The following is a 122,776-nucleotide window of genomic DNA, read 5'->3' as shown; positions in this document are numbered from 1 at the left end:
AGTAATTTTTTTTTGTCATTATGGGGTATTGTGTGTAGATAGATGAGGGGAAAAAAACAATTTAATCAATTTTAGAATAAGGCTGTGATGTAACAAAAGTGGAAAAAGTAAAGGGGTCTGAATACTTTCGAAATGCTTTATGACCCGCTGTCTGGTCAGTTTCAGGTTATAGCGTTAAATAACCCCATGAGTAGGTTGCTAAGGTAACGGGTAAAAATATCAGCAAAACTAAAAATGTTTTGTACAATGTGTGGCTGTGTTGGATTCAGACAGTATAGGCTACTATAGGTATGACAACTGCGGCAGAACGTTACCTGTCCATCCTGTATTATTATTTTTAACTTTCATTGTAAATATTAATATTGAATTTTATATATGAACTAAATAGGTCAAAAATATACTTACATTTGATCTAAACCATCCACACATAATTATATCAGTAGACGAGGTTGAACAGGTTAGTGTAGTTTCACAGTTCACTGTTAGTTGTACTTGTTCATGATCCCCAACACTCTTGCATATGAGAACTTGTTCTCAACTAGCCTACCTGGTTAAATAAAGGTGAAATTATGTGAGTATGAAATTCCTCTCTTTCTGAGCATATGAGTCCGTTTAACCCTCCCCTTCCTGTGACTATATGGCCGTGTCTGCGTGAGAGACTAGAGATACTGTATCTCAACAGAGCAGACAACTGTTGCAAAGATAATGTCAAACTGACACACACAGAAAGAGCGTTTTCCGCATTGATAATGTTGTGTGCCTTGTAATCCTATGCATTTTACAAAGTGGGTTTTCCCCAACTAAAACCGCATTTTTAATGGTCTATATATACTCCTTAACTCCCGTGTATGATATATGGAATAAGACATTCAATAACTCAATCCATATTGTGTTTTCTATTTGCATTTATACTGTAATTAAACATGTATCAAGTTATCCCAAAAATCCTTTAATTCTGTGGATGATAATAATAATAGTAATGGAACAAGTATTACGCATCGAGGCCTATTTGCACTTCATTTTAGACATTTTTATAGACAAAAACAGTGTCTAGGATAGACAAAGTTAAATTGGGATTTACCTAGATAATCTATTGACTAAAGGGGCGTGACGGAGACTGCGCAATCGTCATCTGGAAAGTTCTCTCATGAGGAGAGTTGGCTAAAGTTTTGCTCCGCGAGAAAAAAGTATAATATCGGATGCTGGTTCTCTCAACTGGGATGTGTACACCACGGTTGAGTATAGTCGGATAGGGGTTCTCTCAACGGGGATGTCAACGCCACCTTTGAGTATGAGCTATATACATTTGATGGTAAGTTTCTTTCTTCACGCGACACTTGTGTCAGTCGGTGGGATCAAATTGACTGGGAACATTGTTCACACACTGCACGTAGCGATGCCATTCACAAGCCAATGAAACTATCGATGTTGGCCTAATTTTGATCCAAATATATTCTAAGATAAAAAAAAAAATAATCTTCAGAATCGATGCGCCATGTGGTCGGGCAGAAAGAATGTCGCGTAAACATGCCAAGGGAAAGGCATCATAAAGGTGTGACATTTTTGTGTGGCGCCGGTTGAAGCCGGTGTAGCCTACTGCTTGACTAAAGGGCCTATCATAGTACCAAACGTGTACACATATACACAGCAGTGTTTAATTCTCAGCGCAGCTCAAGCAATTTCTCCAACTGTCAACACATTCAAATGAATAGAGGACGCGTTGGTTGGGAGTTTTGGTCTCAGAGCCGCATACTTAGTCCGGTGTCCCATTGTGAAACATCGAGTAAATCATCGTCGCTGAGATGCGATAGTTGTGACATAGGTACGCGGCTCTGTGACCACCATACACGGGGAACACACAGCCAGAATCCACAACTCCCAACCAACAGGTATCCAGGTGGCATACATTTCCGCTATTCATTTAAGTGTCTTGACAGTTCACACAGAGATTTTTTTATATAAGAAATGTCTTGCTGCATTTTGTAAATGCAGATCTAAAATTCTTATTGTAATTTCTGCTTGGCATCAGACACATTATGTGCTTCAGTTGCACTTCTCCACTTGGACGAGGATACATAAACAGGCATTCTATTAGCAGACAGCTAATAGCTAGAATGTTAATTTCTGTCCATTAAGGTTATTTTAGAGAATTTGGCAGTGTGTTCAACTGGCCTCAACCGCATATCGCGTGTAACCATGCCAGCCTAGGACCTGCACACTTTTCTCAGGTAAAATGCCATATTAACTTCAAGCAAAACATTAGGAAATGTAGCTGGCTACACACTTTCTATGATAAACATTATAAATATGATGACCATGCATAGTGTTAGCAAAAGTAGCTTTATTTCATTGCAAGCAATATAAAACACATGAAATGGTTTAAAAGTTTTTTTTTATTTTTATGATCTGCATTTTGAAAATGTAGATTTCTGAACACCTCCTGGCATTAGACAAGTATAAATGCTGACGATCCAATATTCTAGAACACTGTTGTACATACTCATACATGTTTTTTAATCTGATATGCCCTTAAAGTTGTGCAGTTTGTGTACCTCATGCTTAAAATGTTATATATTACAATGAGGTGGCTGCTCCATACGGTAGTCTATGCCTATATTTTATTTCCCAGGTGTGCACCTGTTGAAAAATGGCAACAACATATCCTTTAATTTCAACTCTAATCAAATGGTATCTTTTTACAGGGAACAAGGTCGTAGAATATCTACTATGGGGGAAACATGTCATCTTGTGTTCTGTGTAAAATAACTAACCATTATGATCTACTTGTGAAAAGTGATGACTCTGATTACCTACTAAAGTAGCACACCACTCTGTGGCCACAGCTACAGCTATCATCAAGTCACGGAAATCCCAGACTTCCCATCGGCCTAGGGAGACTAGTTATCAAGCATCTCAGAGCAGGAGTGGTGAAGTCCCTCTATCCATGTGATCTTATTCATTAAGACCTTAAAAGGCAAAACTGTTTCTAGATTAGCACCCCCACTCTGAGAAGTTTGATGTTCAGTGCATTTGAAAAGTATTCAGACCCCTTGACTTTTTCCACATTTTGTTACGCTACAGCCTTTTTCTAAAATTGATCAAATTGTTATTTTCCCTTCATCAACCTACATACAATACCCCATAATGACAAAGCAAAAAATGATATTTAGACATTTTTGCTAATTGATTACACATTTTTTTATAGAAATATCACATTTACATAAGTATTCAGACCCTTTATTCAGTACTTTGTTGGGGCACCTTTGGTAGCGATTACAGCCTTAAGTCTTCTTGGGTATGGCGCTACAAGCTTGGCACACCAGGGGAGTTTTTTTCCCATTCTTCTCTGAAGATCCTCTCAAGCCCTGTCAGGTTGGATGGGGAGCGTGGCTGCACAGCTATTTTCAGGTCTCTTCAGAGATGTTAGATCGGGTTCAAGTCCGGGCTCTGGCTGGGGCACTCAAGGACTTTGAGAGACTTGTCCCGAAGCCACTCCTTCGTTGTCTTGGCTGTGTGGTTAGGGTCGTTGTCTTGGCTGTGTGCTTAGGGTCGTTGTCTTGGCTGTGTGCTTAGGGTCGTTGTCTTGGCTGTGTGCTTAGGGTCGTTGTCTTGGCTGTGTGCTTAGGGTCGTTGTCTTGGCTGTGTGCTTAGGGTCGTTGTCTTGGCTGTGTGCTTAGGGTCGTTGTCTTGGCTGTGTGCTTCGGGTAGTTGTCCGCTCTGGAGCAGGTTGTGATCAAAATTCTCTCTTCACTTTTCTCTGTTCATCTTTTACCCTTTTTCTCATCAATCTACACACTACCCCATAATGAAAAAGTGAAAACAGGTTTTTAGATATGTTTGCCAAATGTATTAAAAATAAGACAAATATCTTATTTACATAAATATTGAGACATTTTGATATGGGACTTGAAATTGAGCTCAGGTGAATCCTGTTTCCATTGGTCATCCTTGAGATGTTTCTACAACTTAATTTGAGTCAACCAGGGCGACAGTTCACTTTCCAACAAGACAACGACCCTAACCACACAGCCAAGACAACGCAGGAGTGGTTTCGGGACAAGTCTCTGAATGTCCTTGAGTAGTCCAGCAAGAGCCCGGATTTGAACCCGATGGAACATCTCTGGAGAGACCTGAAAATAGCTGTGCAGCGGCGCTCCCCAATCAACCTGACGGAGCTTGAGAGGATCTGCAGAAAAGAATGCGAGAAATTCCCCAAATACAGGTGTGCCAAGCTTGTAGCGTCATACCCAAGAAGACTTGACTGTAATTGCTGCCAAAGGTGCCCCAACAAAGTACTGAATAAAGGGTCTGGATACTTATTTAAATGTGATATTTCCAGGGTTTAATTTAGCTAAAACTTCTACAAACCTGTTGTTGCTATGTCATTATGGGGTATTGTGTAGATTGAGAGGGGGGGGGGGGACAAATTAATACATTTTAGAATCAGGCTGTAATGTGGAAAAAGGTAAGGGATCTGAATACTTTGCGAATGCACTGTATACAGCCTCTGGGCTACAACTCAAGCAAATGTGTTTAAAGTTCAAGATGTTTGCATCGGTTGTTATATTGTGCTGTAGGAGGTTGTATATCTCTGACACTACCACATGTGTTATTATCACAAATGTGGGTCAAGTTAAGCTTTCATGGCAGGAGAATGTTTCCAATATATGACATTGTTTGTCACTGATCCTATTTACTCATTTATGAAGGATTTAAATCAGTTGAGGTTGTACTCAAGAATACTTGTTTATTAGCCTCAGTGCCTTCTCAAAAGTAGGCCTGTATAGTTTTTGTATTTTATTAGCGGCTAAAGCAGAAGCTACTGCAAAATGAAAAAAAAATAGCTGTATTTCGTTTGAATGCATTCAGTTGTGCAACTGAGTAGGTATCCCCTTTCCTCTTCCTCGGATTAAACCAGATCGAACGTTCGAAAATACACAACATGAATGTAGAAGTGGGCCTGCATCACAAGGAAAGACCTACATTTAAAATAAATAAACCTTATGCCTTAAAGCCCCAGTGGAGTCAAAACGTGATTTTCTGTGTTTTATATACGCTGATTATACCAAACATGAGTTACACCTTCTTAATACTGAGTTGCCCCCCCCCCCCCCCCCCCCCCCCAATTTGCCATCAGAACAGCCTCAATTCACAGGGACATGGGTGGTGAACCATTCTTGATACACACGGGTCACTGTTGAGTGTGAACCCCAGCAGCGTTGCAGTTCTTTACATACTCAAACCGGTGCGCCTGGTACCTACTACACTGTTCAAAGGCACTTACATATTTTGTCTTGCCCATTCACCCTCTGAATGGCACACATACACAATCCATGTCTCAAGCCTTATAAATCCTCCTTCAACCTGTGTCCTCCCCTTCATCTACACTGGTTTTAAGTGGATTCAAAAAGTGACATCAATAAGGGATCATAGCTTTCACAAGGATTCACCTGGTCAGTCTGTCATGGAAAGGGTAACATCTAATTATGGTCTCCTGGAAACACTGACCAACCCTGTCAATAATTCCTCCCTGGTTTATTCATTCGTTTTCATTCGTTTTCAAACAACAAAATATTCAAGGTGCTGCCCACTATATTCCAACTATAGAATTAGAATAATCATTATATTCTGTGATTCCAACAGTTCACCAATTATATGGGCTTAGATTTTTTTGCCCATATCATGCTGCGTGGCACAGTGTGGATGTTTCTAATAAAAGTGCAGAAATGGTTTAAAATGATGAATGATCTTTGTTTGGAGTTGGATTGAACAGTATAGATGGAGAAAGCCCCATTTGAAATCACTTATAATTTGTGTTGCCACCCTATGGTCATGAACTTCTCATAAAGCATATTTAGAACTTTTATTATCCAAAAACATAAAATATCGTCAAATACCATCATACCGTCAAATATTGTGAAATGATATTTTGTCCATATTTCCCAGCTGTACTATATGAGGTTGGAATAATATTGTGAAAATTATGATAATGCCCTTTTAGTTTAAGAGCTGTTTGAATAGACTGCCTGAAATTTCAGCCTGTTTTGGTGGGATGGAGTTTTGGCCTTCCATGGTGCCATCACCAGGCGGTAAATTGAGTTAATAAACCAATAAAAAAGACTGTTCCAAACCTCTCTGCCAATAACAGCTCATTTTCTTCTCTTACATTGGAATCCTTTGTTCTACTGCTACAATTGTTTTGTCTAAGCAGGTCCTGATATCCTCATCTCACAGCACCAATGTTCTGTAAACACCAGAGAGAATCCCACAACATCAGAAAGTCAATGTTTCACACGATACAATAATCATCTGTGTCCTCTGTTCTTCCGTCTGACGAGTCTAGCGACCCTCATCTTTGCACAAAGACACTGGCAGAATCATCAAATCAAAGTTTAATGGTCACATGCACATATTTAGCAGATGTTATTGCTGGTGTAGGAACACAAGCATTTCACTAACTCCAGTGCAGTAGTATCTAACAATTCACAACAATACACAAATCTAAAAGTAAAAGAATGGAAATGATAAATATTAGATCGAGCAATGTCAGTGGCATTGACTAAAATACAGTAGAATAGAATACAGTATATACGTATGAGATGGGTAAAGCAATATGTAAACATTATTAAAGTGACTAGTGTTCCATTATTAAAGTGGCAGTGAATCCAAGTCTATGTATATAGGGCAGTCGCAGTGTTGCATAACCGGGTGGAAGCCGGCTAGTGATGGCTATTTAACAGTCTGATAGCCTTGAGATAGAAGCTGTTTTTCAGTATCTCGGTTCCAGCTTTCATGCACCTGTACTGACCTCGCCTTCTGGATGATAGCGGGGTGAACAGGCCGTGGCAGACCGCACCACCCTCTGGAGACCACTGCGGTTGCGGGCGGTGATACAGCCTGACAGGATGCTATTATCTACAGAAAGAATACATGCTGACATTCATATACAGTTGAAGTCGGAAGTTTACATACACTTTAGCCAAATACATTTAACTTATGGGCCGGGCCGTCCCACCTGGCCAACATCCGGTGAAATTGCAGTGCGCAAAATTCAAACTACAGAATTATAAATATTTAACCTTCATAAAATCACAAGTGTAATACAACAAAATAAAGCTTTTAACTTCTTGTTAATCCAGTCGCTGTATCAGATTTCAAAAAGGCTTTACGGCGAAAGCACACCATGCGATTATCTGAAGACAGCGCCCCGCATACAAAAGCATGAAAAACATATTTCAACCAGGCAGGTGCACCACAAGTCAGAAATAGCGATTATAATAAATGCCTTTGATGATCTTCTTCTGTTGGCACTCCAAAAGGTCACAGATACATCACAAATGGTCCTTTTGTTCGATAATGTCCTTCTTTATATCCATAAAAACTAATTTTAGCTGGCGCGCTTCCGTCAATAATCCACCCAGTTTTGCTCCATCAAAATGCGTACAAAATTAATCCCAAACGTTACTAATAAACTTTTCCAAACAAGTCAAACAACGTTTATAATCAAACCTTAGGTACCCTAATACGTAAATAAACAACATTTAAGACTCGTTATTGTCTTCTTCCACTCCCTTGGAAACACTACAGACAAAATGAGAGCCGCCTAGAAAAACTACAATTTCTGGCTCATTTTTCCAAAAACCAGCATGAAACTCTAAAGACTGACATCTAGTGGAAGCCCTAGAAACTGCAATCTGGGAGAATTTAGTCTTATAATAAAGGTGACAGCCATTGAAAACAGTGGTAGGCTGAATTGTTTTTTTGGGGGGGTGGTTTGTCCTCTGGGTTTCGCCTGTCATATCAGTTCTGTTATACTCATAGATATAATTTTAACAGTTTTAGAAACTTTAGAGTGTTTTCTATCCAAATCTACCATTATCTGCATATCTTAGCTTCTGGGTCTGAGTAACAGGCAGTTTACTTTGGGCACGCTTTTCATCCGGACGTGAAAATACTGCCCCCTACCCAAGAGGTTAAACTCAGTTTTTCACAATTCCTTACATTTAATCCTGGTAATTCCCTGTTTTAGGTCAGTTAGGATCACCACTTTATTTAAGAATGTGAATTGTCAGAATAATAGTAGAGAGAGTTATGTATTTCAGCTTTTATTTCTTTCATCACATTCCCAGTGGTTCAAAAGTATACATACACTCAATTGTCCATTTGGAAGACCCATTTGCAACCAAGCTTTAACTTCCTGACTGATGTCTTGAGATGTTGCTTCAATATATCCACATCATTTTCTTTCCTCATGATGCCATCTATTTTGTGAAGTGCACCAGTCCCTCCTGCAGCAAAGCACCCCCACAGCATTATGCTGCCATCCCCGTGCTTCATGGTTGGGATGGTGTTCTTCGGCTTGCAAGCCTCCCCCTTTTTCCTCCGAACATAACGATGGTCATTATGGCCAAACAGTTCTATTTTTGATTCATCAGACCCAAGGACATTTCTTCAAAAAGTATGATCTTTGTCCCCATGTGCAGTTGCAAACTATAACTCGTTTTACTATGGCTATAGATACTTTTGTACCTGTTTCCTACAGCATCTTCACAAGGTCCTTTGCTGTTGTTCTGGGATTGATTTGCACTTTTTGCACCACAGCACGTTCATCTCTAGGACACAGAACGCGTCTCCTTCCTGAGCGGTATGATGGCTGTGTGGTCCCATGGTGTTAAATTCTTACATACTATTGTTTGTACAGATGAACGTGGTACCTTCAGGCATTTGGAAATTGCTCCCAAGGAAGAACTAGATTTGTGGAGGTCTAAAATGTTTTTTTCTGAGGTCTTGGCTGATTTCTTTTGATTTTCCCATGATGTCAAGCAAAGAGGCACTGAGTTTGAAGTTAGGCATTGAAATACTACCACAGGTACACCTTCAATTGACTCAAATGATGTCAATTAGCCTATCAGAAGCTTCTTAAGCCATGGCATAATTTTCTGGAATTTTCCAAGCTGTGTATGTAAACTTCTGACCCACTGGAATTGTGATTAAGTGAAATAATCTGTCTGTAAACAATTGTTGGAAAAATTAATTGTCATGCACAAAGTATATGTCATAATCAACTTGCCAAAACTATAGTTTGTTAACAAAATGTATGGTTTGGTTGAAAAACAAGTTTTAATGACTCCAACCTAAGTGTATGTAAACTTCCGACTTCAACTGTATATGGCTACTATAACACGACTAAGGGCTGTTCTTACGTACGATGCAAAGCTGAGTGCCTGGATATAGCCCGTAGCTGTGGTATAATGGCCATACATCACAAACCATTGAGGTACCTTATTGCTGTTATAAACTGGTTTCCAACATAATTAGAGAAGTATTTACATGTTTTGTCATACCCATGGTATACGGTCTGATATACCACGGCTGTCAGCCAATCAGGATTCAGGGTTCGAATCATCCAGTTTATTATTCTGTCTAGCTGTCACGTAGCGTCTTGTCTGGAATGTGCTTGGGTTTTAATTTGTTCAGCAGGTTTGTAGGAAGGCCATATTTGGACATACTCCACTGTAATGTACAGGTGAATACAGGTTGCTAAATTGGGTGTGCCCATGTATCTTGTGACTCAGCGGCAGTTCCAAAGGGATTAGTGGGGAAATTGCAAACACCGTCCTTATTTGTCTTTAGCTGATAAATACAGTACACACACAGGCCTAGTTCAACCATATGAAGACCTAGGCTGTAGAACATTTCTACCTCATATTTACACTGGCAACATTATTTTTCAGTGATCTTATTAATTCAGCATGTGTCTGCTTGGAGATTAATTTAAACCCATTGGAACAGTTTCAAAATCATGTTTGTGTAACTACAGAAATGACTAATCATTAGGCTTGCTTCACTTATAGTTGAAGTGACAGGGATAAGAAAGACAGGGTTTAACATATCTTCCATGTTCACTGTGTAAGAGGCTGCGTTTAGAGGCATCCCAATTCTGATCTTTTCCCAATTAATAGGAAGAGATCAGGATTGGGGTGCTTTTAAATGCAGCCTAAAATAACTACATTCTCAATGACTGGCAACTTGCTGATGTCTCATTTTCTACACATCACATTAAATGGCATATTCGTAATCAACCATGTCTAACTATTTAAGTGAGAGAGATTTATGAGCCGTCTCCAATATGGCCGTTGATGGAAATTCCCATCTATTGCTTCCCCTCTTCCACACCAGCTGAACTTTGTATTTGTTTTGCTAGAGAGTCAGTGGTGTGATCAGGAATGCAATTATATTGGTCCTGTTATTAAACCTAAGTCTTGCAAACTATGATGTCATTTGAACAAGGAGCTCTGTATGTACAAAAGCTAAGAAATTGCTTTGCTAACAAGGTTTGGATGATCTCCAAAATATTCTGGGATTGTGATTTTTGCCCTTCCCTGGTTACTCATTAATATGGAACCTAGAGGTATTCCCGGTTTTATTGTAAAGTCAATAATGTCATTGTACTGTGTAGACCTACACTGTTTCCTGTGCATATGACAAAAAAAAGTTAGATTTGATAATGCCATATTGTGAGACAATAAATAACTAGCTCTACAATGCAGATTTGCTAACCCACTTTGATTACACTTTGCTTAGATGCTATGGGTGTCTACAGGAAACAAGGGGACAACTGGATGACAGTGTGTTTTTAATACAAGCTGTTCATCTTTATCTAAGGTTGTCCTCATCTGGGCCCTCAACCCCATGGCGGCAGCTCAATCTGGCCTTGAGTTGACACAGACAGGAGGCAGCGTCAGGAACAGGAAACAGCGGGACATCTCATGCAGGGAAAACCTGGAGTACCCACATGACAACATCTGCTGTTTGAATTGCCCAGCTGGTGAGACAAATGAAGATTTGAGATCCACAGTGTATGCATCCGAAATGGTACCCTATGCTATTCCTTATATAGTGCACTACCTGTGACCAGAGCCCTATGGGCCTTGGTCTAAAGTAGTGTACTATATAGGGAATAGGGTGCTATTTGGGACTTAGCTAGTCACAAGCTGAAATCCATAATAGGAACTACTGAAGCAAGTTTGACCTTGTAATGACTCCGGTTATATGGCTACAGTAATGAATATTCAGTTGACCTTCAAGTGTCTGCTTTATGTACAGGTAGACAACTGTTGTTTCTCTATGGCCTCAGGTAAATATGTCAAAGCGTACTGCACGGGTGCCTTGGAGAAAGGAACATGTGAGGACTGTGACCTCGACACATACACAGAGCATGATAACGGACTGCCACAGTGCTTAAAGTGCACTAAGTGTCGCTCAGGTAAATTCTATTTGACGATGGCGTTATGCCATTTAAAATGAATGACAAAACAGAGCCGACATCAGGAGTTCTACTCTGTGATGCTTTATGAATGCAGGCCATGCTCTTTGCGTCAACATGCCAAACTCAGTGTTCCTGTCACAGATCAGGTAACCACAAAGACATGCACCATCACTCAGAACACAGAGTGCCAGTGTAAACCAGGGTATTTCTGTGCCCCTGACCAAGCCTGCGAGGTGTGCAAAAAGTGCTCAAGGTAGGTCCATATAATATTTGAGCTTACTCACTGATACTTGACAAACTAACTTCCATTTGATTATCATTAAACATTACAAAATGAAGAATGTTCACCTTACACATTCCATATCTTTTTATTTTCAAAATGTATTTTTGTTGAAACCCTCCTCTTCTCCCAGATGTAAAGACAATGAGGTGAGGGTGAAGAACTGCACCACTACGTCCAACACGGTCTGTGAGACCAGACTGCCCACATCCAGCACCATCTCAGGTAAAACTCCAGGCCCAGGTACAGCATACATCACCTTGCTACATGCTCTGTTGTGTCGTTATTTTTGTAAATATTATTAATGTTGAATGTATTTGATAATTGACTTTCTGAATATAAAGGGACAATCTGGGATTCAAACAGAAAACTGCTAACTTGGGAAACAGCAGAGGGATGTGGTTGTGACAATTTTCTCTCTATGGAAACAGTAGTTGTGATTGTGGTGGCAGTACTGGGTATCACTGCTGCACTTGCCAGTGTCTATTGGATGAGGCGAAAGCTCTTTAAAAGGACAGGTAAGGTCATTTTATATAAAATAAATACCTTTGCTTTCAATAGTGAAGGCTCAGGCTGTGTTCCAAATAGCACCCTATTCCATATATAGTGTACTACTTTTGGCCAGAGCCCTATATGCCCTGGTCAAAAGTAGTGCACTATAAAGAGAATGGGGTGCCATCCAGAGGACACATAGCCTCAAAGCTTTGAAGCTCACTGCGTCTTAAGGCTGTCAACAGAACAGTCAATATTGTACCTGGATGTGAAGTGCCGTGTCTGAGTCACATTTCCTCTGTTCCAGACACCCAGAATAATCCCAGTGCGACGCTAAAAGTTGTGGTGGTGCGTCAGTCAGTCTCATTCAAATGTTATTTTCACATTCACAGTGTCACTCAATCAGCACTGCATATCGAATTTGATTAATTCTGATAAAATTACTGAGAGATGAGCTGATAAAATTACACACACTTTGTGAGAACATGGCAACATTTTGTGAGAACATAATTTTTCATATTTTGCAGGATGATCAAAATAACAGGTCAATTGAGGAGAGGCAGAACAACCAGAATGCTGTGCTGGATGACACACAGCTCTATCCCTTGCTGGAGCAGACCCAGGCGGTGGGTGCCAAAGCCTCAGAGGATGAGGACAATGGACTGGGCGACAGTCTCCCCAACACCACCAACTCTTCCCAGTCCAGTCTGTCTGCACTACCCTCAGCCCCCCTCCCCAGATCCTCCCCGCTTCCCAGCCCTTCGGCCAAGAGGCAGCCTGGCTCTTCGGCTGGGGTGAGAGCAGCTGCTCTGGTCATGCTCAGGCTAACTTACCTTCCCCTGTCTTCCCCCAAGCTCTTTTCTAACTCCATCCTTATAGTTAATTTAGTACTCATCCTATTCTGGATCTGGTCTTACTTTCTATTCTCTGCTCCATTAACTTACTGTTTGTTGAAAGCCACAGTTGTCTGATGTATGATAGCATTAGTACACACACTTAATAATTAATCTTACGGTCAAATGGACGCTTAGCCACCATGTCCCATTTTGGAGTAGTGCTACTCCCTTTCCACCATCTTGACGAAGACTTACTAGGTCGGTCACCAGTCTTTTCTAGTGTGCATTTTTAGACATGTTTTTGAAGATTTGCTGAACTATTGCTAATGGCCAAGCCCAAGCACAAACAGTGCCTTCAGAAAGTATTCAGACCCCTTGACTTATTCCACATTTTGTTGTGGATTAAATCAATTTTTTACTCTCACCCATCTACACACAATACCCCATAATGACAAAGTGAAAACATGTTTTTAGAAATGTTTGCTAATTTATTAAAAATGAAATACAGACATGTCTAATTGACATGAGACACCCCTGAGTCCGACTACAGCTGTAAGTCTCTAAGATATTTCCACACCTGGATTTTGCAATATTTGCACATTATTATTTTCACAATACTTCAAGCTGAGTTAGGAAGGACACCTGTATCTTTGTAGTGACTGGGTGTCTTGATACACCATCCAAAGTGTAATGAATAACTCCACCATCCTCAAAGGGATATTCAGTGTTTGCTTTTTTGCTTTTCTTTTTTTACCTAACTAGCAATAGGTGCCCTTTGCGAAGCATTGGAAAACCTCCCTGTTCTTTGTGGTTGAATCTGTGTTTGAAATGCACTGCTCGACAGAGGGACCTTACCTCTATACCACACACATACAGATAATTGTAAGGTAGTCATTCAAAAATCATGTTAAACACTTTGATTGCACATGGAGTAAGTCCATGCAACTTATTATGTGAGTTGAGCACATTTTTATTTCTGAACTTATTTAGGCTTGCAAAGAGGTTGAATGCTTATTGACTCAAGACATTTTAGATTTTCTTTTTTAAATTAATTTGCACAAAACATGTTTTGAAACACCCTATAATGTGGAACTATTTTGTTTTGGCCAGTGACAAAAAAACTAAGTTTAATCCATTTTCAATTCAGGCTGTAACACAACCAAATGTAGAAAAAGTCAAGGGGTGTCAATACTTTCTGAAGGCATTGTAAATGTGATTTATAGATGCACATGCAGGGTCAAGGAAGGGAAGCCCAGAGCTGTTGTAGAGGTCCTTCACCTACACCTCCTGCATGACCCTCCAAGAGTTAACTTCAGAGCTAGTGCACAGGCCTAATTAAGGAGCCAGACTTCTGTTTTAGGATTCATAACTGACCATGTTGTTTCTTTTATCTGTATTTCTTTTAGGAAAATGTCCTCATAAAACTGGTTCCTTTGAATGGTGAGAGTATACCCTCTATATTTTATGGTTTTAGACTAGTTAATAACATAAAATAATATGTATCCTAAGTTGATAATACACTATTGAATGGTGGGCTTTGATGTCATGGTCTTGACATGCCTTTTTGTTTTCAGGTGATGAGTCCTTGAAGAAAAGTTTTGAACTTTTTGAAGAGCTGGATGTTCACTACCATAACAGATTCTTCAGGCACATCGGACTCTCTGACAATGCTATAAAAAGCTCTACGCACCTTCATCCTGAAGATCGAGTCTATGAACTGTTGAAAGTATGGTTGGAGAAGGTGGGCATGGACGCTGACATGAATGACCTAATCAAAGCGTTACTTTATTTTGGCCAAAGGTTATCAGCAGAAAATATTATTTCAAAAGCCATTGAAAATGGTTATTATGAATATGCAGAAAATGAAGAGTGAATGTATGCCTGTGACAGGCATATTGGCTTGCTGTTGAGTAATTTCCTCTGTACAGTTTCACACAGTGAACTGTTAGGCTATGCACTGGCTAGTGACTAGAGCTGGTGGTGGATGTTTAGAGTTGAGTATCACAACTTCAGTACCCCTAACGGCACACATTTCTGTTTTAGCCCTGGACAAGCACACCTGATTCAACTTGTCAATTAATCATCAAGCTCTCAATGAGTTGAATCAGGTGAGTTTGTAATGGACTACAGCAAAAAGTTGTGCTTTTGGAGTTACTGGAGGACTGTTGCTGGGAAACACTGCTGTAGGGGAACGGGATAATATACACCGGATGTTGTCTACGCTGACATCATCGTGCCATTATGGAATGCACTGATCAAGGCATGGACAGGCCTGACTGTATTTTAACCCTATTACTTTTGACCAGGGCTCTGTTCAAAAGCAATGCACTATATAGGAAATAGGGTGGCATTTGGAAAGTACTCCCAGTGGTGTCTCTTGAAGAGTTGGCAATGAATGTAATACACCTATTTACACATGATCAAAAAATACAGGTAATTATGAGATTTAAAAATATATTTTGGTATTGTAGAGCAATTTATTGGTTGTTGTGGTTGTTTATTTGTATTGATGATGAACCTTGATACTTTTATCTCAATTTGACTTCATCAGGAAATGAAATGCTGTCACTGTCCACGATATTGCTACAAAGTTCTGTCTTAACACTGATGATAATGCCAAAGTTCCAGTTGCTCCTTAAGCAAAAAATGTATGTCGAGTTTTGTTTTTATTTTATTTTTTACAGATTTTGATTTATTTGAAGGATGTTTCAGTGTAACCAAGTGTTTAAAATGGCATTGACCATTTGGTATTTGTAAATGGGCAATGTTGATCAGGTCTTGAGTTCAGAGCAGCTGGTTTCCACTAGGTGGCGCTATCTATGGAAATAATCTAGTCTTCTGCTGTCTAATGATGAGCTGCTATTCCCAGCCTGTAGTACTGTACACTGTATTTAGTGATGTAGTATTTAGCATGGCCTTTTTAATGTTGATGGAATGAGTGAGGTTAGTCTCTCATGATTGCAAAAGACAATATTCTCTCTACATTGTTAGCTATGTTCTTGTCTTCACAGAGTGCCCCTCAAGACCGTTTCACTAACATTCAAGTATTTTCTTCATATTTCCTCTGTTACCGTTTACAGAATATTTCCTTGAGTTGAATCCAAAATGCAGTTGCCTTGCCAGTGTCAATTTTAATGTAACATTTCACACGTGATGTATGTCAATATTTATTATTGTATGTCGCTGTTCTTTACAACTAAATATTATTATTTTTGATAAAATTGATGGTAATGCGTCAGTTTTGAAATAAATATTCTATTACAATTTAAATGTTATGCCCTTTTCTAAATATGTCTAAATGTTCTTTGATGTCATAATTGTGTGTTATTCCAAAAAGGTCATTCTGAATCAATAAATTGTCAGATTAATAATAGATTTATTTTGTATAGGTAGCTCTTTCAATTACATGTTGAATCTCAAAGTTGCTTTTAAAAAGAAAAACAAAATAACTATTTCACAAAACAAATGTAGGAGGATCTGGTAGTTCTTGGGTGATGGTCATCCACAGCTTTAGTACCTTTCTCAACTTCTTATCTTCTGTCTTGAGAGGAGGGAGCATAGATGGTACAGCCAGGCAGGGAGGTAGAGACATCTGACAGACAGGCCCCGGAGCTCTTCATCGGGCACCTTGTCATTTTCGATAGTCACAGCTCCTCTGTAGATCAGCACCCACCTGGGTGATGCTTCGGCAGCTGTAAAAAGTACTGGTAAGACCACCACACCTCAACAATAGAAGCAAGCCTGGACTCAGCACCTGTACTTGGTGTGAGGATGGCAAACAACACTTAATTTGACTTAAACCACTGCACCGCCAGGCAGCTCATCCAGCTGACTGGCATTACATTGTGCAATGCCAGAAGATTGGTGAGCTTCAGGAACCACCAACGCAGAGGCAAGACCATCCCGGAGAGAAAACAGAAATAGGCAGAGTGATGTGTCTTCGAACAGTGATGTTTATTCTCAGAATAATGTATTTTCTCAGAGCAGTTGTGTCTTCTCAGAACATGTGATAGTCCAGCAGGTGGCAGTGGCACACAGTTCCCTACAGGGAATGATTCTACCCATGTGTCTGTAGCAACAGGGAATGACCCTGCCCATGTGTCTGTAGCTACAAGGAATGACCCTACCCATGTGTCTAGTGACAGAGAATGACCTTACCCGGGAGTCTAGCTACAGGGAATGACCCTACCCGGGTCTATGTAGCTACAGGGAATGATTCTACCCATGTGTCTGTAGCAACAGGGAATGAAACTACCCATGTGTCTGTAGCTACAGGGAATGACCCTACCTGTGTGTCTGTAGCTACAGGGAATATTCCTACCCATGTGTCTGTAGCTACAGGGAATGACCCTACCTGTGTGTCTGTAGCTACAGGGAATATTCCTACCCATGTGTCAGCAGCAACAGGAGAGCACATCCTCCTCACAGAGCAAAACCAAAGCTGTGGAACTGGGGCAAGTCAGCCAAGCCACAGCTCTAGACCCTCCATTACACATGGAGACTACTTCCTGTGTTTGCGGATGGTTGTTTAAAATGTTTTCCAATTAGTCTGTTTTTGATGTTGGGAGAAGGGGTGGGTTTTCTTCAGATTCTTGGATACTTGTAATCTGCTTTTGTTATTTGGAATCCCCAGCTTGCCTCATCTTTCCAACAAAATAATACAAGTGACTGTTCTTCTTCTGCACTTTTAAAGGTGTCATTCTACTCACGTATGTTAGTAATGAGCGGTAATAATTTGAGACTATTAGGTTTGGTAATTTCTTCATGAGTTGCATTTTCCACCTGTTGGTCTCTACCTTTATATTTATGTGAATTACCATTTTCATCTGTATTTTCTGGTAAGAAACTCATTGGTTTATCATTGTCTTCGACAGTTTTTCCATCTTTACTATCTCCACATGGCTTAGCCAGTAATGTATTTGTTGCGGAGTCAGTAAAAGCATTTCCAGGAGCTTGGAGATAAGAAGAATCTGTAACATTATCTTCATTATGAACAAGAATTCTATCTGAATATCTCTTTAAACCTGTACAATGAATCAATCCCCACACAAGGAGGCAGCTAAGATGAGTCTACACTGAGTGTACAAAATATTAAGAACACCTTCCTAATATTGAGTTGCATATTCTTGATATGGATCATTCTTGATAAACACGGGAAACTGTTGAGCGTGAAAAACCCAGAGTTGCAGATCTTGACACAAAACGGTGTGCCTGGCACCAACTACCATACCCCGTTCAAAGGCACTTAAATATTTTGTCTTGCCTTTTCACCCTCTGAATGGCACACACAATCCATGTCTCAAAGCTTGGAAATCCTCCTTTAACCTCTCCTCCCCTTCATCTACACTGATTGAAGTGGATTTAATAACAAGTTGCATCAATAAGTGAGCATAGCTTTCACCTAGATTTACCTGGACAATCTATGTAAAGGAAAGAAAGGTGTTCATAATGTTTTGTATACTTAATGTATGTCTACGGTGTTCAATATGATCCTTTTCATCCTCAGATGTCTGGTCACACTTTATTTGGATAGTCTGGATAGTTCATCACTATCAACAAACTTATCTGTTGATAAGCAACTGTTTGCTAATGTAAAAATTTGGGTAAGGTTAGGTTTATAATAAGGGTTAGAGCTAGGGTAAGGAGTAAGTTGAGAGTTAGGGATAGGGCTAGGTTTAGTAGATACAGTGGCTTACGAAAGTATTCACCCTCCTTTGCATTTTTTTCTATTTTGTTGCCTTACAACCTGGAATTAAAATACATTTTTGGGCGGTTTGTATCATTTGATTTACACAACAAGCCTACCACTTTGAAGATGCAAAATATTTTTTGTTCTGAAACAAACAAGAAATAAGACAAAAAATATCAGAAAACTTGACCGTGCATAACTATTCACCCCCCCCCAAAGTCAATGCTTTGCAGAGCCACCTTTTGCAGCAATTACAGCTGCAAGTCTCTTGAGGTATGTCTCTATAAGCTTGGCACATCTAGCCACTGGGATTTTTGCCCATTCTTCAAGGCAAAACTTATCCTTCAAGTTGGATGGGTTCTGCTGGTGTACAGAAATCTTTAAGTCATACCACAGATTCTCAATTGGATTGAGGTCTGGCCTTTGACTCGGCCATTCCAAGACATTTAAATGTTTCCCCTTAAAACACTTGAGTGTTGCTTTAGCAGTATGCTTGTAATGCTGAAAGGTGAACCTTCGTCCCAGTCTCAAATCTCTGGAAGACTGAAACAGTTTTCCCTCAAGAATTTCGCTGTATTTAGTGCCATCCATCATTCCACCGGTCTAATGTTCTTTGCTTGTGTTTCCTGGCCCAAGCAAGTCTCTTCTTCTTATTGGTGTCCTTTAGTAGTGGTTTCTTTTCAGCAATTCGACCATGAAGGCCTGAAGCTGTGTGCCAGAAAAGGAAAGAACTGATCCCAGCCATGAAAGCAGCCAGAGCACGTGAGTACATTGCTTACATCCGCTATGACAGGCTCATTGTCTACCCTCCCTCACAGAAGCCTGGAAAGGATGAGAGAGCCAAGCCTATGGGTTCGTAGCTTCAACCTCGCAGAACACACACACACACCAATTGATTACTGGACTGCTGAATGTATATTTTTTTCTCTTGTTTTGTTTGCTCTAATTCAGTATTATTTCTATATCTGATAAGCTTCCCAGGAAAGGGCTGAAAATAGCCCATATTAATATATGTAGCCTTAGAAATAAGGTTAATGAAATCAATAACGTGCTAACACCAGATAACATTCCTATATTATCAATTTCTGAGACTCACTTAGATAATTCATTTGATGATACATCAGTAGTAATACAAGGATATAACATCTATAGACGAGACAGAAATGATTATGGGGGAGGTGTTGCTGAAAATATTCAGAGCCATATCCCTGTAATGCTTGGATAAGATCTTATGTCAAGTGTTATTGAAGTGTTGTGGTTGCAGGTTACCTTGGCACATCTAAAGCTTTTCTTGTGGGGTGTTGCTATAGGCCACAAAGTGCTAACAGTCAGTATCTAAATAATATGTGTGAGATGCATGATCGTGTATGTGATGTAAACAGAGAGCTCTAATTTCTTGGGGACCTGAATATTAACTAGTTTTCATCAAGCTGTCCACTCAAGAGCTTCTTCTCAAGAGATCAATAGCTCCTTCTTACTGTAACCAGTACCTGTAATCTGGTTCAGGTTATTAATCAACCTACCAGGGTGTTTACAAACACTACAGGAACAAGATCATCCACATTTATCGATCACATTTTTACTAATGCTGCAGAACTTTGTTCTAAAGCTGTATCCGTACCCGTTGGATGCAGTGATCACAATATAGTGGCTATATCCAGGAAAGCCAAAGTTCTAATAGCTGGGCTTAAAATAATGTATAAGAGATCATACAAAATATTTTGCTGTGACTCTTATGTGGATGATGTTAAAAATATTTGTGGTCTGATGTGATTAATGAGGAGCATCCAGATGCTGCACTTGATGAATTTATGAAATTGCTTCTTCCAATTATTGATAAACATGCACCTGTTAAATTTGGGATAGGGGGCAGCATTTTCACTTTTGGATGAATAGCGTGCCCTGAGTTAACTGCCTCCTACTCAGTCCCAGATGCTAATATATGCATATTATTATTAGTATTGGATAGAAAACACTCTGATGTTTCTAAAACTGCTTGAATGATGTCTGTGAGTATAACAGAACTCATATGGCAAGCAATAACCTGAGAAAAAATCCAAACAGGGAGTGGGAAATCTGAGGTTTGTAGTTTTTGAACTCAGCCCCTATCGAATACAGAGTGGGATATGGGTTATTTTGCACTTCCTACGGCTTCCACTAGATGTCTACCGTCTTTAGAACGTTGTTTCAGGCTTCTACTGTGAAGTGGGAGCAAATGAGAGCTGTTTGACTAAGGGGTCTGGCAGCAGCCTCGTTCTCAGTCACACGAGTTCACATGAGAGGTATCTCTCGTTCCATTGCTTTTCTAAAGACAATGGAATTCTCCGGTTGGAACATTATTGAACATTTATGATAAAAACATCCTAAAGATTGATTCTATACTTAGTTTGACAAGTTTCTTCGACCTGTAATATAACTTTTTGAACTTTTCGTCCGACTGGACCTGAACGAGCGTTTGGATTTGTTTACCAAACGCCCTAACAAAAGAAGCTATTTGACATAAATGATGAACAATATCGAACAAAACAAACATTTAATGTGGAACTGCGATTCCTGGGAGTGCATTCTGATGAAGATCATCAAAGGTAAGTTAATATTTATAATGCTATTTTTGACTAACGTTGACTGCGCAACATGGCGGATATTTATTTTGGTTGGTTTGGGCTCTGAGCGCCGTACTCAGATTATGCTTTGTCAGCAAAGTTTTTTTGAAATCTGACACAGCGGTTGCATTAAGGAGAAGTGTATCTAAAGTTCCATGCGGGTTAGGCAGACGCCATAGCCTTGGTTTCTCAAATGATTGCCTCGCCTGGTTCACCAACTATTTCTCTGATAGAGTTCAGTGTGTCAAATCAGAGGGCCTGTTGTCCGGGCCTCTGGCAGTCTCTATGGCGGTACCACACGGTTCAATTCTTGGACAGACTCTCTTCTCTGTATACATCAATGATGTCGCTCTTGCCGCTGGTGAGTCTCTGATCCACCTCTACGCAGACGACACCATTTTGTATACAACTCTCCTTCCGTGGCCTCCAATTACTCTTAAATACAAGTAAAACTAAATGCATGCTCTTCAACCGATCGCTGCCTGCACCTGCCCGCCCGTCCAATATCACTACTCTGGACAGTTCTGTCTTAGAATATGTGGACAACTACAAATACCTAGGTGTCTGGTTTGACTGTAAACTCTCCCTCCAGACTCACGTCAAACATCTCCAATCCAAAGTTAAATCTAGAATTGGCTTCCTATTTCGCAACAAAGCATCCTTCACTCATGCTGCCAAACATACCCTTGTAAAACTGACCATCCTACCAATCCTCGACTTTGGCGATGTCATTTACAAAATAGCCTCCAATACCCTACTCAATAAATTGGATGCACAGTGCCATCCGTTTTGTCACCAAAGCCCCATATACTACCCACCACTGCGACCTGTACGCTCTCGTTGGCTGGCCCTCGCTTCATACTCGTCGCCAAACCCACTGGCTCCAGGTCATCTATAAGACCCTGCTAGGTAAAGTCCCCCCTTATCTCACCTCGCTGGTCACCATAGCAGCACCCACCTGTAGCATGCGCTCCAGCAGGTATATCTCTCTGGTCACCCCCAAAACCAATTCTTACTTTGGCCGCCTCGCCTTCCAGTTCTCTGCTGCCATTGACTGGAACGAACTGCAAAAATCTCTGAAACTGGAAACCCTTACAAGCTTTAAGCAACAGCTGTCAGAGCAGCTCACAGATTACTGCACCTGTACATAGCCCATCTATAATTTAGCCCAAACAACTACCCCTCCCCCTACTCTATTTATTTATTTTGCTCATTTGCACCCCCATTATTTCTATCTCTACTTTGCACATTCTTCCACTGCAAAGCTAACATTCCAGTGTCTATTTTTATTTTGTACTTGTTATATTGTATTTACTTCGCCACCATGGCCTTCTTTACCTCCATTATCTCACCTCATTTGCTCACATTGTATATAGACTCATTTTCCTACTGTATTATTGACTGTATGTTTGTTTTACTCAATGTGTAACTCTGTGTTGTTGTTCGTGTCGAACTGCTTTGCTTTATCTTGACCAAGTCGCAATTGTAAATGATAACTTGTTCTCAACTTGCCTTACCTGGTTAAATAAAGGTGAAATTAAAAAATAAATAAATAATGCAACACCATCACCAGCTCAGCTAACCGTCTGCATCACAGAAAGGCATGCTAGAACAATTTTCGCACTCTGTAAACTATATTAATAACAGTAAAACTCTGAAAGTTACGTGTTTCAATAGTCTCAAACACCCTTTAAACAATATCTACAGCATTAACCTTGGGATGTTTTATTTATTTCACGTTATGGACTTCTACAAAGGAGTAATTTGCAACACATGTTTCTCTGTGTTTTCTTGGACTGAGGAGAACGGGAGCTACGGGTGTACCAGGGTGTTAGTAGGTGACATTTAATACATTTAGAGAAATAAAACCCGAAGATGTTAACATCATTCAGCTACTGTAGCTGCCTACCTAACATCAACAGGCATCACCAGTAGCGCAACAATTAAAAATAGAGACCAAAAGTAAAGTTCCTGGCGATCATAGCGATCTGACTCCCCCCTTCTGTCTGAACTTGGAATATTCCTGTTGGTGGGCTTTGGCCATGACCCTCAACCTGGTTGATCTGTTCTGCGTTGTGTACTATTCTAATAATTTGAAGTTTGATGGAATAACCGTTTTAACTCTACTACAATAATACAAGCAACAGAGAGATTTTCAACAGAAAGGTTCAATGCAACACGGCACTGTTGTTGTTGGCTACTATGGCAGTTCGTGCACACAGTTTATCGTTTGTAGCCTATAATACATTTCCCATCATGCCTTGCGAGGTCAATAAGGAAATGTGACTTGTAATAAACACCAGCAGCCGTTTTTGTGCTGATTGAATATAATGTATTTCTAAACTTTACAACATTTGGCAATGATTATAGTTAGTATTTAATTATCTCGATCTAAGCTGATATGGAAGAATCTTAAGATAGGTAGGAAGAGCTAGGTAAAACTTAAAGAAAACTTACTATAGCTAACGTTATGTGTACTCATGAACTCGGGTCAATCAACAACATCTTTGTTAGCTAGCTAGGATGTATTTTTGTTCAGTTTGTGGCATGTGTCTTTGACAATTTTTTTCCAAGGAATATTTCCCGTTTTTAGTTTTTACCGATATGTGTGGGTGTTTTATATCATATGTGGCTTCTGGATGTGTTGCATACAATATTCTCGCTGTATTCTAAGGTAGGCAATCTCAGGGTGACGGTGCATAGCTGGCTAGTATTTTTCTTGTGAGACCTGTTTGATATCCCCAGGGTTAAAAAGCCCTTAGTTTTGTTTAGACATAATCCATACTCAATGGAAGTACGGTCTCTCGTCAAAAGTGGTTCCATTTTGGATAGAAACTGGGCTTGTTCGACAGTGCATGCAACTGCTGAATAACTGATTTTCAAATAACCTTGTATCATAAATAACTAGCAAGGCCTACTTATTATTTATAGGTCAGTCGTCACAATTTACCCACAAAGCATCATGGATGTGATGCCATAGAGATAGATGAAGGACTCTAGTGCCCTAAAGCTTGTGTTAGCATGGGCAGCAGCATTGAGGACTTTTACCATTTTGTTGTAATCAACTGGGTGGGATTTCCTATGGGTTAAGAAAGGATCAGAAGATGTCATCAGGATGGATCAGATAATGAATTATATGCATGTGGAAACATTCCATAACTGCAGGTGGCAGTAAATCACCAACCTTGACTTTATACCTGTTCAAAGTGTGCAATTTTTCAGTTTGTTTGCCAACCACTGATATATAATAAGAACTGGAGATTGTGTCCAATATGTTCGACCGTTGTTTTCAAGTTAATCTACTCATGATAATGAATTATACCTCGGTCCGTTCATGGACTGTCTATATCTGGGTTGCATCCGGTTCACATATGCACTAGCACTCAGTATGCACAGAGAGCAGAAACGACGTCATCCAAAAACATGGCAGACATTGGATGAATATAAAATGTTAATATGTTCGGATGTGTGTGATGGGGAAAAAAATAGGCCTCAGCGACGATTATTTTAATAATTCATTGGAAGTTTTGTGCACAAAGGTGATGACCAAAGTTTCTGATTAGGAATTTTCAAATATGACTTCTCTATGTTGCTGTCTATGCAAATTGTCTTTCTGGGCCGGGCGTTGGTTAAACTGCCGTATCGAAGCAAAACTGTATGAGTAGTCGAAACCGTGCTTCTAGGCCGGAACCCAGGCCCTTGTTGCCAATTTATAGAAGTATTAGAAGAAGAACATTTATTATTTCAAAATGCAGATGGCCTAAATGACGCTGCCTGTGCTCTCACAGACACCACAATGGGACAGATACAATGATGCGATGTCTACCTAAGTCTGTTTGTGATACCTTACTATTTTCATGTAGGGCACCTGACCACATGCATGACTATACCCCACCTAACACCTGTTCAACCCCATCTGAGTGCTTACCCCTAAGCCAGTGGAATGAGACAATGGAATGTGGAAGCGAGTTAGCAGTTGACACAATGAAAAAGGAACTGAAATCAAGGGCCATTGTGAGTAGCCATAATGCTGCGTTCATAACCAAGTAGGAAGGTGGTATTTACCACATACAACTGGGAAGAATCCAGTTGAACGGTCCTCCAACTCTGTCACATATTAAGAAAATGGCCTTCAACTGTATTTCTGGCTGTTAAATGCAACAACAAAAGCATTATTTATAACAATCTATTAATGTTTTTTTGAACACTATAATTTATTTGCTTGCATGATAGCTGTACTCTTACTTAATGTTGACACAGCTTTTTTGCCATTGGCCAATCGACTTTTCTCAATGATTTCAAAGCATGTGAATGCCTCCAACTCATATTTACGACTTCACAACTGGTAATTACCACCACCCCACTTGGTTATGAATGCAGCATCATACGTAGGAGCCACATTAAGGTATTTAGACCCAACTGATTTTGGTCAGAAACCATTTAGGGATTTTTCAAGCCACTAGACACAGAAGTAGAACAGAAACTGAATCACACTTTAGTTGTCTTATCTTGCTCATTTTGTGTTGACGGTGAGACAAGATAGTGAGGACAAACTGTACGTATGTTTTTACTGTATAGCCTAGGCTTTTATTATTGTCCATTTGACCTGCTTCACACCTCTGAGTGGAGGTTTATTCCTACTCTGAAAATGTCCAGACTTATGTAACCATGCAATTCCATTAAATAACTTTCTTTCCATTTTTTTCTTGTGTTCTCAAACTAGCTTGCAGATTGTTCTACCAGGATGAGATCCATTGTGTCTTTCTACTTCTGCTACCTGCTGTGCCTGTGCCTGGGGATCGCCTGTGTGGTGTTTGTGTCCATCTGGAACTCCCAGTGGCGTGGTGGCTTTGCCTGGGATGGCTCGGCTCTTCAGTTTAACTGGCACCCTGTCCTGATGGTCACAGGTCTGGTCGTGCTCTACGGCAATGGTGAGTGGCTCAGAAAGTGCTTTTACTTCCAGTCTTTGGTGCAGGCAGATGTGTCTCAGCCTTTGAAATGAGAACTTGATGTTTTTTTAATTACAATGACTGTCTCAGGTTTGGATAGTTTGTGTTATGTATGGGGGTTTGTTATGTAGGTGAGTGGCTTAGTCAGTTGTAGTGAAACTACAATCAAGTGGTTTCACATTCCCTTGTTGATGCAGATGAATGTGTCTCAGACATGAATTGGAAATAAGAACTGAAAGCATTTCAATCGCAATGAATGATTCATGTTTGGATATATAATGTTATGTAGGATATGAAGATGTTCTGTGCTGGTGTTTCGGCATATAGAAAACTAAATAAAGTCACCTTAACTTCCTTCGCTGCTCCCTTCTCGTCTTTCCCTGGCACCGTAGGCATGTCAAGAACTTAACCACGTTGACAGTGTACTGCAGGGATATTCAACTGGAGGCCCGCGGGCCAGATCCGGGCCGTTTATTCATTTAGACTGGCCCTTTGATCAATTCTGAACATTAATAAAAGATTTGCAAAAAAATCCTTGCCAAAATCTGACATTCAGTGCCAAAATGTGATTTTTTTGCAGTCTAGCGCCTATATGGATAATGTTTTCTTCATATGAATTTGGCTCAAGCGTTTGAACAGTTTAATCTACACAATATGACCCCATTTCTAAAAGCTACAACTCTCAGGAACAAATACGTGCCTTCTGTTTCCCTCTCTGATGCTCACAAGGAATCATTAGAAGGGAGAGTGACAAAAAAACATCTAATGACTGGGGGAAATTAATTCAAAGCATACTTCCTTCAGACTGGAATTTGGCATTACCTGATTTGACACATCCTTGTGTTATTTATTGAGATGCATAGTTTTCAGATCATTTTAAAATGACCTAATTACTTTTAATAGTTGTTTAAAAAAATGGTGAGCGCGAGCATTGTGCCTAGGGCTGTTGCGGTCACCGTATTACCGCCACACTGGCGGTCACGAGTCATGAAGGTAGTCAAATTCCACATGACCATTTAGACATGGTTATTAGGCTTCTCCAAGCTCTAATGCTGCTGCTGGTCATTAGTAGCCTACCAAACTTGCTAACGGTCTGGTACTCAGCACTCTATTGTCCCTCTAATCAAAATCCCATCAAACACTTCATGAGAGCCCATGAGCTCATGTTGCGCAACATTTCTATAGAGTGATGGCCGTAAATAAAAAGACGAGGATACCATCTGCTTTCTATAGACTAGGCCTACTATATTTATTTCTAAACTTTCCTAATATTAAGCACATTGCTTCTCTTTACAACAGGAGTATAGCTTACCTGGCTGGCATGAAAATAGATCATGGGGAAAAGCATCCTCCATTCGCAATTTAAGTGCTTAGATTACATGTATTTTTCGATACAGGTGCATGATAATGGTCCATTCTAAATCAAAACAAATGTCACACATATATTACTTAGTGTATGTAAAGACAAGATGAAATCAAGAATAGTCTGATGGGTAACAATATTAGCCTATCACTGGTGAATTATATATTATCACTTGTGAATGATACCCGGCATAAGAAACAAAGCCTTTTTTTCCAACATTTTCTAATCATAGTCGCCACCTCATGTAGCCTAGCCCAGTGGTTCCCAAACATTTTATAGTCCTGTACCCCTTCAAACATTCAACCTCCAGCTGTGCACCCCCTCTAGCACTAGGGTCAGCGCACTCTCAAATGTTGTTTTTTGCAGTCATTGTAAGCCTGCCACACACACACTATATGATACATTTATTAAACATAAGATTGAGTGTGAGTTTTTGTCACAACCTGGGTCGTGGGAAGTGACAAATAATAATATAATAATAATAAATAATTTTACTCTTTATTTAACCATTACATATAAAACCTTATTTGTTCATCGAAAATTGTGAATAACTCGCCACAGGTTAATGAGAAGGGTGTGCTTGAAAGGATTCACATAACTCTGCAATGTTGGGTTGTATTGGGGAGAGTCTGTTTTAAATCATTTTCCACACACAGTCTGTGCTTGTATGTAGTTTTCATGCTAGTGATGGCCGACAATCCACTCTCACATAGGTACGTGGTTGCAAAGGGCATCAGTGTTTTAACAGCGCGATTTGCCAAGGCAGGATACAGAAATCTGGAAGTGGCTTCTGATTATATTACATTTTCACAGAACCTCTTGTTGCAATTTCGATGAGGCTCTCTAGTTCAGATAGCGGTTAGTTGACTGGAGGCAGGGCATGAAAGGGATAACGAATCCAGTTGTTGGTGTCATCAGTTTAGGGAAAGTACCTGCGTAATAGTGCACCCAACTCACTCAGGTGCTTCGCTATATCACATTTGACATTGTCCATAAGCTTGAGTTCATTTGCACACAAAAAATCATACAATGATGGAAATACCTGTGTGTTGTCCTTGTTAATGCAGACAGAGAAAAGCTCCAACTTCTTAATCATAGCCTCAATTTTGTCCCGCACATCGAATATAGTTGTGGAGAGTCCCTGTAATCCTAGATTCAGATCATTCAGGTGAGAAAAAACATCACCCAGATAGGCCAGTTGTGTGAGAAACTCGTCATCATACAAGCGGTGGTCAAAATTTGAAGCTCGTCTTTCAATTAAAAACAATGTGTCAATACTTTGCCTCTTGATAACTAGCGCACTTCTGTATGTTGTAAAAGCGTTACATGGTCGCCGCCCATGTCATTGCATAGTGCAGAAAATACACGAGAGTTCAGGGGCCTTGCTTGAACAAGGTCAACCATTTTCACTGTAGTGTCCAAAACGTCTTTCAAGCTGTCAGACTTTCCCTTGGTAGCAAGAGCCTCTCGGTGTATGCTGCAGTGTACCCAAGTGGCGTCGGGAGCAACTGCTAGCACGCGCGTTACCACTCCACTATAAATCAATTTGTATTTATTTGTCACATGCGGCAAATAGACCTTACAGTGAAATGCTTACTTACAAGCCCTTAACCAACAATGCAGTTTTAAGAAAAATAAGTATTAAATAAAAAATGTAAAATAACAAATAATTAAAGAGCAGCAGTAAAATAACATTAGCGAGGCTATATACACAGGGTACTGGTACAGAGTCAATGTACGGGGGCACAAGTTAGTAGAGGTAATTGAGGTCAAATGTACATGTCGGTAGAGTTAGTGACTATGCATAGATAATAAACAGAGAGTAGCAGCAGTGTGGGGGGGCAATGCAAATAGTCAGGGTAGCCATTTGATTACCTGTTCAGGAGTCTTATGGCTTGGAGGTAGAAGCTGTTTAGAAGCCTTTTGGACCTAGACTTGGCGCTCCGGTACCGCTTGCCATGCGGTAGCAGAGAGAACGGTCTATGACTAGGGTGGCTGGAGTCTTTGACAATTTTTAGGGCCTTCCTCTGACACCGCCTGGTATAGAGGTCCTGGATGGCGGGAAGCTTGGACCCAGCGATGTACTGGGCCGTATGCACTACCCTCTGTAGTGCCTTGCGGTCGGAGGCCGAGCAGTTGCCATTCCAGGCAGTGGTACAACCAGTCAGGATGCTCTCGATGGTGCAGCTGTAGAACTTTTTGAGGATCTGAGGACCAATGCTAAATCTTTTCAGACTCCTGAGATTGAATAGTCTTCGTCGTGCCCTCTTCACAACTGTCTTGGTGTGTTTGTACCATGATAGTTTGTTGGTGATGTGGACGCCAAGGAAATTGAAGCTCTCAACTTGCTCCACTACAGCCCCGTCGATGAGAATGGGGGTGTGCTCGGTCCTCCTTTTCCTGTAGTCCACAATCACCTCCTTTGTCCTGATCATATTGAGGAAGAGGTTGTTATCCTGGCACTACACGGCCAGGTCTCTGATCTCCCTATAGGCTGTCTCATCGTGGTCGGTAATCAAGCTGTTGTGAGCTTAGTGATGAGCTTTGAGGGCACTATGGTGTTAACGCTGAGCTGTAGTCAATGAATAGCATTCTCACATAGGTGTTCCTTTTGTCCAGGTGGGAACGGGCAGTGTGGAGTGCAATAGAGATTGCATCATCTGTGGATCTGTTGAGGCGGGATGCAAATTGGAGTGGATCTATGGTTTCTGGGATAATGGTGTTGATATGAGCCATGACCAGCCTTTCAAAGCACTTCATGGTTACAGACGTGAGCGCTACGGGTCGGTAGTCATGTAGGCATGTTACCTTAGTGTTCTTGGGCACAGGGACTATGGTGGTCTGCTTGAAATATGTTGGTATTACAGACTCAGTCAAGAAGAGATTGAAAATGTCAGTGAAGACACTTGCCAGTTGGTCAGCGCATGCTCGGAGTACACATCCTAGTAATCCGTCTGGCCCTGCTGCCTTGTGAATGTTCACCTGTTTAAAGGTATTACTCACGTCGGCTACGGAGAGTGTGATCACACAGTTGTCCGGAACAGCTGATGCTCTCATGCATGTTTCAGTGTAGCTCTCCTCGAAGCGCGCATAGAAGTAATTTAGCTCGTCTGGTAGGCTTGTGTCACTGGGCAGCTCGCAGCTGTGCTTCCCTTTGTAGTCTGTAATAGTTTGCCAGCCCTGCCACATCCAATGTGCGTCAGAGCCGGTGTAACACGATTCAATCTTAATCCTGTATTGACACTTTGCCTGTTTGACAGTTCGTCGGAGTCCCACTCCTTGAAAGCGGCAGCTCTACCCTTTAGCTCAGTGCGAATGTTGCCTGTAATCCATGGCTTTTGGTTGGGGTATGTACGTACAGTCACTGTGGGGATGATGTCATCGATGCGGTTATTGATGAAGCCAGTGACTGATGTGGTGTACTCCTCAATGCCACTGGAAGAATCCCAGAACATATTCCAGTCTGTGCTTACAAAACAGTCTTGTATCTTAGTATCTACGTCATCCGACCACTTCTTTATTGACCTTAGTCTCTGGTGCTTACAGCTTTAAATTGGCTTGTAAGCAGAATTGTAGACTCGTCAACAGAGATGTTAGCATGTTCCAGAGATTTCTGTAAGTCTTTAGCTGACACTCTAGGATTCTTCTTAACCACATTGAGCATTGTGCGCTGTGCTCTTGTAGTCATCTTTGCAGGACGGCCTCTCCTAGGGACAGTAGCAACAGGGCTGAAATTTCTCCTGTGGACTGACTTTTAGAGATACTTTTGTAACCCTTTACAGCTTTATGCAAGGCAGCAATTTTTAATATTAGGTCTTCTGAGATGTCTTTTGTTCGAGGCATGGTTCACATCACGCAATGCTTCTTGTGAATAGCAAACTCAAATTGTGTGAGTCTTTTTTGGGGGGTAGGGCAGCTCTAACCAAAATCTCCAATCTCGTCTCATTGATTCGACTCCAGGTTAGTTGACTCCTGATTCCAATTAGCTTTTGGAGAAGTCATTAGCCTAGGTGTTCACATACTTTTTCCAACCTACACTGTGAATGTTTAAACAATGCATACAATATAGACAAGAAAAATACAATAATTTGTGTGTTATTAGTTTAAGCACACTATGTTTGTCTATTGTTGTGACTTAGATGAAGATCAGATCAAATTGTATGTCAAATTTATGCAGACATCCAGGTAATTCCAAAGGGTTCACATACTTTTTCTTGCCACTGCATATGTGATCCTAGTTCATCTATTTTGTTATCCAATGATTGTACGTTGGCTAATAGGACTGATGGTAAAGGCAGATTATCCAATTGCCGTAGGATCCATACAAGGCACCCCAACCTATGTCCCGATATCTCTGTCTCTTTCTCCTGCGAATGATGGGGATGAGGGCCTTGTTTGGGTGTCTGAAGTAAATCCTTCGCATTCGACTCATTAAAAAAATGTTCCTCCAGTATGAGGTGAGTAATCGCTGTCCTGATATCTTGAAGCTCTTTTCAGTCATAAGAGACAGTGGCAGAAACAGTATGTACAAAATAAGTTACAAATAACGCGAAAAAACACACACAATAGCACAATTGGTTAGGAGACAGTAAAACGGCAGCCATCTCCTCCAGCGTCAGTTTCAAGTTTGAGGAAGACAATTTTCAGCGTAAAAATGACCTTTATAATGCAGGCATTACATGCATAATTATATTTGCGGTCACTTTTGATAATGTTTTTTTCCACTAATGAAACATTCGCACTTATAGCCTACTACCTTGTGCTTATTGCTGCGCTTATATTGTGAAGAAATAACCTAATAGTTTATCAACATTTTAAGCTAAACGTTCTGATCTGTTGCGTCAGCCACATGGCATAAAACGTTTTTTTTTTATGCTAGTTGTTGTATTCATTTGGGATCCATCTCATTCCACCACTGTCCCAGACTATGTTTGGAATATTTATTTCTCGCACATAATATAATAAATAGGTCGACTTCTCTACGATGGGGGATAGTAGATTAACATAGGCTTGTGCTTTTGCTGTTCGTTAGGCCTACTCCTCTTGTTGGCTGACGAAAAGTAAATGTGGACATTTCTTCCAATATCTTTCAATATGCACCTCGGAATTGGATAAGGAATTTGCGCAGTTGCATCCCGGAGGTGTCTGACTTGTAGCTTGTGAAGACCCGATCACGTGATGGAGAGCCATGTGAGTGAGAGACACTTCGAATTGCGAAGGGCACAACTCCGCACTCCAGGCCGCAAAAGTCATGGATTTTTTTAGAGTGCATTACGGCCAGAAAGGGGATGCCGCCATGAAATTCGATGCATTATCAAGTGCTTGTCAAATTGTGAATGAGAGACTATTGGAGTGTGTACAGCCTGCGCAAAAAAGAGCTTATGCCTTTCAAGTTACTTTTTTCAAATCATCATTAGCGTCTCATCGTGCAGCCTTACAATGAATAAAAACATCTAAACATATAGCCCAACGTCTGTAGAACAAGTAAAGTTACATTAATAACTCTAAATGTAGCATATAAGGGGTACCTACAGTGCCTTGCGAAAGTATTCGGCCCCCTTGAACTTTGCGACATTTTGCCACATTTCAGGCTTCAAACATAAAGATATAAAACTGTATTTTTTTGTGAAGAATCAACAACAAGTGGGACACAATCATGAAGTGGAACGACATTTATTGGATATTTCAAACTTTTTTAACAAATCAAAAACTGAAAAATTGGGCGTGCAAAATTATTCAGCCCCCTAAAGTTAATACTTTGTAGCGCCACCTTTTGCTGCGATTACAGCTGTAAGTCGCTTGGGGTATGTCTCTATCAGTTTTGCACATTGAGAGACTGACATTTTTTCCCATTCCTCCTTGCAAAACAGCTCGAGCTCAGTGAGGTTGGATGGAGAGCATTTGTGAACAGCAGTTTTCAGTTCTTTCCACAGATTCTCGATTGGATTCAGGTCTGGACTTTGACTTGGCCATTCTAACACCTGGATATGTTTATTTTTGAACCATTCCATTGTAGATTTTGCTTTATGTTTTGGATCATTGTCTTGTTGGAAGACAAATCTCCGTCCTAGTCTCAGGTCTTTTGCAGACTCCATCAGGTTCTTCCAGAATGGTCCTGTATTTGGCTCCATCCATCTTCCCATCAATTTTAACCATCTTCCCTGTCCCTGCTGAAGAAAAGCAGGCCCAAACCATGATGCTGACACCACCATGTTTGACAGTGGGGATGGTGTGTTCAGGGTGTTGCTTTTACGCCAAACATAACAATTTGCATTGTTGCCAAAAAGTTCAATTTTGGTTTCATCTGACCAGAGCACCTTCTTCCACATGTTTGGTGTGTCTCCCAGGTGGCTTGTGGCAAACTTTAAACAACACTTTTTATGGATATCTTTAAGAAATGGCTTTCTTCTTGCCACTCTTCCATAAAGGCCAGATGTGTGCAATATACAACTGATTGTTGTCCTATGGACAGAGTCTCCCACCTCAGCTGTAGATCTCTGCAGTTCATCCAGAGTGATCATGGGCCTCTTGGCTACATCTCTGATCAGTCTTCTCCTTGTATGAGCTGAAAGTTTAGAGGGACGGCCAGGTCTTGGTAGATTTGCAGTGGTCTGATACTCCTTCCATTTCAATATTATCGCTTGCACAGTGCTCCTTGGGATGTTTAAAGCTTGGGAAATATTTTTGTATCCAAATCCGGCTTTAAACTTCTTCACAACAGTATCTCGGACCTGCCTGGTGTGTTCCTTGTTCTTCATGATGCTCTCTGCGCTTTTAACGGACCTCTGAGACTATCACAGTGCAGGTGCATTTATACGGAGACTTGATTACACACAGGTGGATTGTATTTATCATCATTAGTCATTTAGGTCAACATTGGATCATTCAGAGATCCTCACTGAACTTCTGGAGAGAGTTTGCTGCACTGAAAGTAAAGGGGCTGAATAATTTTGCACGCCCAAGTTTTCAGTTTTTGATTTGTTAAAAAAGTTTGAAATATCCAATAAATGTCGTTCCACTTCATGATTGTGTCCCACTTGTTGTTGATTCTTCACAAAAAAATACAGTTTTATATCTTTATGTTTGAAGCCTGAAATGTGGCAAAAGGTCGCAAAGTTCAAGGGGGCCGAATACTTTCGCAAGGCACTGTATATATTTGTTAACCGCTCAACGCAGAATAGCCGCATGTGTGCACTCCCTCAAATCGTTTGGAGAAAATATTTATATTTTATTCAGCTTTGTTCAATTGTATTCTTCATACTATAAGATAATGAAACTGAATTTTAAGGAAATCTTGTCTTCTAAATGAACTAGTGTAGCCCACAACCATTTGGCATAGCCACATCAGGACCTAACATAAGGACAACTCAGAGTATGCTGTTCTTTTCTTCTGAAATAGACTACATTTTCTTAAAATCATGCGTCTTTAGACCTGTCTAAAATAAATAATGGAATTATTGTGAAGGTGTAGGCTATATTACATGGATTTATTAGACTTTTAAAAATGTCTTGTAGGCTGTATTTGGAAGCCCTGAGATGTGAAATGTGTTTGTTAATTAACTGTCAATTACCATGATACCCACAGTTATTTGCTTGACAATCACAGGCTGATGAAATTTCGTGACGCTACAGCCCTAGTTGTGCTTTTCCTTTTCAATGATTATGAAATGTTTTGGTTGCACCTCGACTTAGTTGGTTGAGCGCCTTCCACTTCTTTCATAATTACCTTTAGCAACATTCAATTTTAAGATAAGTGCTTTATTGGTGTGTTTGTGTGTTGCTTTTTTATACAGTTTATACAGTTCTTCCAAAGAATATTCGCTTATGGAAAATGTCTGGCCCCCCTGCAATTTTAGATCTGGCCCCTGTACGAATATAGTTGAATAGCCCTGGTGTACTGTATACACGAGAGAAAGACAATTAAAACAAAGCTTCAATTGCAGCTGATATCCAAGTAAAGTGAGTGGTGACCTTTTTACATTTTTATGTCTTTACCTGTCTTATCTCTAGGAGCGGTGTTGTACCGCATTCCCCTCACATGGGGGCAGAATAAGCTGCCCTGGAAACTGCTGCATGCTGGTGTCATGCTCCTGGCCCTGCTCTGCTCCATCCTTGGCCTCTGTGCTGTGTTTGACTTCCACCACACCAACAGCACTCCCAACCTCTACTCCTTGCACAGCTGGATTGGCATTTGCACTACAGCACTCTTCACCACTCAGGTTTAGTATATCTGCCACTGCCAGCACACAAATTAAAACGGCATTGTCTTAAAAACAATTGTCAGCTCATATTACGCCATATAATGGCCTAAACGTATTATGTCGTACTTGGCATGTATGGCGATTGTTAAAATCGTAATGCCACTTTCTATGGCTGTGAGATGGTGACATATGTTTTGTTTTCAGTGGGTGATGGGCCTTGCTGGCTTCCTCCTACCCTGCTCACCCATGTCATTCCGCAAGCTGCTTAAGCCTGCCCATGTGTGGATGGGAGGCTGCATACTGATACTCAGCATTGTATCCTGCATTTCAGGGATCAACGAGAAGCTCTTCTTTGCACTGTAAGAGACATTGGTTGCATCTCAAATAGCACCCTATTCACTATACACTCTTAGAAAAAAGGGTTCGAAAAGGGTTCTTCGGTTGTCCCCATAGGATAACCCTTTTTGGTTCCACGTAGAACCCTGTTGGGTTCCATGTAGAACCCTCTGTTGAAATGAACATGGAATCCAAAAGGGTTCTACCTTGAACTGAAAAGGGTTATGCTATGGGGACAGCCGAAGAACCCTTTTAGGTTCTAGATAGCTCCTTTTTTTCTAAGAGTGTAGTGCAATACTTTTGACTAGGCCTCATAGGTGAAAAGCAGTACACTAGGGCAGTGTTTCACGTTTTTTGGAAGTGCTAACATTTCATTCAAGCCTTTGATTTCAATCATGTACAGTGCATTCTGAAAGTATTCAGACCCCTTGACTTTTTCCACATTTTTTACCTTACAGACTTATTCTTATTCTATTCTACACACAAAGAAGAAAACAGGTTCTTAGAATGTTTTACAAATGTATTAGAAATTAAAAACTGAAATACTTTATTTACATAATTATTCAGACCCTTTGCTATGAGACTTGAAATTGAGCTTAGGTGCATCCTGTTTCCATTGATCATCCTTGAGATGTTTCTATAACTTTATTGGAGTCCAGCTGTTTTAAATTCAATTGATTGGACATAATTTGGAAAGGCACTCACCTGTCTATATAAGGACCCACAGTTGACAGTTCATGTCAGAGCAAAAACCAAGCCATGTGGTCAAAGGAAGTGTCCGTATAGCTCCAAGACAGGATTTTGTCGGGGCACAGATCTGGGGAAGGGTACCAAAAAATGTATTCAACATTGAAGGTCCCCAAGAACACAGTGGCCTCCATCATTCTTAAATGGAAGAAGTTTGGAACCATCAAGACTCTTCCTTGAACTGGCCACCAGGCCAAACGGAGCAATTGGTGGAGAAGAGCCTTGGTCAGGTTGGTGACCAAGAACCCGATGGTCACTCTGACAGAGCTCCACAGTTCCTCTGTGGAGATGCGAGAGCCTTCCAGAAGGACAGCCATCTCGGCAGCACTCCACCAATCAGGCCTTTATGGTAGAGTGGCCAGACAGAAGCCACTCTTCAGTAAAAGGCACATGACAGCCCGCTTGGAGTTTGCCAAAAGGCACCTGAAGACTCTCAGACCATGAGAGACAAGATTCTCTGGTCTGATGAAACCAAGATTCAACTCTTTGGCCTGAATGCCAAGCTTCACTTCTGGAGGAAACCTGGCACCGTCCCTACTGTGAAGCATGGTGGTGGCATCATCATTCTGTGGGGATAATTTTCAGAGACTGGGAGACTAGTCAGGATTGAGGGAAAGTTTAACAGAGCAAAGTACAGAGAGATCCCTGATTAAATCCTGATCCAGAGCGCTCAGGACCTCAGACTGGGAAAAAGGTTGATCTTCCAACAGGACAACAACCCTAAGCACACAGCCAAGACAATGCAGGAGTGGCTTCGGGGGAAGTCTCTGAATGTCCTTGAGTAGCCCAGCCAGAGCCCAGATTTGAACAAGACCTAGCATCTCTGGAGAGACCTGTGCAGCGTCGCTCCCCATCCAACCTGACAGAGCTTGAGAGGATCTGCAGAGACGAATGGGAGAAACTCCCCAAATATAGGTGTACCAAGCTTGTAGCATCATACCAAAGAAGACGCGAGGCTGTAATCGGGTTGGAGTAAAGGGTCTGAAGGCTTATGTAAATGTGAAATTTGCATTTCTTTTATATATATATATATATACACTATTGCAAAAAAATCTAAAAACCTGTTTTTGCTTTGTCGTTATGGTTTATTGTGTGTAGGTTGGTGAGGGGAAAAAACAATTTAATCCAATGTGGAAAAAGTCAACGGGTCTGAATACTTTCCAAAGGCACTGTATGTTAGTGCTAGGGAAAAAACTAACATGTGCACCCCTTTGAATCCCAAGGAACAGGATTGAGAAATATTGTACTAGGGAATAGGTTGCCATTTGGGAAACATTTTATATTTTTTTATTGAGTAGGAAACAATGTACTCTTTATACACATATTTCCATAATATAGCTAAAGACAAAAAGGACATCAACCTGTGTTGGACAATATTATTCAAACTGTGTACAAAGTGTTGTTGATTCTTTCTTCAGGAAAGGAACCACCAATGGAACAGTGCCATATGGCAACCTGCCACCTGAGGCATTGGTCGCCAACTCATTAGGAGTCTTGATTGTAGCCTTTGGATTGGTCGTCCTGAAGATTCTGTCCAATCAGAAATGGCAGCGACCAGAGCCTCGAAGTGAAGACCTGGGCTACAGTGTGAGTGCAACAAACCTTCTGATGTAATGTTGCCAAGTCAGATGTCCTGACCGAGTGCAGCACTGAATATGATGTGTAAAAATCAGAACAGATTTGTCCCATACTATGTATGCAGATAGAGCTGTATTATCTTCATAGCTGTTTTTATTTTTTTTGTTGTGAAATTGTTATAAACCCTGTTTGGTCTAAAACAAATTCATTATTTGAATGACATCTGAAAATGCTTTTTTTTTCTTCAATGCTATATTCATACTAGGTGAAAGTGTATTCACAGATATATTCAACTCCTTTGTGTTTTTAACAAACTTTAATGTTTCCACATGCAGCCACTGCTTCAAGACGACAGCTAATAGAAGAGATGAAGAGGCTTCAAACCCGCTCTCAGCCGCTAACCATACTACGCAAGCTATCCAGAAATGTTATCTGCCCCTGCTGGGTCCAAAGTTGCCTTAAGCAACTTTGGATAATGAGATGTTGAATGTCCTAGGACCAGGGCCAACCCTGGGCATAAGGGCCCCTGGCCACTTTGGGGTCTGAACTTACTGTTGAGAGTTAATATAGTAAAACACACTAGGTACAATTTTAAAATGTGTTATTGCATCAGCAGTTTTTCTCTTATATCAGACACTGACAGTCACTGAATTAGCCAATGTCAGCTAAAACTGTTTTGATTGGTAAGTTAGTCTAGCCAGCTATCTAAACATTGTAGTAATCATGGCCAAATTACTGACTCGGCACGCAGGGCACATGCCAAGGGGCCATGAACTCCAGGACGCTTACATTGATTTTGTTAGTCATTCACACTCAGATATCATATTGAAGTGATACTTCGAGATTTCGGCAATGAGGCCCTTTATCTACTTCTCCATAGTCAGATGAACTTGTGGATACCATTTTTATGGTTCTGTGTCCAGTATGAGGCAGGCTAGAGGTAGTTTCGCAAGCCAATGCTAACTAGCGTTACCCATAAACTTCCAGTTATTGTGCTATCTGCTGGCATGCTAGCAGATACCAATAGACCTCCAGTCATTGCGCCAATGCTAGTTAGACATTGCAATAGCGCTAGTTAGCAACTTCCTTTAAACCGCACACAGAGACATTAAAATGGTGTCAAGAAGTTCATCTGACTCTGGGGAAGTCGATAAAGGGCCTCGGTGTCAAAATCCCAAAAAATCCCTTTAACATGGCATAAGTCAGGGCAAAATGTGTAAAATTGCTGAAAATCAGCTGGTACACTGCAAATGTTTCTCTCTGTCCCATGGCAAAATGAGTAGAATTGCATGAAATTTACTTTCAAACTTAAAAATGTTTCTCTCCGCTGTCAAGATGGGACCACGGTAATCTTTTGGCTGCGAGGTGGAGCTCCCCCCAAGCAAATCTTGCTTAGGGCCCCCAAAAGACTAGTGCTGGCCCTGGTCATGACAGTGTTGTAAGCAATAGTATGTGTCCCATCAAGATATACGTTTTATAAATGTATTAAATAGTAGATTTTACATCGCTGCCTTCTTTTTTATGAATAAAATCATGAATAAAGTATGATATACTCAAAGATAACACGGTATTTCAGCAGTTCTTTGTGACTGCCATTCCTGTTGTGCATGCAATTTAGGCTGTAGCCTCATCATTAAAGCTACAGTCTGGGATTTTGGAATCTGTTCAATGCTCATTTCAATTCTTTATATTGACCATTCAGTGTTTGGCCACACAAACAATATGTTGTGTTCTTATGGGGTAGAGAAAGCTACAGCTAGGCCTATATGGCCAGCAGCATACCACCCTGCATCCCACTGCTGGCTTGTTTCTGAAGCTAAGCAGGGTTGGTCCCAGGAAGGGAGACCAGATGCTGCTGGAAGGGAGACCAGATGCTGCTGGAAGTGGTGTTGGAGGGCCAGTAGGAGGCACCTTTTGGTATTTCTTTTATTTTAAATATACCAATGTCCCAGGGCAGTGATTGGGGACATTGCCCTGTGTAGGGTGCTGTCTTTCGGATGGGTTGTTAAATGGGTGTCTGTGGTCACTAAAGATCCCATGGCACATATCATAAGAGTAGGGGTGTTAACCCTGGTGTCCTGGCTAAATTCCCAATCTGGCCCACATACCATCATGGTCACCTAATCATCCCCAGTTTACAATTGGCTCATTCATCTCCTCTCCCCTGTAACTACTCCCCAGGTTGTTGCTGTAAATGAAAATGTGTTCTCGGTCAACTTACCTTGTTAAATAAAAATTCCAAAATATTAATGGGCTATATGTTTTTCACATGGTGGCAGCAGTATCAAGGATTCAGTGTAGAGAGCAAATATCACACTAAATTGATAGTCGTGCGCAATAGCACATATGTGTTTTGCGGGCTACAAGACATTTTAGATATAGTAGGCTAGGCTATACAAGAGCAAAATGTTACACAAAGTTTGTGGATCTGTTATTTAATTTGGTCCTTGGGTGGGGTGAGATTGGGATGGGGGGATGGTGGTGTAGCTTAATTTTGTATGTATTCATGTTTGTATGTTTTCATGTTTGCTGACTATTATTACAAAATAAACATTTGATCACAAAAAAAAAGTATGTGGATCTTTGCTTTCTGAATGTCACAGTGTTACCATACACTCAATTCATGACAAGGGTGTGCTTTTTGGTTCTGTGTGCCGAAATTACCAATGTGGCACAAAAGCAAGATGGTTGTTGAGCTGCACCGGACCCTAATTGACCTAGGATAATTTTTTGCTGCCCTTCTGCGATGCTATCGCGTCCCCGGTGTCGCTCCAACTCCATAGGAATTCAGGCTATTCCAATTTCAGCGCTCGGGCCATCGATGAGGTCATTTCAGCAGGGGGCGTTACTGGGCAGTTGCACAAGGCGTAATTTTGTCGAAGGCGGCATTGAAATTGCATGTGGGAGTGAAAGTTTAGCGGGGTAAAACATCCGTAAGGCACATAGCAATCTTTGGGGAGTAAAGCGACGATTTTGGGACTTGGGCATGATATTAGACAGTCATCTATAGGTTTCAATAAAGGATCAAGAGGATTTTTTTTAAATCGTCTGTGGTGAGAATTTTTTTCAAAGTATTTGGAAATAACTTGAAAAGTTGGTTAATTCAACAATTATTTAAGGAAATTATTGGAAAAAAATGTGTATGACATTTGGTCTTTGAGATTGTCATGTAAAATTAGGTGTTTAAGCTGTATCCTTATATGCCACACTACATATAACCAAATGCAGTTTGATTTCATGTTGATCTGCTTGAACGGTATGTCTTACTTGTACCAAATTCTTATAGAAGTTTCTATTTGCCTGTAATATTGTAGGATATTACTGAGATGGAATTCACCGCAGTTTGTTTTATATGGTTCCAAAACAAGGATGATGTCATCCTAATAAATTATGCCAGGTGTGAATAGTTGTGGGGTTTGTGATATGTTGGTGCCGGGTGCGCTGTAGGGTGCACACTACACTGTTTTCAACTACAGTTTAGATGCAGTAGACTACAGGAGGAGATAAATGTGTTTTGCTTTTGTGGACTTCATGATTGCGAGCTGATTTCTCACTCTTGCCAATCACGATAAGTGCTTTCAGTCTCTATAGTCTATAGTAGCTATGTAATTAGGTTGCAGAGAATGTTATATGGCTATATTGTGTATTATTACCTGAATGTGCTCCTCTGTCATATACAGGTAATTGCTAAAATAAAGGAAACACTTGAGTAAATGGATACATAGTATATTAAAAGCAGGTGCTCCACACAGGTGTGGTTTCTGAGTTCTATCATGCTAATAGGGTCACATATAAGGATTGCTGCCCATTATTTTGTCTACCATGACTAGAAGAAGAGATCTCAGTAACTTTGAAAGAGGGGTCTCAAAGGACCATAGAGGGTTTAAAGTGTGTGTGTGTGTGTGTGTGTGTGTGTGTGACTTGTGTGTGTGTTAGTCATCAGATCTCAACCCAATTGAACACGACTGAGACAGCTTTTTCCACATCATTAAAACCCCAAATTATGGAATTTCTCATGGAAGAATGGTGTCGCATCCCTCCAATAGTTCCAGACACTTGTAGAATCTATGCCAAGGAGCATTGTAGCTGTTCTGGCAGCTCGTGGTGGCCTAACACCATATCAAGACACTTTGGTGTTTCCTTTATTTTGGCAGTTACCTGTAAAAAAAAAAAAATGGCATGTGCCAGGAGTTCTCTGACTTTATTCTACTTTACTGTCTTGACCTAGAAGGAACCGTGAAATAACTATTCAAGTTGATGGTTTGGTAACACTTTCTATGAGCTGCATATGTATAATGCATTTATAGAGTATTCGATCGCCATCCATGCATGATAAAACAGACTTCTTCTATCTAGAATGATCCAGTTCGTTCTAAACAGTCTAACGGTCTGAGCAAGATATTAGGAAGGCTCTAACTCTTTGTTCTGACCTGACATATTGACCCCGGAACCTCCTCCCTTTGACCCAGATGACCTGCTGTCCCTAGTCAGTGGTAGTTATGTGTCTAGCTGTCTCACGGTGAAACATGAGGAGATAGAAAAGACAAGTGTGCCATTCTTCTATGTCTCATCATGGAATTAATGTCTTTCTTTTTTAAAAGCAGTAAAAGAAGCGTGCTAGTTTGTCGATAGATGCTGATGTGTTGAGTTTCTCTGCCTGGACATATTGGTTTTTACTTAAGACCAAAGGGAGCCAGAGCTTCCTGATAACTTGTTTGATTCGCTGTTGCCAGGAGACTTCTGTTTGATCCAAGAGGTCACTATTTCATGGGGTGGTCCATCTTATACTTTTGAATCTTTACCTTATATTTGCTCTGCAAACTACTTTGTGATTCTGTACTGTCTGTGTTCTACTTTGAGACCCTAAATCTTAATCTTAGAGTGCTGAAGCAGGATTGAGTTTAAAGAAAGATAGCGGTTCATATATCCTATATTCCAGATCACATGTGTGGATCTTTATCCATGTGGTTTAAAGAAAACATCAGCCTGGTTATGACGCTTATGTGCCGTTGTGGGGAGATGCACACCCGGTGGGCTTAATGCCAGCTGTTGGGCTTGATTTTGTAACATCTATGTTTTGTAACTTGTGTAACCAACTGCCACGTCACAGCGAAGGAAAAAGAAAGATGCTGGCAAATAGAAAGATCCAGCTTCAACTTCCAGACAGACATAGCCTTTAGTTTACATAATTTAAAAGCCACTTTATTGTTCATTGGCTCAGTGCTTTGTGTGAAATGTTTCAGCAGTCTTAAAATGAGTTATGCTGTTTGATTAAAACCATCTGTCATACATATCTTTGAATGTAATTGATACTGGTTATAAGACCATAACTTGATTTAGACACTATTGCTCAGGTCTGAGGATAGGCTATGTGATCTACAGATGTACATTTGTGTGTTTAAATTCTCTTTGTTACTGACTCACAAGGCTCCAAGGGGCACCTCGGAGCAGGAGTCAGGACATGCTGTAAATCAGTGTATTTCTCTGTGACTTCATACCTCATGATGACATCATGCCACAACTCTGTTCCTCCACTTAATAATGGCCTCAATCAGTGTCACTGTAATACTTTGAATGTAGGGTACTTCTTTAGCTGAATTCCAACCACCAGTCTCCCAGTAAAAAAACATGACAAAGTAGCCAAAGGATTTTTAAATTTTTTATAAGTAATGTTATTTTCCTACTCTCTACTCTCCCACAGATAACCTCTTCAGTCTACTGTCTGACTTGACAGACACCACCATGCTGGCCCCGTGGTCGCTCCCCTACTGCTTCACCATCCTGCTGGGCCTGTTAAAGCTGTGTCGGGCCCAGTATGAACAACTAGGCTACCCACACGGCTATCCACAGGGCTACCCAGAGCCAGAGCAGGAGCAGTACACTGCCCCGGAGCTGCCACCTGACACACCCAGGATACAGCTGCGTTTGGCGGGGGATAAGCGCAAGCACAACGAGGGGCGCGTGGAGGTTTTCTATGATGGCGAGTGGGGCACGGTCTGTGATGATGACTTCTCTATTCACTCTGCCCAGGTAGTGTGCAGGGAGTTGGGCTACCTGGAGGCTGTCTCCTGGTCTCCGTCCTCTAAATATGGGAAAGGAGAAGGTAAAATGTCTGCTATTACACATCAACCCATTATGCATGTGTGTAATGATAAGGGAAAGGGGAAATAATTGACTCTATTTTCAGGGATGTTTTTTATTGGCCAATGTTAAGCAATTTTTCCGGTGAAGCTTTTACAATACATTCTGACTCATCTTTCACCAAAATGAATAATCCACATCTATAGCGGAGATACGGTAGGGATACGGGAGTGAGTGTACAACTCAGCAGTAGAATTACTGCCTGTGTCCAGTCACTTTGCCAAATTTGCTTGGCTGTTTGGCCTCACTAGCTACCACTGGTCAGGTGAAAAAAGATTCCTCCCTACGGAGGTCTTGATGTATCTACAATGTGTTGAGAATCCTGCTTTTTTTCAGGGCGCATCTGGTTTGATAATGTCCAGTGCACTGGGAAAGAGAAGACCCTGGCACTGTGCATGTCCAACGGGATCGGCGTCTCCGACTGCAAGCACACAGAGGACGTGGGCGTGGTGTGCAGCGACAAAAGGATTCCAGGATTTAAATTCATCAACACCATGGCCAATAATGTGGAGGTAAACAACCTGCCTAATTCAACTAACGTGAATTAAATGTGAAATCAACCAAAAAATGCCACGACGTCATTGGATTTAGGTTAAAAGTTGGGTGAAAAAAAATACAAAATTCTAGGACTAGGCTTAATCTGTGTCCAGGAAATGGCCCTGAAGAGGCTTTGGTTGACATTGTTGTTGACTGAGATTCTTGCACTGCAATGTTCCAGAACATTTGGCTCTTGACTCCTCATCCAAGAAGGCCCTCACAGCTGGTCTTTTTATTATTGAGCTGTGCTGTGCAGAGTGCAGACACACCTTTTGACATAAGTAGTACACGTGGCTTTCGAAAAAAAGTGTCAAGCCAAAATCACAGCTTGAACCCAATGATGACTTCAAATTAAAGTGCAGAAGCCCACAATACATTTTTCAGGGAAACTTGGGCTACCAGAAACAAACTAACTAATCATACCTACTAACTCATACCTCATACCTACTGGGCTCCTAAAGGGTTCATTCATCACCTCAGAGTGGTATGTCTTATTTAAGTGATAATGCCTGAGAAGCCGGTGTTTGGAGGAAAAATTGGCACTGGTGTTATATAGAGTTGAAGTCGGAAGTTTATATACACTTAGGTTGGAGTCATTAAAAGTCGTTTTTCGGGGCCTCCCGGGTGGCGCAGTGGTTAAGGGCGCTGTACTGCAGCGGCAGCTGCGCCACCAGAGACTCTGGGTTCGCGCCCAGGCTCTGTCAAAACCGTCCACAACCGGGAGGTCCGTGGGGCGACGCACAATTAGCCTAGCGTCGTCCGGGTTAGGGAGGGTCTGGCCGGTAGGGAAATCCTTGTCTCATCGAGCACCAGCAACTCCTGTGGCGGGCCGGGCGCAGTACGCGCTAACCAAAGGTTGCCAGGTGCACGGTGTTTCCTCCGACACATTGGTGTGCCTGGCTTCCGGGTTGGATGGCGCTGTGTTAAGAAGCAGTGCGGCTTGGTTGGGTTGTGTATCGGAGGACGCATGACTTTCAACCTTCGTCTCTCCCGAGCCCTTATGTAGCGATGAGACAAGATAGTAGTTACTAAAAACAATTGGATACCACGAAAAAGGGGTAAAATTCAACAAACAAACAAAAAAAGTCATTTTTCAACCACTCCAAAAATGTATTGTTAACAAACTATAGTTTTGGCAAGTCGGTTAGGACATCTACTTTATGCAATTTTTCCAACAATTGTTTACAGACAGATTATTTCACTTATAATTCACTGTATTACAGTGGGTCAGAAGTTTACATACACTAAGTTGACTCTGCCGTTAAACAGCTTGGAAAATTCCAGAATATGATGTCATGGCTTTAGAAACTTCTGATAGGCTAAGACCTCAGAAAAAATAATTTGTAGCAAGTCTGGTTCATCTTCGGGAGCAATTTCCAAATGCCTGAAGTACCACTTTCATCTGTACAAACAATAGTACGCAAGTATAAACACCATGGGACCACGCAGCCGTCATACCGCTCAGGAAGGAGACACGTTCTGTCTCCTCGAGGTGAACGTACTTTGGAGCGAAAAGGGCAAATCAATCCCAGAACAACAGCAAAGGACCTTCTGAAGATGCTGGAGGAAACATGTACAGAAGTATCTATATCCATAGTAAAACGAGTCCTAGATCAACATAACCTGAAAGGCCGCTCAGCAAGGAAGAAGCCACTGCTCGAAAACCACCATAAAAAAGCCAGAATACGGTTTGCAACTGCACATGGCGAAAAAGATTGTACTTTTTGGAGAAATGTCCTCTGGTCTGATGAAACAAAAATAGAACTGTTTGGCCATAATTACCATTGTTATGTTTGGAGGAAAAAGGGAGAGGCTTGCAAGCCGAAGAACACCATCCCAACCGTGAAGCACGGGGGTGGCAGCATCATGTTGTGGGGGTGCTTTGCTGCAGGGGGGAATGCTGCACTTCACAAAGTAGATGGCATCATGAGGGAGAAAATTATGTGGATATATTGAAGTAGCATCTCAAGACATCAGTCAGGAAGCTAAAACTTGGTCACAAATGGGTCTTCCAAATGGACAAGCATACTTCCAAATTGTGGCAAAATGTCTTAAAGACAACAAAGTCAAGGTATTGGAGTGGCCCTCACAAAGCCCTGACCTCAATCCTATAGAAAATGTGTGGGCAGAACTGAAAAAGCGTGTGCGAGCAAGGATGTCTACAAACCTGACTCAGTTACACCAGCTCTGTCAGGAGGAATGGGCCAAAATTCACCCAACTTATTCTGGGAAGCTTGTAGAAGGCTACCCGAAACGTTTGATCCAAGTTAAACAATTTAAAGGCAATGCTACCAAATGCTAATTTAGTGTATGTAAACTTCTGACCTACTGGGAATATGAAAGAAATAAAAGCTGAAATAAATCATTCTCTCTACTATTATTCTGACATTTCACATTCTTAAAATAAGGTGGTGATCCTAACTGACCTAAGACAGGGAATTTGTACTGGGATTAAATGTCAGGAGATGAAAACTGAGTTTAAATGTATTTGGCTAAGGTGTATGTAAACTTCCGACTTCAGCTGTATATATGCCTATATATCCTCCAAACACCGGCTTCGAGGGCATTATCACTTTTATACAACGGGTCAATCAAATAAAATCAAATGTTATTAGTCACGTGAAATGCTTACCTACTAGTCCTTAACCGACAGTACAGTTTCAAAAATATGGATAAGAATAAGAGGTAAAACTAACAAGTAATTAAAGAGGAGCAGTAAAAAATAACAATATATACAGTGGGATGCCAGAACAGAGTCAATGTGCGGGTGCACCGGTTATTTGAGGTAGTATGTACATGTAGGTAGACTTAATTAAAGTGACTATTTATAGATGACAACAGAGATGTTCAGGAGTCTTATTGCTTGGGGGCAGAAGCTGTTTAGAAGCCTCTTGGACCTAGACTTGGCGCTCCAGTAACGCTTGATGTGTGGTAGCAGAGAGAACAGTCTACGACTAGGGTGGCTGGAGTCTTTGACAATTTTCAGGGCCTTCCTCTGACACCGCCTGCTATAGAGGTCCTGGATGGCAGGAAGCTTGGTCCAAGTGATGTACTGGGCTGTTCGCACTACCCTTTGTAGTGCCATGCGGTCAGAGGCCAAGCAGTTGCCATACCAGGCAGTGATGCAACCTGTCAGGATGCTCTCGATGGTGCAGCTGTAGAGCCTTTTGAGGATCTGAGGACCCATGCCAAATCTTTTCAGTCTCCTGAGGGGGAAAAGGTTTTGTCCTGCCCTCTGCCCTCTTCACGACTGTCACGGTGTGCTTGGACCATGTTAGTTTGTTGGTGATGTGGACACCAACTTGAACTTGAAGCTCTCAACCTGCTCAATGGGGGCGTGCTCAGTCCTCTTTTTCCTGTAGTCCACAATCATCTCCTTTGTCTTGATCACTTTGAGGGAGAGGTTGTTGTCCTGGTACCACACGGCCAGGTCTCTGACCTCCTCCCTATAGGCTGTCTCGTTGTTGTCGATGATCAGGCCTACCACTGTTGTGTCGTCGGCAAATTTAATGATGGTGTTGGAGGCGTGCCTGAGACTGACATTTTTTCCCATTCCTCCTTGCAAAACAGCTCGAGCTCAGTGAGGTTGGATGGAGAGCATTTGTGAACAGCAGTTTTAAGTTCTTTCCACAGATTCTCGATTGGATTCAGGTCTAGACTTTGACTTGGCCATTCTAACACCGGGATATGTTTATTTTTGAACCATTCCATTGTAGATTTTGCTTTATGTTTTGGATCATTGTCTTGTTGGAAGACAAATCTCTGTCGCAGTCTCAGGTCTTTTGCAGACTCCATCAGGTTTTCTTCCAGAATGGTCCTGTATTTGGCTCCATCCATCTTCCCATCAATTTTAACCATCTTCCCTGTCCCTGCTGAAGAAAAGCAGGCCCAAACCATGATGCTGACACCACCATGTTTGACAGTGGGGATGGTGTGTTCAGCTGTGTTGCTTTTACGCCAAACATAACGTTTTGCATTGTTGCCAAAAAGTTCAATTTTGGTTTCATCTGACCAGAGCACCTTCTTCCACATGTTTGGTGTGTCTCCCAGGTGGCTTGTGGCAAACTTTAAACGACACTTTTTGTGGATGTCTTTAAGAAATGGCTTTCTTCTTGCCACTCTTCCATAAAGGCCAGATTTGTGCAATATACGACTGATTGTTGTCCTATGGACAGAGTCTCCCACCTCAGCTGTAGATCTCTGCAGTTCATCCAGAGTGATCATGGGCCTCTTGGCTGCATCTCTGATCAGTCTTCTCCTTGTATGAGCTGAAAGTTTAGAGGGACGGCCAGGTCTTGGTAGATTTGCAGTGGTCTGATACTCCTTCCATTTCAATATTATCGCTTGCACAGTGCTCCTTGTGATGTTTAAAGCTTGGGAAATCTTTTTGTATCCAAATCCGGCTTTAAACTTCTTCACAACAGTATCTCGGACCTGCCTGGTGTGTTCCTTGTTCTTCATGATGCTCTCTGCGCTTTTAACGGACCTCTGAGACTATCACAGTGCAAGTGCATTTATACGGAGACTTGATTACACACAGGTGGATTGTATTTATCCTCATTAGTCATTTAGGTCAACATTGGATCATTCAGAGATCCTCACTGAACTTCTGGAGAGAGTTTGCTGCACTGAAAGTAAAGGGGCTGAATAATTTTGCACGCCCAATTTTTCAGTTTTTGATTTGTTAAAAAAGTTTGAAATATCCAATAAATGTCGTTCCACTTCATGATTGTGTCCCACTTGTTGTTGATTCTTCACAAAAAAAATACAGTTTTATATCTTTATGTTTGAAGCCTGAAATGTGGCAAAAGGTTGCAAAGTTCAAGGGGGCCGAATAATTTCGCAAGGCACTGTAACAAACTGACCCTAGCCCCCCGACACATAAACTACTGCAGCATAAATACTGGAGGCCGAGACAGGAGGGGTCAGGAGACGCTGTGGCTCCATCCGATGACACCCCAGACAGGACCAAACAGGAAGGATATAACCCCACCCACTTTGCCAAAGCACAGCCCCAACACCACTAGAGGGATATCTTCAACCACCAACTTACCATCCTGAGACAAGGCCAAGTATAGCCCACAAAGATCTCCGCTACTGCACAACCCAATGCAGGAAGATCACATCAGTGTCTCAACAACACTCAAGTGACACACCCCTCCTAGGGACGGTATGAAAGAGCCCTAGTAAGCCAGTGACTCAGCCCCTGTAATAGGGTTAGAGGCAGAGAATCCCAGTGGAAAGAGGGGAACCGGCCAGGCAGAGATAGCAAGGGCGGTTCGTTGCTCCAGAGCCTTTCCGTTCACCTTCACACTCCTGGGCCAGACTACACTCAATCATATGACCCACTGAAGAGATGAGTCTTCAGTAAAGACTTGAAGGTTGAGACCGAGTTTGCGTCTCTCACATGGGTAGGCAGACCATTCCATAAAAATTGAGCTCTATAGGGGAAGCCCTGCCTCCAGCTGTTTGCTTAGAAATTCTAGGGACAATTAGGAGGCCTGCGTCTTGTGTACGTGTAGGTATGTACGGCAGGACCAAATCAGAGAGATAGGTAGGAGCAAGCCCATGTAATGCTTTGTAGGTTAGCAGTATAACCTTGAAATCAGCCCTTGCCTTGACAGGAAGCCAGTGTAGGGAGGCTAGCACTGGAGTAATAGGATAATTTTTTTTGGTTCTAGTCAGGATTCTAGCAGCCGTATTTAGCACTAATTGAAGTTTATTTAGTAGCCAGAAAGAAGAGGATTGCAGTAGTCTAACCTAGAAGTGACAAAAGCATGGATGAATTTTTCTGCATAATTTTTGGACAGAAAGTTTCTGATTTTTGCAATGCTACGTAGATGGAAAAAAGCTGTCCTTGAAGCAGTCTTGATATGTACTTCAAAAGAGAGATCAGGGTCCAGAGTAACGCCGAGGTCCTTCACAGTTTTATTTGAGACGACTGTACAACAATTAAGATTAATTGTCAGATTCAACAGAATATATCTTTGTTTCTTGGGACCTAGAACAAGCTTCTCTGTTTTGTCCGAGTTTAAAAGAAGAACGTTTGCAGCCATCCACTTCCTTATGTCTGAAACACATGCTTCTAGCGAGGGCAATTTTGGGGCTTCACCATGTTTCATTGAAATGTACAGCTGTGTGTCATCCGCATAGCAGTGAAAGTTAACATTATGTTTTCGAATGACATCCCCAAGAGGTAAAATATATAGTGAAAACAATAGTGGTCCTAAAACGGAACCTTGAGGAACACCGAAATGTACAGTTGATTTGTCAGAGGACAAACCATTCACAGAGACAAACTGATATCTTTCCGACAGATAAGATCTAAACCAGGCCAGAACTTGTCCGTGTAGACCAATTTGGGTTTCCAATCTCTCCAAAATAATGTGGTGATTGATGGTATCAAAAGTAGCACTAAGGTCTAGGAGCACGAGGACAGATGCAGAGACTCGGTCTGATGCCATTAAAAGGTCATTTACCACCTTCACAAGTGCAGTCTCAGTGCTATGATGGGGTCTAAAACCAGACTGAAGCATTTTGTATACATTGTTTGTCTTCAGGAAGGCAGTGAGTTGCATTTTGGATTGTTCTTATTTTCCCCAATTAAGTTGGAAAAATAGGATGATCGAGCAGCAGTAAGGGATCTTCGATACTGCACGGTACTGTCTTTCCAAGCTAATCGGAAGATTTCCAGTTTGGTGTGGCGCCATTTCCGTTCCAATTTTCTGGAAGCTTGCTTCATAGCTCGGGTATTTTCTGTATACCAGGGAGCTAGTTTCTTATGGGAAATGTTTTTAGTTTTTAGGGGTGCAACTGCATCTAGGGTATAGGGCAAGGTTAAATTGAGTTCCTCAGTTAGGTGGTAAACTGATTTTTGTCCTCTGGCGTCCTTGGGTAGACAGAGGGAGTCTGGAAGGACATCAAGGAATCTTTGTGTTGTCTGTGAATTTATAGCACGACTTTTGATGTTCCTTGGTTGGGGTCTGAGCAGATTTTTTGTTGCAATTGCAAACATAATAAAATGGTGGTCCGATAGTCCAGGATTATGAGGAAAAACATTAAGATCCACAACATTTATTTCATGGGACAAAACTAGGTCCAGAGTATGACTGTGACAGTGAGTAGGTCCAGAGACATGTTGGACAAAACCCACTGAGTCGATGATGGCTCCGAAATACTTTTGGAGTGGGTCTGTGGACTTTTCCATGTGAATATTAAAGTCACCAAAGATTAGAATATTATCTGCTATGACTACAAGGTCCGATAGGAATTCAGGGAACTCAATGAGGAGCGCTGTGTATGGCCCAGGAGGCCTGTAAACAGTAGCTATAAAAAGTGATTGAGTAGGCTGAATAGATTTCATGACTAGAAGCTCGAAAGACGAAAACGTAATTATTTTTTTTGTAAATTGAAATTTGCTATCGTAAATGTTAGCAACACCTCCACCTTTGCGGGATGCACGGGGGATATGGTCACTAGTGTAGCCAGGAGGTGAGGCCTCATTTAACACAGTAAATTCATCAGGCTTAAGCCATGTTTCAGTCAGGCCAATCACATCAAGATTATGATCAGTGATTAGTTCATTGACTATAATTGCCTTTCAAGTAAGGGATCTAACATTAAGTAGCCCTATTTTGAGATGTGAGGTATCATGATCTCTTTCAATAATGACAGGAATGGAGGAGGTCTTTATCCTAGTGAGATTGCTAAGGCGAACACCGTCATGTTTAGTTTTGCCCAACCTAGGTCGAGTTACAGACACGGTCTCAATGGGGATAGCTGAGCTGACTACACTGACTGTGCTAGTGGCAGACTCCACTATGCTGGCAGGCTGGCTAACAGCCTGCTGCCTGGCCTGCACCCTGTCTCATTGTGGAGCTAGAGGAGTTAGAGCCCTGTCTATGTTGGTAGATAAGATGAGAGCACCCCTCCAGCTAGGATGGAGTCCGTCACTCCTCAGCAGGTCAGGCTTGGTCCTGTTTGTGGGTGAGTCCCAGAAAGAGGGCCAATTATCTACAAATTCTATCTTTTGGGAGGGGCAGAAAACAGTTTTCAACCAGCGATTGAGTTGTGAGACTCTGTAGAGCTCATCACTTACCCTAACTGGGAAGGAGCCAGAGACAATTACTCGATGCTGACACATCTTTCTAGCTGATTTACACGCTGAAGCTATGTTGCGCTTGATGATCTCTGACTGTTTCATCCTAACATCGTTGGTGCCGACGTGGATAACAATATCTCTATACTCTCTACACTCGCCAGTTTTAGCTTTAGCCAGCACCATCTTCAGATTAGCCTTAACGTCGGTAGCCCTGCCCCCTGGTAAACAGTGCATGATCGCTGGATGATTCATTTTAAGTCTAATACTGCGGGTAATGGAGTCGCCAATGACTAGAGTTTTCAATTTGTCAGAACTAATGGTGGGAAGCTTCGGCGTCTCAGACCCCGTAACGGGAGGAGTAGAGACAAGAGAAGGCTCGGCCTCTGACTCCGACTCGTTGCTTAATGGGGAAAACCGGTTGAAAGTTTCTGTCAGCTGAATGAGCGACACCGGTTGAGCATTCCTACAGCATTTCCCTCCAGAAACTGTGAGAAAGTTGTCCGGCTGCGGGACCGTGCGAGGGGACTTATACTAACGTTACTATCTGTACTTACTGGTGGCACAGACGCTGTTTCATCCTTTCCTACACTGAAATTACCCTTGCCTAACAATTGCGTCTGAAGCTGGGCTTGTAGCACAGCTATCCTCGCCGAAAGGCGATCGTTCACCTGTATATTATGAGTACAGCGACTGCAATTAGAAGGCATCATGTCAATGTTACTACTTAGCTTCGGCTGTTGGAGGTCCTGACGAACCATGTCCAGATAAAGCGTCCGGAGTGAAAAAGTTGAATGAAAAAAATTAAGTTGAGGGAAAAACCAAAAATATAAATGGTAATTAAAAAGTAAAAACCGTAAAGTTGTCAGGTAGCAAAGGAAGGTTGGCTTCAAACTGAAGCTGGAAAGACTGCAAACTAGCCAGACTTTCGTTTGACCTTTTATCAATTGACATTTCTTTGTATATATCCATAAAAATGATGCCAGCTGATTCATAAATTCGAAAGAAACTCTGCCTGCCTCTCTCTTTCGTCACGACTCCCGACCCCTACACGTTCATTACTTTGGGACAGTTGGAGATTGAATTTGAGTATTGAAACAAAGTTGCAAATGTCAGACAGGCAGACAGCAAGGTTTATACTAATCTCCACTGTTGAAAACTAAATATTAGTCTAAAAGAATTGCGAGATAATGTTTAGGTGCATTTTATAGTGGAGATCAAGTTTATAACTTCCCTGCCTGGGCTTATGAGACAGTGGATTGCGCAGTCAGATGGAACAGTGTAAAAAGGGCATTTTAATGTCATAGATTTAGCCGTTGGTAACTTGTGGAATAGACACCAGCTGGAATGCACTTTTAACCAATCAGCATTCAGGATTACACCTACCCTTTGTATAAAAGCCTGCAGCTAATTGCCACCAAAGGCAGAGTGTTATGTGTTGTTCCGCTCACTCACTGCAGGCCCTCAAGAGTTCACATTCCAATTTTATGAGTTAGTGCAGACCAGCACTCTCCAGGAGAGTCAGCTCAAATCATGTCTCTATTTGACTCCAACGATGACTGACACCTCCAAATTCAAGGTTTACATGTATCCCTCTGGTGGTCGAGTTGACCTGTTTTAACCTGTTTTAAGAAATGACATTGGTTTGTGGAGAAAAAGTTTGATAGACTGCTGAGGAATTTGTTACAGGAAATAATCACTACCACCTTGTGAGGTTAACTTAGGCCTAACGTGTGCCAGCTTATCTGATGGGACCGGCTACAATGTAGTATTATATCACGTGACACTATGTCAATGATATTAATTGGCTGATGCCTAAACTTAACCTTGAACTTAAACTTTTTCTAGTTTCCGCAAATATGGCCCCACCAGGACTGGGTGTTTCAGGGTGATTCTGGGTTACTTGGTTGACAACCCACACCAGAAGTGCAACTTTCACTGGGGACAGGGGGGACATTCTTAAATTGCATTTTTGTCCCTGCCCCATAAAAAAATATATGTATATATACACAGTACCAGTCAAAAGTTTGGACACCTATTTTTACTATTATCTACATTGTGTCAAATTATATTTTACATTTTAGATTCATCAAAGTAGCCACCCTTTGCCTTGATGACAGCTTTGCACACGCTTGACATTCTCTCAACCAGCTTCACTTGGAATGCTTTTCCCACAGTCTTGAAGCAGTTCCCACATATGCTGAGCACTTGTTGGCTGCTTTTCCTTCACTCTGCTGTCCAACTCATACCAAACCATCTCAATTTGGTTGAGGTCAAGGGATTGTGGAGGCCAGGTCATCTGATGCAGCACTCCATCACTCTCCTTCTTGGTCAAATAGCCATTACACAGCCTGGAGATGTGTTGCGTCATTGTCCAGTTGAAAAACAAATGATCGTCCCACTAAGTCCAAACCAGATGGGACGGCGTGTCGCTGCAGAACTCTGTGGTAGCAATGCTGGTTAAGTGTGCCTTGAATTCTAAATAAATCACAGACAGTGTCAACAACAAAGCACCATCACACCTCCTCCTCCATGCTTCACAGTGGGAACCACACATGTTGAGATCATCCATTCACCTACTCCGCGTTTCACAAAGACGCTGTGGGTAGAAGCAAAAATCTCAAATTTGGACTCATCAGACAAAAGGACAGATTTCCACTGGTTTAAAGTCAGTTGCTTCTGTTTCTTGGCCCAAGCAAGTCTCTTCATATTATTGGTGTCGTTAAGGAATGGTTTCTTTGCAGAAATTAAACCATGAAGGCCTGATTCACGCAGTCTCTTCTGAACATTCGATCTTGAGATGTGTCTGTTACTTGAACTCTGTGAAGCATTTATTTGGGCTCCAATTTCTGAGGCTGGTAACTCTAATGAACTTATCCTCTGTATCAGAGGCAACTCTGACTCTTCCTTTCCTGTGGTTGTCCTCATGTGAGCCAGTTTCATCGTAGCGCTGGATGGTTCTTGCGACTGCACTTGAAGAAACTTTCGAGGTTCTTGAAATGTTCCGCATTGACTGACCTTCATAACTTCAAGTAATTATGGACTATCATTTATCTTTGCATATTTGAGCTGTTCTTGGCATAATATGGACTTGGTCATTTACCAAATAGGGCTATCTTCCGTTTACCACCCCTACCTTGTCGCAAGACAACTGATTGGCTCAAACGCATTAAGAAGGAAATAAATTCTACAAATTAACTTTTAACAAGGCACATCTGTTAATTGAAATGCAATCCAGGTGTCTACCTCATGAAGATGATTGAGAGAATGCCAAGAGTGTGCAAAGCTGTCATCAAGGCAAAGGGGTGGCTACTTTGATGAATTTCAAATACAAAATAAGACTTTTTTGAGACTTTTTTGTTTTTTAAGACTTTTTTGGTTACTATATGATTCCATATATGTTATTTCATTGTTTTGATGTCTTCACTATTATTTTACTATGTATAAAATAGTAAAAATAGAGAAAAACCGTTGAATGAGTAGGTGTGTCCAAACTTTTGACTGGTACTGTATATATATATTTATATATTATGTCCCCCACACTTCTAAAACCAAAGTTGCGCCCCTGGCCCACACCATAGCTGAACATCCTCAATAAGCACTTTGGTTATCTTTTCAGAGAAGTGACCGTACACAGTTTGCAATTTCCAATGCTATTCAACTTCTGTAATGGGACAAGATGAGGAAGAATGGCTCCAGTTCACTTCCTCTGGTGAGGTTTATAAAGACAAAAGGTAGAGATTATAATGCTCCAAAGAGCTGCGCTGTAGAGGTCCAGACATCTGGAGTCCGCCTTCAGCCCTTTGTGATGTCTCAAGCTGTGATATTCACTTAGAGAATATCAGGCTCATCTTTTCCATTCACTGAGATGTGGGGCACGCCGAGTTAGCTCCACACAGAAGCAATGTAAAACACAGCCAGGCTGAGGCAAAGCCCTCCACACACACAGGTTATGTTCCAAATGGAACCCTATTCCCTATGTAGTGCACTATTTTTGACCAGGGCTCATAGGGTTTTGATAAAAAGTAGTGCACTGAGTAGAGAATAGGCTACCATTTGAGCGCAGGCACAGACTTAATGGAGACTTCCCTTTACCGTATCATCTGGAAACAGTCATTTGATGGTGGTGGTGACTCACAGCAACAGTTTGATGTTACACTTGGCTTTATCCCAAATCACACCCTATTGCCTTTATAGTGCACTACTTTTGATCAGGGCCCATCAAAAGTAGTGTCATATAGAGGGAATAGGGTGCCACTTGGGCCGTACACTGTCTAATGTTAGGCATGACGACAGACTAGTGTGATACTGTGGTGGGGGATGATGAGAGGTATGGGGACTCAAAATAGGTGCTTGGGGTGAGAACATTTCCGCCTACATTTTAGAGACATTTTAGAGACTGTTGCCCTTTCATTGTGGGCCACTTGCGATGACTTCAGGGTAATTGCTGGCCATCCGACCACAAAGGAACCACAAAGGAAATGTTTCAAAGACTTAGGACTTAAGAGAGTGTTGAAACCTGAAGCTTGCATGCATGTGTTACCTACCTTTGGCTTCTTAGGGCATTTTTTGTCCGATTCCTCTGTGAATGCCTTGTTTTTAGTACACTTGCACTTCTTTCTAAGTTTCTGTTTCAAGTAACCAAGTTTAATTATAACTCTGGAAAATACCCATAGCATGTGAACTGAGCAAGAATTTGCTTTGTGTGCCGTGCAGTTTATGGGTTTGTATGGATTGCAGTTTTAGTGGCATTGTGTCTCAGTCATCTGCACTTTAAAACAACAGTAGAGGACATCCAGTGCTCTTCTGAGAAGTTACTGTGTGCTTTCCATTAAGACTGTTATTATATAAATATAAATGTTCTGTTCCTCATGTGTTTATCACACACACATTCTTTTCAGTCATGTCCTTAAGGTTGTTTGGCATAAAGCATTTTAAGATTAGTGCCCAGAGTTTTTCCTAGTTGGGTCATGAAAAGGTCAGGAGCAACATCTGTCCCTCTCTATTATCCTTAGTAATATCCTCTCACATCATTTCAGCTTGTAAATAGAGGTGGCTGTATAGTCATGATTTAGAAGTGAGGTTTGTGTGGTTGTCTGACCTGTGATCAAGCACATGCATTAGGGTACATTCTGCTCTAACCAACTTTCAACATTGAGCATTCCTCAGTGTTTATGCAGGTTATTCTTGGCTAACTAGCGAGCAGCTTTTATCAATGCAGACTTTATGTAGACACCAATGTGTTCCATTGCTGGAGAATTTCAGGAGGAAATATTTGAGATTTATTCATCTCTCTGCATCCTCGGTGAGGAACAAACAGCATACTGTGGGCTCTTAGAAATTATACGGAACACATCTTGAAACAAGTTTATTCTTTGGTTCAAATTTGTGGGGTCAATTTTGAACATCTGTTGTTGAAACATCCATGTAAATACATCACCATAAAGGTGGTTAATTGAGGTTTATTAAAGTGATATAAAGTAAAGTAAGGTTTAATGGTGCTTCATCATAAAGGACTGGGGAACATTGCTCTTTTTTTTAAAGTTTAGATGAAAAAATCTTTACTGTAGTTAGTTGATTTATGTGATAACACACCTTGAAACAAAGCCTTGCCCAACTTTGATGTATGTACCTTCATTAGTTTTCACTTTTGTTTTGGAGGAATGTCCTATCATCCTGTTATATGAGCTGGGGCTGGGAAACTGGGAGTCTATGGCGAGGCAGGGGTTCTGTGCCAGAGCAGGTCTCTCCCCTTGTCGCTGGCTGGCTGGCTGGCTGGCTGGCTGGCTGGCTGGCTGGCTGGCTGGCTGGCTGGCAGGCAGGCAGGCAGGCAGGCAGGCAGGCAGGCAGGCAGGCAGGCAGGCACAGGCAGGCAGGCACAGGCAGGCAGGCAGGCACAGACAGGCAGGCAGGCAGGCAGGCAGGCAGGCAGGCGCAGGCAGGCAGGCAGGCAGGCAGGCAGGCAGGCCTGTCTGTCTGTCTGTCTGTCTGTCGGTCTCTTTTTCTCTCTCTCTTGCACGCATGCACGCGCACACACAAAGCAATAGTTTATTTTACCTTCCTCCTCTCAGTTTTTCCCCTTAGGCTTATAGATAGAATCCGCTGTAGAGGGAAATAGCGTCACTGGCCGCCCCACCACAGTTGTTATTGTTTTTGTTGCCAAGCGTCACACAGCATGGTACATTCTGCGCTTTTCTATCATGCGTGCAATGATGTCAAAGGGGAAAACTTCTGTGTTGTAAAATCACAAATGGAAGTGACTGCTTCACCATTAAGCATTCCAGCTTTACGGTCAAACCATCCATGTTCACCTCTATACTCTAGCCTTGTCATCATAGTAGGGTTCTATAAAGTGCAATGTAAAGCCTAATGGGAGGCACCATGAACTTGACTAATGTGGGGTTGAAAAAGTAATTTGATTTAATTTGAACAATTTAATTAACTTCTCACATAACTGATAGATTGTTTTCTGGTCATGTCACAACTGCAGATTAAAGTCCACACCCTGCAGGGGACAACATTCCTACATTATAACTCAACTGAATAGCATGTTTCATTTACCCTCTAGATATACACATTATATTATAAAGCCCTCAGTCTCTAACAACGCGTTGCTCTAACAACTTCAAGCCTCGGCAGAAGTGGTTTTTACAGTCATTGTGTGAGTTGGTGCCAGTTTGGCACAAACCATGAACGTCTCTGTCTCTAATTTATACATGCCACAGAATGATAGTTACGGAGATTTTCTGCCAAGTTAAACTAGTTTTTTCTGAAACTTAAATTCAACTAAAAAGAATAATAGCATTCTTTCTTTTAATAAACAAATAAGTTAAACTGTAGTTTTTCAGGATTTGTGAAGGTGTTGTGGAACATCTGTATCCACTTTGTCAAAAGGCTCTTTTAATGGCTTTTAAGGAGCAGAAACAAGTGGAACAGAGACATGAGGTACATGACATCATTCACTGCCACACTATAAACACTGTTTCAGGACAGAGATAATCATCCATTTGTGTTGTGGCTCAAAGAATTATCAGCACCCAAACAGTGCAGGCCTGGTGAGCACAGCACATGTGATATTGAAAAACAAGCCCAGGGAGGGAGTGGTCACTCTGTGGCAAACATGATATCAACAAACATCTTAGCAAACTTTATCCCAGGAAGTAACTTCAGCAAAATACTGTTGTGATGTTCGAGAAATGATTTCCCACTAGGCACAGACGCCTGTTCAATTACTATTTTTATTTGATTTACATTTGGTTGAGTGAGTTGTCAACTAATGTGAATTTAATATGAAATCAACAAAAACATTGACAATGACAATGGATTTAGTTTAAAAGTTGGGTGAAAAAATAACGATGACGACGTTTTGCATATCCAATCAGTTTTCCACGTTGATTTAACGTCATCACATTTTTTTTTAAATGAGGTGAAAACAATGTTGATGATACATTCAGTTTTATCCCATTGGTTTGTTCTCTCACTTGGAATTTCTATGTAATCCAGTTTGACTACTAGAATCTATGGGAATTTCTGTTAGAAGTGAATGTACTTCATGATTTCTATTGGAACCATATGCTGTAGGCTCCGTGGGCGTTGTTATTGCTGGCATTAGTACTGTGTTCTAGTAGAGGCTTGAGGTCACATTCTGGCCTGAGAGGATGAGAAGTATGTTCATTAAAGTCGGCACACTAAGTCACACCATTGTCAAATGCTCCGAACTGGCAACCACGTCATAAAGAGTATTGCGCCTGAGTACTGTCAGTGCAAGTGACACTTGAAATATGACTTATGCATTTATTTTTTTCATTGCAATGTCTTCTTGGTTTCAGTTGGTTTTGATATACATATTTTTGTTAATTTCTCAAGGGTAGCATCATTTGTTCATTTTAGAACTAATGCCCAGTACTCACTTTCTAGTGTATGATTCTGGGAATGGACTATTGTAGCCTACATAATAAACCTCACACATACGGGAATCATGAATGTTAGCCATTGTGGGGATATTTTTGCTGATGGCTGATTCTTCAGTCCTGTGGTCTATACATAAGATAGCTCATTGTTTGACATCAGACAATACGTTGACAGGCTCAACTTCAAATACAAGCCCGGAGGGTAAGAATGACCCACTGACTCCGGTCTCATTCCAAGAGACCTCTTTTAACTTGTTTAGCTGAATGACATAATCTCTTCACCTACCAATAGTAGGCCTACAAATGCACTGCATTGACTTCATGGAGCAGTCAGGGGCAGAAAGGTTATCTTTTATGGACATAAATGTGTAGGGATTCCTGTCTCATTAACATTCAAATTAAACATCAGTATATAGATATATAGCCATCATGGATGACCTACTTGATTCTGGATGACAGCAACAATGACATAATGCTGTTCCACTGCCTCAGTGTTTTCCATAAGAAGGTATCGGTTTACCACTTGTACCTATGTCTCCTTCTGGAGAAGTGGTCTCAGAGTGATTCAGGGCTTAGTTGAGACTGACAGAGGGCCCACCAGCTTCCTCTCCTCTGCTTCTCTCCTCAAAGATGCATCCCACTAATGGCTTTTCCATCTTCTGCACCTTCCTCCCCCTGCTGCCAATTTCTGGAATCCCCTTCCCCAGAGTGCATAGAAACAAGCCACTTATGTTAGAAGTATCTCACCGGCTGCTGCTGTGTTTCTACTTTTCTACCACACCACCGTCGCAATCAACAAGCATTTATTTTCCAGTCATTTGAACTAGACATCGATGCACGTGTAGTCCTGAACTCTAAACAAGAAATCAATAATTAGAAAGGGTTGGATGCCAAGTGACAAGGAGGGAATGGGGAGGTTGGTTTGCCATGTGAGTTTAAGTTGGTGAAACAAGTTCACTCCTCTCTTTCACATTAAAAGGGGGGTTCTTTCTGTATAAGTCTTTTAGGTTTAACTACAGCTGAGTGAATATTTCATCTGTACAAGTAAATCATGTATAGTGGCTTGAGAAAGCATTCACCCCCCTTGGCATTTTTCCTATTTTGTTGCCTTACAACCTGGAATTTAAATAGATTTTTGGGGGGGTTTGTATCATTTGATTTACACAACATGCCTACTACTTTGAAGATGCAATATATTTTTTATTGTGAAACAAACAAGACATAAGACAAAAAAACAGAAAACGTGAGCGTGCATAACTATTCACCCCCCCAAAGTCAATACTTTGTAGAGCCACCTTTTGCAGCAATTTCAACTGGAAGTCTCTTGGGGTATGCCTCTATAATCTTGGCACATCTAGCCACTGGGATTGTTGGCCATTCTTCAATGAAAAACTGCTCCTTCAAGTCGGATGGGTTCCGCTGGTGTACAGCAATCTTTAAATCATACCACAGATTCTCAATTGGATTGAGGTCTGGGCTTTGACTAGGCCATTCCAAGACATTTAAATGTTTCCCCTTAAACCCCTTGAGTGTTGCTTTAGTAGTATGCTTAGGGTCATTGTCCTGCTGGAAGGTGAACCTCTGTACCAGTCTCAAATCGCTGGAAGATTGAAACAGGTTTCCCTCAAGAATTTCCCTGTATTTACTGCCATCCATCATTCCTTCAATTCTGACCAGTTTCCCAGCACCTGCTGATGAAAAACATTCCCACAGCATGATGCTGCCACCACTATGCTTTACTGTGAGAATGGTGTTCTCAGGGTGATGAGAGGTGTTGGGTTTGCACCAGACATAGCGGTTTCCTTGATGGCCAAAAAGCTACATTTTAGTCTCATCTGACCAGAGTACCTTCTTCCATATGTTGGGCAGTCTCCCACATGCCTTTTGGCGAACACCAAGCGTGTTTGATTATTTTTTTCTTTGACTTCTTATGGGCAGGTGGGACGGTAGTGTCCCACCTGGCCAACATCCGGTGAAATTGCAGAGCGCGAAATTCAAACTACAGAATTATTAATATTTAACTTTCATAAAATCACAAGTGTCATACATCAAAATAAAGCTTAACTTCTTGTTAAGCCGCTGTGTCAGATTTCAAAAAGGCTTTACAGCGAAAGCACACCATGCGATTATCTGAAGACAGCGCCCCGCATACGAAAGTCAGAAATAGCGATTATAATAAATGCCTTACCTTTGATGATTTTCTTCTGTTGGTAGTCCAAAAGGTCCCAGATACATCCTTTTGTTCGATAATGTCCTTCTTTATATCCATAAAAACTCATTTTAGCTGGCGCGCTTCAGTCAATAATCCACCCAGTTTCCCTCCCTCAAAATGCATACAAAATGAATCCCAAACGTTACTAATAAACTTTTCCAAACAAGTCAAACAACATTTATAATCAAACCTTAGGTACCCTAATATGTAAATAAACACAATTTAAGACGGAGAATCGTTATTGTCTTTACCGGAGAAAAATACCAAAGAACGCGCTCTCTTCCACGAGCTTGGAAAAACTACAGCCAAAATGAGAGCCACCTAGAAAAACTACAATTTCTGACTCATTTTTCAAAACACCAGCATGACACTCTTTCTAAAGACTGTTGACATCTAGTGGAAGCCATAGGAACTGCAATCTGGGTGGATTTCACCTTATAATAAAAGTTACAGCCATTGAAAACAGTGGTAGGCTGAATATTTTTTTGGGGGGATGGTTTGTCCTCGTGGTTTCGCCTGCCATATCAGTTCTGTTATACTCACAGACATACTTGTAACAATTTTAGAAACTGTGTTTCTACTGCAATCCATACAAGTGTTTTCTATCCAAATCTACCATTATATGCATATCTTAGCTTCTGGGTCTGAGTAACAGGCAGTTTACTTTGGGCACGCTTTTCATCCGGACGTGAAAATACTGCCCCCTACCCAAGAGAGGTTAAGCAGTGGCTTTTTTCTGGCCACTCTTCCGTAATGCTGGGCTTTACGGCTTAAAGTAGTCCTCTGGATGGATACTCCAATCTCCGCTGTGGAGCTTTGCAGCTCCTTCAGGGTTATTTTTGGTCTCTTTGTTGCCACTCTGATTAATGCCCTCCTTGCCTGGTCCGTGAATTTTGATGGGCGGCCCTCTCTTGACAGGTTTGTTGTGGTGCCATATTCTTTCAATTTTTTAATAACGGATTTAATGGTGCTCTGTGGGATGTTCAAAGTTTCTGATATTTTTTTATAACTCAACCCTGATCTGTACTTCTCCACAACTTTATCCCTGACCTGTTTGGAGAGTTCATTGGTCTTCATGGTGTCTCTTGCTTGGTGGTGTTTGCAGACTCTGGGGCCTTTTAGAGATTATATATTCTCACCATTACAATAACAGGGGAGGTTAGCATTTTTTTGTTGGGGGGGATGGTATTTGTGCGTCTATAAATTTCTCACGATTCATTACTCACGATTCATTCAGGATTATTCATATAGCATGCAGATTTATGTAGAAGTGTTGAGAAACAATCTATTTTTTTTATGTCTAAAAGTACTCTAGAGCTCTTTTTACTTGCAAACAATAAAGATGGATTGCCATCCTGCACCTAGGGGTCCCCCCCACCCAGGTTGCATTACCCTGCTGAGACCCCAGTTACCATCAGATCCTGCTCAGATGAGGCATGACAAATAATTAGCTTGGTGTACATTTATATATTATATTATCCAAGAATATAATCAATGTTTCAATAATTGAAATAACCATTATTCCCAGTTCCCAGATACCAGACTGTAGTCTACCCATCAACTCAAGATGGAACTTTGTATCCATTCACTGGTTGTTATAACATACTGTAAAACTCCCCAGAGCTCTGTAGACTGCCCTTCCCTGACTGGCTAACTCTGCTGGGACACCTGTCACTATTTGATCATGTTAAGGCATGATGAGCATACTGTTTTGTAGCAACTGTGCATCATGACAGAGAAGTCTGTAGAGTTGTTTACACCATGTCAGTGTGAAAAGTAGGGAACTATCTATGGAAACTGACCAATCAATAACGTTGCATTGCTATATTGAAAACAAAATCACATTGTGCTATCAAAAAACGTCAGAATATTGGTCTTCAATCGTTTGGCCGCTGTTTTCATCGTTTGATTCAGGTCTAGACTAGTGTAATTGTTGCAAAAAGAATAGCTAAAGTTAGTGATCTAGCTGACTAGCTTTCTAACGTTAGCCAACTTCTGGCTAGCGCTAATGGTTTGTCAACTGGCGAAAACTAGCCAAGTTAATTTAATTCTGTTGAAACAGGACAAAACAAAGGCTACAAAACATTTCCATACACCTGTTATATTCGGCGCATGTGACAAATAAAATGTGATTTGTTAGATTCTGCTACCTGACAGAAAACTAGAGGCTAGAGCTGAACTGGCTGTGGTAGCTACTAGCTAGCTAGCTAGTTCATTCACTTCAGACAGAACTTCAGTTCAGAGGGGATGAAACATTTATCTAATGCATTAGCTAACATTTCATGTCAGTTACATTACATATTCAACATTGTGAATAAATACATTTCTTCCCCTGTTAAGTTAAACAGCAGTTACCTTGTCAGCTACATAAATGAAATAAAGAATAGCCAGTTTCTGCTCTGCTTGCTTTTACAACTCTGAGAAAAAGCACAACACACACAGACAACAGCTGCCTTTGTGTCCGCACGGTCCTAAATTCAGGTGGTTGATACCGCCAAACAACCTACCCAACCTCTCTGAGGCGTCCGAATGATCCTAAAGCACACAATGCTGCTTTTTGTATCACAGTGCATTGATTAATAAACTGGGGGAGACAAAAATGCAATTTCAGAATGTGGGGGAATCATGTCCCTCCTGTCCCCAGTGAAAGTTGTCCCCCTGGTTTTGGAGGAGTTGATAAGTAAAAATCATGTGTGTTGATTGCAAAGACCCTGCTTGCAGCCAGGTCTACATTTTGGGGATCTTGCTCTGAATGGCATTTTTTCACCATTAAGAATAAGATGAACACATTATTGCTGAAAGACCGTGTTATGATGTAAGAAACACACAACTGTAGCACACCCAGTTTCATTTGGTCTTTATTGTGCAGACTTTTTAAAATCAAAGTACACTACAGTATTCTACTAGAGATCCTAAATACAGACAAGGTCACTATCACCACAGTTCTCTAAATGATCATGTCCCAGGGTTTGAACCCCCCCAGATAGCTCAACATGCTGGATCTCATCCTTCCACTCGCTGGTTAATGTGATCATCTGCGGATAAAAATAGTTAAATAAGAGCAGACTGAACATTTACAGTTTCTCTGTGGTTCGCTTTCATCCTGTGGACTGATGTATGATGCCATTTCAGGAAAATGTTTGGAGGTCTAACTGTCTCTGTCCGAAATGGCACCCTAATCCCTATATAATGCACCTTTTTTTGTTCAGACCCCTATGGGCTATAGGGTGCAATTTGAGACAAAGCCACTGACTTCAGGTCTGACAGGACAGGACAGGGGCTGGGTTTGATATGTGTCTCAGCCAGCCCATCCACCAGCACATCTGCTGAGACAAGCAAATATCTATCCGCCAGTTCTCATCTTGCCTCCTCTCTTCTCCCATGGCCTGCACTGTCACGTAGCACAGGAATGTGGGCTGGGTCTTTAGGAGAAAGGCTGTTTGTTCAAACCCCATCAGGCTTCACAGAGGAAGGTCTCCACATTACTTTTTGGACAAAGACAGACATGTAGACAGATGGATAGACTCATTGCCTTTGAAATTATTTGGTATTGATCAGATAATTCTTTCAGGAGATGAGATAACAGCCCAGGCAAGTCAGCATGTCAATTCCACCACAGACGGTTCAGCAAGTTCAACAATATTCTTGTGATATTACAGTAAATTAAGTATCTGGATTTTCACGACTAGGATCAAAAAGTAAATCTTGCATAATGCTCCGAAAGTGTTTAATAAACTTTTGATCCTAAACTGGATCTTCGTCACCTACCAGCTTCTGTCCAGTGACACCCTTTAACCTTTCTGATCTCCCCATCCCGGATCCGGGTTCGTGAATACAGACTCAAGCTCATTACCATAACGCAACGTTAACTATTCATGAAAATCGCAAATGAAATGAAATAAATATGCTAGCTCTCAAGCTTAGCCTTTTGTTAACAACACTGTCATCTCAGATTTTCAAAATATGCTTCTCAACCATTGCAAAACAAGCATTTGTGTAACAGTATTGATGGCTAACGTAGCATTTAGCATTAGCATTCAGCTGGCAACATTTACACAAAAAAACAGAAAAGCATTCAAAAAAATCATTTACCTTTGAAGAACTTCAGATGTTTTCAATGAGGAGACTCTCAGATAGCAAATGTTCAGTTTTTCCTGAAAGATTATTTGTTTAGGACAAATCGCTCCGTTTTCTGCGTCACGTTTAGCTATGAAAAAACCCCTGTATCCAGGATTGTGTAAATCTATCAGCAAGCTCATTAGCATAACACAACGTTAACTATTTATGAAAATCGCAAATGAAATGAAATAAATATGCCATCTCTCAAGCTTAGCCTTTTGTAAACAACACTGTCATCTCAGATTTTCAAAATATGCTTCTCAACCATAGGAAAACAATAATTTGTGTAAAAGTAGCTAGCTAGAGTTAGCATTTCGCGTTAGCATTTAGCGTTAGCATTAGCGTTAGCATCCAGCACGCAACATTAACAAAAACATAAAAGCCTTCAAATAAAATCATTTACCTTTGAAGAACTTCTGATGTTTTCAATGAGGATACTCTCAGTTAGATAGCAGATGCTCAGTTTTTCCAAAAAGATTCCTTGTGTATTAGAAATAGCTCCGTTTTATACATCACATTTGGCTACCAAAAAAAATCCATAAATTCAGTCCTCAAAACGCAAACTTTTTTCCAAATTAACTCCATAATATCGGCTGAAAACATGGCAAACGTTGTTTAGAATCAATCATCAAGGTGTTTTTCACATATCTCTTCATTGATACATCGTTCTTGGACACATGCTTTCTCCCCTGAATCAAATGGTAAAGTACAAGCAGCTGGCAATTGCGCACCGAATTCGACGCAGGACACCAGGCGGACACTTGGAAAATGTAGTCTCTTATGGTCAATCTTCCAATGATATGCCTACAAATACGTCACAATGCTGCTAAGACCTTGGGCGAACGACAGAAAGTGTAGGCTCATTCGTTGCGCAATCACAGCCATATAAGGAGAGAATGGAAAACAGAGCTTCAGAAATTCTGCTAATTCCTGGGTGATGCATCATCTTGGTTTCGCCTGTAGAATGAGTTCTGGGGCACTTACAGACAAAATCTTTGCAGATTCTGAAACTTCAGAGTGTTTTCTTTCCAAAACTGTCAAGAATATGCATAGTCGAGCATCTTTTCGTGACAAAATATCGCGCTTAAAACGGGAACGTTTTTTATCCAAAAATGAAATAGCGCCCCTAGAGCTCTAACTGGTTAAAACATGACTAGAAAGTGTTGTATGAGTTGCCATGGTCACTCCTTTGATATCCTTGTTCAAAACCCAAGCAGTTGTAGCACAGCTGGGTCTGGCCTGTGATTCACTAGGTGATAGGATTGTAAAAATGTTTGGGTAAGCTGGAGAGGCTTTACAAGGGAATGCAATGTTGTGGGGTTGGTGCCGGAGGGTGAGTGCCTTACATTCATTATATGGCTATATAACAAGGGCAAACTGTCAAAATGCAGACACATTTGGAGCGATTATTTGCAGATAAATAAGGAAGAGAGCAGTGAGGAAGAGAGGACCATAGAGGACCGCAGAGGAAGAGATGACTTGGCCTATTCATGTGAAATGAATCATACCACATTTTTCTTCACAGAGTTTAAACATTCAAGTGGAGGATGTGCGTATCCGGGCCATTCTGTCGTCGTACCGCAAGCGTGTCCCTGTGACAGAGGGCTACGTGGAGGTGAAGGACGGTGGGAAATGGAAGCAGATCTGTGATGCGGAGTGGACGAAGCACAACAGCAGAGTTATCTGTGGCATGTTCGGTTTCCCCGGAGAGAGGAAGTACAATGCCAGAGTCTACAAGTGAGTGAGGGATGGGTCTTTGTTTAACTGAATCCTCTTGGTCCTCTATGGGAATTAAGGCCACAATGCGCTCCTGCCATTCTTTGATGAAATGGATGAGAGTGTAGAAAGGAATACTATATGTGTCTCTATGGATGGGCAGTGGCAGCAGCAGGTTCCATTTTACTGGAGTGTTATGGAGCAGGACTACTGTAAACATAAGTAAGTAAGCCGTGTCCATGCCAGAATGGCACATAGACTCCTACCCTATCTCCTGTTTCTGTAGTGTGAAGCAGCTGGATGTACAAGTACACCCCCTGGACAGGACACTACTGTACATCAGAGGAGGCTGGTAGGAGTAGCTATAGGAGGATGGGCTCATTGTAATGGCTGGAATGGAACAAATGGAATCGTATTAAACATATCAAACATATGGAAACCACATGCTTGACTTCCATTTAATCCATTCCAGCCAATACAATGAGCCCTTCCTCTTAAAGCTCCTCCCACCAGCCTCCTCTGCTGTACATATTCTTATTATGTCAACTTGTTTGGTTTGGTCAGGCACAGCCCTTTATTCATCTTCAGATGTATTAAGCCTGCGGAGGCGATGTACCATGGACAGTTACTCTCCCAGGCCCAGGGCAACAAGCCGTTGACAGACCCATACCTTATCTCAGTCAAGATTCATTCTTGGTACACATTACACAGACACCTTGACTCTTAAACACTGGAGAGGGATGTCAACTCAGAGTACTCCCATGGTGAAAACTATGAACCTATGTGGTTACTTTTTAACCCCACTATGCTACTGAAAGTTCAGGCTGTTATTCAACAGACTGACAACTCACCAGAACTTTGAGCTTCTTACCCTACCGTGGTGGATAAATCTTTTAGATCTTTGCTGTTTGACTTATATATTGCATACAGAACATATTTGCCCTAATACAGAGCAATAATGCTGAATTCTACAGAAACGTTATTTATTCTGCTTCACATCAAACACTCTCATAGAACTTAAGTAACCCCTCCCCCCTTCGTATGTATATATCCAGGATCAGTGCATTCCTTAAAGTAGTTGTAATCCGGTACTGACTGGGCTGGGGAAGGATCTAACTCTTATTTACACGTGGAAACCTGCAGAGGAATAGCCAGCAGTTAATTAATCACTTCAAACCTTGAGACCTTGTCTCTAGCTCTGAAGCCATCCTTGAATTTACTGTCTCATTCAGGGCAGAGAGGGAGAGAAGGTTCCTCTGCTTAGGTAACCACAGTACAGCAGCACCCTACTTTCCATCTACGTGACTGCCGGCATGCAACCGCTTGAAACTTATGAAACGTGCAGAATGTGTTTTTATAGTCTGCCGTTTGGTCCAGGCGGCGGCAGACAGCCAAGTTCTACAGTTCTTTCATAATCCAAACTTGGTCTCTGTTCAAATGCCTCTGTTGGCCCGCTTAGCATATTCCAAATTATTTGGAGAGCATAGGATTTAGTAGACGTCATCTGTGCTTTTCAATGGTTTATGTGTGCTGTGGTATGTAATCATTTCAAAAGCAAATTTTTGGTAGCACGTGCAAACTTTCAAGCTGATGAAAAGTAACAATAGATCACTGATCCAATTGCCTAATGTGACTTATGTAATATGTTTTGAGTTTACAGCTCCTACCGCTCTTACCATGTTCAGTTTTTACTTGGTTGAACCTTCACAGCTGCTGCTTGAACACATTTGAACAGATCAAGATGCTTTTTCCCCTGAGTTCTATTTATCCATCCTTCACTCACAACTTCTGTATGTCCCCCCGCAGACTCAGAGGCTTAGAACGCAGGCTTTGGATGGGTTCCGGACAGTGATCCGCAATGTTCTTTTATCCAGGTTCCAAATGGAAAACAAATGCTGTGTGTGTGTCTCCTCCCGTTCTCTTTAATCTGCTTTCATGTACACCTCTAAGACATGTGATGAAGAGACAGGACAAGGACAGGCTGTGCTGCCATAAACGTTCATTAAACACGTTGGTTGTCTCACCATTGAAAAGTAAAGGAATTAATTAACATCCCTGCATGCCTGGAAGACCTCAATCACCTGTTGTTCACATCACAGACTAAACAGGCACACCTGTAGCCTAATACTGAACCCTTTGTTATCGGACTAGCGCTGTTATTTTTATTTTTTATTTTATTTCACCTTTATTTAACCAGGTAGGCCAGTGGAGAACAAGTTCCCATTTACAACTGCGACCTGGCCAAGATAAAGCAAAGCAGTGTGACACAAACAACAACACATGGAATAAACAAACATACAGTCAATAAGACAATAGAAAAGTATATATACAGTGTGTGCAAATGAGGTAAGGGAGGTAACGCAATAAATAGGCCATAGTGGCAAAATAATTACAATTTAGCAATTAAACACTGGAGTTGTTCAGAAGATGAATGTGCAAGTAGAGATACTGGGGTGCGAAGGAGCAAAAAAATTATAATAATAGTATGGGGATGAGGTAGTTGGAAGGGCTATTTACAGATGGGCTATGTACAGGTGCAGTGATATGTGAGCTGGTGCTTAAAGTTAGATAGAGAGATATGAGTCTTTAGCAGTATTTAGCAACAAGTTGACTACATACAGTTAATGCTGTATGTACGGTAGGTGTTAGGGAAAACGGGATAGCAGCCTTGTGTAAATATTGAATGAAATGTCTGTCTAAAATGTGTTATTATTTGACTACTTTATGTTTTCCCTGTGTTCTCAGGATGTTTGCTCGCAGGAGAAAGCCCAATTATTGGGACTACTCAGTCAACTGCACTGGAAATGAGGCGCACCTGTCGAGCTGCAAGCTGGGCCATGCCGTGGCAGCGAAGGCCAACAGCACATGTGGAGGGGGCACACCTGTGGTTGTCAGCTGTGTGCCAGGAAGAGCCTTCTCCCCAACCCCCATGACTGGCTTCAGAAAGGCCTTCAGGCAGGAGGTAGGCACCATGGACTCATTAAACCAATGCATTCTGTCCATATAAATATAATCAATAGAGCAGATATAGCCAGATCTATTGACTTGAATGGGAATGCATGTTCTAGTGATTCTATTTCTATGATTCTGTCACCCTCTTTGGAATTGGACTGATTTATGTTGTGCCACTGCCTGGTTATGGCAAATAAAACATAGGTAGGGGAAAACAGTACCAGTCAAAAGTTTGGACACACCTACTCATTCAAGGGTTTTATTTTCTTTTGATTATTTTCTACATTGTAGAATAATAGTGAAGACATCAAACTATGAAATAAAACATATGGAATCATGTAGTAACCAAAAGTGTTAACCAAATAGTAGCCACTCTTTGCCTTGATGACAGCTTTGCACACACTTGGCATTCTCTCAACCAGCTTCATGAGGTAATCACTTTTAACAGATGTGCCTTGTTAAAAGTTAATTTGTGGAATTTCTTAACTTCTTAATGCATTTGAGCCAATCAGTTGTGTTGTGACAAGGTAGGGGTGGTATACAGAAGATAACCCTATTTGGTAAAAGACCAAGTCCATATTATAGCAAGAACAGCTCAAATAAGCAAAGAGAAACGACAGTCCATAATTACTTTAAGACATGAAGGTCAGTCAATATGGAAAAGTTCAAGTTCAAGTTTCTTCAAGTGCAGTCGCAAAACCATCAAGCGCTATGATGAAACTGGCTCTCATGAGGACAGCCACAGGAAAGGAAGACCCAGAGTTACCTCTGCTGCAGAGGATAAGTTCATTAGAGTTACCAGCCTCAGAAATTGCAGCCCAAATAAATACTTCATAGAGTTCAAGTAACAAACACATCTCAACATCAGCTGTTCAGAGGAGACTGCGTGAATCAGGCCTTCATGGTCAAATTGCAGCAAAGAAACCACTACTAAAGGACACCAATAATAAGAAGAGACTTGCTTGGGCCAAGAAACACGAGCAATGGACATTAGACTGGTAGAAATCTGTCCTTTGGTCTGATGAGTCCAAATTTTAGATTTTTGGTGCCAACCGCCATGGCTTTGTGAGACTCAGAGTAGGTTAACGGATGATCTCCGCATCTGTGGTTCCCACCGTGAAGCATGGAGGAGGAAGTGTGGGGGTGTTTTTCTGGTGATACTGTTAGTGATTTTTTTTAGAATTCAAGGCACACTTAATTGATGGAGATCTGCATCAGATGACCTGGCCTTCACAATCACCTGGCCCCAACCCAATTGAGATGGTTTGACATGAGTTGGACCACAGAATGAAGGACAAGCAGCCAACAAGTGCTCAGCATATGTGGCAACTCCTTCAAGCCTGTTGGAAAAGCATTCCAGGTGAAGCTGGTTGAGAGTTTAACACTTTTTTGGTTACTAATGTTTACATGATTCCATATGTGTTATTTTGATGTCTTTACTATTTTTCTACAATGTAGAAAATTGTAAAAAAATAAATAAAGAAAACCCCTTTGATGAGTAGGTGTGTCCAAACTGTTGACTGGTACTGTAGCTGTGGGGGTTTAACTACATACTGTAAAACTGAGTGGGCTATTTTATCTCTGATCTGATGAATCCTGTGGGAGATCGATAGACAATGGGGTTTTCTGAGATGCGTTACTGTTACTCTGACACTCAATGCTTTGTGAAGCCCATCTGCAGATGTTTTGAATATTAGTATAAGTGATTCATCATGGACTCAAGATCTGTGGGTAGTAGATAATTCATGCTCGTCCATGCAAACATCTTGTGGGAATCTGCACTAACACATATTTTCTCTGGCTGTGATCTAATCCTTTATTTCACCCTCTCCCCCTCCTCTATTTCACCCTCTCTCTCTTCTATTTCACCCTTTCTCTTCTATTTCACCCTCTCTGTCTCTCTCCTCTATTGCACCCTCTCTCTCCTCTATTTCACCCTCTCTGTCTCTCTCCTCTATTGCACCCTCTCTCTCCTCTATTTCACCCTCTCTCTCTCTCTCTCTCTCTCTCTCTCTCATTTCTCTCTCTCTCTCTCTCATTTCTCTCTCATTTCTCTCATGTCCTCTAAGCATACAGTAGAGGACATGTGCAGACAGCAGACACTGTCCCTCATCTTATGGCAGGCAGCAATGTAGTGCGCTGCCAACCCACAGCTCTCTGCATCCTCCCTCAACAGGACAGGTAGCTTATTCTCATCAGAGAGGTCTTTGAAACCTTGAATAATGGGGAAATGTCACACTAATTGATTGACATGTTTTACATTTAGTCAGGAGATGCAGCTCTGTCTCAGGTTCTGCTGTTGTGCAGTGGTGCTGTTGGGCAGGGGTTGCACAGCCTTTCCTCTACAGGGAGCCAGGTTTTCCTGTGTCTACCTTTCTCAATGGCAAGGTTGTGCTGTGCTGTGCTGTGCTGTGCTCTCTTTCTCTCTCTCTCTCTCTCTCTCTCTCTCAGTCTCTCATTTCACTCGCTCTCATTTCTCTCTCTCTCTCTCTCTCTCTCTCTCTCTCTCTCTCTCTCTCTCTCTCATTTCACCCTCTTTCTCCACCCACCATTTTACCTTCTCTCTCTCTTTCCTCTATTTCACCCTTTCTCCCACCTCTATTTTGCACAGCAAGTGCTGTAGTGTAGGCCTGCCTGCCTCCCTGCTCTCTTCAACAGTGAAGAGGCCACTCCAGGATGCTGGCCATCTAGGCAGAGCTGCAAAGAAAAAGCCATATCTCAGACTGGCCAATAAAAACAAAAGATTAACATGGGCAAAAGAACACAGACACTTGACACAGGAACTCTGCCTAGAAGGCCAGCATCCCAGAGTCGCCTCTTCACTGTTGACGTCGAGACTGGTGTTTTGCGGTTACTATTTAATGAAGCTGCCAGTTGAGGACTTGTGAGGCGTCTGTTTCTCAAACTAGACACTCTAATGTACTTGTCCTCTTGCTCGGTTGAGCACCGGGGCCTCCCACTCCTCTTTCTATTCTAGTTAGAGTCAGTTTGCGCTGTTCTGTGAAGGGAGTAGAACACAGCGTTGTACAAGATCTTCCGTTTCTTGGCAATTTCTCGCATGGAATAGCTTTCATTTCTCAGAACAAGAATAGACTGATGAGTTTCAGAAGAAAAGTCTTTGTTTCTTGACATTTTGAGCCTGTACTCGAACCCACAAATGCTGATGCTCCAGATACTCAACTAGTCTAAAGAAGGCCAGTTTTATTGCTTCTTTAATCAAATCAACAGTTTTCAGCTGTGCTAACATAATTGCAAAAGGGTTTTCTAATGATCAATTAGCCTATTAAAATTATCAACTTGGATTAGCTAACACAACGTGCCATTGAAACACAGGAGGGATGGTTGCTGATAATGGACCTCTGTACGCCTATGTAGAAATTCCATATAAAAACAGACGTTTTCAGCTACAATAGTCATTTACGACATTAACAATGTCTACGCTGTATTTCTGATCAATTTGATTGTATTTTAATGGACAAAAAATGTGCTTTTCTTTCAAAAACAAGAACATTTCTAAGTAACCCCAAACTTTTTAACGGTAGTGTATATTTCAGAATGCCATTCCTGTCCTTGCTTGGGTTCAGATTGTTTCAATCCCCTTTTTTAAAACCTTTTTCCCTCTTCAAGTGCCACAGTTTCACCTAAGAAATATTTAGTCATAAAACAAATACTTACCCAAATACTTACTGCTTTTGGATATGTACACATTTTATGATGGTTTTGGTATTTTTTAAATTTGATTTTAGATACCTATTTAGAATATTCTTGCACTGGGAATAAATATATGTTATAGTTTCCTTTTTTGGAATGGGAACACAAACCACAAAGCAGAGCCAATCCTAAACTGCATGAAAACACCTGTGCATTGCTGTTTGTAATTACAAATCCACGTAAATAAGATACAGTTATGCAACTCGTGTATCCCCTTGTTAAATTAAACACTTCCAATTTGCCAAAACCATTAATGGGAGTAACATTTACCTGCTGTGTAAATGTGATGCTACCCAGTCTGTAGTCTGACAGTCTTCATTCCATCCTTCTAGCTTCTCTGAACGTCTTGGAAAGAGCCAACTCAAGACAGAGTTTTGTAACTCTTTATGGATGGCCCCCTCTAGTTATATATTAGTTATATATTTCTCAGGCTCAAGAGTCATTCATTTATAGAAAGTTGAACTCTGTAATTCTGCTTCTCGGACCAATAAGGCATAATAACCTGACCTTCTATTGTCTTGAAAACCCACCTATTGTCTTTCATGTTTCATTGTTAGTTAATGCAACATAATAGCTTGCTTTGAGTGTTTGAATAACTCAGCCTTACTATGAGTGATCTCTCTCTTGTTCCTGCAGCAACCGTTGGTGCGTCTGCGAGGTGGCGCCATCGTAGGGGAAGGTCGTGTGGAGGTGCTGAAGAACGGCGAGTGGGGAACCATCTGTGATGATAACTGGAGCCTGCTGTCAGCCACAGTGGTGTGTCGAGAACTGGGCTTCGGGAGTGCCAAGGAGGCCTTGTCTGGTGGTCGGCTTGGACAGGGTAGGGATTAGAATCAGTCCTACTTATAACAACAATACTACATCTGGACAAGTACATGATGGGCAGGCCAACATATTGGTCCGTCTTGCAGTTGACTTGGCTGAAGATGAAGTTGACTATTTGAATATTGCCTCTGTGTAGAAGGCCTTGGATAGATTAACAATACACATAATTCTTATTACAGAAGTAATCAAAATCGGGAATGACTGAGGTCAAGGAGGTTTTACTGGTCTCTTCTTTTCGAGCAGTTGTATGAGAAATATTTGGTTTGATTCACTGTTATCAATCAACAATCAAGAAACATGGGCATAACTGCACAAAGCTCGAGTACCAATAGGATAACCACTTGAATTCCTGAAATATAAAGAACAATGAACATGAACAGCTCAGTTGTGTAGTGTAGAGCTACATCTGCGCACCAAATGTTACAAAGGGAACATGTCCAAAAGATATCATAGTCTGTAATACTATCCCTTCTTTGCGGACTCTTTAAGCCCCACACTAATTCATCTTGACTTGAACAATAGGAACCCCCCTGGAGGACCGGAACTGGCTGGGATATTGAAATGTAATATATTCATAAAGCTTCACAGAGTAGAAGCGTTGATTTAGGATCCGTTTGTCCTTTGAGATCATAATGATCTCAAAATGGAAAAGCGGGACCTGTTCCTAGATCAGCATTCCTACTCTGACGCTTTCTGAATAAAGGCCCAGAGTCTAGGTGATGTGGGTAAGGCGGAGTCAGGCGCAGGACACAGAGATGAGTAATAATAGAAACTTTACTCAAAAATAATCTTCCAACAAGGAGGACGAAAATCCAGAATCACATAAACGAGACAACTGACAACAATAAACACGCACAAAACCATGATGGCTCCAGAGGGTTAAATAGGGAAATAATTCAAACGTAATGGAAACCAGGTGTGTACAATACAGACAAAACAAATGGTAAAAGAAATGTAGATCGGTGGAGGCTAGAAAGCCGGTGACGTCGACCGCCGAACGCCGCCCGAACAAAGAGAGGCACCAACTTCGGCGGAAGTCGTGACAGAGACGAACAATGCAAGCCCATACTTGCTATATTCCAGTACTGTAATTGAAAGGCTGTAGTGGAGAGAAATACTATATATAAAGAGTACATCATGTATCAACTCCCTTATCAGTTTGGAAGGCCTCGCCTTCCCCTCGAGGGACATGGGCTCTGCCCAAAAGAGGACCTTCACTTTATTGACCAGTTTCCCTAATTATGGGGTGCATTCCTGTAAGTCCTGGTTTGTGGGTGTGTGTCACGCCCTGACCTTAGAGAGCCTTTTATTTATCTATTTTTGGTTAGGTTAGGGTGTGATTAGGGTGGGCATTCTAGGTTTTCTGTTTCTATGTTTTCAATTTCTTTGTTGTTTTTTCCATGTGTGGTTCCCAATCAGAGGCAGCTGTCTATCGTTGTCTCTGATTGGGGATCATATAATAGTTGTGATTTTCCATTTGGGTTTTGTGGGGAGTTATTTTCTGTTTAGCTGTTTTGTTGCCTGACAGAACTGTGCGCTTTTGTTATTTTCTACTTTGTTATTTTGTTGCGGTGTTCAGATTATTAAAAATCATGAACGCCTACCACGCTGCACTTTGGTCTCCTTCTTCAACCCACGAGAGTCGTTACAGTGTGACTGTAAAATGTCCTCTAACTCAGTGTTACCTACGGGGATATTGGTTACCATGGTGTTTCTTCTTTTACTGTATGAGCCAAATGGAGGGCTTAACCAATAACTGAGGCATGTACCCCCCCCCCCCCCCCCCCCCCATATGTATCACTGACTCTCTTCTTGTCAAAACTATGTAGTCAGCAGATCTGCATGTAGGCTACAGTAACTGTGTCTTTACATAATTTGCCTGTTTTGAGTGAGACTGAAGTGTCTGCTGAAGTAGATGGTATATTTTCTTGTTACTGTGTTTCCCATAATATACCCCTATAACAGGGTTGAAAGGAATTGCACACTGCTGTTTTCCAAATAGGTACAGCTATTAATCGTTTCATCTGCAAGCTAGTCCACCCAGGCGTGAGACTGGAAAGGAGTAGTAAATTCCAGGATAATGGCACATTATGGAACATGGAAACAGCAGACAGTGGCTGTCTCAAATGGCACCCTATTCCCCCACGTAAAGCACTACTTTTGACCAGAGCCCTATGTTGCATCTGGTCAAAAGTAGTGCACTATATATGGTTCCTTTTTGGGACGCAGAGAGCAAGAATTCTGGACTGGTTGTTCCTTTTGGAAAAATAATTTCCAACATGATTTACTGTCAAGGAGGAAAGAACACTGTCCCTGTAACTAAGGCTTCCAGGAAAATAAGTCACAGATAGAACTTCTATCATGGAACACAGATAAAAAACATCATGTATAGAGGTTGTGAACTGACACACTGAATCTCTGACTTAGGTTTTCTATGGTTCCATTTATTCCCTGTTAACATGCTCCATTATGTATTAGACAGATGAATGTAATTAGACAGAATGTGCTAAATGTGTTGTCAATGCAACCTAACCCTACTCGGCCCGGCTCTTACCAGTATTCTTCCCCTGTTCCTGTTTCCCAGGTATGGGCCCAGTCCATATGAATGAGGTGAAGTGCTCTGGGTTTGAGAAGTCCGTCACAGAGTGTTTCTTCAACAAGGAGTCTTTGGGCTGTAGCCATGAGGAAGATGCAGCCGTCACGTGTAACGTTCCAGCCATGGGCTTCCAGGAGAGGGTGAGTGCTCAACTTGATAAACCATAAATCATCATCAATAAACATTCTTCTTCTTTTTTTGTCTCAGTCATTGGTTGATGAATAATGATGTAGAATCTTATAGTATTCCTATTGCTCCGTGTGTGATAGTAGCTAAAGTTCTCTCCTGTGTTGTGTCTCTCTCTGTGCAGCTGCGTCTGAGTGGGGGGCGTAACCCATACGAGGGGCGCGTGGAGGCGTTGGTGGAGAGGAACGGCTCCTTGGTGTGGGGCACGGTGTGCAGTGATGGCTGGGGAACCATGGAGGCCATGGTGGTATGCAGACAGCTAGGCCTGGGCTTCGCCAGTAATGCCTTCCAGGTGAGAATCATTTATTTATTTAACCTTTATTTATACAGGTAAATCAATTAAGAACAAATTCCTGCTTTGACGACTTTGACGACCAAACATGCAGCAGGTCTCAGCAGCATTACAGTACAGTTACACATTCATATTTAATTAATGGATGGAATAGGAGGCCTCTCTCTTACTTGTATGATCTACAGACATACAAGTTGTAGCAGGCAAAACAATGACTGCTGTTTACAGTGAGTAAAAGTTTGGGCCCTAAGGGAAAAAAGGTTTATGTGTTTCTATCCTATTCCAGACTATGACGTAACAGAGGTGGAAGTGGTAATTCAGGGGTGAAGTATCTTGGAGTGTTACGGGCAGAAGGTAGATAAGATTACTGTTCTTAGAAAGGCTAGTTCCAGATCTGTGTGTCAAAATAAGATCACGCAACTACCTACCAGACACAGACTCAAATAAAAATCTGCTTTGAATAAGTGCAAAATGTTTCCGTGTTGTTCGTTATAATCTCGTATAATTAGAGGAATCATTGATACTTTAATGATGTTCCTTGGCTCCTTGATGTTTTATTGATACCACCAACCTCACAAACTGTACCGACTGTGCTGAGCAGAGTCACATCAGACTGGGAAGACATTGAAGTGTGGGTTTTCACTCTGTGAAAGGTGTGTTTTTAGTAGTTTGGTTGGAATTAGATTTTGTAATTAAAAGAATTTTGTGTACTGACAATTATAATCGCCAAGGAGGTAATATTTATGGCTGTTGTGAGTCTAAACTTTTCCATTGTCTTTTTTACGTCATTGCCATCCCAAATGAGAGCTTTCCCAAATTAGGGCCTTCAGTCAGTGCTGTAAATATAAGTGTGTTAGTGTGTGTCTGTAGTTGCCAAGGGTGAAATATACAGTAACGCTCACTGATGTAGGACTGAACTCTTTCTGTCAACTGTTTCTGTAAACTGTTTCCACCTGCAAAGCAGTAAGGAGACCTTCCAGTCAGACACAAGAGTATTTGTTGGAGCAAATGGATTTTACAAGACTGCTTGATAACAGTAATAGTTGGTTTGGAAAATATCTGTAAACCTTGGAGTAGTAGAAATTATATTGCTTTCAAACCAGAGATTTATGAGTGGAAATTGCAATGTAGGGACAATATGTTATTGTAGGCTGTCTAGTTTACCTCGAAGCAGAGGAATGACTACTGAATAACAACTTTATATGAATACATTGAAAGCTTATCTATTTCATAGACTGTAGGTTGTTTTAATATTTGTGATGGCTACACTACAAGGATATCTGAGGGTAGGGGTGTCATGCACCCAAATAATCTGAGGGTGCACAAAGTACGTGAGGATGGCTGAGGGAAGGTGGGGGGGTCCGGAGGGGGGCTAGGGAAGATGGACAATTTATAATTTTTTAGCTTTAGTCTGCATTTTAGAGCTATAACCATTATGCTTGATTCCATATATCTATATATATCTAAGCATACATCTTGAGCTGTCTGTATCTTCCTGACTTGTGATTCTTTTTTTAGTTTCTTTATTTTTTTATTAAAGAAACTAGATATGATTCTATGCCTCTGGGAAAAAAGATTGAAAGGAATGTGAGTCTTATTCAGTACATTTAGTTATTGCTGCTTTTCTAAAGTCTACCAACCATGCCAGCTAAGATAATTAGACAAGCTAGCTACTCTAACTTGATGATAGTCTGAAATGGCTTCTTGGTAGCTAGTTATGAGGTAGTAGTGACACAGCTCATAGTGACTCTACTACCTCATTGGGAACCTAACTGGGCTAGCTAAAGCCACATTCATAAAATGGCTAGGTTGCTAGTAGTATTACACAGAAACAACATCAACAAAATCTTTTAATATATTCACTACCGTTCAAAAGTTTGGAGTCACTTAGAAATGTTATTGTTTTTGAAAGAAAGGCACAATTTTTTTGTCCATTAAAATAACATCAAATCGATCAGAAATATAGTGTAGACATTGTTAATGTTGTAAATTACTATTGTAGCTGGAAACGGCTGGTTATTTTATGGAAAATCTACATAGGCCCATTATCAGCAACCATCACTTTCAATGGCACGTTGTGTTAGCTAATCCAAGTTTATCATTTAAAAGGCTAATTGATCATCAGAAAACCCTTTTGCAATTATGATAGCACAGCTGAAAACTGTTGATCTGATTAAAGAAGCAATAAAACTAGCCTTCTTTAGACTAGTTGAGTATCTGGAGCATCAGCATTTGTGGGTTTGAGCACAGGCTAAAAATGGCCAGAAACAAGGAACTTTCTTCTGAAACTCATCAGTCTATTCTTGTTCTGAGAAATGAAAGCTATTCCATGCGAGAAATTGCCAAGAAACTGAAGATCTTGTACAACGCTGTGTACTACTCCCTTCACAGAACAGCGCAAACTGGCTCTAACCAGAAATAGAAAGAGTGGGAGGCCCCGGTGAGAAACAGACACCTCACAAGTCCTCAACTGGCAGCTTCGTTAAATAGTACCTGCAAAACACCAATCTCAACATCAACAGTGAAGATGCTGACCTCCTATATATACAGTACTAGTCAACAGTTTGGACACACCTACTCATCCCAGGGTTTTTCTTTATTTTTACTATTTTCTACATTGTAGAGAAATAGTGAAGACTACAAACTATGAAATAATACATATGGAATCATGTAGGAACCCAAAAAGTGTTAAACTAATCTAAATATATTTTATATTTGAGATTCTTCAAAGTAGCCAACATTTGCCTTGATGACAGCTTTGCACACTCTTGGTATTCGCTCAACCAGCTTAATGAATTAGTCACCTGGAATGCATTTCAATTAACAGGTGTGCCTTGTTAAAAGTTAATTTGTGGGATTTCTTAACTTCTTAATGCATTTGAGCCAATCAGTTGTGTTGTGACAAAGTATACAAAAGATAGCCCTATTTGGTAAAAGACCAAGTCCATATTATGGCAAGAACAGCTCAAATATGTGAAGAGAAACAACACGGCCCAAATAAATGCCTCAAGTAACAGACACATTTCAACATCAACTGGTCAGAGGAGACATGGTATAATTTCTGCAAAGAAACCACTACCAAAGGTGACTAATAAGAAGATACTTTCTTGGGCCAAGAAACATGAGCAATGGACATTAGACTGGTGGAAATCTGTCCTTTGGCTTGATGAGTCCAGATCTGCGATTTTTGGTTTCAACCGCTATGTCTTTGTGAGACTCAGAGTAGGTGAACAGATGACATCTGCATGTGTGGTTCCAACCGTGAAGCACAGAGGAGGAGTTGTGATGGTGTGGGGCTGCTTTGCTGGTGACACTGTCTGTGATTTATTTAGAATTCAAGGCACACTTAACCAGCATGGCTACCACAGAATTTTGTAGCGTTATGCCATCCAATCCAGTTTGCGTTTAGTGGGACTATCATTTGTTTTTCTATTATTATTTATGTTTTTATTTTACCCCTTTTCTCCCCAATTTTGTGGTATCCAATTGGTAGTTACATTCCTGTTTCATCGCGGCAACTCCCGTACGGACTCGGGAGAGGCGAAGGTCGAGAGCCATGCGTCCTCCGAAACACGACCCAACCAAGCCGCACTGCTTCTTGACACAATGCCTGCTTAACCCGGAAGCCAACCACACCAATGTGTCGAAGGAAACACTGTAAACCTGGCGACTGTGTCAGAGTGCATGCGCCTGGCCCGCCACAGGAGTTGCTAGAGCGCGATTGGACAAGGACATCCCTGCCGGTCAAACCCTCCCCTAACCCGAACAATGCTGGGCCAAATGTGCTGCGACAGAGCCTGGACTCGAATCAGGATCTCTAGTGGCACAGCTAGCAACTGCAATGCAGTACCTTAGACCACTGTGCCATTTGTTTTTCAACAGGACAATGGCCCAAAGCACACCTCCCGGCTGTGTAAGGGCTATTTGACCATGAAGGAGAGTGATGGAGTGCTGCCTCCCCAATCACCCGACCTAAACCCAATTGAGATGGTTTGGGATGAATTGGACCGCAGAGTGAAGGAAAAGCAGCCAACAAGTGCTCAGCATATATGGGAACTCCTTCAAGACTGTTGGAAAAGCATTCCAGGTGAAGCTGGTTGAGAGAATGCCAAGAGTGTGCAAAGCTGTCAAGGCAAAGGGTGGAAACTTTGAAGAATCAAAATATAAAATTGATTTAGATTTGTTTAACACTTTTTTGGTTACTTCATGATTCCATATGTGTTATTTCATAGTTTTGATGTCTTCACTGTTATTCTATAATCTAGAAAATGGTAAAAAAATAAAGCAAAACCATTGAATGAGTGGGGGTGTCCAAACTTTTGACTAGTACTGTATAAACTGAACAATGATATTAATGCAACATGCAGCAATTTCAAATATTTGACTGAGTTACAGTTCATGTAAGGGAATTCAGTCAATTTAAATACAGTGCCTTGCGAAAGTATTCGGCCCCCTTGAACTTTGCGACCTTTTGCCACATTTCAGGCTTCAAACATAAAGATATAAAACTGTATTTTTTTGTGAAGAATCAACAACAAGTGGGACACAATAATGAAGTGGAACAACATTTATTGGATATTTCAAACTTTTTTAACAAATCAAAAACTGAAAAATTGGGCGTGCAAAATTATTCAGCCCCTTTACTTTCAGTGCAGCAAACTCTCTCCAGAAGTTCAGTGAGGATCTCTGAATGATCCAATGTTGACCTAAATGACTAATGATGATAAATACAATCCAACTGTGTGTAATCAAGTCTCCGTATAAATGCACCTGCACTGTGATAGTCTCAGAGGTCCGTTAAAAGCGCAGAGAGCATCATGAAGAACAAGGAACACACCAGGCAGGTCCGAGATACTGTTGTGAAGAAGTTTAAAGCCGGATTTGGATACAAAAAGATTTCCCAGGCTTTAAACATCCCAAGGAGCACTGTGCAAGCGATAATATTGAAATGGAAGGAGTATCAGACCACTGCAAATCTACCAAGACCTGGCCGTCCCTCTAAACTTTCAGCTCATACAAGGAGAAGACTGATCAGAGATGCAGCCAAGAGGCCCATGATCACTCTGGATGAACTGCAGAGATCTACAGCTGAGGTGGGAGACTCTGTCCATAGGACAACAATCAGTCGTATATTGCACAAATCTGGCCTTTATGGAAGAGTGGCAAGAAGAAAGTCATTTCTTAAAGATATCCATAAAAAGTGTTGTTTAAAGTTTGCCACAAGCCATCTGGGAGACACACCAAACATGTGGAAGAAGGTGCTCTGGTCAGATGAAACCAAAATTGAACTTTTTGGCAACAATGCAAAACGTTATGTTTGGCGTAAAAGCAACACAGCGTAAAAGCGTAAAAGCAACATCACCCTGAACACACCATCCCCACTGTCAAACATGGTGATGGCAGCATCATGGTTTGGGCCTGCTTTTCTTCAGCAGGGACAGGGAAGATGGTTAAAATTGATGGGAAGATGGATGGAGCCTAATACAGGACCATTCTGGAAGAAAACCTGATGGAGTCTGCAAAAGACCTGAGACAGGGACGGAGATTTGTCTTCCAACAAGACAATCCATTTGTGTTGATTCTTCACAAAAAAATACAGTTTTATATCTTTATGTTTGAAGCCTGAAATGTGGCAAAAGGTCGCTAAGTTCAAGGGGGCCGAATACTTTTGCAAGGCACTGTACATTCATTAGACCCTGATCTATGACCCTGATCTATTGATTTCACATGACTGGAAATACAGATATGTGTCTGTTGGTCAGAGATACCTTTAGAAATAAGGGCCTCCCAGTGGGCCTCAGGATCTCGTCATAGTATCTCTGTGCATTCAAATTGCCATCACTAAAAGGCAATTGTGTTCGTTGTCCATAGCTTATGCCTGCCCATACCATAACCCCACCACCACCATGGGGCACTCTTCGCAAATAGCTCACCCACACGACGTCAAACACGTGGGTCTGCGGTTGTGAAGTCGATTGGATGTACTACCAAATTCTCTGAAACAACATTAGAGGTGGCTTATGGTAGAGAAATTAACATTCAATTATCTGGCAACAGCTCTGGTGGATATTCCTGCAGTCAACATGCCAATTGCACACTCCCTCAACTTGAGACTGTCGCATTGTGTTGTGTGACAAAACTGCACATTTGTGCTGGGGCCTTTTATTGTCCCCAGTACAAGGTGCACCTGTGTAATTATCATGCTTTTTAATCAGCTTCTTGATATGCCACACCTGTCAGGTGGATGGTTTATCTTGGCAAAGGAGAAATGCTCACTAACCGGGATGTAAACTAATTTGTGCACACAATTTGAGAGAAATTACGCCTCTTGTGCATTTGAACATTTTCTGGGATCTTTCATTTCAGCTCATGAAACATGGGACCAAAACATGTTGCGTGTATATTTTTTTGTTCAGTGTATAAGGAATCATAGCTTTCACCTGGTCAGTCATGGAAGGAGCAGGTATCCTTCAGTTTTATTACACTCAGTATTTTATATATATATATATATATATATATATATATATATATATATATATATATATATATATATATATATATATATATATATATATATATATATATATACATAGATAGATTGATAGATAGATATATATATAATATAAACAGTATTAAACAGAACATCTGTGCCCCCGATGGGCATGACGCCTCTGTCTGAGGGACAAAATAAAGTAATAGTGACACTACTAAATACAGCTAGAGAGATAATGAACAGGCTGCCCCCTCTTGTGGTTAGTAGAAAAATAGTTTTGCTTATATTTGTTGCTACCTTGAATCCATTGTGAATTTGAATCCTACCAGTATATTGTTCTAACACCATTATACAGTGCATTCTGAAAATATTCATACTCCTTCCCTTTTTCCACATTTTGTTACGTTACAGCCTTATTCTAAAATGGATTCAATTGTTTTTTCCCCCCTCATCAATCTACACACTATCCCATAATGACAAAGAAGAAACAGGTTTTTAGAAATGTTTGCAAATGTATATATAAAAAAAAAAAGAATTAAATATCACATTTACATACATTTTCAGACCCCCTTATTGAAGCACCTCTGGCAGCGATTACAGCTGTGAGACTTCTTGGGTATGACGAAACAAGCTTGGCACACCTGTATTTGGAGTTTCTCCCATTATTCTATGCAGATCCGCTCAAGCTTTATCAGGTTGGATGGGGAGCGTCACTGCCCAACTTTTTTCAGGTCTCTCCAGAGATGTTCGATCTGGTTCTAGTCCGAGCTCTGGCTGGGACATTCAGAGACAAGACACTCCTGCATTGTCTTCGCTGTGTGCTTAGGGTTGTTGTCCTGTTGGAAGGTAAAACCTTCACCCCAGGTCCTGAGCACTCTGGAGCAGGTTTTCATCAAGGATCTCTCTGTACTTTGCTCCGTTCATCTTCCCCAGACCCTGCCGCTGAAAAACATCCTCACAGCATGATGTTCACCGTAGGGATGGTGCTTCATCGTAGAGATGGTGCCATGTTTCTTCCAGACGTGACACTTGGCATTCAGTCCAAAGAGTTCAATCTTGATTTCTTCAGACCAGAGAATCTTGGTATGAGAGTCCTTTAGGTGCCTTTTGACAAACTCCAAGCGGGCTGTCATGTGCCTTTTACTGAGGAGTGGCTTCTGTCTGGCCACTCTACCATAAAGGCCTGATTGGTGGAGTGCTGCAGAGATAGTTGTCCTTGTGGAAGGTTCTCCCATCTCCACAGGGGAACTCTGGAGCTCTGTCAGGGTGACCATCAGGTTTTTGGTCACCTCCCTGACCAAGGACATTCTCCTGCAATTTTTCAGTTTGGACGGTCGGTCAGTTCTAGGAAGATTCTTGGTGATTACAAACTTCTTTCATTTTAAGAATGATAGAGGCCACTGTGTTCTTGGGGACCTTCAATTCTGCAGAAATGTTTTGGTACCCTTCCCCTTTTTCTCTACACGATCCTGTCTACGGAGAATTCCTTCGACCTAATGTCTTGGTTTTTGCTTTGACATGCACTGTCAACTGTGGGACCTTTATATAGACAGGTGTCTGCCTTTCCAAATCATGGCCAATGAATTGGATATACCACAGGTGCACTCCAATCAAGTTGTAGAAACATATCAAGGATGATCAATGGAAACAGGATGCACCTGAGCTCAATTTTGAGTCTCACAGCAAAGGGTCTGAATACTTATGTAAATAAGGTATTTCTGTTTTTTATACATTTGCAAAAATGGCCAAAAAACTGTTTTTCGCTTTCATTAAGTGTGTAGATTGATAAGAAAAAACATTTAATTTAATCAATTTTAGAGTTAGGCTGTAATGTAACATATGGAAAAGGTCAAGGGGTCTGAATACTTTCTGAAGGCTCTGTATAATGATAAAATGTAATAATACAATTGCATAACAAACACATAACCTAGGACATGTTCCGCAAATTCTCTGTCTGATAAAATACATGCCTGACCTCTGTCATGTTGTGTCCCTGTCCTTTAGGAGACGTGGTACTGGCCAGGAGAGGTTAGTGCTGACCCTGTGGTGATGAGTGGGGTGAGATGTTCTGGCACGGAGATGTCCCTATCCCACTGCCTGCACCACGGAGCTCACCTCACCTGTCCTAAAGGAGGAGGACGCAACGCCGCCGGAGTCTCCTGCTCAGAGAGTAAGGGGCTTGTTACACTAACAAAATATGTGAAGTAATATGTACCTTTCTTCAACATCAGATTTGCTACTTTTCTGTTTACACAATCTTTATAATTAGCCTTTGATGTGGTGTGGCCAAAACCTCATTCATGCTGCATAAGAGTGCTCCTATTGCCTTTCCCTCTCAGTAGTCTACCAGTACTAGATGCCTTGGATTGAATGCTGATAATAATGGTTGAATACCAAAACATGTATTTGTCTGTCCTGGCCTTTTTATAAGATAATAACTATAATAACTGTAACATTGTAATGATGAAGTATGCTCACATTTTTAACCACTCTCTCTCTCTCTCCCTCTTCCCTCCCTGCTCTCCCCATCAGCGGCCCCTGACCTGGTCTTGAGCCCCCAGGTAGTGGAGCAGACCACCTATATGGAGGACAGGCCCATGTTCATGCTGCAGTGTGCTTATGAAGAGAACTGCCTATCCACCACCTCCAGCAAGACCCCTGCCAACTCCTACCGCCGCCTGCTGCGCTTCTCCTCCCAGATCCACAACAACGGACAGTCAGACTTCAGACCCAAGGCTGGACGCCACTCCTGGGTGTGGCATGACTGCCATAGGCAAGTTGCTCCATGGCCCTTCCTGTTTGTTTGTGAAATTGAAAGATATGCTTTGTTCACACAGCATGTTGTTAGCCCAGGGCTATGCGCAATGTTATCCAGGCTAGAATTGTATTATTTGTTTAATATGGTGATATATACTCAGATTACAGTTTATTAGGTACACCCATCTAGTACCGGGTCGGACCCCCCTTTGCCTCCAGAACAGACGCAATTCTTTAGGGCATGGACTCTACAAGGTGTCGGAATTGGTCTTTGCGTAATTGATATCAAGGGACATAAAGGGTTCCAGGAAAACATTCCCCACACCAGTACCGTGGACTCCAGGTAGGATGGATCCATGGACTCATGCTACTTACACCAAATCCTGACTCAACAGGAACTGGGATTCATCAGACCAGGCAATGTTTTTCCACTCATCAATTTTCCAGTGTTGGTGATCGCTTGCCCACTTGAGCCGCTTCTTGTTTTTAGCTGATAGGAGTGTAACCCGGTGTGGCTGCAATAGCCCATCTGTGACAAGCATTGACGAGTTGTACATTCCGTGATGCCGTTCTGCACACCACTGTTGTAGTGCGCTGTTATTTGTCTGTTTGTGGCACGCCTGTTAGCTTGCACGATTCTTGCCATTCTCATTCGACCTCTCTCGTGCAACGAGCTGTTGTCTCCCGCAGGACTGCCGCTGACTGGATGTTTTTTGTTTGTTGCACGCCTGGCATCTCTGTAAACCCTAGACACTGTCGTGTGTGAAAATCCCAGGAGGCCACCCGTTTCTGGGATACTGGATCCGGCACGCCTGGCATCAATGATCATACCACTCTTAAAGTCACTTAGATCACTTGTTTTGCCCGTTCTATCGTTTAATCAAACAGTAACTGAATGCCTCTGCCTGTCTGCTTGCTTGGCCTCGATGCCTGTCTGCTTGCTTGGCCTCGATGCCTGTCTGCTTGCTTGGCCTCGATGCCTGTCTGCTTGCTTGGCCTCGATGCCTGTCTGCTTGCTTTATAAAGCAAGCCACGGCTACGTGACTCACTGTCTGTAGGAACGATTCATTTTCGTGAACTGGGTGGTGTACCTAATAAACTGGTCACTGAGTGTATTTTACCTCATAGTTGTCGGTCACCATGACTACCTAGTTGTCTTTTTATAGGAGACTGACATTAAGGGAACATTCTACTGAACTCTCTAGATAACTCCGTTCTTGAGCCATTTTCCATTTCCATACGTTCGCTGCCCTGTAATTGGCCACAGACTGAAACGTCTCAGATGTTTTCTGTCAAGGCATTGGGTGAACTGTGCAATGTCGGCAGCTTCACACAGTCACCAGTTTTACACAAATAAAACCCTCAGTGCCTGTGGGATTATGCATATAATCTGAATCGCTAAACATATACAATTTTGAAAGCAAATGTTTATTTTGGGTTTCTTAGTGTCTGCCTTAGTGCCATATGTTTCAACAGTCTCTAGCTCTTGTATAAAAACATATCTGCTTCAGAGAGAATATAATAGACTCTACAGTAGATGGCAGGTCTATTTATAAATGAAGTGTCTCTCTCTTTCTCGCTGTGCCCAGGCACTACCACAGCATGGAGGTATTCACCCACTATGACCTGCTCAGCCTCAACGGAACCAAGGTGGCAGAGGGACACAAGGCAAGCTTCTGTCTGGAGGACACTGACTGTGAAGAGGGTAAGAGCCTGGATAAATAAATGTGTGTCCCTAATGGCACTCTATCCCTTACATAGAGTCCATAAGGCCCTGGTCAAAAGTAGTCCACTCTATAATGAATAGGGTTCCATTTGGGACACAGACAGACTAGCTACCTATACTATCTTGTCTGCCTAGTGTTCCTCACTCCTTGCATAGCACATATATAATACAGCCTGAGCAATAGCTCAACATGCTCTTTCACTCACAAAATATTATGTGCCATTGTATGTACTTTGATTAACTTTGATTTATTGTCATCTTGACAGGTATTGAGAAAAGATACGAGTGTGCCAACTTTGGAGAGCAAGGCATCACTGTTGGCTGCTGGGATACGTACAGACATGATATTGACTGCCAGTGGATTGACATCACAGACATCAAGCCCGGAGATTACATATTCCAGGTAAATTACCTTTCTGCTTACTTAAAGTCTTTCCAGTGAAGGAGTGCGTCCTAAATGACACCCTATTCCCTATATATCCCAGGGCCCGTAAGGCTCTGGTCAAAAGTAGTGCCATTAGGGACGCAACCAAGGTCATTCCTCTACACTATTATCCTATGTTATCGATTGAGGTCTAATAAAGTTAATTCATTAATTTTATTGGACAAATGTAAAATGCATATAGAGTTTTTTCATTCAACTGAGCAAAATCCTAACTATGATTATCAATGTTAATTTCCACTCTTTGTGTTGGATAATGATTCACAGCATTTTGCTCTCTCCAACAGGTTTTTATTAACCCTAACTATGAGGTGCCTGAGTCCGACTACTCCAACAACTTAATGAAGTGTAGATGTAGATACGACGGCCACCGTATATGGATGTACAGCTGTCATAATGGTAAGACAATGATGTGCCACAATTTGTGTGACTGTTTTACCTCAGAAATTCTGTGTTACTGCATTGTTCCGCAACCCCTTTCATAAATGAAAGTTGGATGTTTGCAGACCTCACAAGTAGACTAATGTTAAGATGTATAGATCCAGCCATTCATTTGTGCAGGAGGTGTATACAGTTGCTGGATGTTAAAGGCCAAGTTCATGTTCATTATCTCCAGCACCAAACCAGTGTCTACATATGTGAAAACGGTGTTGTAGAAAAAAAACAAGTTCTACCAGATGACATCATCAAAAGTTACAACATTTGAGTGATTTTCAAACACTATGAGATTCGCGGTGACTTGGGGAGCAAGAAAATACCCTCCTCTGGCTAGAAACTTGTTGAAGGTTTTGAAAATCACTGCTTTTCTTACTTTTAATCCTACCCTATGATGTCACAGACAAGCATTGTTTAGGACCAATCTTCTTATAATTTTACTACAGATCATAAAAATAAACCCTTTTCACATATTTAGACACTGGTTTGGTACTGGAGATAATTCATGAGGTTGAAAAGTGGCGGAGTTGCCCTTAAACTGATGTCGTGGGACTTGGTTTCATCTTGACATTACACTACTTTAGTAATCAAAAAAACGTCTGGCAAACTTTGATTTGAAAGTGTAAAGCGTTGAGACGTTTTTAAATGTTGACCATTTGTCCCTTTCCTGTTTAGGTGGATCGTTAAGCACTGAGACTGAGGAGTCCTTCCCTGGGCTACTGAACAACCAGGTGACCCACAGGTAAAAGGATGGAAGAGAAGAACAGAGCAACCATCACCACCACAGAGAAACTGCCAAAATGTCCCCAACCACTAGACCCCCCCCCCCCCACCCCCCCTCTCTCTGTTCCCCAGTCAGCAGTCCAGAGTAAACTCTTTTATCTTGTCACCAATAAGACTACAGCTGTTAAGAATCCCCCTGCTAGTTAGGAATGCTATATGGACAAAATGTGGACAAGCTGCCCTATATATACATAATTTGATGTATCTTTCTGTCATCTCAAATTCAATCCCCTCTCATTAGTTTATCCCAAAAGCAGGCAGCCTCTCCCAGCTCTTTTGTTGAGATCAAGAAGGGACTGATGCAGTTTCTCACACCCCTGGGTTAGAGACATGAAATATACATTCCCAATGCTCCCCGCTAGAGGTGATGATGAGACCAAATAGCACCTTATTCCCAAAATAGTGCACTACTTTTGGGTGCTGTGTAAGTTATCTGATGTACAGTAATGAAAGTGAATCCTGCTGCACTTTCTTATTTTTTTTTTTAATGATAGAACATTCAAAGGTCAAAGGTCATTTCCGCAGAGGTTGAATATCTCTGACAAAAATCTTTCTTGAACTATGAACAAAGACATATTTGGGAATACTACAGACTTCATTGATCATGATCTAATAATAGATTTGCTTTATAAAGTAAGGGCCTCATATAGGCTACTCTCTAAGTAGCTTAATGACGATGAGTATTGAGGACACAGTATAGTACAATGCAATACATTAGGATCCAATAACTAACTGCCAGTAAGTGCATTGTTGTTGTGAAGTGTTTAACAAACAGATGTCCTGTGATGTAGTAATTTCACCTGTCTTCTATTTTCTTTTTCTTTGGAAATGTAGATGTCATTATTTTGAAGTACAAGGTTGTTACCGTCACCAATCTTTTAGTCTGTGGTATAGATTTCTATGGTCAACACGCTCTATCTTTAAGTTATTCTGTCATGTTTCCCATTCTGACATCTGTATTCAACCCCAGTACCCATCCCAAGTGCCTGAGAAGTTCCTTTTCCAATGTAAAAACTGTGACCAAATGGCAGACATTAGTCCACTCCACACCACAACAGTAGTGGCGGTAGTACGGTAGTTAAAATGGAGGGATACAACTAATGCCCCTCAGTGCCTTATATTGAGAGAAATAAAGTCATTTTTATTTTCTCATGCATATGTTTCCTTTTCAACATTCACAAACAATCTCATATTTTCAAGCAAACATATTAGTAACTTATTGTTGTAAAAGTCAGGGATTTTAATAGCATTTTTTCCCTTTTTCCTTTCAGTTTTTTTTGTACAATAATGTGTGTCTCATTATTTTATTGTACTTTAAAAAAATAATGGTGCTACCAAACTGTCAACCTCTGTTTTATGAGGGTACAGTACAGTGACAGCTGAATGGCTACAGTATGTTATGCTAACTGTATACTTGAATGGAGTGTAAAAATCCATAATGTCCTTTGTTTGATAACTATATTAAAGCAAACAAATCTAAGTTGTTGGTTGGATATTCAGATATTTGGTAATTTAGCAGATGTTGTTATCCAGAGCAATTTACAGGAGCAATGAGGGTTAAGTGCTTTGCTCAAGGGCACAGACAATTTTTTTACTTAGTCGGCTCAGTTACCTTTCCGTTACTGGCTCAGCACTCTTAACTGCTATCTGCCACCCCGATATAAATTATGCCTTATGCCACCATCCTCATGATCACAAGCTGTGCTTGATTTCCTCAGCCCTTGAATTTGCTGCCATCTTCTGGTTGTTTTACTTTAGGGTAGTGATTTGGCAGTGTACCGTAAAGCAGTAGTCTACTACAGTTCGGTATATACAGAGATAGAGAGGACTAATGTGGCCTTTTGGCCACCAGAGGCCTCTATCATTCTCAATGATGATAAATGATCTCCACCCTCTGGTCATTTATAGTCATTACAGTTTGTTCTTCACTGCTCTGTTGACTTTCCTATCATTTCTACAGTATGACCAAGGGATGTCCTTAACATCTGAATTCTGAATTACTTCAATGGGAGTGAATTTGTTTTAGTGTGGCATCAGAAACATTCTCACAACTAGTTTAACTCTTTCATTTATGCTTCCTTGCCATTTGTTAGAGAGTTATGTGTGCATTGTGCCACACATAAAGAGGTCATAGTCCATAAAGCAAATGACAGAATGAGTTTGACGTACGACAAAAGCTCTGGACTTTCTGCAGCAAGCTACTCCAAATGACAAACTTTGTAGGAGCATGGTATGCATTCCGTTTGGAGCTGTTCACTGGGTGACTGCTTTCAGGGAAAACTAGAGAGAGATGGACGTCCCGTTGACATTGGTCGGAGTAAATCCAGGCCTCATTACTCTGTTAGGACTGTCTCCTGTGCAAATGTAAGCAGCCCTGCATTACTCGGGTATAGTAAGGTTTATCTCCAGCACCCCCAGGAACAGGGCTGTTAAGAAAACCTGACAAGCTGCTTCACAGTTTAGACAAATGCTCCAGGTCTCAAGCATAGGTTGTGCCCCAAATGGCACCCTATTCCCTATATAATTAACTACTTTTGACTAGAGCTCCATGGGCCCTGGTCAAAAGCCTTGTGCACTAAAAAGGGAATAGGGTGCCATTTGGGACGCTGATATAGATACTGAATTTAGCCCCAGCCATGCATGGCCTATTATCATGGAAGATGTGATTCATCCAGGACCATAAACTCCACACCTATCACCCTCTGACTGTTTTAGTTTTTAGTATCCAAGTGTTTGTCTAATCCCCTTCCAACTACCAAGACCACCCATTCCTCTGATATACTGTAGTCCACACAGACACACACATGTCCAACAAGACACACAGACTAACCACACTCCTCACACGGCTGAGGGTCTTGTTTTGTGGCCGGGGAGGGATGACCACCTACTATGCTGTGCCACCAGGAGGGGAATGTCACGGGTAACTTGAGACTTAGTGGCTATCGACAGACATTCGTTTGACTAGACATGCTTGGGCAAGAGAAAATCTCCTTCTACTCTATGAGGTAACAAAGAGCTGCATTCATGTGATTAAAGGTTGAAGGGAGATCGAATTATGTTTGAGGCATGGCTGAATAGAGGATGTGCGAGCTAAAACTAGAGGGGATATGGTTCAGCAGTCTCTTTCTCTGGCTCGGCTTGGGAGAGGACAGGGAACCAGAACAGGTGATGGGCTCTTATTTCTCTTAGTCAAGAGTTACGACAGAGCTCATGGGAAGGTTCTGTGATTGCGTCCCAAATTGCACCCTATTCCCTATGTAGTGCACTACTTTTGACCAGAGCCGTAGCTGTGTCCCTTTTTCAAATCTTACTAGAAATCTCTCTCCACCTCCTTAGTTATACCCAGAATGACTTTTCTGTGAATGTTTAGTTTAACAGAGAGAAATACTACTATTTTCAGTGAGATTTATTAGTGCTGGTGCTCTTCTATAACTCTTGTTGACAAGAGAAAATATTACCTGGAACTGAAAACAGCTCTCTGGAAAGTCCTGATGTTTTTCCAACCCTAGGTTGCACGTTTTCCTCTCTAAATTACACTCTGACCAGACATCAGTACACACACAGTCTGTGTGAAACCAGTTTTAGTCCATCTATGCTATTAGTGTATGGATGAAGAGGAGGTTCCACGGCAGGTCCACTGAGGGCCTTCTGCTCTGCTAGAGAAGCAGGAACGAGCATGCAGCAGAGCAGCGGGACGACACTATTGCAACACTGTCCAGTGGGCATAAAAGAATGTATGACTGAAAGAGCACGAACACATTCCCTTTGCTAAGAGTGGTTTATACTTTCTTTGAACATGGCAAAGGTCCAACGGACACCCCTCTCAACAGCTACTTATAAAAGAGCAGTTTACATTCCTTTACAAAGACATGTGTATGTACAGAGGTGCCTGGCAGGAATTTCTAATGAAAATAATCATCTGTGTGTGCACTTTGTTCCACCAGGACCAGGTCTGCACCAGCACCCGATGAACAAATAGGGCTATGTGGTCTTGTATGGCTCAGTTGGAAGGGCATGGTGCTTGAAACGCCAGGATTGTGGGTTAAATTCCCAGAGCCACCCATACGTATGGATTAAAGTGTCTGCTAAATGGCGTACAGTGCCTGGTTCCTGTGTGTAACAAAATGTGTAAAAAGTAAAGGGGTCTGAATTAAAAACGATGTCTCTCTCTACAGGCAGAACATTCACAGACACAGCTTGGGTTAGGCCTGACTGAGTGTTGAAAAACACTATGTTGAGATGTTGTCATTATGAGTTAGTAAACCGTTTCACAGCATGACACTAGTTGATGAAAATGGGTTGGGATCTCAATGGAAAAATTATGTTCTTTGTGATATGCAATAACTTACACAAGCCTTAAAGATGTGCTTGAGTGAGGTAAATAGATTCAAGACATGATTTTTAGTGCTCTTGAAAATCTTGGGACAAAAACACTGTGCTGTCAGAGTGGCTGTAATACTGTCATATGATTCCACCAATATAAAACAAATTGCTCTAGAGCAATGACATGGTCTCAAAGATTTTCTAGATTTAGTTACAGCATGGGGTGAACGAGGAAAAATATAATGTCAGTCTTGGAAAGCAAGACCAGCCATATTTCAATTCAATAACATGCCACATATTTCTATCCATCATTAGATTACAGAAATTGCTCTCACGCAGTCTCACTACTCACAGATACTTTTAGATTTCTCCCATTGAGCAGTTTTTGATGGTATTCGATTGCTACAGAGTAATTTGGTACGCAGTGCAGAAAGACTATGAGGACAGGCATATGGGCAATTCTATGCACAATGACTACTTTTAAGAATCTCCACAGAAAATAGTACAAAAACACATTTACTTGAGGAACAGTGCAGATGCAAAGTTTGGTAACAAAGTGAAGGCACCATTTTCATCTGCACTGTTCTTCAAGTAATGTGTTTTTTATAAAAAAAATGTAAATTGTTAAAGTGTAAATTGTTAAAAGTAGTCCTTGTGCATAGAGTTGTATGGTTTATTTAACTATGCAAACATTGTTTTTTCTTTGACAAACATTTTAAAGTGAAGAATCTGAGTCTCAGCATCCCTCTATTACCAGTACAATTGCCCATATGGAATCTGTTGTACACATCCTGTGTGGCATGACTGTGTCTTAAACCTTATGGATGCCTATGAGTGACATAATTAAATCTTAAATTGTAATGGTTAAATTTAAATGATAAATCAATATAATTTTTGCAATTCCTTTCCCTAAATGGGTATGCATTTGTGACAAAATTCAAATTGAATTTATCCAGTACAACACATACATTTCTCATGTTTGTTTGTGACGAAAACTATTTGAATTCTCAACTGCAATTGAAAATTATTTTCCATACTCTGTGTGGTTTCAGACTGTCCAAATTCCAATGATCAATCAAATTAGATAAATCAATCGCAATGCTTCATTTTGCTATTTAGTTTCCTCATTGCTCCTCTGCGATTGACCTGTCAATCATACACGGTGGGCTGGGTTTTGGTAACGTGAGGCAGAAGAGGTTGCCTGGTCTTGCTAGCTATGCTCAGACAGAAATACTCTTAATTTCTAAAATATTTATGGATCAGTGACGGATAAGCGAAGCTGTACTATATACTGAACAACTCACTATACACACTGAGTGTACAAAACATATTTCCATGAGATAGACCAGGTGAATCCAGGTGAAAGCAATGATCCCTTATTGATGTCACTTGTTAAATCCACTTCAGTCAGTGTAGATGAAGGGGAGGAGACATGGATTGTGACAATTGAGACATGGATTGTGTGTGTGCCATTCAGAGGGTGAATGGGAAAAACAAAAGATTTAAGTGCCTTTGAACAGGATATTATAGTAGGTGCCAGGCGCACCGGTGTGTGTCAAGAACTGCAACGTTGCTGGGTTTTTCACGCTCAATTGTTTCCCGTGTGTATCAAGAATGGTCAACCACCCAAAGGACATCCAGCCAACTTGACACAACTGTGGGAAGCATTGGGGTCAACATGTGCCTGTATCCCTGTGGAACGCTTTCGACACCTTGTATTGTTCATGCCCCGACGAATTGAGAGTGTTTTGAGGGCAAAAAGGGGAGCAACTCAATTTTAGGAAGGCATAATTGCATCTGTCAAACTGGTAAGCCTACCTCCTATTTCTTAGTGTGCCAACAAAGCCTTGTTAGTAAATTTGCCTATTTAACTTTCAGCACCAGGCACTGTCCATATTGATTTTAGAAATAGCGATCCACACACGATTGGTGGGTGCAACTCAACTCGTCTTTTAAGATATTTATCCAATTATATTCCATTCTCTTTTTTCATCATAGATATATTCCCAATATTATTATCATAATTCTGTTTTCACATGTGTATTTCACACATTTTATGAAGCTGTTGGTGATTGCTTCTACTTATAAATCATTTGACCGCTGTAGGTTGATATTCTTGTTTCCTAATGTTATTCTTTCACAATTTTCTGAGTCCTCGTGTGTGTAACTCAAATGTGTCTTTTGGTCTGGATTGGGAAGGTGTGAAATGTATCAACGAGAGAATGAAGCCAAATCAAACATAGAAATTCTCTTCAATGTATGTGCTGTCACTTCTCGTACGCAGACCCATGAGCCACTGCGGCCCCTCATGATGAGATCCACTTTTTTGTGGGACCCAAACCCATCAAAGATGCCCATCCCTGATACTGTAAATACACACACATCATTCTTATGAAAAAAAACTTGTGGAACAGAACTTGTGGAACTCACGGTCAAGCGAAATTCTACAATATATTACTTGTGCACAGTGCGCTCTGAAGAGGAAACAATGATATGCAGTCTAACATCGCTCCCAAACAGCACAGATGTGCAATTTTTTTTATTCACTCAATCTACACACAATACCCCATAATGACATAGAGAAAAAAGATTTAGAAATGTTTACTAATTTATAAAAAAAATGATATCACATTTACATACGTGTTCAGACCCTTTCCCCAGCACTTTTGCAGCAATTACATTCGAGTCATCCGGTCATCTTTCCCTTAATCCTGACTAGTCTCCCAGTCCCTGCCGCTAAAAAACATCCCCACAGCATGATGCTGCCACCACCATGCTTCACGATAGGGATGGTGCCAGGTTGCCTCCAGATGTGATGCTTGGCATTCAGGCCAAAGAATTCGATCTTGGTTTCATCAGACCAGAGAATCTCATGGTCTGAGAGTCCTTTAGGTGCCTTTTGGCTAAATTCAAGCGGACTGTCATGTGCCTTTTACTGAGGAGTGGCTTCCATCTGTCTGGTGGAATGCTGCAGAGATGGTTGTCCTTCTGGAAGATTCTCCCATCTCCACAGAGGAACTCTAGAGCTTTGTCAGAGTGACCATCAGATTATTGGTTACCTCCCTGACCAAAGCCCTTCTCCCCCAATTGCTCAGTTTGGCAGGGTGGCCAGCTCTAGGAAAAGTATTGGTGGTTCCAAACTTCTTCCATTTCAGAATGATGGTATCACTATGTTCTTGGGGACCTTCAATGCTGCAGAAATGTAAAAAAGGTATTTCTGTTTTTTATTTTTAGTAAATTTGCAAACATTTCTAAAAACCTGTTTTTGCTTTGTCATTATGGGGTATTGTGTGTAGATTGCGGAGAATCTATTTTTTTTAATTCCATTTTAGAACAAGGCTGTAACGTAACTAAATGTGGAAAAAGTCAAAGGGTCTGAATACTTTCACAAGGCACTGTATATATGTAATGTATTAATTGAATGGTGAGCCCTTCAGAAAAAATACATTTAAATCGTGTTTTCATATGATTTTTTCCACCCTGCTCCATGTATTCAATGTATTTCCTTTAAAATGTGGCTCCCAGTGTGCCTTTACTTCCAGGCAATTATGACGCATCTGGTAGCTCCTTCTCTGTATCAAATATAATTTTTTAACAAACCAAGATAGACCAAAGCCTGACGTTTCCAATGGGGAAAAAAAAATGTCACAGTGGGCAGAACAAGCAAGGAGGGTGGCAGAGCCAAGCACGAGCTAGTGAGATCCCACTGGCGCATTCTATTAAGTATTTTCATATTTCTATTAGGGAACGCCTACTCTGTGAAGTGAGCATATGCAATAACTCAATTTGCCTTGCACTTCTAAAGAACGCAATTGTTTTTTACTTTGGAAAGGGTAAGATCCACAAAACTTAGTCTACTCTGTTAGTAACAGATTCTAGTTTTGGGAACAGAAAACTGTATTGATATCAAATATTTAAATGATGTGAAAATTAGCACGTCTGCCAAAATCCATCTCGCTCCATATTCTCCCACTGCCGGCAACTGGGCTTCCTCTCATCACCATATTTGGTAGAGTGGAAACGCCAACCGGATGCTTCACACTCATACATCTGGTGAAATATCTGGCTCATTGTTCTGTGTCTGGATGCTCCTAGGCTAATAGCAAGCTATCTAACCTATCAGTAGCTAGCTACCTATAATAGCCAATTTGCCATATTAACTAGCTATTAGTGTCTCCCGTGTCCCCTCCACTGAGCTTTATAGTCTCCTCCCACAAACTCTTTGCAACATGTTCTGTTCTTCTTCTTCTTCTGTGGGGTTTCACACTGGCTGTTGTTACCGGGACAGCCAAAAAACGCATCACATCGACACAGCTACGACCGAAAGTAACTGTTGCCAGCAACACAGGCAACCTCTTCCGCCTCACGTTACCGAAACGCCACCCACAGTGTTCGATTGACAATCAACACAGGTTGAACGAGGAAATTAGGAAGCTAAATGGCATATAAAACATTTAATTGATTATTTGAATATTGACAGTCTTAAACCACACAGAGTAGGGAAAATATATTATTTGCATAACTGTTTATGCGATCACAACAGGGAAATGAAATGGCAAACATGAGAAATTATTTGTCATTTAAGCATTTACATTTAATTTTTAAATGTGTCAGTGTTGTACTGGATAATACCATGGAAATTAAATATCAAACAATATTAAGGCTACCTAAGTATGATTCTCAATCAGAGACAACTAATGACATCTGCCTCTAATTGAGAACCATACCAGGCCAAACACAAAACACAACATAGAAAAACTAACATAGACAACCCACCTAACTCACGCCCTGACCATACTAAAACAAAGCAAAAGAACTAAGGTCAGAACGTGACACTATGCGTACTCAATCATGAAAATGATCATGCAATATCTTCTTTTGCATTTCAAGCAAAAGCAAAACAAAGCAAAAGAACTAAGGTCAGAACGTGACACTATGCGTACTCAATCATGAAAATGATCATGCAATATCTTCTTTTGCATTTCAATCACAATTTTGTCATAGAAAATGCATTCACATTTAGGAAAAGGAATTTCCAACATGATATTGATTTGTGATTTTCCCATTTAATTTCCAATTGAGTTTGGGCAAATAAATGCTTCCATAGAAACTCACCACAGTATTGTAGATTTTATCTGTCCAGGCTCCTGTCTTCAAAGATGGTTACTTATGTTCAGTTAAAGTACAATGTTTAAAGGCATTGCAAAATTCCTCTAGAATTGTACATCAACAGACACATACTGTACTTGGGCAGCAATAGTCAAGACTTCATATAAGATATTAGAAAATGCAGACATCTCATTTGTTTGGGTGCATTGAGAGGGCATGGAGGAAAAACAGGGCAGGTGTAACATTTCTGTCCATCTCCACTCTGCTCTCCCTGCCGCTCCCAGGCCAAAATCAGACGCTCTGCAGTGCTGGAGAAATAATCCAGGAGGTCTCCATAAAGCCAAGGTCTATTTCAGAAATGACACCCTATCCTATAGTTCACTACTTTCGACCAGAGTCTATGGAGCTCTGGTCAAAAGTAGTGCACTATATAGGGATTAGGGTTCCATTTAGGATGCAGATAATGAAATCATACAAGAGGAGGAGGTCCTCAGCTGCAAACAATTTCAGTCATATTTCACTGCCTGCCCCAGCCCTCTGTACAATTAATTTGGATGTTGAGTCAGTCACTCAGGCTGCACCCCACACACTTGGAGAACAGAGACTGTTTCTGCACCCTATGATTTAGTGCAGATGAAATGGATTAAATATAACTTTTATCTGGTGTTATTACAGGGTACCACTAGGTTTCCTGTGAGCTGTCCAGACTCCTGGTTTCCATTTACAGGCAGGCAGGAAGGGGTTCTGGAGGGGAGCATACCACACAGTGCTCTGGGTATGTGTCCCAAATTACACCTATTCCTTATGGGGCTCTGGTCAAAAGTCGTGCACTGTAAAGAGAATAGGGTGCTATTTGGGATGCATCTGTGGTAATACCACATAACCACTCGGTCGCACATCGGCAGCAGGTCACTGTGAAACTTCAGTGTTCTAGCCCTCAAATGGCCAAGTTTTCTGTGGGTACTGAAAAAATCCAGAATACTAATTCTAAATAGTGTTTTTTCTATTGGCTAAGAGTAACTGGTTTACCCTGTGTCCCTAGCACGCATTGAGACTGCATCCCAATAGGCACCATTTCCTATATGGTGCACTACCTTACAAAGTAGTAGCCTTAATACAGTAGGGTGCCATTTGGGACAGTCTGAGTCTCCTTTCAAAAATAGACATGTTGCTCTGATGTCTATAAAAATGCTTGGTGTAGAAGGATACACCTCTGAGGCCTCTCTCAATAGGGTCGATGAGGAGAAGACCTCGTGCGGCATAGATCTTACCATTCTGCTCCTGGATGAATTTGGCAATCTTCTTCAAAAGCTGAAAAGAGAAAAAATAAAACATTTTCAATTTTATAACTATCCTTGCTATACATAGTTTAAGTTCAATTATTCCATGTTGGAAGATTGCCAACTTTATTTTCAAGCTGGAGAATTTCTTTTCACCAATAAGGAGAGTAGACTTGTGTCTCTCTCAACCTTGACCTCATCCCCTCATGTTCTAAGTGGACAGGAAGGAGGTTCATGGCTAGAAGGTACTGTATCAAGCTTTTGTCAGACTTGACTTTTTGGAGCAGGTTTAGGAGAACTTCCGCAGCAGGTTAGGATAAATAACAGAGCAGGTTAGGAGAATCAGATTAAGGTTAGGAAAAGGATTAGGGTTAGCTAAAATGCAAAAAATACATAATAATAATCAACTTATGATGTACATTTTGTCAAATTTACTGTAGTTAATCTTTTAGGTGTGCTCAGTTAAGAAGTCATTTCAAATCATTCATCTTGACTTCTATCTTTATGAGCCCTCATAAAATATAAAATCAAGCCAATGGTTCAAATCATCCCATATCAAACCTGTCTGGTCGAATAGAAATCCAGATGAGACTGGAACACCAATAACACACTCATTCCTGTACATAGTGTACTATAACTTTTCTATGGTACCAGATTCATATAAATCACTTTGTCAAATGTCGATTTACAGCCAAGCCGCATAGATGCTCTCCATTACGACTCCTTTTCCGTCTATGAAAACAGTGGTGGACGATTTCACAAAGTCCCTGTCACTTTAGTTTCATTAGGGGGCGATAGGGCCTTTTTGGGATGTAGGCAGTACTTTGTAGGCCTATGCAACCAGCTATCTGATAGGCCATAAAAGTGTCTTAATGCTGAGACATACAGTATATAACAATATTTCACCAATATACGAGAGCCCATGGGTTGCTTCCTAATAATCTCACCTTTCTCCCAAAGTGTGCACTTGTTCACTTCATGGATTTGAAAGAAAATGACTGGCATATGGACATTCCCTCTAGCTAGCCCAGGGCTCCAAACTAAGATTTTCACCTGGTTTTCAGTTGGTGGCACCAGCCCATGATTTGGTAGCACAAAAAAATAAATGCGGTGTCACAATAGAAAAAATCAGTAGTTCAGTTGGTAGAGCATGGTGCTTGCAATGCCAGGATAGTGGGTTAGATTCCTGGGACCATCCAAACATAAAATGTAGGCACGCAATGACGACGTCGCTTTGGATAAAAGCATCTGCTAAATGGTATATTATTACTATAGTCTATAAAGTCATTCACTGTGCTTTATTAAAAAGTGTAATAGACTACCAATATGGTATTTAATAAACAAAGTATTGTTGTATTTTACTGTTAAAATAGGGCCCTAGAATTTTCCAATTTTAAAAACTATTTTTAATAGAGATGAATTTGCCTGTATCTTTATGTGATCTAATATCATAGGCCAATTTATTTGGGGCTAATTCACCACCTGAGAAAGTGGAAACTTTAAACACATTAGCTAGATCACTAACTCTAAATGTAATACCCACTGCTAGTAGCCATGTATTACATGTAATGTTCAAAAAAAAAAACGTTGAAGCTGTATCCTACTGCCCAATGCAATGGCCAATGCGTATTTCACGCGCTCGAGGATCTCAAAGCCGTATCTAATATCTTCTTTGTAAAATAGTTGCTACTGACCTCAAAATTTAGATTTGTGAAATACAATGTATACCTACAGAAATCTGAGAACCTCCTCTCTCAGACCGTTGTTATACAATCAGAATACTTTGTTTTCTGCTGGAGCATTTTTTCCCCTGGGAAAAGAGAGAGAGAGTGGCTTGCTAGAGGGTCGGTGAGGAGAAGACCCCATGGGGTAGAAGGCCCCATTGAAACAGGTACAGGGGCAGGCAGGCACGCACTTTCATTACACCAATCTAAAACTTTTCCATTTGTTGGGTGTAGTAAACAAGTGCACACTTCAGGAGGATGGAGAGATTATTGGGACGTAACCCATATCTCTTATTGGGGTCCCATTACATGCGTAGGACTGGCCAAGAGGAATAGCATTTATCCTCCTAAATTACAATGATCTATTTTCCCACTAGGATTTCCTTTAGGCACATGACCAAGTCTCCACATTATTTCCAGGTAGGATGACGTTAACATGTAAGCCCCTTTATGACTCCCACGAGGAGTCTGAATCAATGGATCACAGGAATAAATCAAATCCTATATGGTTGTCTGTGCCAACCGGTAGAGCTGGATCTGAGAAAGGCATTTGTGTAGTAATAGTATACTATAAGTCGCTCTGGATAAGAGCATCTGCTAAATTACTAAAGAGGTACATTTTAAATCACATTTAAAATCAGATCGTCTATATCTGCTTGTTTGGGCTCTACTGTTAGAGCTGCACTGCTCGCTGCCATTTTAACTGACTGTATATCATAAAGGTGATTATATTAATATCAATGCCTCACATCTCATTTTCCCTTTACTGTACTGATTTGGGTTCCTTTCTCCTAATTCAGACTTACTAAATTGCAACATGAAGATAAAAACCATTGATCAAATTTCTTGATGGATTACATGACAGCGATAAAGACCTTCAGTGTGGGAACAAAATACCCTTTAATTTCATGCAATTTCTATGAGGGGGCCTTTCTTTCCAACTCTAAAATAGGGCTGCTGATTAGCATAAAATCTATTAAATCTGTTTGTCCTCAATCTAAATTGGATAACTACAAAGCATTTTTGAAAGTACATTGGCTCTACTTGGTGGAGCTTTGTTGTCAGCATACATTAAGTAGCATGCAGGGTTGCAGAATTCTGTTTTGTGTCTCAAAATTCCCAGGATTTCCAGAAATCCTTGAAGGATTCCACATTTCCTTCTCATTCCCTTCTGATTCATGGACTCTTTTTGTTGTTGTTGCCATTTAGCTGACACTCTTATCCAGACCGACACACAGTGGTCAGTAGTTTGTACTTCCAATCTCGATATCTGGAAACCTGGGAATCTGGGGAAAGTTAGCATATTTTACAACCCAAGTTGTGTGGATGGGTGAGGGTCTCCCACCCTCTTGTACTGTGTCTCCATACAGAGGAAGATTGTGTAAGCTGTGAGGCAGGCCAGACAGCCCTCCAGGTGCGACGAGCCTCCCAGCATCTCTGTCACAGCATACAAGTTGTTCAATGTCCTCAGTCTCAACAAACTGCTGCTTATCAATCTGAAACACCAACCACAATTGAAAAAAAGTTGTTTCTCAAATAGCACCCTATTCATAATGTAGTGCACAACTTTTGACCAGCTAGTAGTTAGTAGTGCACTGTACTGTACCTTTTGTTACATTACAGCCTAAATCTAAAATATATTAGAGATTTTTTCCCCTCATCAACCTACACACAATACGCCATACCGACAAAGTAAAAACAGGTTTTTAGACATTTTTGCAAAAAAAAAGAGAAGGAAATATTATATTTACGTAAGTATTCAGACCCTTTATTCAGTACATTGTTGAAGCACCTTTGGTAGTGATTAGAACCTCAAGTCTTCTTGGGAATGACGCTACAAGCTTGGCACACCTGTATTTGGGGAGTTTATCCCATTCTTCTCTGCAGAGCCTCTCAAGCTCTGTTAGGTTGGATGGGGAGTGTCACTGCACAGCTAGGTCTCTCCGGAGATGTTCGACCGGGTTCAAGTCCGGGCTCTAGCTGGGCCACTCAAGGACTTTCAGAGACTTCTCCCGAAGCCACTCCTGCATTGTCTTGGCTGTGTGCTAAGGGTCATGGTTCTGTTGGAAGGTGAACCTTCACCCCAGACTGAGGTTCTGAGCACTCTGGAGCAGGTTTTCATCAAGGATCTCTCTATACTTTGCTCCGTTCATCTTTCCCTCAATCCTGACAAGTCTCCCAGTCCCTGCCTCTGAAAAACATCTCCACACCATAATGCTGCCATCACCATACTTCACAGTAGGGTTGGTGCCAGGTTTCCTCCAGACATGACACTTGGCATTCAGAGCAAAGAGTTCAATCTTGGTTTCATCAGAGAAGAGAATGTTGCTTCTCATGTTCTGGGAGTCTTTAGGTGCCTTTTGGCTAACTCCAAGCTGGCTGTCATGTGCCTACCATAAAGGCCTTATTGGTGGAGTGCTGCAGGGATAGTACTCCTTCTGGAAGTTTCTCCCATCTCCACAGAGGAACTCAGGAGCTCTATCAGAGTGACCATCATGTTCTTGGTCACCTCCCTGACCAAGGCCCTTCTCCCCCGATTGCTCAGTTTGGCAGGGAGGCCAGCTCTAGGAAGAGTATTGGCGATTCCATAATTCTTCCATTTAAGAATGGAGGCGACTGTGTTCTTGGAGAACCTTCAATGCTGCAGAAAGTTTTTAGTGCCCTTCCCCAGATCTGTGCCTCGACACAATCCTGTCTCAGAGCTCTACAGGCAATTACGTTGACCTCATGGCTTGGTTTTTTCTCTGCTATGCACTGTCAACTGTGGGACCTTATATAGATAGGTGCGTGCCTTTCCAAATCATGTCCAATCAATTGAGTTTACCTCAGGTGGACTCAAATCAAGTTGTAGAAACATCTCAATGGAAACAGGATCACCTGATCTCAATTTCAAGTCTCATAGCAAAGGGTTTGAATACTATGTAAATAAGGTATTTCTGTTTTTTCTTGTTAATAACCTCTCTGGGATATGTGGGACGGTAACGTCCCACCTAGCCAACATCCAGTGAAAATGCAGAGTGCCAAATTCAAATAAATTACTATAAAAATTTAACTTTGATGAAATCACACATTCAATATACCATATTAAGGCAACACTTGCTGTAAATCCAGCCAACGTGTCAGATTTCAAAAATGCTTTATGGCGAAAGCAAACAATGCTATTATTTGAGGATAGCAGTAAACAAAGAGAGAAAAGCATATTTCAACCCTGCAGGCGTGACACAAAACGCAGAAATAAAAATATAATTAATGCCTTACCTTTGACGAGCATCTTGTTCGATTAATTCCGTCGATGTTTATCCAAAATGTCCATTTATTTGGCGCGTTTGATCCAGAAAAACACCGGATTCAACTTGTGCAACGTGACTACAAAATATCTCAAAAGTTACCTGTAAGCATTGTCCAAACATTACAAACTACTTTTGTAATACAACTTTATGTATTTTTTAACGTAAATAATCGATAACATTGAAGATGGGATAAACGGCGTTCAATACAGGATGATAACAATGTGTAGCGAGCATTTCTGGTCATGCGCCTCTATCTAACAGTACACTTCAAGTTACCCTCGTTCTGGATGGCCGTACTTCTTCATTACACAAAGGAAAAACCTCAACCAATTTCTAAAGACTGTTGACATCCAGTGGAAGCTTTGGGAACTGCAAGCCCCTGCCTTATAATTCTAGATTACCAATGAAACCCATTGAAAAGAGAGTGACCTCAAAATATATTCCTGGATGGTTTGTCCTCTGGGTTTCGCCTGCCAAGTAAGTGATGTCATACTCACATATATATTTTAAACACTTTTAGAAACTTCAGACTGTTTTCTATGCAAATCTACTAATAATATGCATATCCTGGCTTCTGAGCCAGAGTAGCAGGCCGTTTACTTTGGACACGCTTTTCATCCAGATGTGAAAATACTGCCCCATATCCCAAAGATGTTTTTTTTATTTTTTTATTATTTTTTATTTGACCCCTTTTTCTCCCCAATTTCGTGGTATCCAATTGTTGTAGTAGCTACTATCTTGTCTCATCGCTACAACTCCCGTACGGGCTCGGGAGAGACGAAGGTTGAAAGTCATGCGTCCTCCGATACACAACACAACCAAGCCGCACTGCTTCTTACTAATCTATTGTGTTATATTCTCATACATTCAATTCACATTTCCACATACTTAAAAGGTGTTTCCTTTCAAATGGTACCAAGAATATGCACACCCTTGCATCAGGGCCTGAGCTACAGGCAGTTAGATTTTAGGCGAAAATGTAATGTTTTAAAAATGTATACCAGGGTCCAATGCGGCTCAGATGGTAGACCATGGCCCTTGCAATGCCAGGGTTGTGGGTTTGATTCCCACGGGGGACCAGTATGAAAAAATGAAAATCTATGTGCTCACTACTGTAAATCACTCAGGATAAGAGTGTCTGATGAATAAATGAAAATACAATAAAAACTATACTGTACCTCCTCCAATGAGATGTGCTAGACTCTGTTTATTCACACTTACATGCACAGAGGATACAGATCAATCACAAGCAACCTCTCTCACTCTTTGCATATCAAATCAAATCAAATTTATTCATATAGCCCTTCGTACATCAGCTGATATCTCAAAGTGCTGTACAGAAACCCAGCCTAAAACCCCAAACAGCAAGCATGGCAGGTGTAGAAGCACGGTGGCAGGTGTAGAAGCACGGTGGCGCCAACCCAGACAGGATGACCACATCAGTGACTCAACTCTCTCAGGTGACGCACCCCTCCCAGGGACGGTATGAGAGAGCCCCAGTAAGCCAGTGACTCAGCCCCTGTAATAGGGTTAGAGGCAAAGAATCCCAGTGGAAAGAGGGGAACCGGCCAGGCAGAGACAGCAAGGGCGGTTCGTTGCTCCAGAGCCTTTCTGTTCACCTTCCCACTCCTGGGCCAGACTACACTCAATCATATGACCCACTGAAGAGATGAGTCTTCAGTAAAGACTTAAAGGTTGAGCCCGAGTTTGCGTCTCTGACATGGGTAGGCAGACCGTTCCATAAACATGGAGCTCTATAGGAGAATGCCCTGCCTCCAGCTGTTTGCTTAGAATTTCTAGGGACAATTAGGAGGCTTGCGTCTTGTGACCGTAGCGTACGCATAGCATGCACATAGCATGCACAAACTGGTCAATCACAAGCGTCCCTGCTTAGAGCCCGCAGTTAGATGCTGGTGGGGAGAGGCTATACGGACACGCCTGCAGGCGAGTGTAGAAACGAATGGATTTGGTCCTGATAAACCCTTGCTGCCCTTCCCAGCTAGTTTATGCCGTCTAGCTGGCAACAGCATGGTGCTCGTTGAAACTTGCACAAGAACATGATGTTTATTTTTCGATGAGGGAGAAATAACTTGTAGTATTGATCACCATCTGGATTTGGTCACCATTTCCAAATTGTTCCATACCACTTGATTTTATTTTTAGTAGGAAAGCAGCCTTCATGAAAAATAACTTGTAATATTGGTAGTAACCATCTGTTGTCACCGTGATACAGTCTACACTGCTCAATGTGGAGAGTTTGCGCTGCAAGCCAACAACACTACAACACTTGGCAGTGTCATTTGCTCCCACTGGCAGCACTAAGAAAAGGGAAGTAGCTAGATAGTGTAGCCAACATCAGGCCAGGGTGACAGCTAAAGAACATTTATTGTAGTGATTTTCACCGACAATGTACAACTACGACATTGACTTCAAACGTAAAAATGTTGTAACGCGATGAAGATGGCGCTGCAGTGGATAGCTGCCGTCTTATGGGCTCCTGGCCATTTTGTGTATTTTTTTTACACTGATCTTAACTTTTGTTTTACATGATATTTCCACCCTCATTTCCTATGACCAAAAAAACAGATTCTGGACATCAAAACAGCGATCACCAACCATGATTTGGATTAATATTTTGATTTCAACGAGTCAGAAGCTCTGGACGTACTGCTCCATCTGGACCAGGCCCGTCAAGACCAAATGGCAGCTTCAGGTAAGGTTAAGGGGGAGGTTTATGTCTCTTTGTTATCAGCTGGTGCGCGATCTCAAATGTTAAGGAAGTATTGAGATTTTGGAATACCACATGATAAGCTGCAGCCCATACTATTTATCAAGAGAGTTATCCTTGATAACACTCCTAGTGGCCGGGGATTTTAAAGCAGGGAAACTGAAATCCGTTTTAGGAGGCAACAAAACTCTAGATCACCATTACTCCACACACAAAAACTCATACAAAGCTCTCCCTAGCCCTCCATTTGGCAAATCTGACCATAACTCTATCCTCCCGATTTCTGCTTACAAGCTAAATTCAAACAGGAAGTGCCAGTGACGCTCAACACAGAAGTGATCTAATGAAGCCAATGCTAAGCTACAGGACTGTTTTGCTACTGGACTGGAATATGTTCCGTGATTCATCTGATAGCATTGAGGAGTTTAACACATCAGTCACGAGCTTCATTAATAAATGCATTGCATCGTCCCCACGGTGACAGTACGTACATATCCCAACCAGAAGCCATGGATTATAGGCAACATCCACACTGAGCTAAAGGCTACTCCTACTCTGCTGCTTTCAAGGTAGTGGGACACTAATCTGGACACTTATAAGAAATCCCACTATGACTTCCAACGATCCATAAAAAAAGTCAAAACAGGACTAAGATTAAAACCTAGTATGCCGGCTCTGATGCTCAACGGATGTGGCAGGGCGTGCAAACTTTCACAGATTACAAAACAAAACCCAGCCGCAAGTTTCCCAGTGACATGAGCCTACCAGACGAGCTAAATGCCTTCTATGCTCGCTTCGAGGAAAGCAACACTGAACCATGGATGAGAGCTCCCACTGTTCCGGATGATTGTTTGATCTCATTGCTCGTAGCCGATGTGAGTAAGGCCTTTAAAAAGGGTTAACATTCACAAGACCGCAGACCACCATAGTCTTTGTGCTCAAGAACGCCAAGGTAACCTATCTAAATTACTGTCACCCTGTAGCACTCAGATCTGTAGCCATGAAATGCTTGGAAAGGCTGGTCATGGCTCACATCAACACCATCATCCCAAGGCCATCCCAATTCGAAATCTGCCCCAATAGATCCACATATGACACAATCTCTAATGCACTCCACACTGCCCTCTCCCACCTGGACAAGAGGAACACCTATGTGAGAATGCTGTTCATTGTTCAACAGCATAGTGGCTTCCAAGCTCATCGCTTAGCTCGGGAACCTGGGACTGAACACCTCCCTCTGCAACTGGATCCTGGACTTCCTGACAGGCCACCCCCAACAACAGATCTGCCACGCTGATCCTCAACACCGAGGCCCCTCAGGAGTGCGTGCTTAGTCCCCTCATGTACTCCCTGTTCACCCACGACTGCGTGGCTGCAGACAACTCCAACACCATCATTAAGTTTGCTGATGACACAATGGTAGTTGGCCTGGTCACAGACAACGATGAGACAGCCTATAGGGAGGAGATCAGTGACCTGGCAATGTGGTGCCAGGAAAACAACTTACCCCTCAATTTCAGCAAGACAAAGGAGATGATCATGGACCACAGGAAACGGAGGGACACGCACTCCCTCATCCACATCCACAGGGCTGTAGTGGAGCGGGTCGAAGTTCCTAGGTGTCTACATCACTAAGGATCATGATCATGGTGCACACACACCAACACAGTCATGTAAAAGGCACGACAACCCCTCTTCCCCCTCAGGAGGCTGAAAAGATTTGTCAGCAGGGCTATATACAGGAGTGTACCGGTACAGAGTCAATGTGCGGGGGCACCGGTGTCAAGGTAATTGAGGTAATATGTACATGTAGGTATAGTTATTAAAGTGACGATGCATAGATACTAACAGAGAGTAGCAGCAGCATAGTCAACATGTGAGCTCCTTCAACTTCTCCCTTAAATGCATACTTCGGGATTCCCCAGAGTAAGATGAAGTCGTGGATACCATTTTTATGTCTCTGTGTGCAGTTTGAAGGAATTTGCTTACTAGCGAGAGAGCAATTGCTAACTATCATTAGCACAAGGACCGGAAGTCCATGGGTATACCCATAGACTTCCAGTCATTGCATAAACGCTAGTTAGCATTGGCTTGCAAAACTACCTCTAACTTCCTTCACACTGGACACAGAGACATACAAATGGTATCCACAAGTTCATTGGACTTTGGGGAATCCCGATGTATGCATTTAAGGGAGAAGTTGAAGGAGCTCACATGTTGACTATTACGTGACTGCAACGAAAATTTGGTCCAGTAGAACTACCGAGCCGTACATTCATTTTACAGAACACTTTATTGATGAGAAGCTTTAGCCGCCTGGGATCTGAATAAGTAGCAGCAAGGGTGCATAACGATATCGGTGCAAATGTGGTAAAGGTCATCACGTTGAATGACTGGACCAGACTCCAACGTTTTGGACACAGGCTGCACCTTGCAATCGGTATGTGTTACATGTTAAGGCACTTTGGCTTATAATTTATATTATAATAATGATAAAGCCTATTTATACATGATTACAGAATCATAAGCTACCTATTGCATTTGCAGCCTATAGCTGCCTGAATAAATTACTTAGGTTACTTAAGAACTCATAATGGTAAAATAGAAACTCATGTTATTAATTTATTAATTAATGCTGCGCTCATAGTACACTATATTTAGATGATCATGTTAAAAAGTTATGTTTGTTAATAAGTAGGTGTAATAATCCTATTATCATATGTAGAACAATTGTGGAAAATATTTGTTTCATTTGTTTTTTTTATTCAGTTAGCACAGTATGTTTTGCACTATATAGGGAATAGGGTGCCATTTGGGACACAAATAAGAGAGGGGACTTGCAGTGTCCTGCAAACCAGACCAGATGAGGAGAGCAGCCAGGCCTTTCGGGCCTCTGAACAGCCTCCAAGTTATGTTCCCATGCACCCACTGCCCAAGGAATGTAACAACAAGCGCCAACAGATCAGTTGTCTTAGGCATGTTTGGTGCCCGCCGTGAGGAGTCTTTGTTCTCCCTCTAATTTCCCATCTAAAGGCTGGGATTCAAACCACATTTCTCCTTCGTCTGAACATATTTCCATTACGTTGGATGCAGTAATTTGAACATTAAAAAGTGTACGGCACACAGGCTTTAGGATAAGAGTGTGCTACGATAGGAGTTTCTGAGGATAGATACCATCTTAAACAAGTTATTTAGCCTACTTTGTGTCAAGCGATCTACTGTAGATATGTGAATAAGGAAAATTAAAGGGAAAGGGGATGTGGAGAAAATTTGACAGCATTTTATTGTCCTTGGCTGGTCTGGCTCGCTACCTGCCAAATACACTGAATGCTTAGTGCTTCGCCAGACATGTTCTTGTACTAAACCTTGGAATAGAAAATAACATTTAATAATAAGTCAATATTCTTCAATAGAGGTGGAAATCATCAACAAAATGTTCTGCCCCATGATCTATTTCAGATAAAAGACCAACATGGATCCAAAGTTAAATAAAATAAAGTATTTTATGAATTTATGCATTTGGTATTTTGTCACTTGGACATCTGAAAAAAAGGAAGAAAAAGAAAATCTGGTGAAATAAATATGACTGTATAAAAAAATTACAAGCTCACTTAAAAAGTTTGGCATTACAATTCCTATGATATACTGCTAGCAAGGGAATGAGAGAAATGTTGTAAAGGTTTTATGATGAGGCACTGTAGCTGTGGATCGACTCCCTGAGGAGTAGCACGCTGTATTTCTTCAGCAGTGGTATGTGTAGTGGATCCTACAGGGAAAAAAAGTGTGCTAAAGAGAGACCACCCAATCAAGAGGGAAGTGCCATTAAACCACAAAGCTGTGTTGTAAAGCTACCTTTTTCATGTGGCACATGCATGGCAAAAAAAAATGTTTTTGTCCTGTGAACTCTGCTCTAACCATTTAGCTAGCTGCACATTCTTTAATGTGGGCATAGAGCAGAAGTGTTTATCCTCATGGACCTGCTTCACTCCATTCCCTGGATTATTACCAAATCCTGTTTTTCAAACCAGTTTCTGCTCTCAAGTGTGACAGTTCAACTGAGGATAAAGACCAGATCAGTGAAGAGTGCATTGGAGTCCTCAGCGGCACTTCTTGACGTGTTCGGCGCCTAGTCTACAAAACCCCACAAGGCACTAACTAAAAGCAGGAGAACAGAGGAGCTGGACACGGGACATAAACATGTTATGTGTCTCAAAATGATTTATAAAGCAAATGGGTCTGACCAGCAGGAGCCTTAGCAGATCAGGGGCCGTAGGTATCAAGCATCTCAGAGTAGGAGTGCTGATCTAGGATCAGGGCCCGTATCCACAAAGTATCTCAGAAAAAAGTCATAGGAATCCTGTTAAAACCTGTTTTAAGACTACAAAACCTCCCAGCTCAGAGTAGGTTAAAGGATGATGTTAAAATACTGCTCAAACACACTCTGGGCCAGGAGTAAAAGCAAGTCATAAAAGTTTCTCAGCTGGCAGTCACGACAGCTTGAGGTACCGCAAAGGAAAGCTAGTGATGACGCTCATTGACATTTTTGCAAATGGGGAAAAAAACAATGGCAATGAGGCATCACCAGCTGTGAACTTTATAGCACGCTTCAGACTCCCACTGTGTACAGTGCATTCGGAAAGTATTCAGACCCCTTCCCCTTTTCCACATTTTGTTATGTTACAGCCTTAATCTAAAATTGATTAAATCAAATTTTCCCCGTCATCAATGTACACACAATACCCCATGATGACAAAGCAAAAACAGTTTTTTAGACATTTCTGCACATTTAGTTTAAAAAGTGGCCTCCATCATTCTTAAATGGAAGAAGTTTGGAACCACCAAGACTCGGCCAAACTGAGCAATCGGGGGAGAAGGGCCTTGGTCATGGAGGTGACCAAGAACCCGATGGTCACTCTGACAGAGCTACAGAGTTCCTCTGTGGAGTTGGGAGAACCTTCCAGAAGGACAATCATCTCTGCAGCACTCCATAAATCAGGCATGTATGGTAGAGTAGCCAGATGGAAGCCACTCCTCGGTAAAAGGCGCATCACAGCCCGCTTGGAGTTTTCCAAGATACACCTAAAGGACTCTCAGACCATGAGAAACAAGATTATCTAGTCTGATGAAACCACATTTTAACTATTTTGCATGAATGCCAAGGGTCACATCTGGAGGAAACCACCATCCCTAATGTGAAGCATGGTGGTGGCAGCATCCTGTTGTGGGGAGGTTTTTCAATGGCAGAGACAGGGTGACTAGTCAGGATTGAGGGAAAGATGAACAGTGCAAAGTACAGAGAGATCCTTGATGAAAACCTGCTCCACAGCACTCAGGACCTCAGACTGGGGCGAAGGTTCACCTTCCAACAGGACAACAACCCTAATCACACAGCCAAGACAACGCAGGATTGGCTTCAGAACAAGTCTAAGAATGTCCTTGAGTGGCCCAGCCAGAGCCCGGACTTGAATCTGATCGAACATGTCTGGAGAGATCTGAAAATAGCTGCAGCGCGACGCTCCACATCCAGCCTGACAGAGCTTGAGAGGATCTTCAGAGTAAAGGGTCTGAATACTTATGTAAATGTGATATCCACATACATTTGAAAACATTTCTAAAAACCTGTTTTTGATTTGTCATTAAGGGGTATTGTGTGTTGACTGATGAGGGGGAAAAACTATTTAATACATTTTAGAATAAAGCTATAATGTAACAAAATGTGAAAAAAGTCAAGGGGTCTGAATATTTTCTGAAGGCACTGTATGTGACTGTATATCAAATGTTGCATTTGTAAAATGTTTTACCTAATTTTTCGCCTGACACAATAATTTTGCATACTCTTAATCATTCCCAAACTATTGGCATGCATAACTTTTACAATAATACAATAGTCAACACACTCCCCTTTAACAACTCTAAATAGATTTGGCACAGTACATCAAGTCACTTGCCAATGATGTTGCAGACAACGTTTGGAAGGTCTATTATTTTCATCTAACACAATCAAAGTTAACATACAGTGCATTCAGAAAGTATTCAGACCCCTTGACATTTTGCACATTTTGTTGTGTTGCAGCCTTATTCTAAAATGTATTACATCTTTTTTTCCCTCATAAATCTACACACAATACCCCATAATGACAAACTAAAAACATGTTTTAAGAAATGGAAGCAATTCATAAAATAAAAAAAACTGAAATACCTTATTTACATAAGTATTCAGACCCTTTGAATTGTGCTTCAACAAAGTACTAAGGAAATGGTTTGAATACTTATGTAAACGTGATATCAGTTTTGTTTATACATTTGCACACATTTCTAAAAACCTGTTTTTGCTTTGTCATTATGGGTTATTGTGTGTAGACCGATGAGGGGGGAAAAAAACTATTTAATCCATTTTAGAATAAGGTTGCAACGTAACAAAATGTGAAAAAAAGTCAAGGGGCCTTTAATTGACAAATTTATAGGCATGCCTAATTTAGGCATCTTTCTTTTAACAACGAGATGTTGTGCTCCAAAATGATAACATGAAATAACATGATGTAGGTCATTAAATATTTGAAAAAATGTTTATTTATTAGCCTGGTGGCAAAAAGTATTTAAACATATCATGTGAAATAGGCCTCGTATGAAAAAATTGTCAAAAGCTCAAGAGATTATGTTACATGTAACCCTAGATTATTAATGGATTGATCATATAGAAATATCAACATATTATTTGAACAACTCCAAAGCAATTGCATCCACTGACTTCCTGACTGATTTTTTCTATTATCAAGACACATGCTGTTTACTCTTAACCTCATGAGGTCTCCTAAATATCAGCCAACTAGGTTGGACTTATGACTAAAAAGGCTTCATGCATAGCTTTTATTTTTACTCATAAGAGTAGGAGTAAAATAGCTATTCTGAGCACTTATGACCAATGTTCTACTCTGAGATGCTTAGATACGGACCCTGGACCCATGTCCATGCAATCGTATTTATTGTGATCACAGTGCTATCAGAGTGCTATAGTCTGTTCTCTGGTTCAGAAGGGAACATGTTCTGGAAATGGCAGACAGTGCCACTGTTGTAGTCACACTTTGGCAGCAGTAGCTGCCTGCTGCCTCATATCCTGCAAGCTGTGAGTCTAGAAGGAAGTGAGGAAGGAAGGAACGAAGGAAGGAAGGAAGGAAGGAAGGAAGGGCAAACTTGCTTTAGTTGAAGAGCTCAGTGAGGATTTAACACATAATGAATACATGTTTAGGCCTTGATCGCACACATAGTTGACAGCCTAGATCCCCCCGGGCCACCCCCAGGTGGTGAGGGTAGGTAACAACATCTCCACCCCGCTGATCCTCAACACTGGGACCCCACAAGGGTGCATTCTGAGCCATCTCCTGTACTCCCTGTTCACCCACGACTGTGTGGCCATGCACGCCTCCAACTCAATCATCAAGTTTGCGGATGACAGTACAGTGGTAGGCTTGATTACCAACAACAATGAGACGGCCTACAGGGAGGAGGTGAGGGCCCTCGGAGTGTGGTGTCAGGAAAATAACCTCACACTCAACGTCAACAAAATAAAGGAGATGATTGTGGACTTCAGGAAACAGGAGAGGGAGCACCCCCCTATCCACATCGATGGGACAGTAGTGGAGAGGGTAGTAAGTTTTAAGTTCCTCGGCGTACACATCACAGACAAAATGAATTGGTCCACCTACACAGACAGCATCGTGAAGAAGGCGCAGCAGCGCATCTTCAACCTCAGGAGGCTGAAGAAATTCCGCTTGTCACCAAAAGCACTCACAAACTTCTACAGATGCACAATCGAGAGCATCCTGGCGGGCTGTATCACCGCCTGGTACGGCAACTGTTCACCCCGCTATCATCCAGAAGGCGAGGTCAGTACAGGTGCATCAAAGCTTGGACCGAGAGACTGAAAAACAGCTTCTATCTCAAGGCCATCAGACTGTTAAACAGCCACCACTAACATTGAGTGACTGCTGCCAACACACTGACTCAACTCCAGCCACTTTAATAATGGGAATTGATGGGAATTGATATAAAATATATCACTAGCCACTTTAAACAATGCTACTTAATATAATGTTTACATACCCTACATTATTCATCTCCAGAGGGCAGTGAGGTCTGCACAACACATCACCGGGGGCAAACTACCTGCCCTCCAGGACACCTACACCACCCGATGTCACAGGAAGGCCATAAAGATCATCAAGGACAAGAACCACCCGAGCCACTGCTCGTTCACCCCGCTATCATCCAGAAGGCGAGGTCAGTACAGATGCATCAAAGCAGGGACCGAGAGACTGAAAAACAGCTTCTATCTCAGACTGTTAAACAGCCACCACTAACATTGAGTGGCAGCTGCCAACACACTGACTCAACTCCAACCACTTTAATAATGGGAATTTATGGATATTGATGTAAAATATATCACTAGCCACTTTAAACAATGCTACTTAATATAATGTTTATATACCCTACATTACTCAACTCATATGTATATGTATATACTGTACTCTATATCATCTAATGCACCTTTATGTAATACATGTATCACTAGCCACTTTAAACAATGCCACTTTGTTTACATACCCTACATTACTCATCTCATATGTATATACTGTACTCGATACCATCTACTGCATCTTGCCTATGCCGTTCTGTACCATCACTCATTCATATATCTTTATGTACATATTCTTTATCCCTTTACACTTGTGTGTATAAGGTAGTAGTTTTTGAATTGTTAGGTTAGATAACTCGTTGGTTATTACTGCATTGTCGGAACTAGAAGCACAAGCATTTCGCTACACTCGCATTAACATCTGCTAACCATGTGTATGTGACAAATAACTTTGATTTGATTTGATTTGAGATGTACACACCAGGCAATTTGGATTTCTACCACAAACAAATTATTTAGGACTAATAGTCTAATTATTTAACATCTATTGCATGACGTAGCAGGAACAACAACCATATCAATAAGCCTAATTGATTTGATTAACTGATTAACCAATTCTGTTTACAAAATAACATGGCTTCCATTTAATAACATAGCTGCCATTTTTGGCAGAATGAAAAACAGATTGCAGTTTACTGTTGCAAAGATTACAATACAGTGTGGACTCGGTCTGCTATGAAGCTTGTTTTATCTTGCACAGGAACACTGATAAATAATGAATGTTAACAAATTGAAAGTTAAAAACAAAATATGTAGCCTATGCATCATGAATAAGACGAGGCTATGCTTAAACAATAGTATGAACAAGGAAACATGTGACATGAAACACTGATCTATGAAGTGAAGACAATGAATTAGGACGGCTAACGTTAATCATTCATAATCCTATCCTGTTTTATAATGGCAACCAATACCAGACTGGGAGACCATCTACCACCGTGGAGTAGGAGGGATGGCTTGCTTTTTGTTAACATTCCAGATGGCACCCTATTCCCTTTATAGTGCCCTATTTGGGCCCTGGTAAAACTTGTGCACTACATAGGGAATGGGGTGCCGTTTGGGACAGAGCCTCTGATTCATGATTAACCTACAGTGTGCTGTGCTAACAGGATATAATTTGTGATCCTTCATAAACCGCACAGTAAGTCAGTTTCTTCGACTACTGAAGCATATGTATTAGGAACAGGATACAGCCTATATGATCTATTATGCTCATCACAACTTTGTTTGGTTACGGATAAAATGTCCTCAAAATACATAAACTAACTTTGTCTGTCTTCCATTTAAGATTTAGGCCCTACAGCTATTATGTGATAATCCATCACTCTGACAAGCTGTTTTAACACAGGTCTCTGGCTATTCCTCAGACAGCAGATAACATCAACTCTAATCTGACATGTTTATCTAGCTAGGTTATCATGATTTATCCAAGCAATTATGTTTTAATTGCTGGGAGAGTAGGAGTAGCTAGCTATAGCCATTTCAGTGTTATTTTTTTCTGAAGGAAAAATCAATTTGCTTTAACATGCCTGAGAAGAGGAATAGGCTAATATAGTTTATGAAGTGCTTCCGTGTGTGTGTGTGTGTGTGTGTGTGTGTGTGTGTGTTTGTGTGTGTGTGTAAAAGTTTGACACACAAAGGTTGGTTAAAACTACAACTTTAAATCAAGCACCAACAGCTTATATGTTTTGTTCTCAACATAGCATTCAGAAAATAGGAATGAGGACCAGTAAATGCTAAACAAGAGCTACCGCTATACTTAATTTTATATAAGCCTCCTTACCCTCATGAAATCATGATTAATGATCATGATTAAAACTAACTTGCTAACGTTATCTAGCTAACTATAGTGTTATTGTAAAGTATGCATATACAGGCTTAGATAAGGAGCATTTAACTCTGTCCTAAGAGTTTTGGTAAGCTAAAGTATGCAAACACAATCAAACCCACAATTAAATATCTACTCTCATATGCTGACTTGTCTAAGTTCTCTACCCTACAATTATCTACAAGGTGGGCCAATGAATCACTGACATTGCATTGTAGCTAATGCGTGAATAGTTATTAGGGTGAAACATTTTCAACTTCAAACTCAAAAGAAGACAGAGGAATGAGGGAATGTATTATTGTTTCATCAGATTTAGTGGTACTCACAAATTTAATTTGTTAACTCAACTTCAAGAACAACAGAAGCATAATTAAGTTATCAATGTGTTGATTAATTAGCTGACTATCTAGCTAGCTAGTTAAAATTTGCATTTGTCAAAATGGTTAGCCAGCTAGCTAGCAGCTCATCTTGCAATCTGCCTCACACATTCATTAAGAAAAATAACACCAAGAACAAGTTAGATAATACAATTTAATGCAAAACAATTTAAAATTCAATAATGCTCCATCTTTAGTGATTAGTAGCTGAGTACTGCTACTAATGTGTCCATATACAAGTTGTCCAATTCACAAGGTTCCTGGCCAGCAAATTGATTAAAAAAAAATTGTGGGAATAATAAACCCAAAATATCTAATTTGCTATCAAATGTATAGATAGAATTTATTAATCATATATTCACAATAAGCATGATAGGAAAAAATGAATCAGAGTTTGGGTGAATTTTCGACATTTTCCAACTAGCTCTGATCCTGGGCATCACGGCCCTGCACTCGAGCCCCTCTCAGATACTCGCCAACCAGTCCGTGCTATCCGGTTTCCTTGGGACGTCTTACTCCTACCCTTACCCTTACCTTCATTTTAGTCTTTACCAAACCCTAACTTTAACACTTACCTTAACCTTTTTAAATTTCAGCTTCCTGTGGTAGGGCCTAGTGATGCACAGATTGACTCTTAACCCGCAGTCCCCACGGTTAACTCCACGGGGCACACGGGTTTAAGGTCATTCATTATTGTGTGGCTAAAGGGCGGGTGGCTGAAAGGCGGGTTGAATAAAGAGAAACAATACCTTCAAAAATCCGCAAAGGTATAATTATTGTACAGAAAATAAGACAGAAAATAAGCTGCGAAAGGAGAGTTGAAAATAAAGAGAAGACAGGGCCAGAAACGTAATGTTTGGAAAACATTTGGTGAAGTGGTAAAAGAGAATTATAGTAGTGCCGGTGTATGTGTGATGATTATACAAACTCGCAATCACAAGACGGGACTTCAAATGGGCCAATGGCATGTCAAGGGAACTGTAGCCTACTGTTTAGATGGGTTAAATGGAAACTGAAATCTGGACATTGACTAACCAGAATAAACTACTGTCTTTTGGCAAATTCCAAAGTCCTCTGATAACACTAGTCCTGTGCGAAACGACATCCCTGTGTATTGAGAGAAATGTCTGTGTTTGACAGGTGTTGCTTGCGGTTTGAGCAAGGAAACAAAAACTGATTCGATAAATCGAATGAAGTGCTGCACATAGCCTATAGATGAAGGGCCTACATGTATCGACTTTCACAGTGAACGCCATTGTTTATACATTTTGTGCGAATGAATTGAATATTGCCAAATGCATCATAAAAAAAGTAATACAGTTGAAGTCGGAAGTTTACATACAACTTAGACAAATACATTTAAAACTCAG

At 41.2% G+C, this 122,776-nt stretch overlaps 3 protein-coding genes and 1 pseudogene across 17 annotated transcripts; 3 read left to right on the top strand and 1 right to left on the bottom strand.

The window, feature by feature from the left end:
* The first annotated feature begins 1,094 nt into the window (after positions 1 to 1,094).
* On the top strand, positions 1,095 to 16,147 carry LOC110536280 (tumor necrosis factor receptor superfamily member 10B). 6 transcript variants are annotated; one of them, XM_021621989.2, is made up of 10 exons: positions 1,095 to 1,312; positions 10,666 to 10,828; positions 11,138 to 11,266; positions 11,411 to 11,522; positions 11,683 to 11,774; positions 11,984 to 12,067; positions 12,349 to 12,389; positions 12,569 to 12,835; positions 14,284 to 14,317; positions 14,452 to 16,147. In XM_021621989.2, the coding sequence occupies exons 1-10, from the start codon at positions 1,271 to 1,273 to the stop codon at positions 14,748 to 14,750; spliced, it is 1,263 nt and encodes a 420-aa protein (XP_021477664.2). In that variant the 5' UTR covers positions 1,095 to 1,270; the 3' UTR covers positions 14,751 to 16,147. The 6 variants fall into 6 exon arrangements, with proteins under 6 accessions (XP_021477664.2, XP_021477666.2, XP_021477663.2 ...); XM_021621991.2 differs by having other exon boundaries at positions 11,981 to 12,067; positions 12,569 to 12,667; XM_021621988.2 differs by having other exon boundaries at positions 11,981 to 12,067.
* A 6,748-nt stretch (positions 16,148 to 22,895) lies between these two features.
* On the top strand, positions 22,896 to 39,906 carry LOC110536279 (cytochrome b ascorbate-dependent protein 3). Of its 10 annotated transcripts, none has more exons than XR_005034724.1 (7): positions 22,896 to 23,003; positions 25,893 to 26,100; positions 35,492 to 35,700; positions 35,887 to 36,041; positions 38,184 to 38,352; positions 38,679 to 38,808; positions 38,841 to 39,906. XR_005034724.1 is itself a non-coding variant. In XM_021621979.2 (7 exons), the coding sequence occupies exons 2-7, from the start codon at positions 25,046 to 25,048 to the stop codon at positions 38,700 to 38,702; spliced, it is 903 nt and encodes a 300-aa protein (XP_021477654.2). In that variant the 5' UTR covers positions 23,422 to 23,590; positions 25,033 to 25,045; the 3' UTR covers positions 38,703 to 39,906. The 10 variants fall into 10 exon arrangements, 9 of the variants coding, with proteins under 9 accessions (XP_036792072.1, XP_021477654.2, XP_021477653.2 ...); XM_021621979.2 differs by lacking the exon at positions 22,896 to 23,003 and adding exons at positions 23,422 to 23,590; positions 25,033 to 25,183 and having other exon boundaries at positions 38,679 to 39,906; XM_021621978.2 differs by lacking the exon at positions 22,896 to 23,003 and adding exons at positions 23,422 to 23,604; positions 25,033 to 25,183 and having other exon boundaries at positions 38,679 to 39,906.
* A 1,318-nt stretch (positions 39,907 to 41,224) lies between these two features.
* LOC110536278 (lysyl oxidase homolog 2B) lies at positions 41,225 to 93,754 on the top strand. Its single transcript, XM_021621975.2, has 14 exons — positions 41,225 to 41,396; positions 44,045 to 44,446; positions 44,821 to 44,996; positions 68,886 to 69,097; positions 71,822 to 72,038; positions 76,376 to 76,559; positions 79,149 to 79,300; positions 79,471 to 79,638; positions 88,136 to 88,301; positions 88,664 to 88,904; positions 90,478 to 90,593; positions 90,881 to 91,017; positions 91,344 to 91,455; positions 92,167 to 93,754. Exons 2-14 carry the CDS (start codon positions 44,086 to 44,088, stop codon positions 92,235 to 92,237), a joined length of 2,313 nt encoding a protein of 770 aa, XP_021477650.1. The 5' UTR covers positions 41,225 to 41,396; positions 44,045 to 44,085; the 3' UTR covers positions 92,238 to 93,754.
* A 9,047-nt stretch (positions 93,755 to 102,801) lies between these two features.
* LOC110535097 lies at positions 102,802 to 121,946 on the bottom strand (annotated as a pseudogene).
* Positions 121,947 to 122,776: the final 830 nt, after the last annotated feature.

This window comes from Oncorhynchus mykiss, chromosome 11 (genome assembly GCF_013265735.2).
Source record: "Oncorhynchus mykiss isolate Arlee chromosome 11, USDA_OmykA_1.1, whole genome shotgun sequence".
Taxonomy (NCBI): domain Eukaryota; kingdom Metazoa; phylum Chordata; class Actinopteri; order Salmoniformes; family Salmonidae; genus Oncorhynchus; species Oncorhynchus mykiss.
The sequence above is the reverse complement of the archived record's forward strand: the minus strand, read 5'-3'. Positions and strand labels throughout refer to the sequence as shown.

What these genes read in the sequence shown, in the direction of transcription:
- LOC110536280 (XM_021621985.2), top strand. Translation starts at nt 1,271, where the DNA reads ATGTCAACGCCACCTTTGAGTATGAGCTATATACATTTGATG. An exon ending in CTGTTTGAATTGCCCAGCTG is followed by an intron (nt 10,829 to 11,137) that starts GTGAGACAAATG and finishes CTATGGCCTCAG; the next exon opens with GTAAATATGTCAAAGCGTAC. An exon ending in GTGCACTAAGTGTCGCTCAG is followed by an intron (nt 11,267 to 11,410) that starts GTAAATTCTATT and finishes TTCCTGTCACAG; the next exon opens with ATCAGGTAACCACAAAGACA.
- LOC110536279 (XM_021621977.2), top strand. Translation starts at nt 23,809, where the DNA reads ATGTGTTGCATACAATATTCTCGCTGTATTCTAAG. An exon ending in AACTGAAATCAAGGGCCATT is followed by an intron (nt 25,184 to 25,892) that starts GTGAGTAGCCAT and finishes TTCTCAAACTAG; the next exon opens with CTTGCAGATTGTTCTACCAG. An exon ending in CAGCACTCTTCACCACTCAG is followed by an intron (nt 35,701 to 35,886) that starts GTTTAGTATATC and finishes TTTTGTTTTCAG; the next exon opens with TGGGTGATGGGCCTTGCTGG.
- LOC110536278 (XM_021621975.2), top strand. Translation starts at nt 44,086, where the DNA reads ATGCTGGCCCCGTGGTCGCTCCCCTACTGCTTCACCATCCTGCTGGGC. An exon ending in GAAAGGCCTTCAGGCAGGAG is followed by an intron (nt 72,039 to 76,375) that starts GTAGGCACCATG and finishes TTGTTCCTGCAG; the next exon opens with CAACCGTTGGTGCGTCTGCG. An exon ending in GATGTACAGCTGTCATAATG is followed by an intron (nt 91,456 to 92,166) that starts GTAAGACAATGA and finishes TTTCCTGTTTAG; the next exon opens with GTGGATCGTTAAGCACTGAG.